We start from the raw sequence: 137,725 nt of genomic DNA on the forward strand, positions 1-137,725 counted from the left end.
CTGTTCCATTGATCTGAGTGTCTGTTTTTGTGCCAGTACCATACTATCTTGATTATTACAGCTTTGTAATACATCTTGAAGTCCAGGATTGTGACACCTCCGGCTTTGGTTTTCTTTTTCAGGATTGCTGTGGCTATTTGGGGTCTTTTCTAGTTCCATACACATTTTAGGATTGTTCTAGCTCTGTGAAGAATGCTGGTGTTATTTTGATAGGGATTGCATTGATTATGTAGATTGCTTTGGGGAGTATCGACATTTTAACAATATCTATTCTTCCAATTCGTGACCTATGCATATATACTTTATTGAGACATAATTAAAACATTTATTCCCTCCAGGTTTACTGAGATTGAGTTGACGCATCGAGTGAATTGCCACATAACCCTGTGTGAGTTTAAGGGGTACACAAAGGTGCTGATTTGGTATTTATAGAATGCAAAAGGGTTACCGCCGTGGCGTTAGCTGACGCCTCCATCCTGTCACATGGCTGTTTCTTTGTGGTGTACACAGTATTAGAGTTCTGTGTCTTTCGATGAGTTTATACATCCGGGTAACCACCAACCTAATTAAGACATGAAACGTCACCATCCCAAGAAGCGTTACTGCCTCCTTCTGCTCAATTCCACCACACATCTTTATTCTTTCGCAGAGCAGAATGCTTTTGAAATGCATCCGTGTTGTGTAGATCTTCTATCGGCCCCCTGTGTGGCATCATGGCAAATCACGGTATGTGGCTTTTTGTGTCTAGCTTCTCTCCTAAGGTTCTTGGTGGCGACGCAGAAGCAAAGGAATTAGCAGTGAAGCCGGTGGAAAGAATCGGAGATCCCTAAACGGGACAAAGCGAGATGTTAGGATCTTGGCGGCAGCCAAGGTGGACTGTTTGGTGGCCAACGGAATGGTCTGGGGGAGCCTTCAAACTGGGGCACGTGCAGGGTTGGAAGGAAGGTATTGGGCGATCTGCGTAAACCGAGGAAGCAGGGTAGGAGCGTATTTCTCCAGGAAGAGCCGGTCTTGACTCCCCCCAGCTAACTGCTGTTGTCTGGGTTCTTGTTTTTGCTGCGGATGCTTGTATTCAGCTTTCCTGAGTTTCGCTCTCTGGTTCTAGAACCAAACCTCCAGGGTCACGGCCACTTCTTGGTTCTGCAGGCTGGGAGGGGTGTGGGTTCTGACTGGACAAGAATTCCAAATCTGCTCGTGGCTTCTCCGTGAACATTGTTCGCTTCCTTTGTGAATGCTGCTAGTGCCTTCCTTTAGGAAGGTCCCCTGGGTCTGACATCCTGAGATGTACATGTGTTCCCATGCTCTGCTCCTGTGACCAAAAGAAGAAAACATTCTGAACCGAATAAAAACAAAACTGTCAAAGTTCATGGGATGCAGTCAAAGCAGTGTCTAGAGGAAAACTGATAGCATTAACATTTTTGTTAGAAAAATAAAGCTCTCGCGTCAATAATCTAAGCTTCCACCTTCAAGAAACTAGAAAAAGAAGAAAAGTAAACCCAAAGCAGTAGGAAGAAACTAATAAAAAGCAGACAGCAATGAAATACAAAACAGAATGGTAGGAAAAAAGGAGACCCCAAGGTTTAGTTCTTTGAAAAAACCAGTATTAACAAACTTCTAATCAGACTAACCAAGAAAAAGAGGGGAGAAAGTTATCAACATCAGAAATGAAAGATGGAATACCATTATAGACCCTACAGAAATTGGATAATGAAATTATGTCATAAAATATTCTATGGTCATATTCGACTTCTGTGAAATGGACCGATTTCTTGAAAAATACCTTCCTGAAACTCACCTGGGAAGAAAGAGATAACCCAAATAGCCCCATACCTACTTCAGAAACTTTATAGTTCAAAGCCTACAATTAAGAATATTGAAGGACCAGATACTTCCACTGGGGAGTTCTTTCGAGCATTTAAGGAAGAAATAACACCTGTCCTGCTTTTAGAAAAGAAGTTCTCTAAGCGTGTCCTCATTAATGCTATCTTCATTAGCACACGCGCGCGCACACACACACGCGCGCACACACACGCGCGCGCACACACACACGCACAGGAAAGAAAAACAGCAACGGTGCAGCTTTGCGGGAACAACCGTGTTTATTTCGGAAGCTCTGGTGCTGTGACCCCTGGAGCAGCCGCGACCCTCGGAGGCACCAGAACCCTTGCCCCGAGGCCAGCCCCGCACAGTCTGCAGGGACCAGACACAGGTCGTACCGGGATCTGGCAGCAGAAACAGCCCGCCCCCCGCCCCAGGTGGATAAGCCGCTTGGGCGATGTAGGACTCCCTGCGAAGGGAGCGCTGAGCCCCAAAACACTCAAGCCGTGCTTCCAAATCCACACAAAAAGCCCTTGTTTCTGAGAGGCAGGCACAGGCCTCCAGGGGGCCCCTGAGGTCAGCGTTTCCCAGACCCGCTGCTGCAGGAATCCAAGTCCAGACAGCTAGCCTCTGGTAAGGGAGACAGGGAGGGGAAACTGAGGTAGCCCCGAGCCCTCCTCCCAGGGTGGCAAGGGCCACGGCCCGGACTGTCTCCTCCTGACTCGTCCCCAGAGGGGGCCGGGTGCCCTTCTCCATGGTGTCTGTGAGGACCCTGGGAGCCCCAGACAGATCCAAGTGAGGAGCCGGGCCTCTGCTCCTGTCCCCTCCAGGCAGGCCGTGCCACGCCCTCTGCCCCGGTCCCCCTCGCAGTCCTTCTGGCCGCGGGAAGAGCGGCCTGACAGTGTCTGCGGATGGGGCCCCCCGGACGGCTGCAGGGCAGGAGACCCAGCAGTCGGTCCGGGGCCCCCAGCCACCACCCTGAACAAGCAGCTCAGTTCCTAACCCTGCCCAGAAACCGGCACGGCCGGCACGGCTTGGCGCTGGTCCTCTTTCTCCCCCAAGGCCTCAGGCTGCCCCTCCGGCCACCACGCCCACAGGAAGGGCCCGTGCACGAGGGGGGTCCTGCCTCATCCACAGGAAACCAGGGAACCCGCTTTCGGGTTGGGCGCCGACCCCTGTGCACGGTGCCACCTGGCTCTGCTGGCTCGTGGACCGGCGGCACATCACCCGGGGCTTGATCAGCGGCCGCTGTATTCGCTCTGGTCAGCTGCCCGCACCGTGTCCTCGGTGAGTGAGGGGGGGACGCCGGAGGGAGGGCGGACCGGCCACACATACCCGAGGGGAACCACTCCTCGGTGGGACGTGGGGGCTGCGGGCAAACGGGACAGCACAGAGTCACGGAATCCTGGGATTTACAGGCCGGGGCCACGGTGACTCCACGTGTGGCCCAGGCTGGCAAGGTCACGAGTTTAGGAAAGGGAAGACAGAAGGTTCCGAGCCGGGAGGGGCTCCTGCTGCCGCCGCCCTCTGTGGTGGCGTCCAGGGGGCCTGGGGGGCCTCTTCTGTGGCGGGCTCGGCCCCCAGCAGGCGGGGACAGGCCACCAGCTCCATGCCAGCAAACAAGGATCTGCAGCCCCCGGGCCCTGGGCAAAGTTCCGGCGCTCCCTTTGGGGAGCCCGTGCCCGGCGGGCTCCACTCGGGTCCGGCGCCCTCCTCTCTGGAACCCACCAGGCCGGCCTCGGCCTCCCTGGGGACTGAGAGCGGGGAGCCATCGGGGGGAAGGGGGTGCGCAGGGCCCTGGGGCGGGAAGAGGGCGGAACTCAGCGGCTGCAGGAAAGCGTGGCTCCCGGAGAAGGGCACGGCGTCGGTCAGCAGGTCGGCCGGGCCCCCGCGGCCAGCAGCAGGGCCCAGCTCGACCGGGGGCCTCTGGGCGGGGGGCCGCTGTCGGCAGGAGGCTTCAAAGTGCCTCAGGATCTGGAGGAGGAAACGGAAGGGACCGGCTGAAGGTCCCTGTGCGCCCGGGAGCACAGAAGACACAGCCCCCCAGAGAGCAGGTGGCTCGTCCCACCTCCTCCTCCTCCGGCCACCCCCCACCGGCCACACTGTGTGCGCCCAGACACGGCGAACCTGCTGCTCTACAAATGCACACGTTCTCCGGCCCCGAGCCCGGCCCCGTGATGAGCCAGCTCGGGGGGGGGGGGGGGGGGGGGGGGGGGGGGGGGGGGTCCCTTGCCGGGTGCCAAGCAGCGCCTGACACAGACGCTGAGGAAATGAACGTGCCTCAAACCCTCCGGTCCTTCCCAACTCTGCACACACGGCCTCCTCCAGCCTTCACGTCCTCAGGGACACCGTGATGGCCTCGCTGCGGCGGGGTCACCGATTCTTTGACAAAGGGCAATTTAAAGACACGGCACTGAGGGTCCGAATTCTCAGCAGCCACAGAGGAGCGCAGAAGCCGGGGATGCCGGTGGGCAGGTGGAAGACGTGCTGGGGCCTGGCTGAGGGGAGAGGCCAGCAGCCTGTGGGGGCTGCCCAGAGGCTCCCCAGTGAGGGAGCCGGGCGGCCCGCACACAATTCGAGCATAACTGGGAAACGGACTCGCGTGAAAGAAAACACTTCTGCTCTCCAGGGGCCGAGCACGGACTCCTGAACTGTGACCCCAGGTGGCCAGCAGAAGGATAAATGGACCTGAGCAGGCAAGGAGGGCTTCCCGCAGGAGGCCACTCGTGGGCTGAGCCAGGCGGGACGGGGAGCTGCCTGCAGAGCAGAGCTGCTGAGCAGCAGGGCAGGGGAGAGGTCCCAGGAGCTGGAAAGATCCACGAGCCAAGGACCCCGGCTGTTCTAAGGCCCGGCCCGGCCCAGCCCGGTGGCGAGGGGCAGGAATGTGGAAGCGGATCTGGGAACGGCTGGAGGCACAGCGTGCAACTTCTCCTCCGGGTCCCGGCTGCTGCCCACCTTGGTGGCCTTGTTGGTCACGGGTCCAGGGCTGCCTGCGCTGAGCTCCTGCAGCCGCGGCCGGGCGAGGAGCAGGATGTGCTCCTGGGAGAGCAGGTCGGTGCAGCCCAGGGACGCGATGGCGCCCAGGGCCCTCTGCCGGGCGGACAGAAGGTCAGCGCGGTCCACCCCCGGAGGGAGGCCCCTCTCACAGCTCCGTCCTCCCCTCGGCCCGACTACAGCCCCAAGGTGGGGGAGCCCCGGGGGTGGGCCCACTGCCCCCCCCCCCCCCAGGGCAGGCCCCGGGTGAGGCGGTCCCGGCCAACCCCACCGCAACCCTCACCTGCCCACACCCATGCCCCCAGGCGCCCCCCAGCCTCGGGCCGGCCCTCACCATCTGCACACACTCGCTGGTCCCGTCCAGACGGCGGGTCAGCAGTTCCAGGACCGCCTCACAGTTGAGCAGCCCACACCTGCGGGAAGGCACAAGCAAGAGGTGGGGGCGGGGGTCTGGGGCCGGGGCCAGGAGCGGGGAGCCGGTGGGGGGACTCACTCTTTGATGAAGCACTGAGCCTCCTCTCGGCTCAGAAAGGCACGCGGCCCCCGTGTCACAGTCTGGACCAGGCTCTGCTCCTGCTGGCAGTCGCTCAGGGTCACGGCCTCCACCCTACCGGGGGCACAGCGGTCAGGGCAGAGAGAGAGTCCTCCGGGTCAGGCCCCAACCCAGGGTGGGACCCCAGAAAAGGACCTCACCGCTCTGCCAGGTCGCTGGGTGCCTGGCTAGCCGCTGAGGGGCTGTCGCTGCCCGACCGACTGCCTGAGTCTGAGACCTTGCCTGGGTCACCGCTCCCCCGGGATGAATTCTGGGAGCTGGAGCCGCTGTCTGGCTCGTCCCAACCCCCTCCTGCCTGCCCGGGCTGGGGTCTCGTGACTGTGACAAACAGGACCGTGGGTGAGGTCGGGGGCGGGGGGCTCTGACTTGCCTCATACACCCCTCCCCGGGGCACCTCGGCCAAGAAACACCAGGGAAGAGGTGACACGGGACATAGCAGGGAACCCCTCAGAACGGTCAGGGAGGGGCCGGCCGGCCTGTGGCGGCAGGGGCAGTGCCGGACCCCGAGGCACAGAACTCCTTCAGGCCAGGCCAACTCCCAGGAGCTTGGGCCAGAGCACTGCGACGCTGCGGTCCCTTCTCACCACACACCTCGCTCGGGGACGGCCCTGTGTCGACATCCCCCCGACTAGAACGCACGCGCGTGGAGGCTGGCCCTGGGCCCTGGCCTCGCGGCCGTCCCGGCTAGACCGGCCAAAGCCGGGCTGCGGCCCAGCTCACGACCCAGGCCTGTACCCGAGGCGGTGGGGCCCTCCGGGAGCCCCCGCCCCCCTTAACGCCATACACCCCAGCTCCTACTCGAAGCAACTGGCAAGAAGCTGGCAAAACAGCATCCAGACGCCGCGCGATCTTAATACGGCACGGAGGCCACAGCGAGCGCGCACAGAGCCACGGAGCCGGCGAAAGGCTGTGCGGGCCCCCGGCCCCCCCAGGACACACCGCCTCCTTCCCCGGCCTCTGAGCCAGGAGCCTGTACCCCTTGCCGGGAAGGTCCTGTCGGCGGCTCCGCGGCCCCCTCTCGCTCCAACACACCATGGGGAGGGGCCTGCTCACCCGGACCCCCAGGAGAGTCTCACCGCTTCCTCGGGCGCCCGGGAGAGCTCCGGGGAGCGGCTTCCCGGCACCGGGGCAACCACGGCTGGCTGCGGGCGTCATGGCGGGCTGGTAGGCGTCACCCCGCGGGAGGGGCCTCCGGGTGCCGGGGCTCTCGGGCCCGGGGCGCACAGCATTGGCCACGACCTCTGCGGCCTTCTGGATGGTGGAGAGGAAGGCTTCGCCCGCAGAGCCTGCGCCGGAGAGAGACAGGGTGCCAGCCCTCTTCAGTTCTGCCCCCCCCCCCCACCCCGCAGGAGGAGTTCAAGAGGCCAGCACGTGAGCCGTAGTCACACAGCGGAGCCCACGTGGGGCACCCAGGCCCTTCCGGAAGCTTCCCCAGTGAATGCTGCTTTAGTGCATTCCCAGGCCCGACAGAGCCTGGCGCTCCAGCTTACGGCATGGCCGTGCCCCCAAGTCCCCCGGCCCCACGTGGGAGCAGGACAGCTAAGGGGATCGTCAGAGAGCTCGGTCCCCTCGGCGGCTCACGTCCAGTACGGGTGCAGGGGTGCGTGAGTGCCCTGACGGGACCAACCACCGTCACTCCTGAGTCAGGAACAGGCAAGGCCTGCGAGCCAGGCCTGCTTTAGGAATCAGTGCTCCCGAGGTACCGGGGGTCTGAGAGCCGAGACCAGAACCGGCAGCACCCAGGCCGGCCGCGTCCACTCACGCCACCACCCTCCGCCCTCAGCCCCTCTGAGGGACCAGGGCCTGGGTGCACGCGTACAGACCTGGCCTCCGCCCGGCTTCTCGCCTGTTGGTTTCGCAGACTGGCCCTGCCTCGTTCTCCCGCGGGCCCGGGCAGAGGAGAGCGCGGTGGCAGGACACCGGCCCCAGCCGTGCCACCCGCCACGCCTCCCAGGCCAGATCCGCCAGACCCTTATGCCCGCGCCCTGCACCCCCGCAGCACTCACCTGTGGGGCCCCGTTCCTTGCTGTAGCCGAAGCCCTGGAGGGCGCCCTGGGGCCTGGACTCGGAGCCCATGCCTGTGAGCAGGACCCACATCAGTGCCAGTGTGACCGCTCACGCTCAACCCTGTGTACCTGGGACAGCGGGGCGGGGGGGGGGGGGGGAACCTCAAACCCTCCCCAGGGTGAACACCCAGCGAAGGGGATGGGCGGTCGCCTACCTGCCGGAGGCAGGGCCCTGGGTGGCTGGGAGGGAGGCGGGGGCGACAAGTTGTCCGAGAACAAGGCGCTCCCCAAGTCCTAGACGAGGACGCAGAGGGCCTCAGCTCGCTGTGGTCCGGCTCTGTCCCCCCGCCCCCCTGCTCTCTCCGGGGGTCCCACAGCAAGGGCGGAGCCACCTTGTTCCCGGGTGGTGGAACAAACGTCTGGCAGTCTGTCCCGGGCTGCCCCGAGTGCTGGACTCACCTGGGCGGCCGCCCGCACCTTCTGGTACAAGCTGTTGCCGTGGAGAGGGTCTGGGGGCCCCGAGAAAACTGCAGGACGGAGGCAGATGCGCAGGTGAGACGCAGCTACTGACACTCAGAGGTGCGGCTTTAATGCCCCCCCGGCCCTCGTGGTGGGCACCCCCCCGGACCCCTGGCAGATGACCCTGGCACCCCGAGGGTCAGGGGCGGCCTCCTGAAACACGGGTCTGACCTTCAGTCCCCGGGCGACACCCCTTCCAGGTCAAAGTCCCTAGAGTGGCGGCCACCCTTCCGCACCCCCAAGCCCGGGAGCCCCCAGATCCCCCTCATCCGGGACCCACTGCCCCCACACTGCTTTTCAGAGATATACCACCCACTGGGCCTATGGAGGCCGCACCCCGGCTGCCCCCTCGCTCATGGCCACAGAGCGGAGCCCCCTGCTGTCTCTCACCGGGGTCCCTGCACCGGCTGCCTCACTGTACCCCCTGAACCCACTCTCTACTCGGAGCAAAGCGAGCAATCAAAGCCCCACGGAGGCTCCCGCGGCCCTGACGATACCACCTCCCTCTATGTAACAGCTTCAGCTGTGACAAACGAGTTTTTCCTAGAAGGAATTGAGTGACACCCCCGTTCCCAGTCTCTTGTCACAAACGCATCTCACTTTCTGCCCTGGCAGGTGGCCCAGGGTGCGCGCCCATCGGCCAGTCGGGAATGGAACCACCCGGGAACCACCGGGGTGGGGGAGGGGGGGTGGCGTAAGCCTCCCTGCTGTTCCTGCTGCACAGGACCCCCCCCCCAGCCCCGGCCCCTCGTGCCTGAGCTGAGGCCGTCGTCTGCGGGCCGTCCCACCCCAGAGCCACCTCCTCTCGCTACCCCACCTCCCGACAGCCTGTGGCAGGGTCCCCGGGGTTGGCACTCAGAGTACAACGGACTGGGACCGGCCCAGCAGAGACTCCGGTGCCAACAAGGACCCGCTGTCTGCCGCATCCCGTGCTGCCTCAGCTGCGCCCCTGGGGTGGAGGACGGAGGCCTCCAGTGAAGAGACAGCCGCGGTTTCGGGGTGTGGGGTAGGCCGGCACCTGGCAGGCAGGATGCTAGAAATGCTCAGGATCCCCGAGGAGCACGCGGTGGCCAAGAGCAACTAACTGGGTCCCCCTCCCCGGCGCTGCCCTCCCAGGGACCCTCTCAGGGATGGCTCCGTGGGCGTGGTTCTTGCCTGCGGGCCGAGCCCTTCCGGTGTCATTCAGGGCGGGGTCTGCTGACGCTGTGCCCCTGAGACCCACCGCGGCCAGGACTCCTGCCTTAGCTGAGGGGAAGGCCTCAGGCCCCGACCCCCCCAAATCCCAGTTAGGGAAAAAGACACGGGACAGCCCCAGGCCCAGCCGGGGAGTGAGAGATGGAACCCCACCCCAGACCCAGCTGTGCTAGACCTAGACCTCGACAGGCCAGAACCCCGCCTCTCCCGGGGGCCTCCCACAGACCTCCCTGTCTCGGTCCTGGGGAGCAGTCCTGGGGGGGAGACAGAGCCCCTCTGGTGTGCCGGGCACTGGAACAGTCAGGACGGGCCTGGGCTGCCCAGGCCAGGCAGGGCACACAGGCAGAAGTAAGCCACCGTGCGGCGGCGGGCCCGGCGACGGATGGAAGGGAAAGCCCGTGACAGAGTGAAGGCGGTGGCTGGGGTGCGGGGTGCCGGAGAGAAGACGGCAGCGGGGCCGGGAGGCGAGTCCCGCCGGTGGGAGGGGCGTCTCTGTGAGGGGGCGGTGGCCAGCAGAGGGACTCTGTGCAGCCTGCCCTGGCCGCCCCGCCCCAACGCCCGGATACCTGCGGCTTCCTGGATGAAGGCAGGGTTGCGTTTGAGGATGAGCAAGGACGAGGAGGAGCCGTGACCACACAGGTGGAGCAGGATCTTCAGCACCTGGGGGACAGTCGCAGGGGGCAGCACAGGCCCAGAGGGCAGCCCGCACGCATCCCGCGGCGACCCTCTCCTGGTGCTTCGCCACCCGCTGGCCCGTCCCCCAGCGGAGGGTCTGCGGGGGCCGTTCGGGGACTCACCTTCAGCTTCACTCGGCCAGAGCCGCTGTGCAGACGGTTCAGAAGGTACTCCAGGAGGCACTGGCTGCTGCCCAGGGACTCGTGTGAGATTTCTGGCAGGCGCTCGGGTTAGGGAAGGAGCGAGCTGACCCCAGGCCACACGAGGCCACGCCGGCGGGGGAGAGAACCAGGCCTTCCTGCCACCAGACTTCTCCCGTGTCTTCCCCGCAAACACCCACCCGAGGCCCTGGTTTCAGGAGCTTGGGCCTCTTACGGCCTCCTGGGCCCCACGTCATCAGTCGTGTGGCTTTTGGACCCACCCACACTTGGTCCCTACAGTAAAGGAGCTGGGGGGCCTCCGAAGGACAGGCCCCTGGACATGGGTGACGAGGAAGGATACTGGCGATCTCCTCAAACAAGTAGCCCGGACACGGGACATCATCGTCCGACGTTCCCTTCAGGAGAACCGGGAGCTGAAAGGGAGCGCGAGCCCCTGGCATGATGAGTGGGCATCACAGGGAAAAAACCCAAACACCCATTCCCACTTGGCCCAGCGTCTGGGCGTCTGGGGAGCGTGGGCCTCAGAGCAAAGACAGGACGGGGAACCTCAGGGACACTCACAGGGACAAGTGCGTGGACTCTGCTGGGTGCTCACCACAGACTACAGTTTGAAGGGCAGCGGCCTGACGGCACGAGAACACGGGCCTGAAAGTCACCTTATTTGTCCAGCAAGGCCCAAAGGGGAGCTGGACAGACGTGCAGAGCCGTGGAGGCCTGGGCCCAGAGCGGAGTCTCTGCACTAACACAACTGAACCGACCGGCTGCTTCACCGGCGGCCCAGCCCCTGAACACCTGCCTGGCGACGCTCAAGGCCGCCCGCTGCATCTGCTTTGGCTATGGCCAACACCAACAACAGGCCCCGACCTCCGCTTCTCGGAGCATTCGCCACGATGAACTGACGATGGTGGACGTGGGTCTCCCACAACTCGGGAGCGTCCTTCCCTAGGACCTGAGGGCCCCGGTTTGAAACGCAACCACTAGGAAGGCCCGGGCCTGTCTCGCACGCCCTGTACGGGGGCAGGACCCCAAGTCCCGAAAGGGCCGGCCAGCTGCCGAGTTGCACGGACACTGCAGTGCTCCTGCCACAAATGGGAAGGAGCCGGGGCTGTCCGCGCCGGCGTCAGGCTGTGCCGTCTGAGACCCCAGCTGTCTCTTCCAATTCGGGTTCTGTCCGGGGCGGGGGGGGGGGGGGATGTGAAGCAGAGGTGGCGTGCCCCGCCCACACGGCGTCGGGGATCGGGCCCCGACCCTGAGGCCACAGCGGAGAAGGGGACCCAGGAACGAGATGCAGGGGCAGAGGGGACACCAGGGGCCCAAGAACGGCCGGAGGAGCTCGAGGAGGAGGACAGGCACGGAGAGGGCCGGAGGGAGATGGAGGCGTCTGTGGGCCTGGGAGGAGGCCCCAGCGGGCGCCGAGCAGGGCCGGGGAGGGGAACAGCTCTGGCCCGGGGTGGGGGCCGCGGCCGCCCGCACTCACCCGGTGCAGGAAGCTCAGGCGGTCCCGCAGCGGCGGCGTGGACGCCATGATGCCGGCCACCTTCCGGCCCCGCCCGCGGCCGTGGATCCCCTCCAATCACCGCGCGGGCCTGGACTAGCTGGCCAATCGCTCGCGCGGGGCGGGGCCTGCAGTCTATGCCGGCAAACAACCTGAGCCTGAACCAATCCGAAGTCCCAGATCAAAGACAGACAAATTCACGAGCCACTTGCAGGGCTCGGAGAGGCCCGGCGCCGTTCCGGAAGCGAAGCAGGGGCTGGAGCCGAAGCCTAGCCAAACAGAAAGCGCAGGAAAGGCGACGGGCGGAAGGCGCGCCTATCGAGAAGCTGGGCGCCGGAAAAGGACGGGCCTAAGATGGCGGCGCCCATGGGTGCCAGGAGGAGCCGCTCATGTCGGGGAACGGAGCGGTGTGGGGACGCGTGCGAGGCCGCCTCCGCGCCTTCCCCGAGCGCCTTGCGGCCTGTAGGGCCGAGGTGAGAAGGTGTCGGGCGGGGAGGGGGCGGGGGCGGAATCTGCCCTGGGTGACCGGCGGGGGGGGGGGGGGGGCGCCCTCCGCGACCCTCGCCTGTCCCCGTCCGCCCCCAGGCCGCGGCTTATGGCAGGTGTGTGCAGGCGTCCACGGCCCCGGGCGGCCGCCTGACGAAGGACCTCTGTGTGCAGGAATTCGAGGCCCTGCGGAGCTGCTTCGCCGCTGCGGTAGGTGGGCGCCGCCCCGGCCTCTTCCCTTGCCAACCCCAGCCCCGCCTTGGGGAGGGGCACCTGGCGGCGGGGCCTCCGGCGTCCCAGCGCTGGACCGCTGGTCGGCCGCCCCCCCCCCCGCCCCCGCCCCGCCCCGCGTGTTCGGTTCCAGGCCGTACCTCCTGCCCGCCGGATCCCGCCGCCGCGGAGCTTGTGTGCCCTCGTCTGTCGAGCGAGGGGAACACCAGCCTCGTCGTGAAGATGCTGGTGGCGGTGGTGGCATGTATGCGAAAACTCTCTGTGACTGGTGCTGTCGCTGGAGCCTAATGCTCAAACGAACCGCAGCCTAGTAGTCCAGTGGGCACCTGCTATCTTAGCTTCCTTGGTGTTTAGGACCCCGCGTGTGTACCGCGCGTGCATTTATAACCATAGGGCCACCCAGCACACACTGAGAGGCACCCCCGTCTTCCCCCAGACAGCAACCCCATTTTGCAGAGGGTGGAAGGAGAATCTATAGGCCACTGTCCTGGGTTTGTCAGAACAGGCTTCCAGAGGCTGGTGAGTCCCTAGCCTAGCTGCACTGGCTGGTTTTCACTGGCTGGGAAGTGGGCCCCGCTGGGAACAGTTTGCGGGCTGTTTTCGGTTCTGGACGGTAACCACTCAACAGCGAGTCCCATCTCTTTCTGAGGCATTTTTTTCTGATCCCTGTTTGATCAAGTGTTGAGGCAGCAAGAGTCTCGTGAATATCACCAGCGCTTTACGAAAATGAAAAACTAGTGTTGTATTTACACATTTCCGTAAAAAACATGGAACAAGTGGGGTTGGAGGACGTAGCCGTGCCCAGAGAACCTCCATGGGGAGTTCCAGACAGCATGAGGAGAGGGCTGCCTGTGATGAGGGTCCTGGGCTGGTGCCCAAGGCATCACCACCCAAGGTGCCTCCATTGGGTGGGGCTGGGTTGGGCCATGATGCCAGCCATCAGCTCTGTCCTCCGGAGCTGCTGGTGCAGCTGGGTGAGCTCGGCAGGATTCAGGAGACCCGTGGCTGTTTCCTGATGTTCTGGGACCGTCTTGAGCAGAGTGACTAGCTGTGGGTTAGCTGCTTCTCCAAGGAGAGAGTTCACGTGTGTTCCCAGAGGGCTCAGGTCTCCTTGCACCTCTCTTTGTGATTATCATGGCCGAGAGCCTTTGGCCTCATCCTGCCCTTGTCACCAGCCTCAGATCTGATGTGGGCTGTTCATCCAAGGTTGCACCTGTTCCCCGGACTTGCTTCCTGCTTCTCGGCAGCTTCCTTGTTTGACAGGCCTCCCCAGGGGACAGGATGAAGCTTCACTGTGTGATTACTGGTGGGAAGAATTTAAGTGCAAGATGAAGATCAAACGTGTTAGTTATGCACAGATTTTCTGTCCCACCTTTTGTGATTAGGAGTTAGTTGTCTGTTGCAGGCATCTGATCACCTGTGACTTTTTTTTTTGCTTTTCTTCCCTGGTCACTTGAGGTGTCCCCACAGTGCGCGTGCTGCCCTCAGGAGCCCTCTGCTATTTTAATGTGCCATTCTTCACGGAAGGTGACTTACCTGCAGACCCTGGGCCCCAGGCACTTGGGAGTTTGGGACTAGGGTGCTCGAGCGTCTCTCACCACGAGGCAGCGCACTGCTGAGTGCATTTCTGCCCATCCTGCTCTCGTCCCCGGCACTTGTGCGGAGCTGCAGGAGGCCGAAGGGGCGTTGGGCTCCAGACCAGCTTCGTCCCAGGGAGCCCTGTCCCTGGGCCAGTGTTTCAGCAGCTCTGCCTCAGCGTTTTCTGTAAGAAGTTCCCGCTGCCTTTCAAGGACCAAGTGGTGTGCTGGAGGGGGGGGAAGGTCTGCACAGCACCTGGTCCAGGGTGGGCTTGGCTTTGGGAGCACGCTGTCACCAGCAGATTGAGCCCCTTGGCCCGTGGCAGCTCCGAGCAGCTGGGCCCTCTGCCACGCATCCACAACCAGGCTCTCCCACAAAGTGTTCGCTAGGAGATGGCATTTGGGGGGGGGGGGTGGCTTCTGCCCTTTGCGGTCACATCTAACCCATTCAAACCAAATCTTTTCTCTTCCAGGCCAAGACGACCCCAAGGGGAGGCCTTTAGGATGGACAAGCCTGCACTACATTTGTGTTTGCTGCCCACAGCCTTGAGGGACAGACGCCTGAGACGTCTAAAGCTTTTAGAGCTAAAAGGACTGCACGCCCATCAGGGCAAGACGTGGGCAGACGGGGGATCTGGTTTTCTTGCCTCGTGTATGTAAGGTTTCTGGTTAGAGTAAGAAGCGACAAAGCAACAATACAGACTGGCAGACCACGCCGGGTCTCTGTTCTGTTGCACCCAGAGTGTGTGTGGGCCCTGGGGGTACACTTGTCAAAGAATTTTCACCCCAAACACGTTATCGGAATCTAACAGCCACCAAATGTAGTTACCGGTTTACAGGACCTACCAAAGGACGTCAACGCCATGAGGAAAAGATTCGGGCGTAGGGAAGGAAACTCAGGTGCTTTTTCTGGACTTAGAGGCAAAAAAGGAGGGGCTGCCCTTCTAGAGGCTGGGAGGGTGAGGCACCAGCCAGCCCAGAGAGGGTCTGGCCTAGGAACCCAGCAGCAGTGACAGCATGTGGGGCGTCTCCCCTTCTGCGGCCTCCTCTGGGGTCAGAGCCCAAGCCCTCTTGACCCCACCCTGCAGTGCTTATGTGCAGCACACACAGCCAGTAGGGCCCCCAGTGCCTGTGGCTGAGGATCCCACGGGTCCTGAGTGCCACCTGCTGGACGCTTGGGGATTGTGCTCCAAGAGCCCCTCCCAGGGGTGTGGCGGCTGTGCTACCCCTGGGCTCCACGCAGCCCCTGGCGTTTCAAGAGTCCCCAGCATCCACATGCTGATGGGGGGGGGCGGGGCAGGTGACTACCCTCTGCTGACCCCACACACACTCCAGGGGCCTGAGGGGGAAGGGGCGGGCGTGGGAGCCGAGTGATCCTTACCACAACCCCCACCACTATCACAATGCTCCTCATGGAGCCTTGAGGGTGTGCTCTAGACCCTTGCACGCTGTCCCAGGTCCTGACAGCCTCTCGTGCGGAGTGTGTGGGTGTCCGCTGGCCACTGGCTCAGGCCCTTCCAGAACCGTCCTGCCAGGTCCCCTCCTGCCCCCATGCCTCCCAGTTCTGTCTCGTGCTTCCTGTGTGTCCCTCCCCTTTGGGCCACACACCAAGATCCCTTCCAAGTTCCTTGGCCTTTGTGTTTGCTTTCTGGCTTCGCTAAATTCGCCCCATCTTTAAGACTGTGTTTATGGAGGGAAATTCAACGAAACTGGCATCTGGATACGGCTGTCATCACACCCAATTCCTCGTATGCCTCTGTACCGGTCACTGGTGTTAGCCCTCGGGTGGCCCTGCCCTCAGATGGGAACCTTGAAGGCAGGATCCTTCCCCACTCGCTCAGGGCAGCTACCCACGAGGAGGGGTGCCCGCGACCGGCCGTGCTTGCTGCTTCAGCCAGACTGCCCGTCGCACCTGCTTGGCACCAGCGATCAGTCCCCACCCCCCACCCCAGCTCACTGCAGTTCTGGCAAGGCGGCCCCACCCAGAGGTCCCAGGTTCTTCCCTGAGGGCTGTGGACAGGGGAGGAGGTGGAGGTGAGAGCCAGGAGGCAGGGAGAGTGTGGGTGGGACCAGGACCAGAGTATCCAAGGGCAGCACGACCCTGCCCCTGCCCTGGAAGGAAGTTGCAGGATGGCAGGACCTCCAGGAAGACGCGAAACTCGGGTCTAGAACGTACGTGGGTAAATATGTTTGGAAATAAAATCCCACTCTAAAAACTTAACAGAGTTCGGATCCTAGGGAAACATCCAAAAGGTGTCTTCCCGCTGAGCATGGTTTGCTTGGGATTTTTACTTAAAAAAGGATAGGAAACACCCAAGACCCCTCCTCACCCAAGCCTCACCAGGGGCTTTCCTCTGAAGAAGCAGTGCTCCTCTCCCTCCCCTCCTTCTATTACCAATTTCTGGTCCTCAGGCCGTCCAAGGACAGAAAAAAACTACACGATTTCAAAGGTGCGGGGGAGGCCAGAAGCGACGGCTGGAGCTGCCTGGGCAGCTGTCAGGGAGCAGCCGCACCCAGGGCCCCTGCCCTTGGAAGGGGTGTGGGGCGTACACGTGGGACGGAGCTGGCACAGGCCTGAGCCAGTCACACCTGCCCCCCTGACCAGCCTCCGAAAAGCCCGGGGCAGCCTTGGGCTTCTGTTCCCTGAAAGTCTCCCCCAAACACCACCCCGCCTGCTCACAGGGTCTTTCCGGGGCTGCGTGGGGTCCAGTTTCCGTGTCACCCGTGAGGTTTGGTCAACAGGGGTTCTCCGGCCGCCTGTTGCAGCTCTACGCTGGCCACAGGGGCTCCTCGACGCCAGCCTCGCTAACCAGACGTCGCGCCGTTGGTTATGTTTAAAACCACTTTCTGGTTTGGGGAACCGCAGGGACTGGAGCACGCAGAGCAGAGCTCGAAGGGGCAGGGGCGGGTGTGTGCCCGGGCAGCTCTCTGACCCCGTGGGCAGCCCAGCCCCGTGCCCGGTGCCCCACAGACACGAAGCAGCGTCCACTGAGCAGCCGGGTGGTGGCAGTGTGTATTAGGGTTTTCCACAACACTCAGAACATCGCGTGAACAATGAACAGTTAGAGCAACTGGGAGTCGGGCAGACGGGGGGCTCTCGCTCTCCCCGAGCCCCTGTCGGGGCTGTGGTCCCCGGCCGGCCTCTCTCGAGGCCCCAACCGGACGCTGCATCGTCGGGAGTCTTGGCGAGTGGCTGTTTCTCCTCGAGGCCGCAGCGAGCTCAGTCACTTGGACAAGAGGCGGGATAGCACAGGCACAAGCTGTCTGGAAATGAGGCCACAGTGAGAGGTCTTTCAGACTCCCACCCAGGGTGTGAACTCTGGAACTCCGCGCCCACGTGGTCCCGGTGTGGCTGGGTGACACCAGCCAGCCAGGAGGACGGTGGCCATCAGGGGTGCTCAGGGATCCTCCAGGGCCTCAGCCAGCTGCTTAATCTGGCGACCATGGACCACCCGCAAAGCACCCCCTGCAGCCTGGCGGAGCTGGGTCTCTAGGGCACTCCGGAGATCGTTGACCTGCACATCCGGGAGAGGGTTGAAGCTGATGATGACCCTGTCCTTCGGGGCTGGGGCTCCCCCTGCCCCAGGAGCCACATCCCGCCGTCTCCTCCGAAGGTCGGAACCGGCCTGGACTTTCAGGTCTCGGTTGGGTTTGGCGTAGTCTGGCTTCTGGGCCCCGGGGATGGCTGGTTTGGGCCCAAGATCTGGGTCTGGCCTCTGCTCAGGTTCTTGGACGGCAGCGTCCTCCCCTTGAGCAGGCACACGGTCCCCGCCAGGGGCCTCCTTTCTGGACTCCAGGTGACCGCCCTGCTGCCCAGCCTGACCCAGTGCGGAAACAGCCCGGTGCCCCAGCTGCCGGGTCTCAGCCTGGGCCCGGGGGGCCGCTCCTCCGGGCTTGCTGGCCAGGCCTGCAGGCCCCTGGTCTCGGATGACTGGCTGCGACTTCACACGCGGGTCCCTTATCTCCCTCGCCTCCAGCGCATCTGCCTCCTTCCGAGCCCCGGCACCAGTGGCTGCCACCTCTTTTCTGGATTTCCTCCTTTCGCGGGAGCCTCCACCAAAAACGTCCTGACCCTGCTCCGGGAACTCGCCGGCGACAAGCTTCTCTGGGCTCCGGGGCGCCTCAGCAGGGCCCGGCACGGGCACCCGCTCCCGCATGCCGGCGCCCGCTGCCTCAGGCACGATGCCCGGCCGGCCCTCCCTCGGCTCAGCCGGGGCAGCCCGGGGCTCCGCGTCGGCCGCGCCAGGAGGACCGGCCGGAGCTCTGCCCGCGGCCCCCACGGGCTCCTCCGCGGAGCGCTGGCCGTGCCCCTGGGGCGGAGCGGGGGGTCGCCCCGGAGCTCCGAGCGCCGCTTCCAAAGGCTGTTGGGGGGGGTGCTCCACGGTCTCCTCGCCAGGGGCCTCCAGCTCCTTCCCCCTGGGCGCGGCCACTCCAGGCTCGGGCGGCACTTCAGCTGCAAATGAAGGAGGCCACCGGTTTGGCTACAGAAGTGAGAAGCTGCTGACGAAGGGACTGGAAAGGAGAACTGGCCAGCGGAGCCGTGTTAAGAAACACAAGCCCCCAGGGGGACTCTAGGCCCCAGAGCCACGCACCCAGCCACACGGGGACGCCGGGAGACACTGCCGGCCTCCCGCGTCCAGGGACCACCCCCTTCCCGATCCGGCCCCGACTTGCCCTCCTCGCCGTCCTGCCTCTGCTGGTGGATCTCCTTGTGCTGCTCCTCGATCACCGCCAGCAGCTTCTCCTGCTGGTCCAGCAGCCGCTTCTGCTGCACCTGCTGCTCCTTGATCACCTGCAGGAGGACGGCGTGGTCCAGCATCTCCGCCCGGCCAGCTTCTGTTGGGAGAACGCGCGGTGAGAGCCGGCCCCGCTGCACGGGGGCTGTGCCGGCCGGAGGGGAGTGCGAGACGTGCGGCCACACCACCGGGTCGCCTGCGGGGACACGCCCCAGCACACCCTGCACCGGTGCCGGTGCCGGCTCATGCGGGCCTGTGGTCTAGCCACGCCCGGCGGGGTCCCAGCTGCTTTGATTGTCACTTGCTGGGAATAAAGGCTGAGAAAAGCCCCAGAGAAGGTTCTGGGCCACGATGGCAGTGATGGTGGCCTTCTGGGCTGGGTGATTTAAACTGCAGACTGTTCTACAGAAACAATACCAATTCTCTAAGAAAGCGTCCGCCAAGTTGAGAACTTCAGAAACAAACAGAATTTGGGGCTCCTGGGGGGCTCAGTCAGTTAAGCGTCCGACGTCAGCTCGGGTCATGATCTCACGGTTTGTGGGTTCAAACCCTGCATCGGGCTCTGTGCTGACAGCTCAGGGCCTGGAGCCTACTTCAGACTCTGTGTCTCCCTCTCTCTGCCCCTCCCCCGCTTGTGTGCTGTGTCTGTCTCTCAAAAATAAAGATTTAAAAAAAAAAAAAAAAAAAAAAAAGGCAAACAATTGCCTTCCTTTCCAGCAGGGACCAGACCTGCGACCTGATGGACCAGAGGCCGGCTGCTGGCGCACAGGGGTCCCGACGCTGCCCCTGCCTGCCGCTCTGGAGACGGGCTGCAGGCCGGCCCTAGAGGAGCGCCAGGCTGGAAAGGGAGGAGGCCAGAGCAGCAGGTGCGTGTGAGAGGGCCCGCCGTGCTCTCTTTGTGCCACCAACGCAGAACAAGGGCCCAGGAAGAGGCCTGGAGTCCGAGCGCCCGGCAGCCACCGGCGGGCACACGGGAGCTCGTGTCCGCTACAAATGCTTTGGCGCTGGGTCAGCTTTTCGCAGCGAGCAGCCACAGCTTATGCGACTTCTACAACACGCGTGTCTCTACAGAGGAGGCCGTGGAAGATGATGTGAGCGGTCAGAGCCGGTCGGGGGGAAAGTTCGGAACGAAGAAAACGTTCCGTGGGTGGTCATGCAAACATCCCGACCAGGCCCCACAGCCGGGCACACGCAGAAGTGCTGGCCCGTCCTCCCCAATGGTGACCTGTGACGTGCTACAATAGCACGGGGTTGGCCTCCTCCCAGGGGCCGCAGTGGCCTTCCCCCAGAGGCCAATGAGGAGTATGCTGAGCCAGACCCTCAGGGAGGACAGGAGGACCAGGTGACACAGAAGGCAGGGCCAGGCAGAGGACAGGGCCCCTCAGCAGCCCCCGCTCCCCAGGCGCCCATCCAGACACCCTAAGGTCATGAAGACGCCCGCCCGAGCCACATTCCATAGACCGACGCGGGGCTCCACACGCCCCGTTTGCGTGAAGGAAGTACTCCGCGCCATCTCCACGGGGCTCTAGACCAGCCACCTGAGCCGTGGGCCTCGCTGTCACCCTGGGTACCTGTGGCTCATGGCCACATCATGGTCAACGGTACAAGGACAGCCCCACATGCTGCCCAAACCGCCCGTCCGCAGTGCTGGAGGAGGCAGGCCCCATCCTTCGCGGCCCCTCGGGGGACCGGACGGATGCTGGAAGAGGAGTGAGGTGACACCATGTCATGTCCAGCCAGAAGCAACACACAGGGCAGATGTGAACCGGAGTGGTGGCAGGCCGTGCCCACAGGCAGAGCCCGGCCCCCGGGACCACAGGGACTGGCCTCACAGATGCAACGTAACAGACATGCAGACAGAGTCACACGGGGCCATGCACGCGGCAGGAGTTACACGTGGGCCCCGTCCTCAGGGGACGCCGGAAGCAAATGGCACTTACAGACAGCACCCACTGCCCTCCAGGGCCGGGCCGTTTGTGAAAAGCCGTGACTTGGGGCACCAGGGGGACCCCAGCTAAGGGGCTGGGGCCAAGCCCGGGGGACAGGCTATGTGTGTGGCCCCCCGGGTCTGGCTGTTACGGGCAGCCTGCCCGTGGCATCTCTGTTCCTGCAGCTTTACACCCTCCGCAAGCAGGCTTTCTATCGGGACGCGCTCCTCTGGATTCATACCTGCTACTATCTTTTTGATTTCAGCTGTTCATCCCATTGAGAGGCGTACGGAAGAAAGGCAGAATAGGAAACTGTGAAAATTCTCTTTTCAGAAAGAAAAAAAAAATCAAAAGAATCAAACAGGTTTAGGCAATAGATTATAAGGACCGGAATCAATAAACACAGGGAGACTAAAAGCAAAGACAAAGCAACACGTGTGAAATTCCGAAAGCACCCCCCGAACTCCAGTGCCTCTTGGTTCGGGCGTCTGGCTGTTCAGAGGTTCAGCAGACATTCCCAGGCTCAGTGCTTAGAGCTGGCTGACCCCACGAGACCCGCTGGGAAGCAGCTGGGGCGGGGCGGGGGTTGGGGGGGGGAGGCGAGGCATGTGTACCAGGAGCTGCCCCCAGTGCTGCTCCAGCGAGATCCCCGCGCAGACCCCGGGAGCACAAGGAGAAACGTCCTCGCAGGGCTCACGGGGGCCACGCCTCAGACAAAGTCGGTGAGGCCAGGGCTGGGTTCTCACCGGGTGAGCACATGCACAGAGGGCCCCTGGTCACCAGGAGATTACGAGCCGGGAAGGCTGCCCCCAGCCACGCTACAGAGGCGGTGTCCAACGGGGAGGGGCCGCTAGGAGGGGGTCACCCCCAAAGAGGCTCGAAGGTCGAAAGGGAGATGAACCGCTGGAGGAAAGCACGACAGACTCTTGTTTCGGGACAGGTGCCAGTCTTCACTGCGGGTGGCACAGATCTCCCCCGAGCTAAGGGCAACAACAGCCCCCTGCCCAACTGGGTCACGGGGAAGACACATCCTGAACACGAGCAGCGTCTGGGCGCTCGAACTCGCCTACGCCTGGCGGCGCGCGTCACTACAGGCGCGTAGCTGCTTTCAAGGAGCTACAAATGGGAACGGAGGACCGTGTGACAGGGCGACAGATGTTCTCTTACGGGGAGAAAGAGACGTAAAAACCGTGCCTAGGGAGGGGCCCGAGAGAAAGCTGCTGGTGGGGAGGGGGTGGTTCGAGTCTCTCCTCAGGGGGACACCAGGAAGTACCGAGGTGGGGGATGGGCTGGGGACGCCTCGCAAGGACCCCCCAGGAGGACAGGCACCCGCGGCGGCTGCGGCTCCTTCTCCGTCATCGCCGTGGGTCCGGGAGGGAGGGGCAGACGCCGCGGGGCCCCAGGGAGGATGCGGCAAGAAAGCGAAGGCCTTACCCTCCAGTTTGCTGCCAGCGTGGCCTCCGCCCTGGCCCGCGCCCTGGCCCTCCGCGTTCCTCTGTGCTCGCAGCTCTGCCTGCGGCCCAGGCTCGGGGGCCGGCTTCACCGGGAGGGGAACCTTCCCACCTGCACACACGAAGATTCTGGAGGTTTGCAAGAGCTCAGAGGGAAGCGGCAGGCGGGTGGGGAGGGGGTGGGGGCAGAGGGCGGCAGAGGAGGGACAAGGAGGGGATCTGCTTCCGGAACCCCCCCCACGCGGCCCCCCTGCCAGCAGGCTCATACCCAACCTGACGATCACCGGGGAAGTCGTAAAAACATATTTAACAGGCTCACGGGCTCGTGGCAGCGAGCCAGCGTTAACCACCTTCACCAATTAACATGCGAGAACCGTCCCAACCAGCACTCGGACGGCACGGAACAACGTGGTACCTGTCAAGCGCTCCCCGCCCGTCCCCCGTGTGTGCCCCCACACACAGGCACGGCGCGGCACCTGACATTTAGTGGTCCGGCAGACAACTGTGTGACAGATACCACGGTAGCTGTCAAGCCACCAGACTCCCAGGTTCCCCAACAGCTGCTGAAGGGGCCGCTACGCTCACTTACTGACATGCCGGTCTCGGGAGCCGAGCAAGAGAGTAGGGACCAGTGACGACAATCAGTCCCCACGGCCCCGCCCCAGCCCCCCTCCTCCCCAGCGGGGCCCACGGCACGGGAGCCTCTCGAGGGAGAGGAGTGTGCCGAGACAAGCCCGCTGACACCCACCGGGCTGACTCTTCTCCGCCAGCTCGCCCGCCGCCCCTGCAGCCCGGCCTGGCAGCGGGATCCCGCCTGCTCGCTCCCCTGCGCCCGCCGCCGCCGGGGCGTCCTGCCCCTCGGGGAGCACGGCCTGGGGCCCCGGACGCAGACCCCTGTCTCCTGGCCCCCGGTCCTCCTTCACAGGCTCGACGGCTGGCTGGCCATTTTCTTCTGGAACCTTCTGGGGCTCTCTGGGGAGACCACCTGCTGCCTCCACGCCCTGGTCCTGTCTGGGTCTCTCTCTTTCTGCATCTGGCAGAGGTGGTGCCATCTGAGCCTTGCCGCCCACAGCCTTTTCATCCAGGTGCTTGGACGGACGCTCCTTCTCCTCTGCTTCTTCTTGGTCCTCCCCCTCGTCCACCACCACCTTGTCATGAGGGACGGGGGGCTCGTGGCGGTGGGCCTCGCCCATCGGGAGCACAGCGCCTGGAAGGAAATGGGTGTGTCGAGGAGCAGGCAGGGGAGGGTGGTCTCCACCCTGGGGGTGGGGGTGGGGGTGGGGGGGTGAGCTCTAGTGCCTGACGGTGGCACACGGGCTGGCAAGCGCCACCTTTTACGGATCGGACTTTTGTCCAAGCGCTCATATCCCTCCTGGAAAACTACAAAAGGGGCCCGGCTGCTGTGGCCAGGGGAGGAACAGCCACTTGGATCAAAGAAGGAAGGAGGCCGAAAGGACCAGAAGGGAGGCAGGCGCCCCCGCCCCCCGCCCTGCCGGCGCGCACCCCACCTTGGCCGGGGCGGTCCAGCTGCACCTCCTCCTGTTTGTTCTTGGCATCCTCCCTCTGGGGCACGTTCACGGGGCCCTTAATCTGGGCCTGCTCCGTCTCCTCTTTGTTATTTGGCAGCTTCGGCTTGTCTCGGCCGTCCTCGGCCACGTCCACCAGCGGGTTCTGGCCTGTAAGCACGGCGCAGCTAATTGAGCAGGGTTTCCACACGGCCACACCGCCAATCGGCACGGGAACCGGGCGGTTTTCCCTAGATTGTAAGTAATCACATTTCCTGGCCGAATGGCAGAGCCTCAGCAGTTATCTTTCTCCTGCTCCCTCGTTAGCAGCTAAGTAGCACAGAAAGCCGTCATCTTTCCCGTGTATTCGTAACAAAAATGGGTCAAGATGCAATTTACACCTAACTGGGTGGAGAAGAGCAACACTCCACGTAACGCTGGCCGTCACCACCAGATGGCAGCACGAGCCCGCGCTTCACCGGCATCGGCCCAGGGTCCCCCTTTCTCCGGAACCGCCACCCTGCCCTAACTCAAGCCCTTGCTGCAGGCCAGCACGGAAACGGGAGACGCTTAGGGAGGCCGATGTGCCATCTGTCAACGTCGTACTGCAGACGGTGAAAATTAGCGTCCAAGGAAGACGAGGGCAAGCAGCAGAGCCTGGGAAGCGGCACCCCGGCCGGGCCTGAGTGCCGCGGCCTGTCCCCACACAGCCGTCCTGAGCCACAGCCCACCTGCACAGCAACCGTGGGGCCCACACGCCGGGGCCAAAACGGAGCCTCTTAGGAAATGGTCTCCACTGAAAACGTTAGGCAAATGTGGCAGAAACTAAACACCCTGGGAAAAGAAACTTCAAAAAAACCCCAAAAACCCGCCATGTCACCCTCTGCTTCCCAACTCGTCCTCTGCGGGCAGCAGTGCCGCTGGCCTGAGCAGGGTTGGGGGGAGGCGAGGCGGGGAGGCTGGGGTCACAGCAATCCTGTTCACACGGGGCCCGGCCTCTCCCCAAGGAAATCACCCAGGCCGACCCAATGTGCCAGCCAGGGGAGGCACGCTCACACGACAACTTGGGATAGCGCCCTCACCAAACTGGGGCCCTGCCAGGTGGCGGGGGCGAGCCGGCAGGAAGCAGACTCCGAACTCTACAGTTTAACCAAGTGGCTGATAACAGTAAGCTTGTGAAGTCGCCTGGGCAGGTGAAAATGTTCTGGTCGCCGGCACACAATTAACCCCTTCCCGGGGCCCCATGCTCCAACAGGAACCGCCAATAAATCAAGGTGTCTGACCAGTGGATTACAGAGCTAAGAGAAAAGGCCAGGAGAGGAAGGAAAAACACAGGAAAGCACAGAAAACCGCCGTGCTAGCACGGGACCGAGCAGCCTGTGCGTGGTCCTGTCTCAGCAGGGAACGAGGTGAGTCCACCACGAGAGCAGGGAGGGCCTGGCGTGGTCTGGGCCGAGGGGAGCCCTGTGTGGGCACCCCCCCCCCAGCTGCTGGCCTGACCCCTGGCATCACTGTCCACAGCAACAACCAGTCCTTCCTCACCTAGAACGGGGCTCTTCGTAGGGCACAGCTTGCCAGCCACGCCTCCTGGCGCAGCAAACAAACCCTCGGAATCAGTGACTGAAAAGCAGCCCGTGCTCACCAGTCTGCTGGGGCCGCACACACAGGAAATGGCCCAGTGAGCAGAGAGGCACCTTGGCTTCTCCAGCGACCCCGTCACTCAGCCTCAGGGTCGTGGCTCCCGGTTACCAGCGACCACTGATGACCCAGGAAAATCCCGTGTCTGTGCCTCATGCTGCCCGGGGCGGGGGCGAGCTGGTTCTCAGGGGCCTTGTGCCACACTTAGAACTGCGCCGCCTGGTGGCAGGGACCTGCGCACCCTCCTGACTGTGCTGCGGGCTGGGAGCGCCCCAAGACAGGCCGACAGACGGTTACTTGTCAGACTTCCCTTTCCAGCGTCCAGCATAGGCATCGAGTCCGTGATTCTGGCTCAGTGAGCCGGACGCCAGGAGCTCCCGGAACTGTGCCCTGGGCTCTGTGTTTGGAATCGGGGATGCAGTCTGGGGGGGCCCAGCCCCCAGAGCAGCCCTGCCCCCTGCCCCCAGGAAGTCTGCACTTGAGGACCAGGGACTGGGGGTGCCTCCTTGTTGGCTCTCCCCTCCAGAACCCCGTTCTGAGTTGGGGTACACGCTGCTGATCACCGGCATCACAGGCCTCTCTCCGGGCACTCAGTGGTCAGGATGGAAGGCAATCACCTCAGACCATCAAGCACCAAAGTAACTGGACCTTTCCAATCACACCCGAGTCCACAGACACGGGGTCCCTGTCAACTGGAGGGGAACCCTGATTCAGGACACGCACAGGGCCCCAGGACCACGTACTCATAAAGCAAGAGCAGCTGCCTGACGGTGCTTGAGGAAGCCGGGCCCCGCTTTTAGGGAACTTTCTGGTGACCGGTTTCCAGCGCTCCTTGGAAACACCTGCCTGGACGTTGCTGTGAGCGGCTTAGCAAGCGCTTCTGTCTGAACCGCACTGTCCTGGACTTGACCGCGTCGCGATGACGGCCTTCTCCCGCCTTCCCAAGGGTGCAAGAACCACCATGGGCCCGGTTCTCCCGGGAGAGCAGCTGGAGGGGGGACTCCGAGGGCAGGTCCAGGTCGCTCAGGGCCGCACACCGGGGGCAGTGCCCTCCCTGCCCCACGGGTCCCCCCTGAACCCGGCACAGCGGGGCTGGCGGAGTTATCTCACTGCACACTGCCGTGTCCCACTGCGGGCAGAAACCATGGGGGCAGCACAGCGGCCGGGACCCGGGAGAGCCGAGGTGGGGCCCCGCTGCCCTTGCTGAGAGAAGGCGGACGCGTGTGGAGCCACGTCCCCCTCACACGCACTGGCATCTGTCACAGAGTGCACGCGCTTTTGCGCCTGTGTGCAGGGGTGAGTCCTCGGGCGACAGGGTGTGGGGCGAGGGGGCCCAGTGGCGAGCTGCCACTCGGGCCGGCGGTCATCACCCTCTGCTGCCTGAGTCCACAGGCACGGCCACCGTGTGGCCCACGCTCCGGCCCACCACCCACAGGGCCCGTCCTGGCCCTTCTTGTTCCTCCCCCACAGAGCAGAAGCCAGCCGTGCCCCCGCAGGGCGCTGGCGGGGACAGTGTGGGCCATGGGGGCTCCGACACATGCACAGTGGGGATGCTGGGCGGGGAGGGAACGCTGGGAGGGGAAAGAGGAGAGGGGACGTGCGCATTCAGAGGAGGGAGCCAAACAAGTTACAGAACCCGACCTGCCCAGCCAGACCCTCTAGGGTGCCATCAGATAGAGGAGATAAATGGCCTAATTAGCCTTTTTAACAGATAATTGCCTCACGGGAATCAGCAACCTCGTTCCTCCACACTTGCTGTTTGCCACACCTGCGCGTCCGGGGCTCTGCTCCCCAGGGGTGCCCGGCCATGGGTGCCGGTTACGTGCGTCCCCAGCAGGGCAGGACCGCCATCATCTGTCCCGGGGCCCACTTGGGGCTCTAAGGAAAGCCAGCACCATTCTGGCCTCTCCAACATCAAAGAGACCAATAAAACCCCACTCCGGCTGACGGGCAGAAGTCCGACAGGGTGTGCACATGGACGGAGCAGGCCCCGCGGTCCCAGCTCTGCTTCAACGAGGCAACCCATCAATTACGGGGGAGGCCGGGGCGAGAAAAACGGAGAACGCGCTAAAAACAAACGGCATGTGGTTCCAAGGGGGGCCATGTGTTTCGTTACAGCCTCGTGGAAGAAATGGAAACCAGATGTGCCCTCGGCGGGCTCCAGGTGAGCCAAGGGCCCACAGCCCGCCTCCATGACAGGACGCAGCTGCTGACACGGGCCGTGGACTACGGCGGCCACGGGGACAGGCAGCCGGGTGCTGACGGATGCTGGAAAACCCACAGCCGGCTGAGATGGGGACACTGGTGCCCGAGTCCAGTTCTGCCAGGATCATCCCAAAGCACACAAGATGCCTGGCGGTGAGAGACCCGGCGGGCTGACGGCGTGGCAGGTGCAGGCCCCCACTTCCCTCTTCAAGTGGACTTTCTCCATCCAAACTGCCCAACCCGTGCAACTCAGGGTGGGATGCTCAGGCAGCTTCCGACCACCCTGATTTGTTTCCCTGGCAAACGCTGCCATTCTCAGGGTCCTCTCCGCGGGGATCCCAGAAGGGGAATCTTTCCGCCGGCCCTCACCACCCCAAGAAGGCAGAAGAGAGCAGAGCCGGCTCCTCTGAGCCGCAGGACGGACTGTTCACTCCCGTAGGGGAGTCTGTGGGCTGCACTGACGCAGCCAGGGGCTCTCAAGGCCAGAGACAGACACGGCGACACGTCCAAGGGCCGTGTGCCTTCAACTGCTGGCAATTCTCTCGCCAGCCCTTTGGGACCTTCTCTTTCATCAGTCACGGTAGGTGGGGAGACCGGGGCTCCCACCTAGGGCAGGCACTCCTTAGCTATCGGCGTCAACAGACACCTGAAACCCACGAGCAAACAGCCTCCCCTAGGGGGCCTCCTCCCGAGGGGTAAGCCTGGCAGGCAGCCTGGCGAATCTCAATCCAAGTGGGGGTCTCTTTGCAGGGGAGGGGAGTCAGACACGCACAGGCGCACTGCTAGCGCGGATGCATACAACTGTCGTCAGAGCAGGAGCCCCCAGAGTGAACGCTACCACAGAAGCACAGCCCGCCGGTGCCCAAGCCTGACGCCCCGCAGGGCCACCGCTGGGGGTGAGGGCCCAGCACGGAGGAGGTCCTCTCTGCACGCCTCCCAGCTTTGCCTGGAAGGACCACAGGCTCAAAGAAACCTCTTCTCTTCCAACCGACTCCGGACACAATGGACCCCCTTCTGTACCCTGGAAAGTCATGCTCAGAAACCACCCTGCACCCCACGGGCACGGCCACAGGTGGGGTGACAGAGCCACAGCCCAGCGGGCCTTCCGAGGCCGGCCCGCGGATGTAGCAGGCCGCGTGGGTCATCACCCATCGACATCGGGGCGGAGGCGGGAGTGCCGAGAGCAATGCAGAACATCAAACAAAGCCAAGGGCGTTGCTGACTTTGTCCAGGCAAAACCTGGCTCGAACCCTACAAACTCACAACAGAGCAAGCAAATGTGGTCACACCCACTCATCCGCTTACCTGTGGGCGCACCGAATGGTGGGCAAGGAGATCTCAACCCTGCTGTCTGCTGCCCACCATCTGCCATCTGTCCCCTGGCAAGCAGGAGGCCGTACCCTGCCCTGGAGGCCCCCTGCCCCACTTATCACCCCAACAGGACAGGGGCAGGTGAGACAACTGGAAAGCGCCTTCTGCACACCACGACCCTGAGGTGATGCCGCCAGGGTGCCCCGAGGAGGCTGCGGGGCCGTGTGCGCCCCTGGGAGCCGCGCACCTGGGAGCTGCCTACCTGGGAGCCGGGCTGCCTCTGCCTTTATGATGCCCTCGGCCTCTTCCAGCCGGCCGGCCGGGGCTTCCTCGGCCAAGTCCACAGGGGCCTCCTCGCTCACGGACAGGGTAGTGTGTGTGCTGACCACCAGGATGCCCAGGCCAACCCAGAGCACCACCTGGACGAGACAAAGACCCAAGAGCAAAAGGGGTCAGGCAGTTCCTGCGGCCCTGCCCTGCGCAGGGGAGGAGGGGGCGAGTGGGCACAGCACACAGCAAGAGGGGCTGGGGAGCACAGGGCACACGGACCATGGTCCCGCCAGCCTGCCGGCCACTCACGCCGGCCGCTGGGAGACAGTGGCTCCTAACTGGTGAACGTGACCGAATCGTCAGCGAAACCGGCTTGAGCCATGTTGGCGGTGGGGGGAGGGCGGGCTGGGGGCCGCGTGAGGGCAGCTTGAGGGCGGCCTGCAGACAGCCGACCCCCAAGCCGGACCTGTGCACCTGTGGCTGCAGAGGTCAGGCCCCATCACCGACTTGAAGGGGGCCCCTGCGCCTCCCACCCTTCACCCAACGACCTTGCAGAGGGCCCAGGCCCCTGGGGGCCTGGCTCTGCACAGCCCGGGTGCGATCGTCCGCCTCCAGCGTCACCCACTGAGCTGGACGAGCCCAGGGCCGCTGGCACAGAAGGAGAGAAAGCCATGGAGGCGGCGGCTCTGCGACCTCTTCAGAGGAGGGTGCCATCGGGGCCGCCCAGGGAGCGGTGCTGGAGGCGCTGCTGACCGCCGGGGGGGCCTCGTCCCCGACCCCGTCCCTCCCGTGAAGGAGCCGCGGCTCATCACAGACGCTGCCCTCAGTAATTCAGTACGACAAACCCCACATTATATAAGGCCGTCTCCTCCTGCAGCTATTTTAAGACGCGCACACGTCGGACCAACGCTGCGTTATTTGTGCCGCCACAGCAGTGGATGCTGCTATTTCTGCCCTGCCTGTGCCCGGCCCACCAGGCTCTCCCCCGGGGAGCAGGAACTCTGGTCCTGCAGAGTCTGCAGGGGAGGAGCCCGCGGGGCGACCTGCCCCAGGAGCCAGGGAGAGCCTGCCACTCACCTGCACGCACTCTGAGTCAGAACTCAATACCTTTTTCTGAAGGGCACGTCCGTCGACTCTAAAATGTATCCGTTCAGAATAACCAGTGAGCCTTTCTGGGTCCAACACAGCCGGAGAAGGGGCAGTCCCAGGAGGAAAGGCCCCCACTCACAAGGCTGGGCGAGAGCGATGGGAGAGCCTCCAGGACAGGTCCACCTCTAGCCCCGCCGCTCCAGACACCCTCTGGTTCGGCGCTCACACAGGCCAAGTGCAGGCCATGCTTCCGAGGTCGGCTGTGGCTCGGGGGGGGCCTATGGATTCCCAGAGCCCCCCAGAAGCGACCCCCCACCCACCTGCCACAGTCAGGTGCAGTGGGGCTATCCGAGGTACGTGCAAGACCTGGGAGGCAGGAGAAGCCATCTGCAGACTGGGGCCAAGAGGGCCTGACCGTGACCTCCCCCCGCCCCCCCCCCCCCAAGTATGCTCATACCCTGCTTGAGTATGCTCAGCTTTAGCACACGACATCTTTCCGGGAAGGTAAGATTCGTGGAGCAGAGATGGTGTCCAGAGATGACCAAAGTCATTTCCCCCGTGACTCTGAAGGACTTACTGTAACACTCTGCTTTCTAGGCTTCAAAGAAAAATACCCCACACAAGATAAAAAACATGGGCGCCTGGGTGGCTCAGTCGATTAAGTTTCCCACTTCGGCTCAGGTCATGATCTCACAGTTCGGCTCGTGAGTTCAGGCCTCCCGTCGGGCTCTGTGCCGACAGCTCGGAGCCTGGAGCCTGCTTCGGATTCTAGGTCTCCGTCTCTCTTCCCTTCCCCCAATCGCACTCTCTCTCTCTCAAAAATAAATAAGCAGTAAAAAAATTTTTTTGGGGGGGCGCCTGGGTGGCTCAGTAAGTTGAGCATCCAGCTCTCGGTTTCGGCTCAGGTCACGATCTCATGGTTTCGTGAGTTCGAGCCCCACGTCGGGCTCTGCGCTGATGGTGCAGAGCCTGCTTGGGATTCTCTCTCTCCCTCTCTCTCCCTCCCTCCCCTGCTCACTCTGTCTCTCTCAAAATGAATAAATAAAAAAACTTAAAAAAACTTAAAAAAAAATTTTTTATTGAAAAAGATAAAAACCAAAAACATAAAAATAAAAATAAAGATAAAATAAAATAAAAAAAAACGTCAACTCCACCAGTACTGGGAGACAGCCGAGCTTCCCAAAGAAGACTGACAGGTGACAACTTAAGGTTGCTTTATAAAGGAGGGCCTGCATGGGACCAAGAGGTTCCAGAGAACAAGCTCAGCTCCACTGGGTCCCAAGCAGACGCCTGCCCCGGCCACCGGCCTGGACGTCCCAAGTCCCCCCCTCGTAGGACATGGCCCAAAGCTCCACCCACGCTCCCCACCAAGTGGCAGTCCCTGCACCTCCTTCACCGAGACCCCGCCCGTGTCCTGACACATCTGGTTTGCACGCCAGCCCCGGGCCCTGCGGGGCACTCGCCAGCCGACTGCTGTCCCCAGCGTGAGCAGCCGCGGGACCGACCAGAGGCTCTGTGAGGAGCCACACGTCTCAGCTCTCTACCCTCACCTTTCCTCTGGAGAAACACCGCAGACCCACAGAAGCCCCGGGGCAGGGAAGTCAGAGCCGCTCCCGCTTCGGGGAAGCCGCGAGATTAATGGCACACGGGTGCCAGTGAGGACACTGGGGACCCACACCGGACACCAGGCAAGTTTTGGTCCACAGGGTGATGGCTCACATGGTGACCAGACCGCCATCTGCGAGCAGGAACGTTGGAGGCAAGAGTCGGCCGGAGCCAAGGAAGGAGCAGGAACACGGCCACACGACGGTGCCGGGTGCCCCAGGTGGGCCGGGCACTGGGAAAGGGCACAGGTGCCGCCCAAGTCCCCCGAGGCAGCCATGACAAGTACGTGCTGACCACAGGCCCACGAGCACAGCCTGGAACTCTACGAGGCCCAGGGCTCCCGGGGCCTTTGGAGGCTGGATACGGAATGTGCAAACAGGAATGATGGCGGGTGCTCTAAAGTCCCGGATAAGGGGCCCTGCTCCTGGAGGAAGGAGCCGAGCTCTGTGCCATCCGGGCCAGGAGCAGAGAGACAGGGAGCAGCGGTGTAGGGGTGCACGGCCTAAGATGGGAGTAGGGAGTTCCAGTCCCTGGAGCTCAGCCTCAGCCTCAGCCCGGAAGCCCCAAGCCCAGCCCCTTCCGGGTCTAGCCCTGTGTGCATCCAACAGGATAAGGCTCACAAGTGTGCCCAGTGGGCCAGCCTTCTGACTTCACAGTCCCCCTGCCGGACCACCAGGAGGAGGCAGACACAATACATTCTGAGGGCTTGGGGCGCCTGGGTGGCTCAGTTGGTTAAGCATCTGACTTCAGCTCAGGTCTGATCTCACTGTTTGTGAGTTCGAGCCCCGCATCCGGCTCTGTGCTGACGGCTCAGAGACTGGAGCCTGCTTTGGATTCTGTGCCTCCCTCTCTCTCTGCCCCTCCCCCACTTGCACTCTGTCTCTCCCTTTCAAAAATAAACAAACATTAGAGAAAAATTAAAAAAAAAAAAAAAAAAAAAAAAGACATTCTGAGGGCTTGGCCCAGGCTGGGCAACACCAGGGGCTTGGCCTGGGGGCCACACGTGACATGATGTCCCGGAGCACCCCTCAAGCCGTGACCTGTAACCTCCAGATCTGCTGAGGTCCTGGACTCAGAGAGAAAGGCACCCAGGGGCACAGAAAAGGTTCCCTTTCGCTTCGCACACGGAAGCCTATGTGAACAACACACAGGCTCAAATTGTGCACCTCAACAACGAACACACACCTGGAGACGGGCTCGGGCCAGCCTGCAGCCACACACCCTGGTTCTGGTCTCCAGGTCAGCACGGCCAGTGTCTGATGGGCACTCCGGCCCCAGCCCACAGATCCCAGCCGGAGGGTCTCCAGTGTCGGGCTCCGGTCGAGGTCAGCAGGCAACGTGGGGTGACTCACTGGAATCCAAGACTCGGTGTGCATTGACTCACTCATGCCCTTCCAGGAGCACAGAGCCAACCTTCCGGCCCTGCCTGGGTCAGCTGCTTGCCCGCTGGGCGCCCGGAGAACGGCTGCACCGGTGAGCTGCACAGGCCGTGCCCTGGGCGCCCGCAGAACCTCTGCTCTCTTCCGGGGGCCCCTCCCATGGCTCCTGAGCCCCCTGCTGGCTTCCAGGACGCAGCGCGCCAATTCCAGAACCCTCCACCTAGGTCAGGACCGGAGAGACAGTCTAATGTAGTCTCTGACTCTCAAGATAAAGAATGAATGCACTATGGCAGATAATGTTCCTTTTCGATTCACTAAGGGCTCATGGTGTTTGCACAGTCCTTGCTCCTCCTTCCAGAATGTTTCTCAGGACACTCCTTCTTTTGGGACTTTCTGCAGCCCCGCCCCGACACACCCATCACCCACGAACCCCCAGTCCAGCTCCTGTCCAGGCCGGTGTCCAGGGACAAGCACTGTTGTGTCAAGGAGCACTCAGGTGGGCTGGGGAGAGTGGACCCTGGGCCTGATGCCCAGTCTGTGCCTTTGACAGGAGCAGCACCTGGAGCTCCTGGGACAGAAAGGAGGCGGGAGCCAAGCAGGTGCCCCCAGGGCCCCAGGTCTATGCGCACCGACCTCCAGCCACATTTCCAAGTGTGTCCCTTGGGAGATGTTTTCCTCAACATGTGAAAGCTACATGTTCAGAAATAAAACGCAAACAAAAGGCAGCAGCAGGTGAAAGGTAGGCCACGGTCAGATGGTCCACTCCAGAACTGACTTGTGATACAACTCACCAGGGCACTAAGTCAGAGGGAGAAACTTAACCACCTTCTCCACAAATGGTTAATACAATTCAGTGTGCTCTCTAGATTTAAAAAACCATACCCTCCCCTACTTGCTGGCTCGCTCTCTCTCTCAAAAATAAATAAACATTAAAAAAAAATTTATCGGGGCGCCTGGGTGGCGCAGTCGGTTAAGTGTCCGACTTCAGCCAGGTCACGATCTCACGGTCCGTGAGTTCGAGCCCCGCGTCAGGCTCTGGGCTGATGGCTCGGAGCCTGGAGCCTGTTTCCGATTCTGTGTCTCCCTCTCTCTGCCCCTCCCCCGTTCATGCTCTGTCTCTCTCTGTCCCAAAAATAAATAAAAACGTTGAAAAAAAAAATTTAAAAAAAAAAATTTATCATGATCTCACAGTTCGTGGGTTCAAGCAGCACATCAGACTCTGTGCTGACAGCCCAGAGCCTGGAGCCTGCTTGGGATTCTGTCTCCCTCTCTCTGTGCCCCTCCCCTACTTGCTCTCTTTCTCTCTCAAAAATAACTAAATATGTAGATGTTAAAAAAATTTAAAAAACACAGTAAAGCAGGCACAGAGAGGGGCTTCTCTGCCACGATTCCGTGTGTGTTTATGTAGGTGTATGTGCAGAGGTGTGTGAATGTATGGAATTCTCCATGCATGAAGTCACAGCCAGCACCAGGCTCATGGGTTAAAGACCAGGAGCTGTCCCAGCTGAGTGAGGAGGCCGCTCCCACTGCCACTCCTCCCACTGCCAGCCCCTCCCACTGCCAGCACCATGGCCAGAGCGGCAGGACACGCACAGGAGGAAAGAGAAGTCGTAACCCCTGGAAAGGAGGAGGTGAGATTATCAGAGACCCTGCACGGTGGGTAAAGAGCTGACATGTGAAGGAGACAGGCCCCTACACACAAGCAGGGAGAAGAGCTTTTGCAAAAAAGGAGATCCCGGTGGCGCAGACGCACGGGACAGCCTGGGAGAGGCGGACAGGACACCACACCCTAGGACACCCAGGAAGGCTGCTCCCTACACACTGCAGATCAGCTAGAGCGGAAAGATGGCACTTTCCAAATTAACCTACAGTTTCAGTGAATTCCAACTCGACCAAAAACCAAAAAGCTGGATTTAGTTTTGTTAAGAGTCAGATCGGCTAATTCGAACATTCATATGGAAAACGCACAGGCGAGCACATCCAGAAATGTCATAAATAAGAGTGAGGACAAGAGATCAGAATTAAAACGTTTCCAGGGCAGGGTGCCTAGCTGGCTCAGTCAGGAGGCCAGGGGGGTGGGCATGTGACTCTTGATCTCAGGGTGGTTGAGTTCAAGCCCCACACTGGGTGTAGGATTACTAAAAATAAATACGCCTTAAAAAAAATAGTTGGATCCAAATTTTAAAAAAAGTCTCCAGGGGCACCTGGGTGGCGCAGTCAGTTAAGCGTCCGACTTCGGCTCAGGTCACGATCTCGCGGTTCTGTTCATGAGTTCAAGCCCTGCGTTGGGCTCTGTGCTAACAGCTCAGAGCCTGGAGCCTGCTTCAGATTCTGTGTCTCCCTTTCTCTCTGCCCCTTCTTCTCTCTCTCTCTCTCTCTCTCTCTCTCAAAATTAAAACATTTGGGGCGCCTGGGTGGCTTAGTCGGTTAAGCGGCCGACTTCGGCTCAGGTCACGATCTCGCGGTCCGTGAGTTCAAGCCCCGCGTCGGGCTCTGTGCTGACAGCTCAGAGCCTGGAGCCTGTTTCCGATTCTGTGTCTCCCTCTCTCTCTGTCCCTCCCCTGTTCATGCTCTGTCTCTCTCTGTCCCAAAAATAAATAAACGTTGAAAAAAAAATTAAAAAAATAATAATAATAAATAAAAAAAGTCTCCAGAACGATGCGTCACAGTGCAGGGGCCCCTGCGCTACCACGGGCCATGGCAGCAAGCAGCGTGGACGGCTGCACGACAGGGCAGGCCAGAGGTACTTTTTTTTTGTTTTTTAAAATTTTTTAATGTTTATTTATTTTTGAGAGATAGAGAGAGAGAGTGCGCGCGCACATGAGAGGCGGAAGGGCAGAAAGAGAAGGAGACACAGAATCCGAAGCAGGCTCCAGGCTCTGAGCTGTCAGCACAGAGCCCGACGTGGGGCTCGAACTCACAGACCATGAGATCATGACCTGAGCCGAAGTGGGAGGCTTAACTGACTGAGCCACGCAGGCACCCCCAGCAGCGGTACCTTTGAATGCAAGTCCCACGTGAGGCCCATGCACACGCAAGCATCTACATACGTGGGAGCAGTAACATGGCACGTCGGGGACAGAGCGACAGCTAATGAGTCGGCTTTGCTTCTTACCCCAAAATAAGACACAGGTGATCAAAGATTCAAAGGGGAAAAAAAAGAAGTCATGACAGTACTAGAACCGAGGAAAAGAATTTTTAAAAATCATACTGAGAGGTGGGCCTTTCTAACAATGACTTTTTTCCCTTATAAGAGTCTGAGGGACTAAAACTCTGGGACTTGATGAAGGAAAAAACGTGTGCAATCTGGCAGTCATGGGCTAGTTAATTCCCAGAACTCACTAAAATCACCGAGTTGAAGATAGCGGCAGACAACCTGGGCCACTGAGACTGCCCGTGAGGATGGAGGCCAGCACAGAGGCCCCGGCTCCTCCCGACCCGTGGCACTGAGCACCAGGCAAGAGAGCAGCAGCCTGGAGCTGGCACAACATGCAAGGCGGGCACCAGGGGCTAGGGGTGTGGGCGCTCCAGCATCCAGAACTCAAGCGCCACCATCCTTGGAGAAGGGCACCCACACCCCGTGTGCAGTTCTCCCCAAGGCACATGACAGCTACCAGCTACGCAGAGAGGCGCAAGGAGCACCTGCCAAGAAAATCAAAGCTAAGCAGAGAATTTAGCAGTGTGAGGGCGATGGCACTGAACTGAGACCCTGGAAGGGCTGTGCCCTAGGAGTGAGGCAAACCACAAACAGACTCACCTCAACTGAATACAGGCCTCCTGCCCATCCTCTGTCTGCTGGAAGGCAGCATCTTTCAGAATCTCTACCAGTTCTCAAACAGAAACTACCAAGCACACCAGAAGACAGGACCAAGTGACAGAAAACCAAGAGGCTGCAAAGGATCAATATAAACAACACTGACAACTTAAAACAGTAACGGTATCTTGTGATTATTTAAAATATATATGTAATTAAAATACACATAAAAATAGAAGTTTTAAAACTAAAATACACAAAAACAACAGCACCAAAGGCTAAAGGAAGATAAACAGAGGCAAAATATCATGGGATACTTGTCTTATCCGGGAAATGGTAAAAATAATTTATAGCCAACTCTACGATCCATATTAAACTGCCTTGTATAACCATTAGAACAGAAACGTGCAACTCCAGCTAAGAGAAAAATAAAAAGGTGAATACTTAAGGGACGCCTGGGTGGCTCAGTCAGTTAATTGTCCGATTTTGGCTCAGGTCATGATCTCGTGGTTCAGGGGTTCGGCCCTGCGTCGGGCTCTGTGCTGACAGCTCAGAGCCTGGAGCCTGCTCTGGATTCTGTGTTTCCCTCTCTCTCTCTGCCCCTCCCCTACTCATACTCCATCTCTCTCTCAAAAAATAAACGTTAAAAAATTTAAAAAAAAAAAAAGATGAATACTTAAAATGCCTGACTTATCCAAAAGTCAGCAAGAAAGAAACAAACAAAAAAAGAACAGATAGGACAAATAAAAAACAAAGAGTAAGATGGAAGTTTTAATCCCCCCCCAATCAGTAATTATATTCCCTATAAAAAAATCTTGGGGTGCCTGAGTTCAGTCAGTTAAGCATCCGACTTCGGCTCAGGTCATGACCTCATGGTTTGTAGGTTCGAGCCCTGCCTCAGGCTCTGTGCTGACAGCTCGGAGCCTGGCGCCTGCTTCGGATTCTGTGTCTCCCTTCCTCTCTGCCCCTCCCCTGCTCATACTCTGTCTCTCTCTGTCTCTCAAAGATAAATAAATGTTAAAAAAAAAAAAAATCTTACCCTTTTTTTTTTTAATCTTAAATACTCTTATTAACAAACTGGATAAAAACAAAACACTACAAAAGCCAACTACATGCTGTTATCTAAGACATACCACAAATATAAAAAGTATAGAGAGATCAAAAAAGGATAGAAAAGTATACTGTGTAAATATTAATCCAAAGCAAAGTCAAGTTAGTCACGCTATATCAGACAAGACCAACTTTAAGGACAGAAGCAGTCCCAAAGATAAAAAGAGACGTTTCACAGGAAAAAGGGTTAGTTGGGTTAAAAAAAAAAAAAAATGTTAAGTGTTTATTTATTTTTAAGAGCACAAACAGGGGAGGGGCAGAGACAGAGGGGGGACGGAGGATCCCAAGCGGGCTCTGCACTGACAGCAGAGAGCCCGACGCGGGGCTCGAACTCATGAACCTCAAGATCATGACCTGAGCTGAAGCAGGTTGCTCAACTGACTGAGCCACCCAGGCGCCCCAAAAAGGGTTAGTTTTAACAAGAAACAACCAGCCTAAAACGATATGCTCCTAATAACATAGCTTCAAGATAAAGAGCAAAGACTGACACACCTAAAAGGAGAAATAAACAAACCTACAATTACAGCCTGACTTGTCCTATATTTCCCCAAACTGATACACGAGGTCAAAAAACGAGCAAGACCACGTAAGATCTGAAAATCGCAGTTAGTAAACGGTCTAACCACCCACAGGCCCTGAGCATCCACTGGAGAAGACCACGTGCTGGGACACAAAACAAGCCTCAGAAATGCCAAAGCGCTGAAATTCAAGTTCTTCAGCGTATGTTCTCCAACCACAAGGGGATCGTGCTTGAAAACAGTAGTACAAAAGGTTACCGGGAACCCCAAAGGTCTGGAAATCTAAAGAGAAACCGTGGGCAAAGAAGATAGAACGAAAATGAGGAAACAGAGGCTGCAATCAGCTAGAAGCCCTCACCCTACCTCCCCATCCGTTCCAGACAGAGTGTGCATCTGAATGTGAATGATAAAAGCTTCCAGAGTCTAACCCGGGAGGCTATCCGTAGGACCCTGCAGTGGGCAAACGTTTCTAAAACAGCACATAAAAAGCACCCAGCAAAAGAAGGGTGACAAACCGAAGTACACTAAAATGAAGAACAGCTGTTGGTCAAAAGGTATCACGAAGGAAGTGGAAAGGTCGCCAAGAGCGAAAACATCGGCAGTAGGTATTTCTGAAAAAAGATTTAGATCCGGAATCTTCTAAGAACTTCCACAAAATCATTAAGAGAAAGACAGCACGCCTGGGTGGCTCAGTCGGTTAAGCATCCGACCTCGGCTCAGGTCGTGATCTCACGGTTCGTGAGCTCGAGCCCTGCTTCCGGCTCTGCACTCTCTCCCTCTCTCTCTGCCCTTCATGGGATTCTCTCTCTCTCTCCCCCTATGTCCCTTGTGCCACTCTTTCTTTTTCTCTCTAAAGTAAATAAACTAAATTAAATTTTTAAAATTAAAAAAAAAAAAGACTTTATAAAAAGACAGACCAACAACCCACTAGCTGAAACGGGACAAGACGTGAAAGGCAGTCACAGAGGCTCCCACGGCGGACATGCCCGTGTGAGGGGGCTCAACACCACTAGTCATCTGGGAACTGCAAATTTGTTTTTTAATTTTTTTGATGTTTACTTATTTTTGAGAGAGAGAGAGAGACAGAATGCGACTGGGTTGGGGCAGAAAGAGAGGGAGGCACAGAATCCGAAGCAGGCTCCAGGCTCCAGGCTCCGAGCCGTCAGCACAGAGCCCGACGCGGGGCTCGAACTCACAAACCGTGAGATCGTGACCTGAGCCAAAGGTGGTCGCTCAACTGACTGAGCCACGCAGACGCCCCATGGGAACTGCGAATTAAAACCCGCACGAGGTGCCACCGCACAGCCCTCGGAAGGACTAGCATCTGTGACCAGGCCAGCAGATGCAGAAGCAACTGGAATTCTAATGTGGGGCCAGAAGACCACTTTTGGAAAACCGGCAGAAGTTTGGCAAAAGCTGCCGAAGCTGGGGGGACGTAAGCCCGGGACCCGCTACCCCTGCCTCAGTGAATCACCGACGTGCTGCACGCACATCACAGAAGAGTCTCGTGGAGGGCCCCACCGTCTGCCCTGGGGGAACCACGCGATGTCATGCAGCAAGAAGAGGCAAGCTGCCCAACCCCGCGGCGACACAGCTGGCCGCAGATGTGACGCTTGGGTAAGGAGGCCAGACGTACACAAACACGCATTGTTAGACTCCATTTACCCCAACTCGAAGACAGGCGAAGTTTTTCCAAGAGATCAGAAGACAGACGAGCAGTAACCTTTGGAGGGGAAAGACTGTGAGGCACCCCAGGGAGCCTTCCAGTGCTGGAATGTTCTAAACCTGCCACGGTGGCTCTGTGGCTGGGTTCACTTAGCAAGGGGTCAGGCTGTGCACAGAGAATTAGGTGCTCTGCTGTATGCATAGTACACGGTACTCCTGAAACAGTCACCAAACCACACCGGGGGGGAAGAACTCAGCAAGCCCCTACCAGGTTGGCAAGAGGCAAGTCTATCCCAGCACTCGGGCACACACACAGTCATCACAGTTGTCTCCACGCGGCAGAGGGCACCCCATCACGCGGTCCAGGGAGACAGTGGGGGCGCCGCGGCGGGAGGGGGGGGAAGGGGGGAGCTGGGGGAGGGGTGCGAAGCGTGCAGCGCACACGCACTCACGGAAGCACCACTCACCGTCCAGACACACGGTCGCACAAAAACACTCCAGTATTCGGCGCTCGGCTGAGGAAGCTGGTGCGACACACACACCTGGCCCCCGGGAACCTCCCCATGTCCGCATGGCAGTGGTGTGGCCTGACCCTGTGCCTCCTGCACCATCCGGACCAAGGACCTCGCCTCCTGAGAAGCCCTCGTGGGACAGCACGACCCCCCACCCCCACCCCGAGCCCAGACCCAGCCCGTGGGGCCGAGCCACACTCACCTGGGAGGAAAGGGCGTTCTTGTGGATTTTCTTATGGATCAGAGCCGGACAAATGAAGCAGATGAGGCTTCCCATCGTGGCGCCCGTGAGGCCCAGGATCGTCTCCACTGGGAACAGGAAGCAACAGGGAGGGGTGAGGGCCAGCGGCTCCGGCGAGGGACCGAATGAAAGCTCTCGGCAGGCCCAGGGGAGCAAGCCCCTTGCCACGAGGCCCCTCCACGCACGCCTCCAGAACACGAGTGGGAGCGGAGGCACCCCTCCCGTGCCCACAGCCACAGTGAAGGGGACGCCGTCCGAGGCTACAGGGGGGCACGGCGTGGGGCCGGCGGCCCCAGGAGAACCAGAGGCCAAGAGGCCACGCCTTCCCGGCCGTGGAGTCTCAGCCTAGCTCCATGCTCCCTGCACCTCAGCTCCTGGCCAGTGAAATGGGGCCAACGCGGCTCCCTCCCTCGACCGTGTGGGCCTTGGCGAGGCAGGAGCGGGCGTCTGTCCGTAGGGTCCGGCCCAAAGCGAGCCCCGAGCGCACCGCCCTGATTCCTCCCAGAGCACGTGGGCGTCCAGCAGGGGCTTCTCGGATGGCTCATCTTAAATCACCACCCCCTCCGCCTCTCTCGGGGAGAGACGGAGCAGGACGGGTCCTCGGACGTGTGTGGAAGCCAGGACGCGTGGAGTGCGGACGCCTGGCCGGTCACCTGGGGGGAGCGCACGCAGGCCCCGCCGGGTATCTGATGGCAGGAAGCTCTGCGTGTCCGGGAGAACGCGTTTGAGAGCTCAGACCCCGCTCGGGTCCTCCCTCGGTGATGTGTCATCAAAACCGGGAGTCAAGAGCACAGGAGCTGCCGTAGCCCCTCGTTTTCACAAACCGGGCCCGCGTCCCCGCACCTCCGTCTCCACCCAGGGCTCAAGTGCTCAGGTTTCTGCGTGTGCTTGTGATTCCCTGACGCTGAGACGTTCGTCCCACGCTTTTCTTGGGGTGCCAAAGATTCACTGAGGGTGTCTAGACTGTTCTAGGACACCAGGGTGGGTGGCATGAGACTCTGGGATGTGTCCTGGTTGAATGAGACTCCAGGCAGGGACGGCTCCGGGGTCCCTACGCGTAACACAGGGACGCAGGAGGACGGGGGACAGGCAGAGGGCTGGCAGGAGATCGGGCCCCGGAGCAGCCTCCCCCCCACACTCACCGTTTGGGATCATGATTCCACCGACCATGGTTCCAAAGACGACAGAGAGGGTGAGCGCTTTAAACCGCAGAGGGGGCATGTACCCCCCAGCGGTAAAGGTGCCATCTTTCTGCTGGGTGAAAGAAAACAAAAACAAAGGTTTCAAAATGACTGATCTCCTCCCCGCGCTCCAGCCAGGACGCCCTCAAAGGGCCCTGCCTTGTGCCGCCGACGGGCGAGGACGAGGCCGCCAGCCGCGCTCCAGACGCGGCACCGCCCGGCTCGGCCACGTGACTGGGAACCGGAAACCCAAACCGGCGAGACGCCAGGAAGGCACAGGCTGCGCCTCACGTCCGGCGGGGAAGGGAAACCGGAGAACTCCGTTTCTCGACACGTGAGCGGCAGACCCTTCCGTCTTCCTTTAGAGCGACCCGCGGGAGAGACGGAGAACAGCGCCGCGTGGTAGCAGCACGGACACCAGAGCCCAGCCCCAGCCCCAGCCCCGCGCACACCGGCTGATGGCTTCAGAGCGCAGCGGGAGCCCCGGGGCGCCCACTCCCGGCACACCCTCGTGCCACCCGGTGCCACCCACTGTCCCTTCCAGGCGCTGGACACGCAGCCCGAGAGGAAGGAAAGGACGCCGCGCAGCGTAACCAAGGCCCGCGCACCAGAGCAGCGCTGGGCACGCAGGAGGGGCTGACCGCGGTTCCCGTTCGTGGGCTGGGAAACACCTCTCCGGGGGAGCCTCAGAACCTTCCATAACCAGAAGTTCAAAGCACCCGATTTCCAGAATAGACCTTGACGCAGGCGGCTTTCTTAGGACGGCCGCAGCCCAAGTTTCTGAGCGGCTTAGGAGGACGGCTCGTACCTGGTCTGGCGAGGGGGGTGTTAGGGCTACCCCTCTGGACCCGAGAACCTACCCGGTACTCCAAGATGAGGGGGGGAAGGGGAAGCTCCATGTGCGGAGGAGGTCGGGACAGAGTCACCCCCGAGAGGTCACGCGTGAACGCCCCGCAACGACCGGAGCACCCACAAGAGCTGGGACCCAGAGCAGGGGCGGGGAGGTGTTTGGGGACACGTTGGAGACACGCACTCGCAGACGGAGTGCACTCAGGGAAGGACTCTAAAGAGACACACACTTGCCACGTCATCTGTGGGAGGACGGAGAGACACAGATGAAGTCTCTTTCCTCATTTTTAAAATTTTAATTTTTTATTTTAGAGAGAGAGAACATGCAAGTGGGGGGGAGGGGCAGAGGGAGAGACAGAACCTTTTTAATTATTTATTTGTCTTTATTTGGGGGGGGGGGGGGGGCGTGAGCACAAGCCAGTGAGAAGGAGAAAGAGAATCCCAAACAGGGTCTGTGCTCAGCATGGAGCCCAACGTGGGGCTCGATCCCACGACCCCGGGATACTGACCTGAACCGAAATCAAGAGTGGGATGCTCAACCGACTGAGCCACCCAGCCACCTGAGTTTTTTTCCTTGATTTACTATTTCCTCTAATGCCACTATGGATTTTACTTCTTAAACGATAAAAATTGGGGTGCCTGGCTGGCTTAGCCGGTTAAGTGTCCAACTTCGGCTCAGGTCATGATCTCACTGCTCGCGGATTCGAGCCCCGCGACAGGCTCTGTGCTGACAGCTCGGAGCCCGGAGCCTGCTTCGGATTCTGTGTCTCCCTCGCTCTCTGCCCCTCTCCCGCTCATGCTCTGTCTCTCTCTCAAAATAAACATTAAGAAAAATAACGTAAGCGATAAAAATGCATTATATACAGAGGCACAAATGCCGCTCATGCACTAAGCGTGTGTTGGCAACAGACCGTGAAAGATGGGCGCGAGCAACTCACAGTGCAGAGGTGGGGTGGGGAGCCGACCCAGCCACCACCCCCAAGGGACAAAGTGCGACGTCATGCCATGCCTGGCGCCCAGGTACCTGAACGACGGGGGGTGAGGGGGACAAACTGGAGGTGGAAGGACAGCCAGTCCTTCAGGACTCGGCCTCTGCCACGAGGTGCCGTCTCTGGTGGCACCACCGGTGGGGGCGGGGGGGTGGCCGCCTCGAGCGCATGCCAACCACGTGGACAGCAGGCCCCACTCTAGCTCTTCTGGAGGCCCCGGCAGCCCGCCCTCCCCAATCTGGCTACTGGACCCCCTGTCTCCTGGAGTTCAAGACCCCAAACTCCCCACCTGCTCTGCGGCCTCAGCAGTTCACGCAGAACTTGTGCGGCCACCAGGAGTCCTGGCTGACACCGCAGACCGGACTCAAGGACCTCAGGCCAGAGTCACAAGACACGGACGCGGAAAGAAGCTGCGAGGCTGTGGGCTCCCGAGAAGGACGGGGACTCCCACAACTTGGGACACGAACTGTGACACAGACCTTCTGTTTTTGACGTGGCAACACAGAGCCGAGAGAAACTTCCAGTTCCAACCCATGCACGGGAAAACGTCTCATAAAGGGCTAAGCAGGGCCCTGAGTGCACACATGAAAGTGAACGAAACTCAGCCTCTTCTGGAAGCTTCTGTCAAACTGCTGAAACTTTAAGTTCCACCAGCATGGAGAGCACCGGGCGCCGACCCCAGTGCCGACCTGGCCATCGTCACAAAGTGGCTCTTCCACGTTCCCACACATTCCACAGCTTCAAGGGCCCAGTTTCCTGCTGCATCGCTGTTTTGGGGATGACAGCAGAGGGCTGTATAGTCACGGGAGCGGGCCTTCACTGCCCAGACACTCTCCACGTGCCCCACGTGAACAGACCCCTTCATTCCAGCTCTTCTCTCCAAAGTTGGCTTAAAAAAGTAATAATAATAATAATCCCAAGGTGCCTGGTCGCTCAGTCGTTTGAGCGTCCAACTTCGGCTCAGGTCATGATCTCCCGGTTCGTGGGTTTGAGCCCCACATCAGGCTCTGTGCTGACAGCTTGGAGCCCGGAGCCTGCTTCAGATTCTGTGTCTCCCTCTCTCTCTGCTCCTACCCCACTCACACTCTCTCTCAAAAATGAATAAACATTTGGGGCGCCTGGGTGGCTCAGTCGGTTAAGTGTCTGACTTTGGCTCAGGTCATGATCTCGTGGTTCGTGGGTTTAAGCCCCACATCGGGCTTTCTGCTGTCAGCACAGAGCCTGCTTTGGATCCTCTGTTCCCCGCTCTCTCTGCCCCTGCCCTGCTTGTGCTGTCTCTCTCAAAATAAGTAAACCTAAAAATTGTTTTTTTTAATTTAAAAAAATAATAAACATTAAAGAAATTCCTAGGTGCCTAGTGGCTCAGTTAGTTGAGTGCTGACTCTTGATTTCAGCTCAGATCACGATCTCACAGTTCGCAGGATGGAGCCCTGGTCGGGCTCGGTGCTCACAGCACACGCCTGCATAGGATTCTTTCTCCTGTTCTCTCTGCCCCTCTCCTGTGCACGCGTGTGCCTCTCTCTCAAAATAAACATATAAAATATATTAAAAATTATTTTTTAATTAAGATAAGTCCCTATAAAAGATTTCACTTTAATCAAAGCTTTTCCATTTTTTTAATTTAATTTTTTTTGAGAGAGAGAAAGAGCACGCACACGTGCAAATACATGAGCTGGGGGGAGGGAGGGGGTAGGGAGGGAGGGGGAGGGAGAGGGGGGAGGGAGAGAGAGAGAGCGAGGGAGGGAGGGAGGGAGGGAGGGAATCTCTAGCAGGTTCCACGCTCAGCATGGAGCCCAATGCAGGGCTCGATCCCATGACCTGGGACCATGGCCCAAGCTGAAATCAAGGGTCAGACGCTCAACCACCTGAACCACCCGGGTGTCCCAAAGCTTCTCCATTTTTAACTAGGAAAAGCTCCCCCTACCACCACCCAGAAAAGAAAAGACCCAGCAAAAGCCAACAAAAGAGAACACGATTCAGATCAGGAAAGCATTTCCCCAGCCAAGTGCGGTCCGAAGGGCCTCGAGAGCCTCACCTGCTGCTCAAAGAGCAGTGTGTTCAAGGCCTGTCGGCACGGCAGGATCATCATGGGGAAGCCCACGGCCACCGACATCATGAAGCCCACGCGCATCATCTCCGTCACCAGGTTGGAGGGAAAGTGCATCAGCACGTTGCCCGCGGTGGCCTCGGTGAAGCTCACGTAGCCGAAGAAGCCCACCTGTGGGGGGACAGCAGCGGAGGGCGGGCGGTGGGGCCGTGCTCCCTGCCCCGGAGGCGGCCCCAGGCCCCTGCACAAGCAGCTCCGGCAAGCCCATGGCGCACGTCGGACTCTGGCTCGCAAACCGCCCCCCCCGCCCCGCGACCAGAAGGCTCAATTCTGCCGAGGCTCCAGGAGCTTCCCGCGGGGACAGCAGGCACCGGGGAAGCGGAGCCGCCCCAGCGGAAGGAAGCCTCCGGACGCCCCGCAGGCCCCGCACGGCGGCCGGTCTTCATCTGGTGCAAAACCCAAACCCGGGAGCCGTGGGGCACACCGTGCTCGCCCGAGGACGGACACCGCGTGGACGACAATCTGTGTGGACCATCTGCAGAAACCGACACGACGCAGAGGCCGCGAGGCTCGGGGAAACAAGCTGGGATCTCGGCACAGCCATGATTTTGTGTGCGATGCGAAAACCAGAACAAATGGGAACACTAAGAAGTCTGGAAAAAAATCTACCAAAATGTCAACTGTAACGGCACCTGGGGGCTGGAATCGGAGGTTATTTTCTTCCTCCGCGATCTTGCGCTTTCTAGTTTGTTAACAGACACGCCCCCTTCCACAGCTGATTGGCAAAGGTCTCGGAGAAGTCGAAGGAGCCTCCCAGCCAGTGCAACCTGGGAACGGTCCGTGCCCAAACGCCCCCCGGAACAGGAGCGACGGCAGCGCCGCCCAGGGCAGAGCGGCCTTGCGGGTGGCCGTGGAGCCGAGCTGAGGGGGTCTGTCCCATGGCCACCGGGCACCGGGTGGGAAAGGAACAAAGGGCAAGGCTGGTGGCAGGTGGGGGGGAAGGGGCCGAGAGCCAAGTCCGTTCCTGACGTGGGAGACGGGAGAGGGCGCGAAAGGGCTCCTACCGTGACGTAGAAGGTGGTGACCACGTTGAGGGAGGAGGCGAATATAGAGCTCATGGTTTTCACCGACGGCTCGTCCAGGCTGTCGTAGGTGGGCAGAACCTGGCTGTATAAACGCAAGCCACTTCAACAAGCAGATTCCAGAGAGACACGCCCCGTGGCTCCCTAGTTCCCAGGTCCGCGGTCGAGCCTCCGGCACCTTCCAACCACACCCGTCACCACAGTAAGTCGGGGCCACAGCTGACCACGGTTTGGACGGCGGACTGCAGCCACTTGCACCCAGAGCGCCCCCCCCCCCCCCCAACGAGCTCTCTGTAAACATTTCACAAGTGCCACAGGATGAAAGGCCATCTGTCCCGCTGGAGCAGGAGTGTGGCCCCTGTGCGGAGTGCTGGGCTGCGCTGGAGAGCACGCGCCCGCAGGGGAAGCAGGAAGCGGTTCAGGGCACTGCCGTCAAAAGAACAGAAAGTTAAACAAACATAAGCGGGGCCGGGCCGCCTGCCCTCGCCTCAGTGCCGGTGACCGGAGCCGGTCCAAGGGCCAGGAGAGCAGAGCTGCTGGGTGTGAGGGGGACTCGTCCGGGCTCCGTGCGAACAGAGAGTCACTGAGGGAAGCAGGTGGGGAGAGGCGGTGGGAGGGGGGGGGGACAGGGAGGTCTGTGTGTGGCCCCAGGAAGGGAGGCTGCAGGGCGGGGGGCGGGGGGGGGGCGTCCAGACAAGGCGGCAGGGATGAACTGTCCTGGGGGTGAATGACGAAGAGGCGGCCACCCTCCATCCCATGCACTGTGGCGTAAGGATGGGGGCAAGGGGGCCACGGCCAGCGGTCACGAATGCAGGATGCCAGCTGGCAGGGGTGCGTCGGGACACAGAAGATCGTCGCCAATGAATGGACAAGCAGAACGGTCAGTGGAGCCAACCCCCCAAACCACCTTCAAGAAAGCGAGAGGAAACGTCACCGAAAAGCCAGCGGAAACCAGCGGGAAGGCCCGGCTGGAGTGCACCGTCCCGTCAAGGCACCCACGGTGGGCAGGGGCACGCTGTACAGCCGCCTTCCCCTCCGCCCGGCTGCACGTGCCGTGCAGCCCACCCACATGGCAGAGGACACGCGGGGGCCACCACACAAACGTCTCGGCGCCGAGCAGCTCCCGGGCCGGGGCGGGGTCCCCACGGGCGAGTGCCGACTCGGGGGAGCGGGGTCAGACCCCCGGACAGGGACCTCCCTTCCGCGGCCCCCGGCACACACCAGGAGCTGCGGGGACTGTGCGGAGGGGCTTGTGCCCGGCACGTGGGCACGAGCAGGTGTGGGAAGGCCAAGGCGGTGGCCCCCTCTGATCCCGCCTGTGCCCCAGAAGCCCCTGGCAGTGGGAGCCACAGACACCCACGGCGCCCCACCTCGGCCCTCCACAGAGCACCGAGACCGCCCGCCCGCCAAGCGGCCTCCACGGGCACCGGGCCTCTCCGTGCTCAGTGTTCTCTCGGCTGCTTCTCCGGGCCCCGGAGCCTAGTGGGGCTGCACCAAGTACTCATTACTATGAAGTAAGACCAGAAAGGGCCAGACAGCAAGGGCCGAGCAGAGACCTGGCCCGTCCCTGCAATAAGGAGACCAGTCACACAGGAAGGGCCTGGTGGTCCCCTAGCGGTCACCTGGCAATGGCGGGCAGGGGCCCCCGTCCTGCACGCGCTCTGGTGCACAGACACATCGAGAGGGGAGAGCTCTATCTCTGCCCTTGGCAGATGCGCGTGTTATTAAGGATGGGGACGTCGGCAGATTGGTCGCGCCGAGCTCTAAAAGCGCCAAGGGCCCCCCCGCCCCCCAACAGCCGCTCACTGCGGAGAATGTGGGCGTATCTACAGGCCGCCGCCCTCTGCAAGCAGCAGAACAAGATGGGGGCCCACAACCCTTCCAGAACCTACAATCTGACCTAAGAACCAAACCCAAAGGATGTGCGCTGGCTGCTACGTGGCCATCACCAAAAAGCCCAACCACGGGTTTATTTTTTAAAAAGCAAACTCACAGACAAAAAGGACAACCGGTAACTAGGTACGCGGTAGGAGAACGTAACTTCTGTCACCGATTATAATGGGGACATTAAACAGCAAGAGTGGAGCACGTTCTGGTGGGAAACCGAGCTGCCAAGAGAGACAGCAAGCGGGAAGTGACGATTTGGATCCCGCATGTGGGTGTAAACACAGCAGCACGAGCAAATTTATCTGCCACGTTAGTTTACGATTGGCACAATACATGCCCAGCGGAGCTACGGGGGGGTGGGGGTGGGGGGCTGCTCCGCCAGCCCCCCACCCCCGCCCCCCCACCCGTGCACTGATGGTCTTTTCCCGTCCGTGCCGGATTTACGCCTCTCTTTTGAGCGGGTTACCGTTCCGACCGGGCATGAATCACTGGCTCTTGTCATCCGGGGAGGACGGTAATGCTGCTGGAATTCTGGAAATCGCCTGATCTGCATTCACAGAGCCCCGCGTGCCAGAGAGAAAGCACGCTCGCGCACGCGCACACCCCTCCGAAGGCGCCCCGGCGGCAGTCGGAAGTCAATGTTTGTGCAATTTCCTTTTAAATATTCTCACACGAACAGCTCAGTTTTGGCAAAATGCTTGGGACTGTGTGAATCAGATGGTTTTGGGCTGTTCTGTGTTGCCCACAGCCAACTCTTCGGGGAGGGGGGTGGCGAACTGGGCACTGTCCCCAGTGCTGCCAGCAGCACGTCTCAGCAATGAAGTCGAGTTCCCTCTCGATAAAAATACACACAGCTCTCTCCCTCAACTTGGAGGGGGGACAAGTCACAGCGAAACGAGGCATTACAAGCTGGTGGCCCGCGTCACCGATTACAGAGAGCAGACGACGCCCACTTCCTGCATCGGACCCCCGCCCCACGAAACACGCTGGCGCCTGGGGCCCCTTGGGAGCGGACGGCACTTACGACTGGCAGGCGAAGGACATGCCGAAGATGGGGATACAGCGGAAGACGCCCTCCCAGCGCATGTAGCTGACCCGCTGCAGCCACTGCCCGCCGAACAGGCCGTGCTTGAGGGAGGACAGCACGATCTGCACGAGGACAAGAAGGGAGGGCTCAGGACACACGGACGACCGGGACGGGACGGGACCCGGGACCCCCGGGGCCTCGGCCACGTGCTCCCCTGCAGCAAGAGCTGACACTGCCGGCCGGGGCCCGGGGTCCCCAGTCCGCTGCCCTCCGCTGTGCCACGGGCTGGACGCACGCAGCCAGCAGGAGCTCTCGCTGCAGGACCCCTCCTGGGCCTCCGGGCGGCTGCCTGCACTGGGGACTCGGCACGGGCAGGACACGGCGAGGCCCAGATGGTCCCCACAAATTGGGCAGGTCCCTCCTTTTTTTTTTTTGTTTTTTGTTTTTGTTTTTAAAGTAAGTCCTACACCCAACACGGGGCTCGAACTCACAACCCGGAGATCGAGAGCCGCACGTTCCACCAACTGAGGCAGCCGAGTGCCACCCCCAACCCAGACAAACCTGGGGCTCCTGGGTGGCTCAGTCAGTCAAGTGTTTGACTCTTGATTTCGGCTCAGGTCGTGGTCTCGGGGGTTCGTGAGTTTGAACCCCATATTGGGCTCTGTGCTGACAGCACGGAACCTGCTTGAGATTCTTTCTCTTTCCCTCTCTGTCCCTCCCCCGCTCGTTCTCTCTCTCTCTCAAATAAACAAATTTTAAAAAAGAATAAAAGACAAACCCATAGAGGACAGGGCTGTCTGGAGAGCAGGGGCGACCATGACCGCACTGGCCCTCACAACTGGGGGTGCTGGCCGCACCCCCCCCCCCAGCGCTCGGAGTCCCGAGGAAAACCCACTGCAGTATTTCCACCCCGTTCACTCAGGGGCGGGCGCTTCTGACCTTTGCTGTGAACGGGCAGGTCTGGGGCTTGGCTCCCAGGAGCCTCCAGGCACTCATAGGAAAGGAACATTCTAGGCGTGAGCTCCACACCGGACCCCCCAGAGCTGGCCGGCTGTACACGTTCATCGAGAAAACAACTTGCCCCCTCGTGACTAAACACTGGCGCCAAGACTCCCGATCCCAAGCTACACAGAAAATGTCTTTCCATAAAACGAAGAGCATCCACACTTTGTCTCCTGGGGAGTCGGCCGCGCCCCCCCCGCCCTGGAAGACTCCCCTCCCCCGCCGTCGACGGCCCCGAGGCCAGGCGGCCGTGTGCCCCACCGGGGCTCACGAGGATAACTCTAACACCTCCCGGCTGCCAACCACGTTCCCGTCGTCCCCAGGAGGCGGCGGGGGGCCAGCCCGGAGCCTCGGGCGGCCTCCACTCACCACGAACATGAACACGGTGTAGAAGATGAGGGCCATGGCGCTGAAGGACTGGATGGAGGCCATCATGTTCCTCTGCAGGCTGAGTGGGAGCACGATGCACAGGGACACCGCAAAGAGCAGGAACACGCGGAAGGTGCCGGTCACCTGGGGGGAGCCGAGCATGCCGGGAAGGCCTCGCCCCGGGGGACCCCCAGCGTTACGAACCTGCGAGCCTGGAACCAACCCTGGCCCATCCCGCCTGCCCTCCCGTCCGCACGGGGCTGAGCAGTGGCCCCACGGGGGCGCCACGCGGAACCGCCACAGGAGCGGCCACGGACCCTCCAGGGTACCGGGCCCGGGCGTGTCTTACCTGAAACCCGAACAGCCGAGCAAAGAAGTTGGACCCCAAGTCGCCAATCACAACGTAGAAGGCCATGCAGGTCCCCAGCATCAGCCCGATCATGCTGCGGAGAACGCGGTGGGGTTGAGAGGGCACCATCCTAGCAGGAGGCCAGGGGTCGAGCCCCGGGAGTCCCCGCCGATCACGGCTGGCCGGCGACCGCCCGGAGCCGGGCCCCATGGGAGACGCGGTGCCCAGCATTCACCGGTCTGCGGGGCTGGGGGGCGCAGTGCGCTCTATCCCACGCGACGAACACTGAGCAACTAAACTTCTCTCCCCACGGGGGGCTGCACACACTTTTCGGAGCTACCAAAACGCCCCGCGATGCTACTCAAGTTAAAAGAACAATCGACTACTTTCAAAGAGAGTTGTTCTTCCGCGTTCACGATTCCCTGATTTAGAAGTCTAAAAGGGCAATTTCCCGGCAATTTTTTCTTCTCGCAAAACTTCACTCCAAAGGGAGAAAGATAGGACATTTCCAATCTGATGCCGCCTTGAGGCGACAGCGTGCGGGGCTGGGGGTGCAGGGGCTTCGGGAGGGGTGCCGAGGAAGGGGCCCCAGCTAAGCGAGCGCCGCTGTGCTCTGTGTTCCGAGCTGTCCGGTCCTGAGGCTTAAGTAAGACTTTCACCCTCGACTCTAATCATTTTAAGAGAACACTAACTTGAACTCTCAACTCATCAGTAAGCGACACCTCAGAACAGGGTAGCCTTCTAAACCAATGCACGTCTGAGGCACGTGGCTCACGCAGCAGCCGTCCCCGGCTTCTCAGCACGGGCGACGGAGGGCAGCGGGCGTCAGGTCGGCGAGGCCGCTCCACCTACCTGGTCTCCACCAGCATCTTCCCCGCTTTCCCGTAGGCGTGCAGCGCTAGGGCGGAAACAGAGAGTCAGCTCCCGGCCAAGAACACGAAAAGCGCGCCACCAAAAACGCCTCTAAAAACGAGGTGAGGACGGCCACGTGACAAGGACCCACGGTCTGGAGTTTCACGGGTGTGAGGAGAGCGTGCTAGGATTTTGGGTCCGTGCTGCTTCCGGTCTACCATCAAGGAAAGCACAGGAAAAAGAACAGAGCAAAGGAAAGACACAGGCAGTTGACTTTTCTCATTCAAAACAAAACAAAACAAAACAAAACAAAACAAAACAAAGGAAAGGAAAGCTGTCCCTGCAAAGTGGCAGTCTCCCACACGCAGCCCTGAAGGAGGCCGGCCCGGACCCGAGGCTGCAGGTGCACACGGGCGGGGGAAGGGCAGGGACAGGGCGGACAGTGCCAGGCGACCTCGCTTCCCCGTCACCCCAGAGCGCCGGTTCTCCAGGCTCACGCCAAAGGGACCTGGTTCAGGGCTCTTATGTTCACTCTCTGTGATTTCAGAAGAAAACTCTGAGAATCCTTTCTGGTGGGGCACTTTGGGTGGGAGGGGACAAGAGGTCTCAGGCCTGCCCCTTTTCAGGATGGTGAACAGCGTGTCCCACGGTGGAGGGGAGTTGCCTGTCCTTCCTTCTTGGCAGCAGAATGGCTTTGAGCAGATGAGAGGTTAAGAGCTGGCTCCACAAGGCCCTTCCCGGGACTGAACAGCGGTCCGGGAACCCCGCATCCTCCGCCGTCCAGGCAAGTCCCCATCCCCCAGGGGCAACCGGAGACGGGGTGTGAGCGCACAGCCCAGCTTCCTGCTCCGAGGGACTCGGAGAGCAGGAAACATGCAGGCCAGTTGGTGTCAATGAGTCCAAACAACACTCGTCACTTTTAGATGACTTCGGAAGAGGCACAGGGCTGCCAAGAGCAAGGGAGCTTGGCACAGGCGACACGGGCTACGACGAGCGGGCCTCCCTGGTTTGTGTGACTCCCCGCCGGAGACTCAAGGCCAAGTCGAGGCCTTCACGAACGAAGGACTCCAGACGGCAGCCAGTAGCTGGAGGTCTGCTGTCACCAAAGGGAGGTGCTCCAAGGCCCCCAAGGACGGCCGGCAGGCAGCACAGCCCTGGGCGTGACCCGGAGCTCAGTGCCCCGCAGAGGTGGCCCCGTTCCTGGCCCTCCCAGTCCTTCTCCTTCTGCACAAGGAGGTGGAATGTCTACAGCACGCTCCAGATGCTCAGAGCAGCTGCCAGAAACAATTCCAGGACGCGCCCGCAGCCTGGACAGCGAGAAAATGGAAGGCACTCTAGGAAGCAGAGGAGCACGGTGGGAGGTGACTCTCTTCACCCAGACGCTCAGAACGACATCCTGACCGGGCCATCCCAGTTCCCGGCCTCCCCACTCACTCCTTTCTTGACCTACCCCGCCCCTACTTCAAGTGCAGATCTCTCAGCAACCTCCAACCCGGAGTCTCAAACAGAAACGCCCAGCAGCCCCCAAGCCCCAGCCTCCCGCCTGGCACGGTGCTTGGAAGGGCAGAGGGGGCCCGGGACTGCCCCTCAAGGGTGGAACCACAGCGCCAGACCGGCCCCATTGGGCTGGCAGGCGTCCGCAAGAGGGTTTCTGAGCAAGCCCCATCTGGTCTGGGTGTGGACCAGAGCTAAGCCAGGCCGTCCCCCCCCCCCCCCCCCCCCCGCCGGTGATGGGCACTCTGCAGCTAACAGGCCGGGCCTCATGGGGACAAGCAGTAGGCGTGGCCCCGTACCAGCCTAACCAGTGCACTCGTGCGGAGCTAGGACTGGTGCCGGGAGGCTCTCCCAGTCCTTCCCTGGGAGACAGGGTGGCGGCTCCTCCTAGGAGCCACTGCTCGGCCCAAGGCCCTGAGGCTGCCACGGACACAGAGCTCTCAGACCACCGGGCTCAGTGCGGGAGCCGGGCCACACTCCCACTCTCTCCGCCAGCTGTCCAAAGCCTCCTCCGGACCACCGCCCAGCATCAGCAGGGCAGAGGAGGTGATGCGCACCAAACTGTGCCGTTCAAGACAGGACGGCGACCGCAACCCGGCCATCCCCAGAGCCGGGCCTCGGACTGCATTTGATTCCCCAGTGCCACCTGCACAGAGGACAATAAAACATTTGTTGCATAAATGAGGCTGTAGAGACCCCTGGGCATCAGGAGGCTTGGCTTTATAGCCCTCGTGCCCAAGCCACGTACCCACACGTGTGGGTCACACATCTGAAGACAGGCAGGGAGAAAACTGGCCGGACAGGCCCCCTGCAGGCCCCGCCCCGGGCTCCGGAGCGGGCAGCAGGCTGACCAGACCCCCGGGAGGTCGGACGACGAGACCACGGACACAGCACCAAAGCATCTGGTGCTCACAACTGAGAGCTCGGGCGCACCGGCCACACTCCACAGGTCGGGGTGCGGGCTCAGGGTGGCCTCACGGGGGCTGAGGCCACTGGAGGAGGCGGACTGGCCCGCAGGTCTGTCTTCTGAAGGCAAGGTTTAGAAAAGTCTACGTGAAGCAGGCTTCACAGGGCGAGGAAGCAGGAGGTAAGAAACGGATGAGATTCGCCAACACGGCCCGTGAGCAGCCAACGCCACAAACACACGGAAGTAACAACAGCGAAAACCGCCCGGCGCTCTATTTCCCGACCAGCCGAGCTCCCTGTCCAGCAGCCACCTGCACACGGGTCACAGGGAGGGGGCAGCACGTGACCGCCGCGGGGGATCACCACACTGCAAAACCATCGTAGACTCACGTCTGGGCGAGGCAGACATACCCGTGAAAACGGCCCATACGCGCGCCCCCCCCCCCCCAACAGCCGTGGAGCGTTAGTGCCTCAAACGGCCTATTTGAGCTTTGCCCCCGCCCCAGGCCCTGCACGGTCTCCAGGTCTGGCCGAAGGCCATCTGTCCACATCCCTGTCCCCCACGGCTGCCCGACGCCCACGGACCCAGCGGACGACGCACGCCGGGGCCAGGAGGTCTGCTGACAGAGACGGTCCGTCCTGACCCCGTGGCACCGGGATGCGGGGCGCCTCCTCGAGGGCCACCCTCTCCAGCCATGGCGCAAGCTCTCACGGTCTCTTCCCAGAGGCAGAGGATGGAGAGAAAGACCCTTCAGTAGGTCTCCGCCCAGGTGTGGGTCCGAGAGACACTCTTCTCCTGTCGAGGACTCCTCTCTGAGTGGCGGGGTCTCTGTTTCTGGGAGACGGGGCCAGGCCCGAGGCCGGACACCAGGCGGCCGAGGCCGCAGGCGGGAGCTCACCCAACTGAGCCACTTTGCTGAACGAAAGACACCACCCACAACCGAAGACCAGTGGTGGTATGGGGCCTCTTCTGCTTCTAGCAGCGGAGCTAGCCCGTAGAGGGGGAGGCACGTAGAGGGGGAGGGCCCAGGCAGCCGCGTAGACGGGCGCCCACTGTCCGATTCCCTTTCGGCCTCTCATGTGCCACCACATCGGTTTGCCTTCTCGGGGACTTTCTAAGAATAATCAGACGGACTGCTGTCAAACCCGCGGCCTTCCCGGGTCTAGGGTCACGCGTCCTCTTTCAGGGCACAACCAAGCACCTCGTGGGCCGTCTTCTCGGGTAACCCCGCCGTATGGAGACCCTCAGAGAGGAGAGAGGGGACCCCGAGGCCAGGGCCCTACAGGCGGGGGAAGGGGTGCCCCGGAGCACGATTCATCCCGGCGCGGTCCGTTCACCTGTCACTATCACTTCCTCAGGTGGCTCCGACGACGACGACGGCCTGAGAGCACAGCTCTCTTCGGGGAGGAGAGAAGGAGGCGCCCCTTCGGCTCTGAGGTCAGAGCGGATGCTGGCAGCTTGGTGGCGACGCAAAGCCGACGAACTGGAAGGAAACCCGAGGTGGAGCCGCCAAAAGCCCACGCGCGGACCCTGCAGATGCTTTTATTTCGTTTGGCCCCCTGGAATCTGCACGCCACTTCCTCTCGCCGCCTCCTCTCGGCCCCGGCGCCCCGGCCACACGCTGGCGGGAGGTGGGGGAGGCCGGGGAGGGGCTCTGGTCCGGAGCCCAGGGACTCTGCCCAGCTCTGAGATCCCCCACACCAGACATCCGCGGTGCGGAATCCACACCAGCCCGAGGACGCTGGGAAAGTAAGGGGCCCGCCCTCGGAGCCAAGTGGCCTAGGAAACAGTCCAAACCAAAAGGAAGCAGAAAGCGCAGCCTCCTCGCCCTCGCCCTCGCCCTCAATCCAAGGAAGACAGAATTAAAGGACACAAAATTACAACCATGAGCATCGGGGAAACAGCACCGCTAGGGAGACAGGTGACGGGCCCGCCACCGGCCCAAGCCCATGACCGTCTCCCCCATGGCATCCACGGCGTGGAAGCACAGCAGACCCCGGGCCTGAGGACCGCGGGTCCCGCCGGAGTTCGGAAGGGAGACTCCCCACGGGTATTTGCACAAGTCGGGGACGGCGGAACAAGGGTCCCCTCGATGGTAACGCATGTGTTTCCGTTAACGGTTTTTGAAAACTGAGTTACGCTTTACGATAAGGAAAAGAAATGCCGTTCAAGGAAGTCCGGAAGCATAAAGTGGACGAAAAGCAAACGAACGAGGGAGAAAGGGCCCGGCGCCAGAGCGCGTGCTGCCTGCCTAAGAAGGGGCTTCGGGCTGGGGCCACCGCGCCAGGGGCCAGCGCTCTCACCCAGGCCGGCGTACGTTCTCCGCTTGCTCAGGCTGGCGGACTTCACCAGGAACATGCAGGACTGGTGTGTCATCCAAGAGCAGAAAACCAAGAGCAGGGCCCCCAGGACAATGCCACACTGGAGGGTTGGGAGAAAAAGAGACAAAATAAAGCCAGCCGGTACTGTGGCCTCACGCGCGTGGCTCCCGAGAGCCCTCCCCGCCTCCCTCCGCTCTTGCTGACCCAAGACCCCGGCTCTGCCTCGCTTCTCTGCCCACGGGTGGCAATTCCCAGCGCTGACAGGGACCGATTCCCCACGTGTGGCGGCCACATGCGTTGTGGCCCTGAAAGAGTGCCACGGACACCATTTCCTCGGTGGCCTCTCCGAGTCTTAATGAACAGCCAGGTGCTGCCAACGAGCGGCCCCCCCAGTTCTCTGCGTGCACCCCGCAGTTCGCCACCTTCTAGCCACTTACATCAGCAGCTATGAGTGGTGACCACATTCCGGAAGGAAGAGATTAAAAATGACATTGACACCTTTCTTACGAGTTCCAGAGACACCATCTGACCCAGCGATCGCACCCCCCGCTATCTTCCCGGGAGAAATGCACACATACACGTTCACTCCAAAACCTGCATGTACGGAAGATTTATCCGTAATCGAAAGCTGAAGAAACAGCTCCAGGGCAGGGACTGGGAAACCTTGGGGAGCGTCTAAAGGGCTAGAGCATTTTTAGAAATAAACACAAGGTCAGAACGCCTGGGTGGCTCAGTCAGTTGGGCATCCAACTCTTGATTTTGGCTCAGGTCATGATCCCAGGGTCATGAGATTGAGCCCCAAGTCCGGTTCCACACTAGGTGTGGGGCTTGCTCAAGATTCTCTCTCTCTCTCTCTCTCTCTCTCCCCCCTCTCTGCCCCTCTCCCCCACTCGTGCTAATAAAAAAAATTTAAGCAACTGAAATAAACACAGGGTCTTGGGACTGGGTTTTGAGGTTGAGTTGAGAGCAGGGGAAACGACCCGGAGGTTGGTGCCCCTACAGAGCAGACCAGTAGAGAACCTCCGTGACTGTATTTCTGTTTTGTCCAGTCGTCTTTCCTCTCTGACTTCCGGGTCCCCCGTGTCAGGTGAGGAGCCAGGGGTCCCTGTTACAAGTCAGGAGCCCTGTAGAGAGAGCCCTCCTTTCTTTTGTACAAGTGCCTGAATGCTGCAACGGGCAGACTTTTGCAAAATTTTCTATTAGTTCCTAACGTCAATGGTGACTGGGTTCCTGGGGGCTACACCCAGCCTCGGACTTTTGTAAGAATTTTGGGGTGACTCACTTAGGTGTCGTTTCCTTCTCACTCCCTTTTTTCCTGTGTAATCTAAGCGCATTACCCATATTTGCAGGGGAAAAAAAATAAATAAAACAAAAAAATAAAAGCTGAAGAAACGAGTGTCCTACTGGTGTCGACCAGAGACGAACATACAACATATCCTACAATCCAGCGATTCTACTCGAAGATAAACACCCCAGAGAAATGCACACGTGCCGGGGAAGCCCGCGCACAGGTGCCCACAGAGCTCCGGATGCAGGGAAGGGAACGAATTGTAGCATATCTGTAGAACAGACATTAAAATGCACAGGTAGGTAGGTAGACATTAAAACGCGCATAGCAGGGGCGCCTGGGGGGCTCAGCCAGTTGAGCGTCCGACTTCAGCTCAGGTCATGAGCTCACGGTTCATGGGTTCGAGCCCCGCGTCGGGCTCTGTGCCGACAGCTCGGAGCCTGGAGCCTGCTCCGGATTCTGCGTCTCCCTCTCTCTCGGCCCCTGCCCTGCTCATGCTCTGTCTCTCTCAAAAAATTCAATTAAAAAAAAATTTTTTTTAATTTAAAATGCACATAGCAGGATGATTCTGTGTCCATAACGTCAACACAGAGGCACCACCCACGGACGGCCCTAGAGGTGAGAGGGTGGGCCGCCAGTGGAGGGGACAGTGCTGGCAAGGCTGTGTTCCTTGACTCGGGAGCTAGTTACCCGTGTGCGTTCACTTTCTCACAACCCGGCACGAGGACACCTAAGAGGGGGTTTCTTTGTATGTATGTCTTGCTTCGGCAAAATGTCCATTTTTGCTTAAAGGACCCGAGTTACTACAACCAGACAAACAAAAAAAGCCCCAGACCGACTTTTTTTTTTTTTTTAATTTTTTTTTCAACGTTTATTTATTTTTGGGACAGAGAGAGACAGAGCATGAACGGGGGAGGGGCAGAGAGAGAGGGAGACACAGAATCGGAAACAGGCTCCAGGCTCTGAGCCATCAGCCCAGAGCCCGACGCGGGGCTCAAACTCACGGACCGCGAGATCGTGACCTGGCTGAAGTTGGACGCTTAACCGACTGCGCCACCCAGGCGCCCCAGACCGACTTTTTTTAAATGGCATGGCTGTCGGACACTAAGCACATACATCCCCAAAGTGCCCGCTGGCCTCCTGCTGCGCTCCAGCCGAGGGCCGCCCACGGAGGGGATGCCATGGCCAGACGAGAGTGGCTGTCCCAACCCCGCCAGGCCCTCAGGACAGGGGAACCACTTGCGGTTCTGTGTGTGCACGTGGGCCTCCGCCACTCAGCTGTGAGCTCCCCCTGGGCCAGTGAGTCTGGCCCACGTTTAAATGCTCTGGCAGGGCCTCGTGCCCCCCCCACAGCAGACTCGGGGACGGCTGAGTCACCTGGCTCCAAACGCGTGCCTCACCAGAGCCCTGCCACGGTGGCACCTCACCGACCGATTTCAAGGATGGCAGCCGGGACTTACAGGCACGCAACCACACGTGTCCCGGGAGGCCAGGCCACGCCAGGCAAGTCACAGTGCACGCTGGGATCTGTAGCGCTTACACACAGATGGGCGCCGTGGGCTCTGGAGCAGCAGGTGCAGCGTGGCCTGTCACCTCGGCAGGCAGGGCCCCTGTCCTCCTGCCCACGTGTCTGTCAACAGATCAGTAACCCACACGGGAGCTCTAAAGGAACGCAGGCTGGTAGGCCCTGGGTGGGGGACCAAGAATCTCCAGGGGCACCTGGCTGGCTGGCTCAGTCGGTAGAATGTGCACTCTTGATCTTGGAGTCGTGAGTACGAGCCCCGGGTTGGGGCTAGAGTTGACTTTAAAAATAAATAGATTGGGGCGCCCGGGTGGCTCAGTCGGTTAAGCGTCCGACTTCAGCTCAGGTCGTTGATCTCGCGGTCCGTGAGTTCGAGCCCCGCGTCAGGCTCTGTGCTGACAGCTCGGAGCCTGGAGCCCGTTTCAGATTCTGTGTCTCCCTCTCTCTGCCCCTCCCCCGCTCACGCTCTGTCTGTCTCTCTGTCTCAAAAATATAAAGGTTAAAAAAAATTTTTTAAATAAAAATAAAAATAAATAGATAAAGGGACACCTTGGTGGCTTAGGTCATGATCTCGCGGTCCGTGGGTTCGAGCCCCGCATCAGGGTCCACAGGGACAGTGCAGAGCCTGCTTGGGATCCTCTCCCTCCCTCTCCCTCTGCCCCTCCCTCACTCGTTCTCTCTCTCTCTCTCTCAAGATAAATAAATAAACATTAAAAAAAAAATTAAATGCAGGGCGCCTGGGTGGCGCAGTCGGTTAAGCGTCCGACTTCAGCCAGGTCACGATCTCGCGGTCCGTGAGTTCGAGCCCCGCGTCAGGCTCTGGGCTGATGGCTCGGAGCCTGGAGCCTGTTTCCGATTCTGTGTCTCCCTCTCTCTCTGCCCCTCCCCCGTTCATGCTCTGTCTCTCTCTGTCCCAAAAAATAAATAAACGTTGAAAAAAAAAAAATTAAATGCAGATTCAGGGGTGCTTGGCTGGCCCCAGTCAGTAGAGCATGTGACTCTTAATCTCAGGGTCGTGAGTTCAAGCCCCATGTTGGGGGTGGAGCCTACTTAAAATAAAAAATTTTTTAGGGGCACCTGGAGGGCTCAGTCGGTTAAGTATCTGACTTCGGCTCAGGTCGTGATCTCACGGTTCGTGGGTTCGAGCCCCGCGTCGGGCTCTGTGCTGACGGCTCAGAGCCCGGAGCCGGTTTCAGATTCTGTGTCTCCCTCTCTCTCTGCCCCTCCCCTGCTTGTGTTGTGTCTCTGTCTCTCAAAAATAAATAAACACTCTTTTAAAATTAAACAAAAAAAAAATCTCCAGATTAAAAACATAAATGTGCTATTTTTACCCAAAAGATGCTCAATATGAAAAATGCAAAGTGTCTGTTACTCCAAAACCAAACTACTGATGCCCACTTTCAGTTCCGAAACGTCATTTTATTTTCATTTTTCTACCTATTTGGTTTCATCACGCAAGACCGGTACGTGTGGCCTTGCGGGCCACCTGCCCTCCCCCTCCCCCCCACCCCCTGCCAGGAAGCAGCTCTCTCCAGCGGGCAGGGAGAGCCGCAACTCCATCCACCGGGCACTGAAGCTAAGAAGTTCATTTTTAGGGAAGAAGTTGCCCAATTGACAATTTCACCAACGTTCCTCTTCTAAAGTCCCAAACACCTATTTTTTGTGCGTTATTTAAACAGAAGCCAAATGAATCCACATCTCAAAAATGGTGACTTTTTTCCATCCGGTCGTTAATGCCCGACACCTATTTTTCAATAGATTTCCGATTTTTTCCCACCGAGGTAAGATTTACATATGGTGACACCCACAATCTAGCAAATTCTGTAACGACCTTGGAACCAACACCCCAATCTAGTTCCAGGACCGAAGGACTTGACTTGTGCCCCCCCCCCCCCCAACACACACACACGCCCCCATTACAAATGCAGTCGGGTCAGAGTTTTTTTAAATAATAATAAAGAGGGGGCGCCTGCCTGGCTCAGTTGGTCTCAGGGTCCTGAGTTCGAGCCCCAGCACCCAATCTCTTGGGTGCAGAGATTACAAATAAAATCCGTAAAAAAAAAAAGTTATAGTCCTAAAGAGGAATAACACCGAATCCTGTGGCCACTCCCCACCTGGGAAACATCACTCCGCTTTGCCGCGCTCTGCACCGGGGTCTCAAGCGGTTAACCGGGAACTCTCCGGCCGAAGCCGAAACTCCGCTACCGCGCGCCTTTTACGGAGGGAATCCTCTGGGGCTTCTCCCGCACATCCACCCGGCCCTGGCTCCCCGCGCCCCGCCAACAGCGGACCCTGGGCCGGGTGAGCCCGCGGCGGCGAGGGGGCGACCCCCGTCCCGCTGGACTCACCTGTTTGAAGCAGAAAGGCATGGTGAGCACACTGACCCCTACTATGCTGTTCACTATGTTGGTGATCAGCCCCCAGTTGGAGGCGGCGGCCGCCGTCATAGCGCGGTGTCTAGGGCCCGGGAGCCCCGGTCCCAGGCGCTGGACGACCGCAGGATGCGAGACCCTGAGGGGAACGGGCGGCTGCCTGGAGGCGGGGGCCTCACGGGAAGGCGGCAGGGACAGTCAACCTCCAGACCTCGCCAGGCTTTCCGGCTGCCTCATGGCATCGCCCCCCTCCCCCACTAGCTCTCGCTGGCCGCCTCCGGGTCCCCGCGCCCACACGCGGAAGAGTAGCCAGGCAGCAGCCAGGGACACCTCAGCCCGACTTCACGGCCGCCTCTGCGAGAACACTTCCGCCTTCCGCAGCCTCCTCTGCCCGGAAGTGACGGCAGGAGGCGGGCTCTGAGGGGCGAGCACCAATGAAAGGCGGGCCTGGAAGGGCAGGCGGTGTCTTGCGGCGCTGGCGTGAAGGAAGAATCGACGTGGCCTGGTGGGGCGGGCCTCGGCGGATCGTGAGCCAATGAGAAGCAGGTGCGGGCTTCCGGGGCGGGGCTTGGGCCTGCGGTCGGCGGGTTGCAGGCGGGGTCTGCCGTGTTCGGGGTGAGGGTCCGCATGCGTCCGGAGCTTCAGGCCGCTTTTCCCGCGGATCCGGTTTCTTGAGCCTCGCCTTGCAGGGGCTGGAGGACAAGGTCAGTGGCGGTCAGGAGAGAAAGGGCAGCGCGGCGCCTTTCGGGGAAGAGCGGGGCTTGGGGGGTTCAGTTTCAGCGATTACACTTTGGGACCGATTTCGGGGCGTGTGCTGGGTACCCTGGCCGCGGGGACCGGGGCTTAAGTGTTGGAGCTGAACACCGAACCAGTGTGGAGGAGCTAGCACCTCCGTTTTACGAGTGACACGCGGAGGCACAGAGAGGTTTGGTGGGCGCACAGCTGGTAGGAGAGGGCGTGGGGATCTGCTTCCTGGGCCGGCGCCCTTTAGCACTACACGCGGATCAGTGCAAAGAGAGAAGCTAACATTGTAAAAGGGGAAGAGGAAACACTGTGAGAGGACAGGAGAGGTAGAGACCGATAGGACCCCGGAAATCTAGGCGGGCTTCAAGAAGGAGGTAGCTTCTGGGCCTGACCTTGAGGGACAAACAGGAATGGAAGACTAAGGGAGGGAATGGAGAGAGGCCCTGAGACATCTGTGAATTCCCGGCACCTGGCGATGCTCACTATGTGTCTGCTGACTGGATGGATAGAGACAGGAGGGCTGGGAAGGACCTTCTCAAGAGGAAGCAAGTAAATCCAAGCAAGCTGGAACTGTGCACAGGAAGAGTTACCAGCTGCTGGGAGAGGATATAAGGCAACCGCGTTTGTGGACACACCAAGGGCCTTCTGTCCTAGAGCAGAAGCTGATTCTTCAGCTGCACGCAGGGCAGCCACTAGATAAGGCTCTCCCCCCCGCCCCACCCCACCCCAGACACGAGAGGAAGAAGAGGGAATACCAGGTAAAGAGTACTTAAATTCAAAGCCAAAACAGGAAATGCCATTTATTTCCCTTTATAGAAGTCATACATACGTTCTATAACCTTTTTATTACTTACGTACTTTTTGTGAGATGTTAGCATGCAAGATAGGATATGAAACTCAAATGTGTGTTTTCACAGAGCGTAATAAATACTCGTGACCCCACCGTTCGGCTTTAAGACAGAATACTAACTTAGAGACTCCCTTTGGCCCCTCCACATGTCTACCTTCCTGTCCACTTCCCAGATGTGGACACAGCTTTTCGGGGTCATCACTATCCAGATCTTATCATTTTATTACTTTTCCTTTTTTTCAATGGGCTTCGTGCCAGGCGCAGAGCCCGACACAGGACTTGAACTCACCACCTTGAGATCAAGATCTGAGCTGAGGGGCGCCTGGGTGGCTCGGTTGGTTAAGCGTCTGACTTTGGCTCAGGCCATGATCTCACGGTTCCTGGGTTCGAGCCCCACATCGGGCTCTGTGCTGACAGCTCAGAGCCTGCAGCCTGCTTCAGATTTTGTCTCTCTCTCTCTCTCTCTCTCTCTCTCTGCCTCTCCCCTGCTTGTGCTCTGTCTCTCTGTCAAAAATAAACATTAAAAAAAAAAAAAGAGGGGCACCTGGGTGGCGCAGTCGGTTAAGCGTCCGACTTCAGCCAGGTCACGATCTCACGGTCTGTGAGTTCGAGCCCCGTGTCAGGCTCTGGGCTGATGGCTCGGAGCCTGGAGCCTGTTTCCGATTCTGTGTCTCCCTCTCTCTGCCCCTCCCCCGTTCATGCTCTGTCTCTCTCTGTCCCAAAAATAAATTAAAAAAAAAAAAAAAAAAACGTTGAAAAAAAAAAAAAAAGATCTGGGCTGAGATCAAGAGTTAGATGCTTACCCTACTGAGCCACCCAGGCACCCCCTCATTACTTTCCTTTAAAGGTTTACCACATATGGATATATCCCTAAACGATTACTGGGAAGTTTACTATTTGTCTCTTAATATTCATTTTTTCTGTCTCCCAAATTTCGCCAGCACATACGGCTGCCTAGGATAAAGAACGCACTTCCCAGCCTCCCTCGTGTCTGGTGACGCTTCATCCTACTGCTTGTAACATAGAGGTCACGGGCGGAAGCTGGCTCGGGCCATGCGGACCGTGGCAGGAGTGGAACAGCCAGATGCAAGGAGCCTGGATCCCTTAACAACATGAGATTGCAGAGCCATCATCCCAGCCCCTGACTGCCTCCTCCACACTGCTCCACGGAGTGGAGACAAACCTCCCGTTTAAGCCATTGCTACTTTGGACTCGGTTGCATGAAGCCCAAGTTGTAGCCTAACTAATTCAGCAGCATATGGGGGTAGAGCATTTGGGCCTTTTTGATGTTTCTACTCGTGGACTCACATGTGTGTATTCTTCTGTAACTTCCCTTTTGACTCAACCGTTGGCAAGATTCACCATCATACTGCTGCTCTGAATCATTCCTTCTTGCTGCTCTCTGGAAGTCTACTGTTCAGATAGCCCAGAATACATGTGTTTATGCTCCTGCTGAGGGCACCTGACTTGTTTCCAGTTATTTGCCATTATAAACAGTGATACAGTGGCGGTATTGTCTCTTTCCTCTGTTAGAGTTTCTCTAGAGCAGGAACCTACGAGGGGAATTGTAGATTCAAGAGTATGCGAGCCTTCGATGTTCCTAGATATGGCCGAACTGCTTATACTGTACTTCAAAGTACTTATAAGAGTTCTTGCGAGTTTACGTCGGAGGCTGCAAAACTTGCCTGCAAAGAGTCAGATAGCAAATGATGTGTTCTGCTTTGCAAGCCATGTGGACTCTATCCCAACCATTCAGTTCTGCTGTCGTAGCTCAAAAGCAGCACTAGACAATACGTAAACAGAGGAGCGTGTCTGTGTTCCAATAAAGTTTTATTTACAAAAATACTGGGCGGCCCAATTTGGCCTGAGGGCCATACACTGCGCTCCCCTGCTCTGAATTGTCACCATCACTTGGTATCATCAATGTGGTCAATCTGGTGACTAAAATGAAATCTTCCTGTGGTTTTAATGTGTTCTCCTTACTTGTAGGTCAACCACCTACTCGTATTTTTTATTGTCCGTTCGTATTTCTTCTGTGGAATGCCTGGTCTTTTGACCCATCCTTCTAATTAGCTTATGAATTTTGAGAAGTTCTTTCCATGTGCTTGATAACTAACCCCATGTCCCTCATACTGGGCCTGTCTGATGTCTTCTCATTGTATTAGTTCTCCATTGCTGTTGTAGCAAATCACTGTAAACCTATCAGTTTACCCAACACAAATCCCTTATCTTACGGTTCTGTAGGTCAGAAGTCCAGTATGGGTCTCAGCAACTGAAGTCAGGGCCTGGGCAGGCCACCCCCTTTCCGGAAGCCCTAGGGGAAAATCAGTTTCCTGCTCCTGAACGCCCACAGAATTCACTTCCTTAGAGTGGTAGGCCCAATAGCCCTGTTTTCTTGCCAGCTGTAAACAGAGGGCCGTCCCCAGGTTCTGGAGGCCACCTCTTGGTCCCCTTCCTCCACTCTCAGAGCTTCAACGGAGGGAGGGGTCAACTTCCCCTCAATGTGCATTTCTCTGACCCAGCCAGGAAAAGTTTTCCAGTTGTAAGGAGTCACATGATTAGATTGAGCTCATCAGATAACCCCGGATAATTTTCCCATCTCAAGGCCTATTACCCTAGTCCCTTTCTACCAAGTCCCCTGGGCCAGGTGAGGAAACATTCACAGGTTCCAGGGGTTGAGGGGTGCACGTCTTTGGGGAGGCCTTTGTGCCTACAACACTCATTCCGAGATTTAAGTTACGTTTCTTTGGCAGGAATATCTTAGAAGTGATGACCCGTTTTCACTGAATCCTAGCGGGTGCTGCCAGACTTTGCTTTGTCCAATCGCGGACGATGTTCTCTTTGATGGCCTGATTAGGTAGGCTTCTCCACCGTAAAGTTTACCTCTTTCCCGTTTGTAATGAATGAGTGTTTTGGGGGCAGGTAATTCGAAACTAAACATCCCGGTCCCTATCAAACTTCCAATTTATCAACTGATCGATATCCGTGCAGACTCGCGGTTCCCTCTTTTATTCAGCGGGTTGTAATCCGTGACTATCACTGGTTTTCTTCCCCGTGTTCTGGTGTATCCCAGATTTGCACTGTCCCTCGGTGTGTCCTCGTCATGATCTGAGGACTTCTGCTCCCTTGCTCAGTAAGATGTCCCCGGCTCATCTCGTACTCCTGCGATTAGTCATTTCTCCAAGGATCCCCGAATCTCTCCGGTGGGGAATGGTAATAGAAGCAAAGATCTGGGCCCCGGGTGCGCGCTCGGCCGTGGGATGTCCCTGCTCCCGGGCCACTCGGTGTCACAGCTAGGAGGTCGGGGTGCATTCACCACACACTCACGGCCGGACTTCCGCGTAAGCCCATCTGCGCGTGTTAAAAGCCACGAGTTCGTGGCAGGACCTCCAAACGCCCGTGGAGGTTCATTCTAGAAGTCCCCCTTCGGCATCAGCAACTCCCTGGCTCGCGCCCGCCCACGTCCTTTGGGCTCCAATCCCCTGCCCCCACCTGGATCCCCTCCCCATCCACGTTAGTGCTGGGTGGCCTCCCCCCGCCCCCCATCCAATCCCTGCTGGCACAGACACCCGGCTCATCCTGCCCCACCTGAAGTTTTCAGGACTGAAGTGAAAGTCAGTGGCCATTTTTGACCCTGTGCCCCCTCCACACTCACCTCCCACACGTGAGATCAATCACCAGAACAGACAGGGTGCCGATGTCCCGTGGGAGACCTCTGTGGCTTCTCCAACACAAAGGCTGTGTGACCTCAGGCACATTCATGAACCTCTCTGAGCTGCTCTGGGGCACCCACTGCTGAAGTGGCAGCTCTAAGGGCAGCAAGCTTCTGTAAGTTTGCTAGAGACGACAGCTGTGGGCGCCATCTAGGGAAGGAAGAGACTGCACGTGGGTGGGGAGAGGGGGTGCTGACCCTGTCCGTGGTGAGGTGAGGATCCTCCTTCTCCCCTGCTGCTTTGCCAGGGGTGAGTCTGTCTCACCCCTTTCCCCTCCAGATCCCCCCGCCTCAACCATCACCGAAGAAATGCAGGGGCCCAGCCTGGGCTCAGTCCACGTGGGAACCGCAGCCACTTCTGAGAAGGGCTCTAGGGGAGCCGGTGGCAGGCAGAGCCCGGGCCAGGGAGCAGGATCTGTCCTGTGTGTGAGTGGAAAATGGAGCCAATGACCCCACCTGTACACGTCCAGGGAGGGCTGGCCCCTTCTCGCCCAGAGAGCATCTTTATTAGGCAATTCTCTGCTTTTTCATCTGGGTCTCCAGCTTCCAAACTGGAGGCATGATGGGAGGCCAAGATAGCCCTTCGGAAATGAGTGTCAAGGACCCCGGCGGGGGAGGGGGGGGTGGGGAGAGGAGCCTGGGCTATGTGGGCGTCGGGGAACCTTGCATGGGGCCTGGCAGGCAGGGGTTACATTCTCACTCCAGCCCAGTGACCGCACTGTCCAGAAACGAGTTTCCATCCCCCTTTCTGGTTGATGCTCCCCGAGTCAGACCGCCTGCATCAGAGCAGGGCCTCGAGGCTACCCCAAATCCAGGGACGTGTCTGGGGCGGGGGGGTGGGGGGGAAGCCCAGGGCCTGGTGGCTCCGTCCCTGCCTCCCGCTGTTTATACAACCCCACAGCCGTAAACCTGACAACAGGTCCGGAACACAGGAATAGATCTCATTTAGCATCCCCTCGATGGGTCGCCCCTGGAACCCACCAACCCCCTACCACAGCCAGACACGCCGACGGCCACGTCACGGGGGTAGCGACCACATGAAATGCCCAGCTGCGCAGGGAGTCTCAGGATGCAACCCCCCAACACACGCACTTGGCCTTGGCTTCTTGGGTGGGGGCAGGGCTGGGGGCAGTCAGGCCTCGATGAGGTTGGAGAAGCCAATCGAATCTGGTCCCATCCACCAGCCCTGGGTGTTTGTCCACATACTCTCCTCCGACTTTTTCACTGGCCCCCTTGGGAGGGGAGGGGAGACCCAGGCTGGCCCTAGCGTGGACACATGCCCTCCTCCTCTGTCAGGATCCCCAGCTTGGAGCCTGGGGCCAAGATGGGGTTGGGTGCAGGGGGCTGGGTGGGCTAGGAGGGCCCAGCTTTGGGGGCCCGTCCTTGGGCCCAGACCCAGAAGCTACTACCCAAGGGTTTTTCCCAGACTTTGACTGTGGTCACCCCCTGGTGGCTCAGATGCAGGGAGGGGGGCTACGGGCCGAGGCTCAGGCTGTGCTGAGCAGGCTGGGCTCCCGGGAGCTGCTCTGAACCCCTGTGCTTGGCAGGCCTGGGAGAGCCGGGAGTGGGGGCACAGCAGCAAGGTCTGCCCTGGGTCTGGACGCTGATCACTCTGCCTCCAGAGACGTCTCGCTGGCGAGGGGCTGGGGAGGGGCACCCCATCTCCTCGGAGCCTGGCCCCTGCCGCGCCTCCCCGGCTCTGCCGTCCCCGCCCCTGGCCGCCTTAGCTGCCCAAGCCAGCTGCAATTCATGCTGGGCTGGGTTCACACACCACCTGATTGGCCACACTCGCCCTGGAGAACCCCGGGGATTTGCCTGATGGAAGTGTGTGCAGAGGAGAAACCTGCCTAATTCCAGCAGATGCCTGCAGGTGAAGAGGGTGGGGAGCCCACCACGGACCCCGGACCCCTCGCCTTCTCCCCCTCAGCTCTGACCTCTGCTGCTTCCCGCCGCCCCGCAGGTGGCCACTCTGATCCTGGAGCCCCAGACTCTGTCCTGCCCTTGGGGAGACGCTTGGCAGGAGCCTAGCCTTCTCCAGCCTCTCCTCCTTCCCTCTGCCCTTCTCTGTAGCATCCGCCGGCCCCAGCGCGCATGGGTCCCACGGATGGATGGGGTCCCTGCCTGGGCTCCCCTCATGCAAAAGCACCTCCAGGTCCTGGCGATCAGAGGCCCCAGAGCCCTTTTGCCCAGGGAGAGGAGCTCACAGGGCTCTCTTCTCCGGGAGCAGATTCTAGAACTAGAGTGCTCACGCCTGGGGCGTCCACAATGGCAGCCTCCCGTGTTCTCAGAGCTTTCTCGCCCGCGCTGCTCACTTCCAGGTGCACGGCGTCTGCTCCAGTGGGTGGTCTGGGCAGGCGGCAGGGGCTGCGGTGACAGGAGCTCAGCCCTGGGACTGATGTATGGAGGCAGCCCCTCTAGACTGCTTGGGGGTCCGAGGCCATCGCTGCATGGTGGCCCCACAGTCTTCACAGGGGGAGAGGTGGGGACAGGCCTGGTCAGGACAGCACAGGGGCTGGGGACCCACCTGCCTCGCTATTCCCCCCCCCCCCAGCACAGGTGCACCGGGCAAACAGGACCCTTCCCTCTCAGCTGCTGGACGGCAGAAACGAAAGTCCCCTCAAAACCTCTCATTCCTTCCTGTGCCCCAAGAGTGGAAATGATGCTGCTCCTGGAGTCGGGACTTCTGTCTGGCTCTGGGTTCAGGGGTGGCAGGACCCTGGGTAAGTCACGCCCTCTCTGGCGGCCTCAGCTTCCTCACCGCTAGAAAGGCCATCGGATTAGAAGGTCCGTGTGCTGGGAGCCACCCAGCAGCTCACGCTCAGTGTCCCATCCCGGTTCACCCAGGCGCCTGGGTGGCTTTGCAGACAAGCCCACAGCCCTGCTGTCAGACTCCCTCCCTCCCCTCTGAGTGACACACGGTGCTGGCCCTTCCCAGAGGCCCCGTCCACGGCAGCTGACTCTGGGCTAAGTGTGCCTCGAAGTGGCCCTCTGACCTGCATCCACACCCCCCTTTCCTTACTAGCAGCGTTCCTGTCATTGCCCACAGCGGGCGACCAGCTACAAGATTACTCTTCCCTTTTTCCCTTTGCAGCCAGACGTGCTCATGTGACTAAGATCTCACCTGTGTTAGCTGAAGGTTTCAGGAAAGGCTTCTCAATAGTCCTTTTTACCTCCCCCCTCCTTCCTCATCCTGCTGCCTGGAATGCAGACATGATGGCTGGAACTCCTGCAGCTACAATGGGGCCATCCTTGGCTTCTCCCTTTCAACACATCTCTCCCATCCAGCCTGTCGGGAAACCTTGCTGAATCCATGTTCAGACAGTCTCACTTTGGACCACCTCTCACCACTGTCTCTGTTTCCACCACGATCCCGGCTACCATCATCCGTCTCTCTCCTGGGTCCCTACAAGGTTCCCCTCGCTGAGGAGCTGCTACCCTGGCCTCCCCACAGTCTGCTCTCCGCACAGCGGCCAGAAGGTCTGACCTTACCTGCTTCTGTTCAACCCCTTCGCACTCAGAGAAAAGCCTAGGCTCTCACTGCGCCCACACGGTCAGCGCCCCACCATCCCCTTTCCTCACTGTTCCCTTGCAGCCACACTTCTCCTGCCGGGGACACCCCCCCCCCCCCCCCCCCCGCCACCCAGGCCTTGGCCCTGGCTGTCGCCTCCGCCTGGAGCATGTCCTCAGATACCCCTAGGCTCTCTTCCCTACCCCCACGCTTCTGTCCATTCCTTGCCTCCCTGGAGGCCATTCTGGTCATCCTACTTAAAATGGCAGTGGCCATTTAAGGGCCCTCTGCCGAGCCCTGGGCCTTCCCATGGAACCTCCCGCCTTCTGACACACCCTTTAATTTACCAGTATTTATCATAGTAGTGGAAGTATCGTAGAAGTCTGCCAGCTTCCAGACCATCTCGCCTACTAAAGGGCAAACTCTATAGCATTTGCTGAGAAACGTATGATGCTCGGACCCCGAGGAGGGAGGCCGCGGGAGGCGGGCACTGCCCAGCTCAGGGCCACCCACCACCGGCAGAGCCTCTGGTGTTGAAGCCACTTGTTTTGGGTCTCCTGATAGAGGCAGCCAACGGCAACCCCTGTTAGCCGCTCCACTTTACAGATGGGGAAATTGAGGCTCAGAGAGGCAGAGCAATTTGTCCAAGGCCACATCACTCCTGAGTGTGGGGCTGAGATGTCGGACGCATTGTTGTGGCTCCAGGGTCCCCTGCACCCCAGGGCTGTTCGCCTCTGCCCCCCGCTGAGCTGAGGGCGGTTTCTTCCTGCTGATGCTGTGGAGTCCAGCACAGCGCCTGTGGGACTAACCCGTGGGGACACTTCAGGACACGTTAGGAGAAAGAGGGTACAATGAACACTATGACGCACTCTAGACCTGACCCCTGGCCGCAAGCTTTAGGAGCCTCGTGTGGCCCTCACGGGGCCCTCACGGGGCCCCCCTTTCCCTGGTCTGACCGGGTCCGGTCCAGCGGCTAGTAGAGGTGTGTCCCCAGTCCCATCAGGTGTGGCCAGGCTGAGGAGGAGGGACAGCGTGAGCCCTGTGAAGTTCCCCAAAGCTTCGGACTGTAGTCCTGGTCTGTAGGAGGAGACGCCCCCGAACCTCATTATCATCTTGTAATTAGAGGGGTTGTTGAGATTCAGCGAGATGAGAAACCTGCCTCTGTCCGTCCACATGCTTTTCCCTTTCCCGAAAATTCCAGGCCCGAGGGTGGCGCTGCCTGGATGCACAGGTGCACAACGCCCGCCCCGGACAAGGCCACGGGCGCGATCTCCACTCTGCGAGTGTGGGCCGGGTGCTCCCTGCAGGTCCCGGGGGAAGTCACAGGTCGTGCCCCTTCCTGTCAGGGCAGGAGGCAGGCCCGGGGGCACAGGAAAGGCGGGGGTGACTTCCGAGCACGTTCTCCACCTGATTTCATTCTCCCGAAACACCAAACGGGTCAAGAGCTGGCACTTGACCCCAGTCACCTGACCCGTAACCACCAGGCCACACAGCTGCCCCCGTCTGCTCTGGGCCTCAGTCCTCCCTAAGCCGGGACGGCCAGGATGTCCTGCGGCCGCATTCTGCCCAGCCTCAGTCCCGTAGTTTGGGACAAAGCCGGGGCTGAGACCCCCGCACTGCTTTCTACCCCAGGGACCCTCTGCCAGGCAGGCCGACGAGGGGGCACAAAGCCTCACGCCTGCTCCCCAAGCTGTGTCTAGGGAGGGGTGTTCTGGCAGCAGATGGGTGGTCCCCAGGCTAGCCAGGGTGAGATCCCCCCGAGGCTCTGAGAGAGAGGAGGGAGAGGTGTGGCCTGCAGGGGCCCTCGTCTGGCACCTCCTGGTCCTGGGGGCCCCCTGCCTGCCTTCCTCTCCAGCCCCGTAGGTGGGAGCTGCCCTGCCCACACTGGTCCACCTGGGCCGGCCCCCGAAGTGGGGAGACCTCCCCAGAACGGACCCTCCCCCAGGGCAGCCACCCAGGGATCAGAGAGGTGTCACCGTCCCCCCTGAAAGGTGTGCCCCAAGTAGGGTTTGTCCAAATACCACAAAGCCCGTGCACCCTGCCCAAGGTGACTCACAGTGGAGGAGGGGCGACCCTGGAAAGTCACATGGTCCTGCCTCTCAAGGGACATCCCCCTCCTGGGGAAGGTTTCCCTTGCCCTCAGGATACCCGAGCTCCTCCAGGTGGCCCCAGTGGACCCCGAGTGATAGATTACTGACTTCTCTCTGCAGGTTGGAGGATGAGGCTGGGGGGGTGGGGGAGGGGTGAGGGAGACACAGCTGGGAGCCCTGGGGCGCAGTTGGGCTGTATCCAGGCTCCCCCATCCAGCAGCTGCAGCCCCCCAGGCTCCCCATACCCGTGGCTGCCCCACAGTCGAGCAGGACAGTGGCCACAGGGAGGTATGCAGGAATGCGACATGCCCAGACGAGGGAGGGACAGAGCTTCTGAGAGCGTCCCCAGCTGTGCAGAGGCCAGGGCAGATGGAACCCAGGTAATTAGAGCCTGTGACAGCCCAGGGGAGAGGGAGACAGGGAGCACGGGTGGGGGGGTATAGGACAGGCTGTCCCTGGGGGCCTAGGGGACCTGGGGGGGGTGGAGGAGGGATGGGGCCCGGTTCGGGGTGGGGGGGACTTCAGGGGCGTGGGGGGGCAGGGCCTGGACAGGCCCTCTGTGTGAATCCTCAGGTCCCTCCCGTGGCAGGCTGTGGTCTGTGCCTCTGACCTGCCGCAGGACCCCCGCCCGCGTAGGGGGAGGCGGCCCAGCCCTCCTCTCGGCAGGCCAACGGCTCAGAAGGATGGCGCCTTCCAAACGAGGTTCCAATCCTCTCCCCAACATCCAGCCGGCAGTCTGGACCAGGGACTTCACTGAAATGCAGTGCTAACCGCACCCCCTCCCGAGACTGAGGCAGGAAGTTGAGTGTCACAAAGGGCCTGGTGCACAGCAGGTACTTAATCGACAAGGACCCCCGCTCGCTCCCCGCACTGCCCACCCCTTCCTCTGCAAGTGGCCACAGCGGGCCCCGCTTCTAACTCTGCCAGGGAAAGACCATCCTCCACTTGCTGGAGCGTTGGTGGCTCACGGGCGCCCAGGGGATGCAGAGGGCGGTCACGGCACCTGCCACGTCGTGTGTCCAAGGTCGAGCAGCGGGAGTGTTCCGGACGCGGGCACCATCGCTGCCACCTGGTGTCACTGTCGTTGTTAGGTGCCCAGGTGAGCACAGAAGAAGTTTTCGTATAACACGGGTGGGTTCGTGAAATCCCAGGCTGGGGGGTGGTGGTGCTGAGGCCAAGTTCAGGCACCCATGGCACAGCCAGGGCCCTGCCAAGGTCAGGACTAGTAACAAAGGTCCCCCAGACTCGGACTCCCGGCCCAAGCCCCTCCAGCTGTCCTCACCCTCCTGGTGCAGAAGGCGGGTGGTCCCACCCACCTGGGGGTGTGTCTGGGAAAAAGAGGACCCCTCCTCTTCCCCCCATGCTGTGCAGGCCTAGGCGTGGTCACCAGCCTGGTTCAGCGGGCAGGGGGGTCAGGGTGCCCACCCTTTTATAGGGCGCGGCCCAGCCCTGTGCCTGTCCACTCCACGCCCATGGCTAGTTACCCTGGGCTGGGCATTCTGGGGGCCTGGCAGTGAGGCCCAAGCGAGTGAGAAGCCCCCAGCTCTCCTGGGGACGACAGTCACAGCATGCGGCCGCAGGAAGCTTCCCCCACACTTCCTGGGGGCCCCCAGCCTCTAACGGGGGGAGGATCTTAAAAGGAGCCCTTTGTGTGGTGAGCTCCTCCCTGGGGGCTGAGCCACAAGGTCACCTCAGTTTCTCAGACGGGGGATGGAAGTCACTAGAATTCAAGCCTGTGGATGGGAGTCACCCCAACAGGTGGCTCCTGAGAGGTGCCCAGACCAGGACTTCCTAATGCTCCCCCCGCCCCCAGGCCAGGCCTGTCACCTGTGGGACCTACTACACACCCTGTGGGGCCCGGCGCAAAACGAGAACACGTACCCCGTTCAAAAGGCTGGGAAAATGCCCCAAAATGTGTGAGAGCGTGAGACGAGCTTCCTCTTCCTCCGTGGTTCCCCATTTGTCATGGTGTTTTTATTTATTTTTTTATTTTTCATTTTTAAATTTATTTTTAATGTTTTTATTTATTTTTGAGACAGAGACAGAGGCAGAGCATGAGCAGGGGAGGGGCAGAGAGAGAGGGAGACAGAATCGGAAGCGGGCTCCAGGCTCCGAGCTGTCGGCACAGAACCCGACGCGGGGCTCGAACCCATGAACCGTGAGATCGTGACCTGAGCCGAAGTCGGACACCCAACCGACTGAGGCCCCCAGGCGCCCCCTGTCATGGTGTTTTTAATGGCCATTTGATGTCATTCCAGTAAAGAAAAAGGCAAACTAACGGCACACGTTGTCCCGGTCACCGTCATGCTGGGCGATGCCAGGCTGCACCCTAAACACAGACAGAAGCACCGAGGTCCCTCAGTCCGCACAGGGCCGCCGGCACAGGCTCCTGGGTTTGGTTATTAGCAAGAGAGCGTAGACTGTCTCTGCTGTTTTCATGGCACTTCCTCCTCGTCCTGGAAGCAGGAAGCCGGCGGGGGAGGGCCTGGGTGCGGGCCTGGCGCCCGCCCGGGGGTCCCTCCCCTTGCCCAGACCAGCAGGGTTTCGGTGGGAGGGCTGGGCTGACGACGAGGACACCAGCGAGCGGGGGTGCGGTGGCTCTGTCGGCGGGTGATGCTTCTCACAACACGTTCGAAGGGGTCTCCGGTTCTCAGGGAAGCGTGGCCCCTGGAGGCTGTCGGTGCCCCCCACCCCTCACCACTGCCTCGCAGGGGACACGCCTGTGCTCGCTTTGGGGCTCCCGCATCGTCGGCCCCCACATCTGCTCCCCACAGGGCTTCCTGGACTCAGCCCACAAGGCTCACGGCACAGCCGGAGACGCACATAGGGCACCTGTCTCCTCGACTCCCGCACACGCTCCGTTGTCCCACGCACAAACACAGATGGAAAGATGAATTTACTCAGAATTTCAAGACAACGGTAAACCACGGGCTCTTCTGAGCACGGGGCCCCCCCTGGCTGCTCCTCCGTGAAGCCAGCCCTGTCGCTTGGTGACTTTTGCTAAAATACCTGTTTTGGCTGGTGGGTTGGGGGCCCGGCTGGGAAAGCAGGGGCCTGCGGCTGGAGGAGGGCCTCCCGCTGGACCCCGGGAAGTCCCTTAGCGCTGGGTGTTGGGGCCCCTAGCTGGTGGGCGTGCCCCATCCTATCGGATCCCCTGCTCCTAGTGCAGCAGCCACAGCCACCAAAACACGAGACTGTTTGTGCCTCTCCCATTTGTGGACAGACTGGGCATGAGCCCCGTCTCCCCTGCTCTGCGGCTCCGGGCCCACCCCCTGGCCCCCACCTCTGTTCCTCGGCTCCTTGAAGAAACCAAGCCTACCTGGTTTCTGCCTAGTGGGCCCGTCTTCCCCACCCATCTCAGAGCTCCGTCTCCTCCTCCTGGAAGCCTGCCTGGCCCTCTCCTTCCTCCAGCCAGGTCCTACGTGCCCAGGGCCCCCCAGACTTACATGCTGTGGTCTCTTCCTGCAAGGGCTCGTGTGCCCTTGTGGCCTCGATATCTAGTACCGTGTCTGGAACATCACAAGAGCCCTCTTCAGGAGGGTGGATGACCACGGATAGGAAGAGATAGATAAGGATGGACGGGAGGACAAATGGACAGACGGATGGATGGGCAGGCGGGCGGGTGGGTAGGTGGATGGATGTGTGGGTGACTGGACCAGTAGGTGGGTCGGTGGGTGCGTGTAACCAGTGGAGTCTCAACTCCTAACTCTCTTAGCCTCATCTTGTGGGTCCTGTATCAGCCCAGAGCTTTCAGAGATGAGAATCAGGAGGCGCAGCCCGGACAGGGGACCTGGGCGGCCGCACCCTGAGGACCCTCTCTGTGCCTCCCCCTGGTGACCTCGTCAGGAGTCAACGCCCAGAGCCAAGCAGAGTCTGCTGGCCAAGGTCTGGGCTGCCAGGGGGGTGGAGCCCGGCGGCTGGGTTTCCCCGTGGGGACGGAGCCCGCAGAGCTGCGTCGGCCAAGAATTACGCGTGGCCCCTGCTAGTCTCGTGGCACAGAGCCCACCGCTCAGGAGTGGGGTGTGCTGGGGAGCAGTCTGCCCCGTGATAGCCCCCCAGAAGGCCGTGTTCGCATCTCCACCTGGCAAAACCATGCAGAACTAGTGGGGATACAGAGGAAGACCCCAGGGTCCCAGGGTTCTCTTTGGCGGGGGGGGGGGGGGGAGGCACAGTGGCAGAGCTGGGGGCGGGGCAGGGGCCACGTGACATGGTTTTTGCTCGGAAGGTCCCCTGAAAGCTTCCCAAATACGGTCCATGCCACTTCATAGAAGATTGCAAGCTCCTCCCTTGTGCACAAAAGACCCTCTTTATTCCAAGCGGCAGCTGCGGAGAGAACGGCTCCCTCCTCCAGAGGGGACCTGGTGAAAGCCGACCCTTGTCCCCAGGTGTCCCGTGAGACCTCAGCTACAACATCAAAGAAGAGCTCAGTTTGAGAAACAAAAATGGACTTAACTCGTAAAAGACACAATTAGCCCGGTCACTCGTCCCTTCCAAATGGAAGGTCACCTGCCAAGGGACAGCCCCTCCCCCCAGGTGTGTCCCCCACCCCCCCAGGAAGCTGCCCCCAGGAGCAGGTGGAGAGGAGGATGTGGTGCCCACGGTAGCCCTTCCGCCAGGGAATTCACACTCCCCCCCGGACGACAGCCCCCCTTCACGGTGGCCGGCTGGTTCCACGCGTCCGCAGGTGAGCCCTGGGAGTCAGCCCCCCGGCAGGGGCCGATTATGGGAACCCCTTCCGGGAGGAGACGTCCTCCGGCCAGGGCCTGGACGCCCAGCACAGCCCTGCAGAGGGCAGCTCGTGAACAAAGACCAGGTAAGGACATAAATCAGCCCCCGGATCACATTTCCTGCTCTGAAAGGTTCTGTAAAACATGGGAGAAAATTGACCTGTCAGGGGGGATAGATGGGCCGCGATAGTGGCCGCCATCTGGGGGCCCGTTCTCCACCCTTGGGGGTCCCCCCTGCACTGGCCGCCCTCGTCCTGCCAGGGGCTGGGCTTCTGTGGCCTGGGCCGCCCCTGGGCAGAAGCCAGGGAGGGGAAGGGGTGGCCCATCTACCAGGCCACCCTGGTGGCGGTGGGAGGGGAGGGGTTGGCTCCTCACCCCTACCCCCGGCACACCCTGAGGGAGGAGGCCCACTGCCTGAGCCGTCAGGCTATAAAACGGATGGAGACCAGAGATGGTGTCGGCAGACAGCTAGAGTACCTTTTAAAAAATGTAATCTCTTTTTATGTCCCCTCCCCCTCCCCCCAACCTCCCAGTCACCCCTCCCCCTTCCTGCAGCACAGGCTGGCGGTGACCTTGATGCCTGGACCTTGGCGTGGGACAGCCAGAGCCCTCAAGGACGCCCTCATCACCTTGGGGGGTTCCGTGGTGGAAACAGGACGTGGGGCTGGAGTGGGCGGGGGCGGGGGGAGCACAGAGCCCGAGCAGGCTGTGGCCCCGTGGCCGGGCGCCACCCCGGCCGTGGTGACCCCAGCACCTGCAACTCCCACAGGCCCGGGGCTGAGACGGGACCAGCCTTGGGAGGCCTGGACACCCCAGACCTCGGCGTGTGGCCGCCTCTACTGTCCCCCCACGGTCCTCGGGGTGTTGGGGGCCCCTGGTCTCCTGGGAGCTGGGCCTCCTACACAGTTACAGCAGTTAACCGTTGTCTGAAGCCCCGGCTTTGGCTCCGGAGAGCTCCAGGGCTCACCCGGGCTTGGGCCGCCCATCTGGCCCCTTCTGGTGCCGGACCATGGCCACAGAGCCCCCAGGGCCTGACGGCCCCCCTCTGAGGGGAAAAGCCAAGAAAAATTAAGGGAGGGCCCTGGAGCCGAGCAGGAGGGAGAAGACAGGCGGAATCAGGTCCAGCAACAAGCCACTGAAAGGCGCGAACACCCTCACCTCCAGGGGCGCAGCGCCCAGGCTGCGGGGCCAGGATCGTGGACTCGGGGGCCGCAGCCTGCATGGCTCTCGGTGGGGTGACCAGGTGTCAGAGGGGCAGCAGCTGGAGAAGGCCAGGGAGCAGGTCAGGGTGCGGGGAGGGGGCGTGCGGGAGCCAGGGGTCCGTGCAGGCGGGGACCGTCAGGTGAGGCACTTGTCCTCTGTCCGCTTCGGCCGAGGACAGGCTGCTGGGGGCAGGATGGGAGGGGGTGCATAGGTGGAGAGATACCCAGAGACAGAGAGAGACGCAAGGAGAGAACGTGGGGACCAAGGCCCCACAGGACAGAGCGTGCAGGCCACGCGGCTGTGGGGCTGCCCGGGGACGTCGCCCCCCTTCTCAGCTGGACCAGAGGCTCCGGGGACTGGGGCCCTAGACTCACCACACAGGGGATGAGGGCCTAAGAACAGGGAAGGTGGCCTCTGATTCAGGCCTCACTCAGGCACTGCCCTCTCCCGGGTCCCCACTGGCTGCCCAGGCACCACTGGCCCGGAGACTGGCCCAGCCCAGCACCTCGGCTCTGACCCTGTGTGGCTGGCTGACAGCTGATGGGTCTCCACACCCTTCCAGAATCCCCTCTGGAACAATGGCCCTTTCAGGCCACTCGCTGGCAAGGGTAGGCCTGGCTGGAGGCCTGTGGCCTGGCAGGGAGCAGACAGATGACTGATAAGGAAAACAGGGCAAGGAGACACCCAGATCCAGTCCCGAGGGAGGTGGGGTCCCCCCGTTCCCCAGCTCCCGGGGATGCCGGGCCCCTGGGGGACGGAGGGCTGCTAGGCAAGGCCGGCTCATCCTCTCCCTCTGAGCCGTTCTCCATCCTTAGGGCTTGGGGGGCAGAGAGGAGGTCCCTGAGGGCCGCGGTGGGGGCACAGTGAGCCTGAGCGGCCGATGCGGTGGTCAAAGGGCACGTGTGGGGAGCTCGTGGACGGGCAGGGCTGCGGGTGTGGGTGGGATGCCCCCACCACGTCACAAAGCCCTCTTTGCAGGGTCTCCCCTAGCACTCGCCTGCCCACCCCACCCCTGCACTCCCATCGCCTGGACGCTGCCTCCCCTCCAGCCCCCTGTCTCCCCTGGGAACGCCCACCCCTCGCTGTGGCCCAGCTTTGGGCGCCAACTCTCCACCCTGGGATTCTCCAGCCTCAGCCCCCACCTGCGCATGCACTTCTGGGTCCAAGAGCACACACGGCCCCAGCCTCAGGCTCCCCGGGGCGTGGGGGTGGGCAGTGGGAACGGGGTAGACGCCTCCTCTTACACACGCACACACTCGTGCACACACATGTCCGTGCACACGTTCCTTCCCACCCTGTGGATCCCTTACCCCAGGCTCTCAAATGGGGGGCTGAGAGTGGCCTGTCTGGCGGCCGCACGGGCACAGCGAGTTTGGGGTGCTTGTGGACGATGGAAGTTACGAGAGGCTAAAGTTCACACCAGTGTCCCCACGGTGCCAGGTGTCATCACCCCCTCCTCCCTCCAGGTCACCAGGGCGCATCTCTGTCTCTGCGCCTTCTCCCTCCTCCCTCGTTGCTGCTGCCCCCACGGCCCCTGGCCAGTTCGGGGAACCTGCAGGGGCCAGTCCGTAGAGCCTGTCCTGAGCGGGTCCCCTCGCTGCCTGGGTCTCATACCCCAGGTGGCAGACAGGGGGTGATTCTTTGGGGCTCTTGTCTGAGTTGTCTAACCCTTCACTGTACCAGCCCTAGAGGGGCCCTGGATTGTGCCTCAGGGTGTCTCCCACAGCTCAGCCTGAGTCTCTGCTGGTTTCGTGTTCTCTGGCCTGGGGCCTGGCCCTGTGTCCCTGGACGTCTTGCCTAGTTACATCCTGTCTGGCGGCCCCTCCCCCCGTGCCCCAGCCTGCCTCCTCCTCCAGTCTCCACCTGAAATCCTTGATATTAAGAGCTACATCCCGGTTGGCCCAGACACAGGCTTAAGTAGGGCAGGCCTCGGCTCCCTGGGGGCAGGTGGCAGAAAAGCAGGTTACAGCCGGCGAGCAGAACCCATCAGGAAGCGAGGGTGGAGGGTGGAGGGTGGGTGGGCTTTGGGCGGTTCGCGGGGCGGGGTTTTCAGGGCCTCCCCAGTCCCCCTGGGCAAACCGAAGGGCGGTCCACGGTTGGACAACCACTTGCCCAAGGTCACTTAGGGTCCCCACGTTCAGGGACACTGCAAAGGGCTACCTGAGGGACAGGCATCGAATATATCCCCATTTAGTCCCCAGTTTTGATGGTGATTTTTTTTTTATTTTTTTTTCAACGTTTTTATTTATTTTTGGGACAGAGAGAGACAGAGCATGAACGGGGGAGGGGCACAGAGAGAGGGAGACACAGAATCGGAAACAGGCTCCAGGCTCTGAGCCATCAGCCCAGAGCCCGACGCGGGGCTCGAACTCACGGACCGGGAGATCGTGACCTGGCTGAAGTCGGACGCTTAACCGACTGCGCCACCCAGGCGCCCCGATGGTGATTTTTTTTAAAGGCGACTTTATTTTTCTATTTCTCAAAAAAACTAACTTTTCCAACTTGAATGAGACAGAGAAAGCTCCTGGAGCCAGCGAGGTCGCCCACTGTGGAACTGCCCACGAAGGGCCACCTGCTGGGGGAGGTGGAACAGTGAACACAAATGCAGGGGTTGGGGGCAGAGGGGGCTTGGAGGCTGAGACCACCGGGTCCAGAGGGCTGGCGGCACCCCCTGGCTGTTCCTGGTACAGCACATCGGGGGAGCCTGTGGATTGGGGGACCCCTGTTTTGCAGGACTGGGAGCCGGATGCTCTGTCCACTAACCCCCGGCTCACAGCTGACCCCAGCCCCCCAGCCCCCCTGGAGCCGGACAGGACCACGGCTCCCCCTCCCCAGACACACCTCTCTCTCCCACAAAATAATTTAATGCAACTTAATGGCTTGAAGTTGATGTAAAAATTACAGGCGTGTGGGGGTGGGGTGGGGTGGGGGCCTCGTAAGAAATCTTTTTGAAAATATAATTGAGTTAATGGAGCCATAACTGTGTCTCGTTTTGGGGGTAATTGGCCTGCTTTTTGTCACTCTGTCCATTTACATACTCCTGTTTTCTTTTCTCTATTGATTTTTTCTTTATAAAGTGGGCCACTTTACTGCAATTTTTAAAGCCCCAGTGATGAATAAAAACCTTATCTTCCCACTCATTAAGACACAGGAATTAGCTGGGCTCGGAGCCCCACCAGCCAATTTGTGTAACAATCCTGGGCTGCCTTGTTTTGGCTGAGGCTGGGGGGGCTGTCTGCCTAAGGCCAGGCCGAGGGGTTCAAAGGCAGCTAGGCTGGCTGAGCCAATTTCCGGGAGGCGGATCGGGGTGAGGGAAGCCTCCAGAGGGGGTCCACATCCAGAGGAAAGAGGCGGAGGACTGAAGGCCTCCCAGGAATCTGGGTCCCCTAGACTGTGACCTTGAGACGCCCTTCCCCGGCCCCTGCTGAAGCGGCCTTGGGCCCCTCCCTCATCTGCACCTGCCTCCCGGTGGCTGAAACCCAGAGGCCCCACCCACCTGCCTTTGACTGCAGACCGAGGTCACGTTTCCTAAAGGAAATTTTGTTTCAATTATAAAATCTATACACACACAAAATAAATGAAGCCGATGGCACGGGGACACAAAGCAAAAGTAGCAAGCCCCCAGCTCCCCTGGTCTCCAGAGGCAACATCTAGGAGCGGCTCGCTCGTGCCCCCTGCAGCTTGGCTGTTTTGTTGAATCTCACTCACTGGGGGGTTTCCCGGGACTCGGGATTTTTCAGTCCTAATTCCGGGACGGTCCCGGGGAAACTGGGACAGATGCTCAGCTTATGTGCATTTAGCCAACCTCCCGCGGCTGGACGTTTGGGTTGCTTCTGGTGTCTCAACGTAACAAATGTTGCAGCAGAGGACATCTCTGTTCACGCATTTTTGTGCTCTTGTGCAAGCGTCTGGAAGACACAGTTCCTGGAAGAGAAGCTGCTAGGGAAAAGGCAAGCGTGTTTCAAATTTTGATGGCTATTGCCAAATTGCCCAGCAACAGCGGGCCAACTTACACCCCTACCAAGCGTGAGCGCTTCCTTCCCGCCATCGTTTTGGCCTCCCTCATCCGACAGGTGACAACTATCGTCCAGTTGGATTTTTATTTTAATCAGTTTTATTGCTACATGATTTAGATACAATAAAAGGCGCACAGTTTAAAGGGTACAGTTCGATTGAGTGTGGACAAATGTATAGAGGCATATAACAGGCCCCACAACTGAGACAGAACATTCCAGCACCCCAGGACAGTTCCTTCGAGGCCCCTTTTCAGTCTGTCTCACACCTGATGGCAGTCCCAGCGGCCACGCCACGGATTCCCTTCCTGTCACTCCGGGATGCTTTCGCCTTTTCCAGAATTTCGTACAAAGGGAATCATGCGGAATGCACCGAGCCAGGCGGCGATCCGCTCAGCACCACGATTTTGAGACTCGTGAGGATCGTTCGCTCTGTGCACGCTCTTATTGCCGGCTAGTGACCGCGGCCTGGCTGGGTTTGTGGCGTCCACTCTGGTTGGACGCTTGGGCTGTTCCAGCGTGGGGCTCTTCGTGAACGTTCGAGTGTGAGGCTGCAGGTGGAGGCGTGTCCTCACCTGGCCGCACACCGCGGAGAGGAATGGCTGGGCCACGCGGGGCTTCTCCCTGTGCTGCATCCCGTGGGGCTCCCAGCAGCCGGGCTCCACGCGGCCACGCTGGGGGCTGTGTGGCCACGTCTCATTGCAGCATCTGTGTTTGCCTGATCAGCCTGCTGCCTTTTGACATTTGTTAACAACGAAGCTTTTATCATGCAGACATTTCAAACGTTTTGTGTAATACATTTCTCCTTCTGTCGGTGGTTTTGGGTTTTATCAGTCTCCCTTTAGACCCCAGTTGTGATGCCTTCCTAGCCATAAACTGGCCCCTCAGGCTGACCCTCACTTACCCTTAGGTGTTTCCAAAGCACAGGAACACCCCCCCCCCCTCCCGGGCTCATAAAGCCCATCTTCCTCCTCTCCGGCCACACTGGGGTCCACCAGGAGCTTATTGGAAAACAGCACAGAGACGGACATCAGTGCCCCCAGGGGGACCGACACCCACACCGAGGGTCCTGTCCCGCGTCTGCATAGCTTGGCCTATCTCTATCACCCCCGACCGCAGGCCTCAGCCCCAGGTCAAGGAGGCTGGAAGTTATGACTATAAGCCACAGCCACCTGCAGCGTGAGCCTGCATGCAGGGGCGTCGCCCAGAGAGACTGCTCAGCAGGACACGGAGTGAGGTCCCCGTCACGTCAGCCCTGACCAGGGAGCCAAAGGTGCCTGTTCCACCAGGGCTCAAGGAGCCCCACATCTGTCCCCTGTTCTTCCTGGTACACGGGTGCGGCCACGGTTACCGTGGGCCATGTCCGGTCAGGGGTTTCGGCTCCTTCTGCGAGCCGTTCCCCCTTCCCAGCCGGGCCCCCCCCCCCGCCAGCCAGCCCCCCAGGGAGGAGCCCTCTCTTCTCGTCACTCCTCTGGCCACATTTGTTTTGCCAAGCCTTTCCCTCCAGCTCAGGTCAGCTGCCACCCAACTATGCCCTGACCTGTGACAGCGCTGTCACTGACTGCCCTGGGCCGAATGGTGTGTCCTCCCAGAGCCTCAGGATATGGCCTCCCGTAGAGTAAGGGCCTTTGCAGGTGTAATTAAGGTAAGGATTTCAAGACACCATGGAATAGGCGAGCTCTAAACCAGGTGTCCTTTTAGGAAGAGGACAGGTCGCACCTCGCGGGGGGAAGGGGGGAAGGCCCTGTGGGGATGCATCAGGGGGGCTGCAGTGATGCAGCCACAGCCAAGGGAAGCCAGGGATGACCCGGGGGGCCCAGGAATGGGGCACAGGCACGGCAGGGCCCTCCCTCAGAGCCACAGGCGAGCAGACCCTGCCAACACCGGCCCGGATCTGGGCCTGCTGGCCTCCAGAGCCGGGAGAGAATCCACCGCTGTGTTTGTGGTCCTTTGTTATGGCAGGTCCCAGGCCGGAGGCTCCCTGTGCTTCCCCCTAAGCAGGGCCCGAGACAAGGGCCCCTGGGAGGTGATCCCAGAGTGTAGGAGTGAGAAGGTGATGAAGGAAAGCCCGATGCAGGTGCACTGACAGGGGTTGCACGTGGGCAAGTGGGGCCACAGCCCCCCCCCAAAAAAGTGGTTCAGAAAGGTCCCACGAATGCTCACGCTCGGGGACACCGGCGGCACCTATGCGGGAGGACCTCTGCGGGCCCCCAGCCCAGCGCACACACAAGCGCTCCAGACGTCTGCACGTGGTGAGCCGGACGGTCCCGGGGACTCAGCGGGCCGACAGGTCTCAGCAGCCCCTGCCCCCGCGGGAATCCAGCTCCTGCTCTGAGCCCCCAGTGTGCCCACCCCTGGAGCGCCTCGGTTGTCAAGCTGGGGTGCCCACCAGGCAGACAAAGAGGTGTGTGGAGGGCACCGGCAAAACCAGGAAGCCAAAACTTCTCGGAGATAATCTGACACGCAGTGGTTCCAAAAGGCACCAAAGCACTCACCTCGGCCGGGCTCAGCCAGGTTCTGATGGGGGGGGGGGGGGCCGGCTCAGCCAGGTTCTGATGGGGGAGGGGGGGCTGGCTCAGCCAGGTTCTGATGGGGGAGGGGGGGCCCGGCTCAGCCAGGTTCTGATGGGGGAGTGGGACACCTGAGCTTCCAGGACCCCAGTCCCTTGTCCAGTGCCCCTGCCGGGACCTCTCCCAATGGCCTGTCCCCAGGGGCTCACCCCTGCAAGAGACGCCAGCTCCTGCCTCTGCTTCTGCCCAGGGCTCCTCTGGATATCCTTGCTCTCTGTTCTCATCTGTCCCTCTCACGCGGGCTCCCCCATACCCACCACCTCCCGTGGACACCACCTCCTAACGCACACCTCAGCTCACAGCAAGAGCCGGTCCAGCCTCAAGTGTGGCCGGTTTACGGGGAGGGGTGAGTCCACCCAGGGTGAGTGCCTGAGTCTGTGATTTTACGCTTCCCCAGAAGCAGCCAGTGTCCCAGTGTCTGCTGCTCTGCAGTGAGGCAAGGGGGGGGGGGGGGAGAAGGGGGGGGGAGCCTGCTCCCTGCACGGGCTGTGGGCAGTGGAGGCAATTAACGTGGTGGGGGCTGTCCTGGGCAGCCTAGTGCCCCCGCCCCCCCTCCACTCGAGGACAACCCCTGCCCAAGTTCCCCCCCTCCCCTCCCCCACCCCAGACCGCCCAGGCTGGTGGCGGAAGGGTGCTGGCCCAGGGAGACCCGCAGCCACAGCATCGAAAGGGCGCGTGACACCAACTTTCTAGCAAAGAAGAGTCTGTAGGACGAAGCAGCGTGAGGACAGCGAGAGAGACCCAGGTTAGAGCTTGGGGTGAGCTAGGCGCTGGCAGAGGAAACTGGGGTGCCCTCGTTTTTAGCTCTGGGCAGACCTTTTTGGGGAAAGTGGCCCTCCGCGCACATTTAGGAGGAGCCCCAAGGGTCCGATGCGCAGGCCGGCCCTTTGCAGCCCCGCTGGCCCCTGACGAGAGAGGTCCTCGGACTCTCAGGACGTACGGGCACCAGGGCCCTCACGGTGCCAGGCCCCCTTCTGAGGGCATCCCTCGCACTTGCTCACCAGGAACCCCTGCGGCGGGGGTGGGGGGGTAGGGGGGTGGGGGGCCCGTCACAAGGAAACGGGCACAGAGAGGTTGAGTGGCCTCACCCAGGGCACGCAGCACCCGGCCACACAGAGGGTGGTGTGGCACCCGTCACACCCGGCCCTGGCATTAGCCCAGCAAAGCAAGGCAGAGGCACTGGAGCCCAGTTCTCAGTCTTCGTTTCTCCGACATTGCAACTGTCCATGTAGTTCCCCAGCCCAGGGCCTCTCTTCTTCTTCTTTTTCTTTACTGTTTGTTTATTTTTGAGAGAGAGAGAGAGAGAGAGAGAGCACGAACAGGGGAGGGGCAGAGACAGAGGAAGACACAGGATCCGAAGCAGGCTCCAGGCTCTGAGCCGTCAGCACGGAGCCCGACGCGGGGCTCGAACTCGTGAACCGTGAGACCATGCCCTGACCGGAAGCTGAATGCTTAACCGGAAGCTGAATGCTTAACCGGAAGTTGAGTGCTTAACTGGCTGAGCCCCCCGGGCGCCCCCACCAGGCTTCCCTTCTTACGAACGAACCTACAGATGCTTTACAGGCTGGGTCATGTGAGCCCCAGGGGCCCCACCCTCTTCCTGAAAGGACCTTTTCCTGCCAGCTCCTTCCAGGGTCTTGCCTGACGCAGCAGCTTCGGGAGGCCCTGCTGGCCGTGCCACCCAGGGTCTCACCCCCAAGCAGGCACCGCACCAGCGGCCCGGCCACAGAGCTTCCAGGTAAGCAGGTCCGTGCGCCACGGTGTCTGCGTTTCCAATTCCCAGCACTGCTTCCGGGCAGGGGGAGGGGGGTCCCGGGGCCACGCCGAGAAGGCAAGCCTACCCTGGTTGTGGCCACCAGGTGTTGCCAGGAGCTGAGCCCACAGCCCAGACCCACCCCAGCGCATCACGCGACCCATGTGTGTCCTGCTTGGATTGGCCAGCCTCGGCCGTGCACCTGCCCCACCTGCATGACACCCTGAAGTTGAAGCCTGAGCAGAGGGGCCGGTGCTGGGAGGTGTCCCCCGGGCCTCACTTTGTAACCAGAAGGAGAGGTGTGTGTGTGCCTCAGCCCCTTCCAGGCAGGCAAGACCCACACTGTCTGAGAGCCTCCCTTCCACTCTGCACGGGGGGCCCTTGGTGGCCGAGTGAGGACTGGCGAGGGCCTGGGTGTCCCACGGCGTCACCCTTGCCTGCATGAGGTCCCGGGCCGTGAGAACGTGGGCCTGTGGCTTGGGGCCTGTCACAGCACAGCTGGGGCTGGAGGGAGAGCGTCCACTCCCAAGCAAGGCCACCGGCTGCCAGTCCAAAGTCCCAGGGCTGAGGGGACTCAGTTCCCAGGGGACCCCCACTTGCAGCCGAGGCTGGTTGCACCTACGGGGGCCTCGCCGCCTTTCCTGCTTCCTGTCCCACACCGGTTAGTGTGAGGTCACCCTGGGGGCACCCAAGGTATGTGCACGTCCACAGACAGCGTGACAAGCACCCGTGACGTCTACTCGGGCGAGGCCCTGTCCGGGGCTGGAGGCGGAAGGAGCTCTTATGTTGGGGGTCGGGGCTCCCCACGGTTGCAGACACGCTGGGATGCCTCACGAGGCTGCACGCCAGCGTGAGGGCGCTGGCCGGTGTCGGCCCGGAGCCATTGGGACGGGGCTGCTGTCACCCACGATGGCCGATGCGGCAGGGAGAGGGGACCGCTGACTTGGCTCTCAGGGCCCGGGTCCAGTCCCGGCTTCGGCACCGCAGGTCTGGTGACAAGGTGGGTCTCAGCGCTTCCTACTTCGGAGCCGGGAGCCCTGCTCAAGAGAGAGCAGGTGTCTCTCTCCGCCGTCCAGGAATCCTGTGAATGTGTTCTGCCCGCTGGGCGCTGGGGCTCTAGAGGGCCGTGGAGATCTCCTCCGGGGAGACCCGGAGAGGGGGCGGCTTGGGCCGGCCTCTTGTCCTCACTGTGCCTTCCGGAAGTAGAGCAGAGAGCCCCAGGGAGGAAGGCTGAGAGGTTCCTGCCCCCCCGGGGACAGGGGCCGAGCAGGACGTGGTCAGAAGCCATTCCCCGGCCCTCACACCCCCTCTCCCCTCTTCGCTCCTGGGCCAGGACGGGGGCTCCGGTAGGACACAGACACAGAGACCGAGCAGTGTCACTCTGAGAGACACTCATGGGAGGAAAGGCCCAGAGATCAGAGAGGCCTCCACAGCGCCAAGCCTCCAGCCCCAGAGCGAGGCCAGGCCTCCCAGGATGGAGCCACGGGGAGGCCGAGAAGGGACAGAGAGGGGGACTGGAGGGGAGAGCTGGCGTCCCCATGTGTGCCGCGGACCTGCCAGGCGGCCTCCCGGACGTCAGGCACACCTGGGCCCCGGGAGCTGTGTTTCTGTCTGGTCCCCAGAACTGGCCCGTGTCCCAGAGTGGAAGGCTGGCCGGACAGAGCCTGGGGTCCCAGGGAAGGAAGAGCAGGGGCTAAAGTGGGTAAGTGAGCAGAGCTCCAGGAAAGTCCCAGTTGGAAAAATTACTCGTAAGTGCTCAGGAAGCATTAGAACATAGAGACTGCTAACGAGCCCTATTGAGATTAAATCAGGAGCCCGATAAACATTGTCATCTGGTTGCAAAGGGCAAATGTTCTCCTTACCATGGTTCTCCTGGTGTGGGGGGAGGAAGGGGGTGCCCCACACCCTCCTGTCTCTAAAGGGGTCCTGGGAGGCCTGCAGGTGTCTGGGCCAGGGGTCTGGCCCCTGGGGCACCCCTCCACCCCAGCAGGCTGGAAGATCCTGGCCCCAGGAGCACCCACCTGTCTGAGGGCTGAGAAGTGGGGCCCAGGGCCCCTTACCCACCCCACCCCCATCCCAGAGGCTATCCCAGAACGCTTTGGGCCGGGGCTGTTGCCCAAAGTATGACCCCCAAGCTTCTCTAGAAGGGAGGGAAGGGTCTGAGCCCCTGAGGCCACACCTCCACCCCCATCACCTCTCATCCTGTAGAAGTGCCCAGACTCTAAGTGGACTTTGTCTGGGGGTAAAATCCCCGTCTACAGGTGCCATCACTGTTACCCTGGCCCTCCCCAGGGGTGCTGCTGGCTGTTCCTGGAGTGAGGAACATGCCTCGGGTCCCACTCTGCCCACCTTGTGCTCAGACCGTATCAGCGTCCCCCTTCCTAAGCCTGGGCCTGGCCTTAGGGGTCCCCTTGCAGCCCCCACCCGTTATAGGACGGACCCTGAGCCCTCAGCATATTCCCAGGGGGTATGTAGGAAGCAAAGTCCCCTGCCCCCTGTGGCGAGAGGGATGGCCTGGTGCTGGGCTGGGGGCAAGACTGCCTCCTCCTACTCTGGGGTCACTGGGTTTGGGACCTCCGTCCTAGAGCCTGCAGTCTAGCGGTGCGTTGACTGGGGCGGAGAGCAGGGCAGGGGCAGGGTTGTGCTGAGATCACGTCTGGGGGAAAGCGGTGGCCATCCAGCCTGGCAGTCCCACCCGGGGCCCCCCAGCTCCCTCCCCTTCCCCTGGGAGACCCACAGCACTTGTTTTCCGGAGCAACTGGAGGCCGAGGTCAGCGGGAGGCCAGCGGGGAGAGCCGGCCGGGGGTGCGGATGGGAGGCCCGGCCCCCGTGCCCGGCAGCCCTGGGGCCCCAAGAGGGACGGGGTGGCCCGGCCAGCTCAGGAGCCGCCAAGGGCACACAGAGTGCAGCGCTGGGGCGAGCTGCCAGCAACCCCCCGACAATGTGGTTTCAATCTAATTGTCCCAAAATATTGTTACAACATGAACCACGTGCCATCCACTCACCTGCAACTAATCAGCAGCAAAGCTACCGAATAAATCGGTTCCACACCCGTGGGGCTGGGCAGCCCGGCGCGCGAACCCAGGCACTCAGGCCAAGGCCGCTGCTGCCGGGGCCTGATTCCTGGTGGGGGGGGGCGGGCAGAGTGAGAATGGTCAGGACAGGTGGGGGCACCCGCAAGGGCTCCTCCTCCTCTGGGACCCCCACCCTCCTCTGGGGGGCAGAGCTGGAAGGGCCAGCCCCTCGCGTCATGGCCCATCCGGGCCTCAGAGGATTGGCCGGGGAGCTGGGGCCACACTGGGGCTGAAGCCGGGTCAGCCAAACCCTGCCCGGGGTCTGAGGGCCCAGGGAGTCCTCAGTGCCCTCTCTCCAGGCTGTTTCAGCCTCAGACTGTGTCCCGTGGGGAATATTCGTCCGCTCACTGCAGAAATAACACATAACCTTCAAAGCCCGCAAGGCTACATGACTTGAGTGATTCCTGCAACACTCAAGTGAGCTATACTGCAGTAGTGGGCATCGGGACTCCTTCCCAAGAGCCTGCACGGCCCCCGCGGTGGCCCTAGCGCTTGGCCTTGAGGGCGAACAGTGTGTCTTAGGAGGAAACATGGCGGAACAGTGGGCTCCCCACATCCGCCCTCAGTTGTTTGAGCCTGACCTGACAGAGATGCTTTTTCCGAAAAAGATCACACTCGAAGGTTCCAGGTGGACTTCTCTTTTCGGGAGGATTGGGGTTACCATTCAACCCACGACACAGAGAGAGCCTCACCTATGACCCACCCTTGAGAGGTCAGATTCCATAATCAGGGTGCCATACAGATAAGCGCTTTTCCTAAACTACTTTACACATTTCTGGGATGTAGATGCTACCCTACTTTTTAGTAAGGAAAGTGAGGCTCAGAGATGTTAAGCAGCTGCCCTGAGGCTGCACGGCTTGGGAACAATGGAGTCGATTCAAACAAAGCCTGTGCCCTGCCTGCAGCACTCAGTAAAGCCTGAGAAGTGACACTGGAGGCTTTGTTACAGCAGGAGCTGAGTACCAGTTATCGAAATGCCACAGTCACGTCCCGGAGCCACCAGGAGCCCGTGTCTCAGGCTCACACACGGAGACCATTATCCCTCACGCGGGGGGCGATTCTGTGCAGACTCAGTGGCCCAGGAAGGCCGCGGGGTACCCAACAGCAGACAGCTGCCGGTGTTGGAACAAGGGTCTAACTCGGGCTCGCATTCCTGCAGTGGCCCTCAGGCCGAGGGCGGCCCCTGACGGGCCTTCAGGTGGTGGCCGGCTGACAGAGAAGCTATGAGACTGGACAGAGAGGACGACAGCACACCCCAAAACCCTGCTGTGGGGTTCCCGCCGCCCATCCCAGGCCCCTATTTGTGCCAATGGTTTCGCCCTTCCCCATCCATCTTTGAAGCAAAACAAAGTGGACAGGATTGCTTCTTGTCTCCTGTTGAGCTGGGCTCGCCTGTCAGGGAGCCACCAAGGAGGTGGGCTCGGGGCTTTGACCCTCAAGAGGGATGGTGCAGGGAGGGGGGGCCGCCGGGACCCCCTATATGCCTCTCACTGGGCCCTTTCCTTTTTAAACCATTGTTTTATTGGGGCAAAAAATATATAACATATAACCAGCCATCGTGACCGTTTTTAAGTGCAGAACTCAGTGCCTTTGCCTGCATTCACAACGTTTGCAACTGTCAGCACTATCGATTTCCAAAATTTTCATCATCCCGAACAGAAACCCGGTCTCCATTAGGCAATAACTCTCCATCCCCCTCCCCCCAGCCCCTGGTAACCTCCACACTACTTTCGGACTGAATTCGCCTGCCCTACACATTTCGTAACAGCGGGTTGGACGTTTGTCCTTTTCTGTCTGGAATCTTCCGCTTTACGTGATGCCATCAAGTTCACCCGTGCTATTCCTTCTTTTTTTTTTTTTAATTTAATTTATTCATTTTTGATATATATATACACACATATGAGAGAGAGAGAAAGTGCGAGCCCGAGCAGGGGAGGGGCAGAGAGATAGGAAGACAGAATCCCAAGCAGGCTGTGAGCGGTTAGCACCGAGCCCGATGTGGGGCTCGAGCCCATGAACCGAGAGATCATGACCTCAACCGAAACCAAGAGTCGGACACTTAATCGATTGAGCCACCCAGGCGCCCCACGTCATTCCATCTTAAGGCTGAGCACAGGTCCCTTAATTACATGGATAGGGCACACCATTCAAGGCCTTGCATTTGGTTCTTTGGGGTGCAGGCCCAGAAGTAGTGTGGCTAGATCTACGAACCCCCCCTCCTCTTTCAACCCATTTTTAGTCTTTGAAAAAAAAAAAGAGGTTCTGTCTCCCTTCCCTCTCGTGGACCAGTGGCAAATCTGTGGAGGTGGGAGATGGCCACACAGCCACAGCCACAGCCAGGCCGGCGGGGGGGGGGGGGGGGGGCGGGGGAGTGCCCTGCAGGCAGCAGTGTGGACCTGCCTGCCTCTCCGTCTTGGCTCTGACACTCTCCCCTCCACCCCTGCCCAGCCCAGCCCAGTGGTGACTCATCACCCTGTGCCTCGGTTTCCCCATCTGTCGAAGGTGGGTAGAACAGCATGCCCCTGTTGGGGGGCACTGAGTGTGGAGGCAGGCCCGGCACGGAGCCCCGCGTTGGTCGCCAGTCACCAGTGCTTGGTAACGTCAGTCTCATGACACGCAGTCTCCCTCTGGGGAAGATAGACCACGACAGGCTGGCCCTAGCCCACCCAGACCGGCCCAGGTGTCTCGGGGACTCTGTCAACGCTGTGTCCAGCTCATTTGCCCCCTCTAAGCTGTTCCCAAGGGACCCCGGGCAGGGTAGGCCTTCCAGCAGGCTGGGAAGTGGACCTAGCAGCCTGGAGGAGGGGCCCCGGGGAGAGGTGGAGAGCAGAGGGCGCGGACCTCCCCCCTTCCTCCCTGCCTGACCGACTGGGCTCACTCATCCGTCCTTGTGAAAGAAGGGAGCAGGGCTTCGAGGGCTTCGGGGTTGGCCAGCCGCCCAGGGGAGGAGGCCGGGTGCGTCCCACGGTTCTGTCCAGCAGGGGGCGCCCTCTGCGTTCCGCCCTCACGCTTGCTTTTCCAGCAGGGCACCAGGGATTGGGTCCTTAGCATAAAGCGCTGGCTCTGGGCCTGGGCCTGGCCAACGGTGTGCGGCTCCCCTGACCTTCGGAGCCCCGGACAAAGCTGGTCATGTGGCCACGCTGGTGTCTCCGAACTGGGGTTCGCAGGGACGGAGGAGGTCACTGGGGTTCTCTGCCTCACCCTGGGAGAGACAAAGAAGTGCTTAGAAGGGGGGGTTTGGAGATGACCGAGCAGCCCAAACAAGTGATCTCAGGGAAGGCGTGGGCGTGTGTGGGGCCCATGGGGAGCCTGCTTGGGATGCTCTGGCCTTCATACTGTTCCCAGGGCGGAGGGGACCCCAGCTGCTCAGAGAGGCTGATTCTGAGGGTCCGGGCCTGCGAGGGCGAGGCAAGGGGCTCCAGACTGGACTCGAGGCCGGGGCCTCCCCGCTCTGGGGCTGTCCCTTGGGAAATCCCTTTCCCAGATCACCCTCTCTGGGCCCTGCGTTGCCAAAGGAGGGATTCGCCTTCCCCCAGGCTGGACTGCCTGACATGATCCACAGATGGCTCCGAAAACATTTTTAAATGCATGATTTCTTTTGCATGCGTTAGGGAAAACAACACATCACGCCTTCGATTTCACAGATATTAACGCCTGGGAAGAGATCAGGTAAAAGAGAAGCCTGCGAAAATTAGAGGAGGCGTGGGGGTGAGCAGCGGCACAGGGTCTGGGGACAGTCAGGCCTGCCGTGACTCAGGTTTGGGAAGTGCACCCCCTCTCCCACCACGAAGGGGCCCGGATGGTCCTGAGCCACTGGGCTGGAGCAGAGGGGAGGAGCCGGCTGGGTGGGGAGCCGCCCCTTGGGGGCCCGAGGGCGCCCCTCCATCCTGCCCCACCTGCAGGTGCAGTGAAGATGCTCCCAGCCCGGCCCCTTCCCGCAGGTTTTTCCTGTCCGTCAGGAGCCCTGGCAGGCAGGCCACAGGCTGGGCGGTGACTCAGAGCTGGCTAGGGCCCATGTGCCCCTGCCCTGGGGTGAAGTGAGAAACCTGACCAGGCTCCAGCACAGATGGGAAACCCCACCCCAGGGCCCGCGGCGGGACAGGTGTGGCTGGACTCCCTCCCACACCCACACAGGCCTGGGGCCAGGGCGGCCGAGCCCCGCCTGGCAGCTGCCTGCCGCTCCGGGCCCGGGATCCAGGCCGCAGTCCCAGGCACTCAGCTGGGGTACGCATCTGGCTTTGGGGGGCCTGCCGTTCAACAGGCATCACAGGTGACCCCGAAGCCTCCTGAGACCGCCCCTCCCCTCCCCCACCCCCGTAGTTTGCTCTCACCTGGGGCAGAGGGGTGGAGGCTTCCAGGGCCTGGGGGGCAGGGATCTGGTCAGTCTGAGCTTCTCACACCCTCCCTGGTGGAGGGGGCTGGGACCACTCAGGAGTGTATGGGGGGGTCTACCTCCCAGGGGACCCCTCCTTTGCGAGCTGCCTTGGGGAACCCATCGGACCCTGGTCATCCAGGAGTAGCAGCATCTGATTCTTCTTCCCCTTCTTCCATCGTCCCCGGTGCCAGGCTGGCTTTGCTGCGGGGGGTGGGGGGATCCAGGCAGCAGCAAGAGGGGCCCGTCCTGCCAGGCCAAGGGGCACAAGGACACCCGGCCTCTCGGGAGCTGGCTGGGGCCTCTCAAAGGAGATGTTCTTAGAGCCGAGGAACGAATTCCCAGCAGACCAAAGAGAGGCTCTGGGCAGGACCAAGCAGATGGGGTCTGGGGGACTAAGATATAGGTCGCGGGGCCGTGAGGGGAACAGTGTGGGAGACGGCCAGTGCCTGCCGGCATTGGGGTGCATCAGGGCTGTGTCCTACACCAAGCTGCCCTGCCTGCCCCTCTCTCTGGCCGGGGGGACTTCACTTCTGTATTTTGACCCCACAGCAAGGTGGGGAGGGCAAGGACCAGATGATGGGCAGAGGGCTTAGAGTCTCCCAGCCCCCAGCCCAAGTGCTGCTGAAAGGCTGGGATCTGAATTTACAGCCAGAGTCCTGGATTCCAGGCCCACCCAGCATCAGAGAAACAGGAGTTCTCGTCTTGAGCCCGCTGACCGCTGCGAAGGGATGGCACACGGATACAGGGGTGCCTGCTGGCTCCAGGGGACCAAGCCGAGCCCCGTGCTGTGGGCGAGGCGTGCCCAGGAGTGGAGGGAGGTAATCCCTGGCTGGACCCTGGTGGGCCTGGGGCCGTCGCCAGCCCGGAGGGGCCAGCAGCTGTGCTGTGAGCTCTGGGGAGCCAGCTGCCCGTCCCTCCCCCGGCCTGGGGCTTCCAGGCCTCAGGGAAAGCCGAGGCTGCAGAGGGTGAATGGGCCAGGCCCGGAGGCCGGACCCAGAGGCCAGTCCTTGCCCCTGCCCCCACCCTGCCAGGACCGTCTGGCAGCCGCACTAGGCCCATTGTCTGCTCACCAGTGTAGGATCTCACTTGTGCACGGGAAAAGAAATTAAAGGAAGAGGAAAGGCAAACTGGTGAGCTGGGCCTGGAGGCCTCGTGCAGCCCGGGAGGAGGCTAAGGGGGGCTCATCAGGCTCCGCTGTGCAACTTGCCTCATGAAAATACAGAAGGCCCCGGGGGTGCCTGCACCTCCGTGGGCTGATTGTGCCCTCCTCCCAGGGGCGGGGACCCTCGTCCTCAGTGGAACAGAGGAGACTGCCCACACCGTGGAATGCACCCCTGCAAGTGTGCGGGTGCCTGGGTGCGGGGCGCAGTCTGAAGGCATCCATGTGGGGAGTCTATGTCTGCGAAGCCACAGGCCTGGAGCTGGAGGCTGGTGTGGACCTCATTCACCCCCGTCGCCCCCAGAGGCTGCTGCAGGGGAGAAGCAGGCAGGGAGGCTTAGGGCTGCTGCCCGTGGGGCCTGCCCGGCTCCCCTCAACTTTCTCATTTGTGGAACGGGAATCAGAGTAAGACCTTTCTCCCCGTGTTGCTGTGAGGGGCAGGCGAGGTGTGCCACGTTCCGTGGCCTGTGCGTAGTAAGGTTTGGGTCAACTTGAGCCACTGTGTCCCCAGCTTCCCCTAAGCTTTAGTCTTTCTTGGCCTCAGCTTCCTATTTAAAAATGAGTTAAGGGGCACCTGGCTGGTTCAGTCGGTAGAGCATGCGAGTCTCGATCTCGGGTTGTAAGTTCGAGCCCCATGTTGGGTGCAGAGATTACTTAAAAATAAAATCTTTAGGGGAGCCTGGGTGGCTCAGCCGGTTAAGCGTTCGACTTCGGCTCAGATCACGATCTCACGGTTCGTGAGTTCAAGCCCTTCATTGGGCTCTGTGCTGACGGCTCGGAGCCTGGAGCCTACTTCGGATTCTGTGTCTCCCTCTCTCTCTGGCCCTCCCGGCTCACACTCTGTCTCTCTCTCTCTCTCAAAAATAAATAAACATTAAAAAAAAATTTTTTTTTAAATTGGATGCTCAAAGGGGCTCCTGGATGGCTCAGTCGGTTAAGCATCAAACTTCAGCTCAGGTCATGATCTCACAGTCCGTGAGTTCAAGCCCCACGTCGGGCACTGTGCTGACAGCTCAGAGCCTAGAGCCTGCTTCCGATTCTGTGTCTCCCTCTCTCTCTGTCCCTCCCCCACTAGCACTCTGTCTCCCCCGTCTCAAAAATAAATAAACATTAAAAAAAATGTTTATTTTTGAGAGAGAAAGAGCGTGAAGGGGGAGGGGCAGCGACAGAGGGAGACAGAGGATCCGAAACGGGCTCCAGGCTCCGAGCTGTCAGCACAGAGCCCGACACAGGGCTTGAACCCACAAACCGTGAGATCATGACCTGGGCCGAAGTCAGACGCTCAACCGACTGAGCCACCCAGGCGCCCCTAAAGATTTTATTTTTAAGTAATCTCTACACCCAACGTGGGGCTTGAACCCATGACCCTTAGATCAAGAGCCAGTCAGGGGGCGCCTGGGTGGCTCAGTCGGTGAAGTGTGTCCAACTTCGGCTCAGGTCATGATCTCACAGCGTGGGTTCAAGCTCTGCATCAGGCTCCGAGCTGATGGGGCAGAACCTGCTTGAGATTCCCTCTCTCTCTCTCTCAAAATAAATAAGTAAATAAACGTAAATTAAAAAAAAGAGAGAGAGCCAGTTGGACGACTGAGCGAGCCAGGCGCCATGTTTAAAAACACGCCATGGCGTCTGTGCTCTTTCCTCCCTTTAGAGAAAATCTCGGAGCCACATGGGAGTCATTCGCAGATGCCATGACACTTCGCTCCAAAATACTTGGGCATCGAGCGGGTAGGCATCTAACAAGTGGGCATCTAATGTCCAAGAAGGATTCTCTTACGTCATCACACCCAGGAAACGTACCTGGCACGGTCTATTAGGTCCTACTCTGCCCCTACACAAAATCCCTGCTTCTGCCCATGATCCCTTCTAGCTGACCCCCAATCCTGGGGGTCCAGGACCCTACCCGGGCCTTGCACTGCGGTTACTTGTCCCCTCTCTTTAACCTGCTTTCCTGTAAAACAGGCACCCCATCTTTCCATCCTTTTCACCGCTGACCTTTAGAAAGCCTCCAGAGTGGTTGTTGTGTAGACCGTCCTTTGGGACTTTCTTTATTCTTCCCTGTAGCTCAGTTCAGGTTAAGCATCCTGGGCAAGAGCATCACACAGGTGATGCTGTGAGCCACTTGGTGGAAACTGAGGCTCTGAGAGGTGGAGTGAGTCGGTCATGGCTGAGGCCCATCTCCAAAACGCCGCTGGCCTCCCTTCTGCCCTTGCAGGGGCTCCAAGGGGCTCTGCCAGCCACACCCAGGTCCCACAGCAGCCATCACTCATACATCTGTCCTTATGTGGACCCAGGGCTCCTCGAGGTGGCACCTGCCTGTCGTGTCTCCTCTGAGCTGACCTGCGGGCCAGCGGGGAGCAGACAGGACCTGGATGGCCAGAAGTGAGGGGCGGAGTGCCTGAGGACCAAGGAGCATGGGGCTCTGGCCGGGGTTCCTTGGAGGGCTGGGTGCAGAGCAGCACCAGGAAAAATCCAGCCAGGAACTTCACACCCTTTCTCTAAGCAGGGTCTCAAGGAAGATCCAAAGTGTGTGGGCCAAGGGCTCCGGGGGGGGGGGGGCGGGGTGTGGGGGGAGTGTTGGACTACAGTCCGGCTGTGTCCGGGAGGAAGGTGGGAGCAGCCTGGATTCCTGTCTCTGCAGCTGCCAGTGCCCAGGAAGGAGGGCGGTGGGCTGGGGGGGGGGGGGGGGGGGGGGGGGGGGGGGGGGGGGGGGGGGGGGGGGGGGGGGGGGGGGGGCGGGGAGGGAGGGTATCCTCGATTTCCCAAGCTCTTCTCTGACAGATCCCAAACGTGCTGTGGCTGGAGGAGAAGGGAGCCCCCACTGCCAAGTGGGCTCTTGGCCATCAGGTCAGTGTGTGATACGGATCTGCTGGGGCCCTGCAAGGGCCCCCCAGAGGGAGATACGGGACACTCTCTGCAGGACTGGGAGGCATCACTCTCCTGGGGAGGGAGGGACAGGAGAGAAGGCACTCCTGGAGCCCAGAGAGCTAGGAGAATTGTGCCCGAGCGGGGTAAGGGGTGCACAGCCCTCTTGTACACCTCCTGTCCTCATTAGCCTGTGCCTCCCCGGCCCCACCCTCGTGGGGGTGCAGGCCACAGGACCAACAACCACCCCACAAAGCAACACACAGCAGGGTGGGGGCAGTGCAGAGAGGGGGTGGGGGCAGGGCACAGCCGGGTGGGGCAGTGTCTGCAAGGGGCCCCATCGGGCCCCTGTAGCTCAAATCCATAAACAAGCATAGAACAAATTCCATCTCAATGAAAGCGTCACCAAACAGCAGATTCCCAAGCCCCAGGATGGGGGTCCCAGAGCCGATGGCCCCAGCTGGGCCTCCTCCTGCACCTGTCAGGGTCCACCCCGGTTGCCGGGTCCCCCCAGCTGACCGGCCCCGCCCTCTGAATGTCCACTATGGGACACGGGGAAGGCCATCCCGGGGCTGGGATGGGGCCAGGGAGGACAGAGGCCTGCTAGGCCTGGAGCCTGGAGGTGGTTCGTGGATTTCAAGGTTCCTGGCTGTGTGTGGGTCTGGGATGGATGAGGACCAGTGGGGAGAAAGGCTGGCCCAGGGAGGCCAAGGTGGGGCAGTGACACATAAGGGACTAGGGTGAGAGGGAACTTCAAGCTAGAGACGCGACATCGGGGGCAGGACGGGCAGGACTTGGTGTAACCAGAGGTTAGGAGTGGGGAGAAGGGGCCACTGCAACCCTGGAAAGAGCTCGAACCCCTCTGCTCCCATGCTTCTGTCCCACCTCCACCCCAGGATGCCCGGGGATGTCCTCAGGGCGGGTGACTTGCCAGGATGGCTCTATGTGCAAAATACCCCTCAGCCCTTAGAGGCTTCTCCCGAGCTTTCCTGAGGCCGGGACATCATTACCTGCAGTGACCCAGGTGGGGCCAGCCCGGGTGCACTGAGGCCTCAGTCGTGGTGCGGTGGGGGATGGAGGGGGGGGTGTTGGCATTGAGCAGTATGGCCTGTGCTGACCTGACCTGAGCAGGGCACCTGGTGCAGGTCTGCGGGACGGAATGGTCTGTGCGAGAAGTGAGATGTTCTCCCGGAGGATGGCACCCCCCTTCCTAGCAATGTCCCCGAGGTGGCCCCATCCCCCCACACACACACCCTGGGCCCTCTCCAGGCCCCAGAGTGGTGTGGCATGACCCTCTTCACCCTCAGAAGCAGCCTGCCCAACCAGCCCAGCCCACACAGGTCAGCTGTGTGGCTCAGGGCCAGGGACACAGTCCCAGGTGGGAGGAGGGACCCATCAGGTGCCCTGCGGAGACGATAATTTTAATTAATCTGCAATATGTCATGTCTTGGACAAAGGCAGGCTTCCCAGTCAGACAGGCCTGGCTCAAATCCTGCTGTGTGGCCTCGGGCAAGTTACTGACCCTCTCTGTGCCTCTTGTCTTCAACTTTAATGTGATTTGTACGGCAGGGCCAAAGCTATAAATGTAGCGAGTGCAGGCGCCGGGAGAGTCAGTCCTCCCCGCCTCTCTCCTAGCCCGTGTTCTTGTGGCCTCTGGACAAAGCAGTCTGGCAGTCCTGTTAGGGTGGTGGGGTGGCGGTGGGGTGGGCCAGCAGAAGCACACCACGGTCAGCACTGCTTGGGGGTAGACAGAGATGGCCGAGGTGGCCACGGCTGGCCTCTGCACCTGCCAGGTGAATAGAAGGCCCGTCCAGCAGTGGCAGGCGGCTGGGAGCCTAGTCCAGGAGCACAGGGGGGGCTTGCTGTGTTCTCACTGCCGCCCTCCGCAGCACCCCTCCACCTCCCTCCCTCTCCATTACATCCTGGCCCCTCTGGGGACATTTTGGTCCCACTTCAGCAGCATGGAGGTGCTGGGTGGGCGGGACTGCGAGGTGGGCCACATCCCGGGCCCTCTGGGCCCTCGCCCAAGATACGGCACAGAGGCTTTCTTGTGTCTCTGCAGGGAAGGGGCCAGGAAGCCCTCTCTCCCAACTCCCCACCCCTGTGTGCCTCACTCCAAGTGTGCTCTGACCTCAGGTTCTCGGAAGAACTTTTCCAGTGGAGCCGGCTCTGTTTCCCATAGGCAGCGCGCACCCACACCGCAAGAGTGCCGAGGAAACCATCCTGGTGCCGGGCAGACCTCACCATCCATCCGTCCGTCCGTCCGTCTTCAACAAACACTTCCTGTGGGAGGAGCACCCCCCACCCCCCACCCCACTGCCTCCCAGTACTGACCCTGCAGCCCATCCAGGCCTCCCGGATGGTAGTTGGACTGCCTGGGTCAGAACCATCCAGAGTCCTGGCTGGTCACACCCACTCCTCCCAGGCCGCTCTCCAGGGTAGGACACCAGGGACACCGGAGAAGCCCTGCATCGCCGCATCTCTCAGAAGGTGCCGAAGGCCTAGCAGAGCAGCCAGCACAGCGGCTGGCTGCAATGGAGCTGTGGGGGGGGGACCCTGCTGTTGGCGCTGTGCCCTACCCACTCCTGGGGCTGCAGAGACCCGGGCAGAGGCCTGCTTGGCAGGAGTGTTAATTCCCCCACACCGCCCAACAGGACAGGCCCTGTCCCGCCTGAGCCCGTGAATTCGAGGAAAGGGACGATGCCTCTTTAGAGGCCGGGGGTCCCGGGGCGAGGTCTCTGGGCTCCCCCCTTCCCACACCTCTCTAGTGAAGGCCTCTTCCTTGTAAGGGACCCAGCTGGAAGCACCCCAGAAGACCCCATCAGGCCCAGGTCACATAGCAAGAGAGCTGGGGTGGGGGTAGGGTGCAGGGGTGGCTTGAAGCCTTCCAAAGCACCCACACACCTGTGGTGGCTATGCTGGGGCATTGGGGCCGCAGAACCCCTAAATTGCGCCAGGGACTCCTGGCCCCCCAGAAGGCCTCGTTCATGCTAATGGCTTTTCAGGGGTCCTTGTGCACCAGGCCCCCTTCTCCCGGCTGGCACGATCAGCGATGAGTTCAACGCCAGGAAAATTATTAATTTCCATCCTCAAGTTTACTTCTGGGGAAGTTTGCCAATTAACTCAGCAAGCCGAGGCGCCCAGAGTTAAGAGGGACAGGCGGGCAGAGACCCAGCACAGTCCTTGTGAGGGGTGTGCGGGGAAGCCGTGTAGGCTCCATGACCCTCAAGAGCTCGGAGGGCCACAGACCGAGGAATTAGGAGGCCACCCCCAGCCCCTACCCACCCATGGCTGCTAGCAAGGGGTAGGAGAGCAAGGCCGTCTGCTCTTCCAGGCCACCGCGGCTGCTAAAGTGTGTGTGTGTGTGTGTGTGTGCGCGTGTGTGCGCATGTGTGTGCTGGGGGGCAGGGATGATAGGCTGGGCCGGGAGCCCTGGCCCTCACAGTGTGCACGTGTGAACAACAAAGCTGATAGTTTAGCACTAGGTCTGGATGGCAGGAGCTGGTGGCCTTGGATCCTGTGACAACCAGGGCCAGAGTGCGCTTCGGGGTTTCAGATGTCCTGCCGGACGGTCCCCAATCCCAGTCCTACACATCCTTTCTTTCCCTCTTTTGTTCAAAGCCAAGCCCCTCCACTTCAACGCTGGGTTCCACTCCGGTAGCCTTGGCTACCACCTCTCCTGGGTCCCCCCGTCGCGGCTCTGGCCTCGCCCTGCAGTCTGTGTACAGGCAGGGGAGGGGGTGGAGGGGTGCAGAAGGAAGGCAAGGGGACACACCTGCTGGGGCTGTCTGGGCCCTCAGGCCTTGGCATTGCAGATAAGGCCAGCAGGAGTCGGCTGGCCCCTCCAGAGGCTTCAGAAATGGGAATGAGATCCTTCCACAAGGCCAGAAGGGGAGCTGAGCCTAGGTAGGGCTCCTGACAGTGGGGGGAGTCCCCGGCAGGCTGCTTCTGGACCCGAGGAACCCACCCTGCTTCCCACAGGATGGGCAGGGGACCACTCTGCCCAAGGTCCCAGGGCCCCCGGGGGACAGTCGCGCCCAGCAAGCTTTCAGATGTCTGGCTCAAGAATGCTTCCCCAGGCCTGCTCTGCAGCATCCAGGAGCAGAAGGGCAAGGCCTCAGGGTAACTTTTCATTGCTTTTTTATTATTTATTATTTATTTTTAAAAAATATTTATTTATGGGGCACCTGGGTGGCTCAGTCAGTTTAGCATCCGACTTCGGCTCAGGTCATGATCTCACGGTTCGTGGGTTCAAGCCCCGCGTCGGGCTCTGTGCCGGCGGCTCGGAGCCTGGAGCCTGCTTCGGATTCTGTGTCTCCTTCTTTTTCTGTTCCTCCCCCACTCATGCTCTGTCTCTCTCTCTCTCTGAAAACCAAATAAACATTAAAAAAAAAAATTAAAAAAAAGAAAGTTTATTTATTTTTGAGAGAGAGAGAAACAGAGCATGAGCGGGGGGTGGGGAGGTGGGGAGGGGGGGGCAGAGAGAGAGGGAGACACAGAATCCGAAGCAGATTCCAGGCTCCGAGCCATCGGCACAGAACCCGATGCGGGGCTGAATCCACGAACCGTGAGATTATGACCTGAGCCGAAGTCGGATGCTTTAACTTGAACTGAGCCACCCAGGTGCCCCTCACCACTTTTTTTTTTTTAATGTTTATTTATTTTTGAGAGAGAGAGAGAGAGAGAGAGAGCAGGGGAGGGGCAGAGAGAGAGGAAGACACAGAATCCGAAGCAGGTTCCGGGCTCCGAGCTGTCCGCACAGAGCCCGATGTGGGGCTCGAACCCACAAGCCGTGAGATCATGACCTGAGCTGAAGTCTGACGCTCAACCGACTGAGCCACCCAGGCGTCCCCCTCACCACTTTTTTAAAAAGGCAACCCAGAATATTCTGCCAGCCTAAGGCCGCTGCCTGCAAATGCAGCTTCCTCTGTGTCTCCTGCTGCTCCCAGCCAATTTCAGCTCCGCCATTCCTTGTCCCTCCAGTGGAGGGGCTGCTGCGGCCCCTCCGGTGATCCCCTCGCTGCCCCCATCAAACCCTAGAAGTACTTAAAAACGTAAATTAAAATAAATTGCATTTTTAAATTGTAAGTAGGGGCCATTTTATCGCTTTTATTGCATAACAACCATTAATGAAGTATAGTCCCTGCCGCCTTAATTGCCTAGAGACTAAAGTTCAATTCCTGTTGTCCACGCGGACTGGGGGTGCTGGAGGTCACGTCCACGCACCGGGCCTAACGCAAGCATAAATAAATTTATGGGCAGAACAAGAGGCTTCGGGGAAGGTCCTGGAGGCTACAGGTGGAGTCCCTGCCTCCTGAGGGAGGTCCTGGGAAGGCAGACCCTCTGTGGACAGGACAGGAGGGATGGGGGCTGAGACCTCCCCACTCTCTTTCCGGGCCAAGGAGGGCAAGAGATGGTGGTGTAAGCGCCCTGGCAGCCCCCCACACTCAGCCCCAGCGACAGAGAAGCAGAACGGGATTGACCTGGCGGAGGCTGATACCGGAGGCCCAGATCAGCCACACACCACGAGACCAGCTGGCTAGCCCGGCCCCTCCTGGGCATGGCCACTTTCCTGGGCTTCTCCTGCCACTCTGCAGGCGGCCAGGAGGGCCAGAGCCCCCTCCGCTTCCTACACTACGCACCAGGAGGCTGCAGGGGTGAAGCCGACAGCCAGTAATGGCTGCAGTTGGCAACTGAGCTCCCCAATCTCGCTCCCGTCCCCCAGCAGGACAGGTGAACACACAAGTGTGGTCCTCTTAAACCCTCCGTTCAACCTTGGGGTTGGGGTGCAGCCTTGGTGCCCAACTGAGAGAGGGACCAAGAGCCAGCCCAGTCGGACTCCATCCACAGCGCCCCCCCCACCCCACCCCAGGCCCATTAATCTTCAACTGCCTCTGGGCTATCACTGACCCCGAAAGCAAACATGAACAATTCCTGGGGAGGGGACAGTCTGCTTAGGGGCCACCTGAAGTGGGCTTGGGGTAGGGGTGAGGGCCAGGTGGGAAGGCTGTACCTCGTCCCCCAGCATCTACCTCCAGGCGGCTACTTTCTCCCCAGTTCGGAGCGCTGGGGCCCCCAAGGCGTTCCTAGATTTCAGAGCCAGAGCTGACGGCCCAGCAGGGGTTTCGGGCAGGGGCAGGGGAGGAGGTCTCCGCGGCAGCCTGAGGGCAAAGGCGTCCCTGGCAGAAAGCAGGGCTGGGGGCGCTTCCTCCAGAAATCCGATGGGCTATTGTTACACTTTCCGAGGCCAGGGAATTTTTCCGGGAGGTTGTGACAACCAAAAAATAATAATAACGCCCCTCCCCCAGCAGCAGGAATTCTGGAGAAAACAGCTGCAGCCGTGATCGGGCCGAGAAAAAAACCAGGTCAGGCGCCGCGAAGATCTAATTTAAGGCGCGCACCGGCATCCACACCCGCCAGCCACGCACCGGCACGCACCGCCCTGGCGGCCGCGGTGCAGGGTTCGCGGCCCCGCGGCCCCCTAAGACCAGGGCGCGCGCCCGGCTCCCGCGTCCTGTCCGGAGTCTCGGGCGAGGGCCTGTCCTGCGGGGCTGTCGCAGCGGCCGGGAGACTGGAGGGGGCGGGCGGGGGTGGCTAATTCGGTGTTCAACAAAGCACCCAACACATGGGGGAGGAGGAGGGGGCGGATGCCGCCGCCGCCGCCGCGGGGTAAGCAGAGCCCGACCTCAATCAGAAGTGACAGCAGAATGGGCCGCGGGCGCTGGCGGGCCAGGCCCGGGCTGGACTACCAAGACCCCGTCCGCACCTCGGTCTTCCGCGGGCCGCGCCTTTCTCCGCGGGGTGCCGAGAGCTTGGGCTCCGGCGTCGGCTTAGAGGCGGGGGCCGGCTGGGCCTGGAAAGTTCCTCGAGTTGACGCCCACTCCCCAGGGGCCGCCAGGGGTCCGGGGCGGGGGGGGGGGGGGGGGGGGCGCAGGGGGTTCTGCCAGCCCCGGTCGTCCGGGAGGGCGCGGAGCAGGCCCTGCGGGGGCGCAGGCGTTTCGCACACGGTAGCGAGGCCGAGCCTGCCCGGTCCCGGCTGTCCCTCCGAGGGTCCTGCGGGGGGCCCGCCGTCCCGGGCAGACGCTCCGGCCCCCGCGGATGCTCCGATGGCCCGACACTCCGGGGCCAGTGCCGGGAATTCCGGCGTTTCGAAGGACGCCGACGAGCGGCCCCAAGCCTTCTCGGGGAAAGGGCACCGCGTGCGCGGTACAGGGCGGGCGGGCGGCGCGGAGCGGGGAGGCCGCGGGGGACGCGAGGCCGGCTGCTCCTCGCGCCCCCTCCCCCCTGCCGCCGGGTGTGAGTTCCTGTCTTGGGGCAGAAATCCACAAACAAATAAACTCTCCGTATTTCCCAAACTGGGGGGGGGGGGGGGGGGCCGGGGTTGAGACGGAAGGATGGAGACAGGAGGGGACAGGGTCGAACTCGTGGGGTGTGTGTGTGTGTGTGTGTGTGTGTGTTTTTACTTTAAAAATTATATATTTTATGTCACAATCGCTTTTCGTTAAGACCACAAACATCCAATTTGGCTTGGCGTAATAAAATCAGCCGGAGCTCCCTTAAACGGAGCCATTCCGGAGAATTAAGTTGTGAAATCTAATCTATTATATCCATAAAGGAGAATGCTTTCATTGTAAATTCAGGTTATAAAGCAACTATACCTGGGCCGCCAGCCTCCCTTTCGGATTTGCTACTTGAAGTCTTATCAAATTACTTCAAAATGTTGGGCTACCCTCTCCATATCTCATGGCCACAAAAATTAAATGTGGCAACATTTCTTTTAATAGTAGGAAAAGGTCAGGTACAACCGCCACAACAAGGGGGTATAATTAAAAAAAGGCTTTCCCCCCTCAACCTCTTCTCTGTGTTGGGAAGCGCGGTTTCTATTTTACCAATTAATTCGAGTTTTTAAAACCTATCTAAGCGGGCCAAGACTTCTTCCACGTTCTCTCTTGCTCCGTGGCTGGAGGCGTCTAGGGCGCAGCTGGGAGCGCACGTGGGCCCAGAAGACGAGACACCGGGACCCCCCCCCCCCCCGACCCGGTGCTGGGACCTCGTGGCTCAGCCCCAACCGACGTCCAACGTCCCCACCCGCAGTCTGCACACCTGGGCCAGAGAAGGGCCTCGGAAGCCCCGCTCGCTCCTTCCCGCACCGGTGCGGGGACCCTCAGGCCCAGCGCGCAGTTGGTTGGTGTCCGCAGTGGCCGGGCCAGACAAAGGAGTCCTCCACGAGGGGTTAATCCGCCCCCAACCCATCTGCGTCCCCACCCCACCCCCTCCTCGGGCAGCGCGGAGCAGGGGACGTGCAGCACCCTAATATTTATTTGGTTGGCAAACCGGATGGGGGTGCGTGCTGCTTTTCCTTGGATGGGGGTCCGGCGCCCCAGGCCCTCGCTGTCCAGACCACACCCTCCCCCTGCCACACCTTCATCCATTTCTGAGAATTAACTGACTTCAGGCTGGGGCAGGGAGGCTCGTGCGCTGGCCAGAAGTCGGGGCCCGCAAGGAGTCTCCACCCGCGGTCTCCCGAAGAGGGGTGTTGGGGGGACCGTAAGGCGCAGATCGAGAAGCTCGAAACTCCCAGGTAACCTGAGGACGCGGCTTTCTGTCAGGCCCGCGGAGATTTACGAGGCGCCGGGCGGAGTGTCGGCCAGGCCTCGCCGGGGCGGCCAGCGCACCCCGCCTAATCTTTGACTTCCATCTAATTATTTTGTTCCTGCCACTTTCAACTCACTGTCCAGAGGAGCAAACAAAGGGAGGATGGGGGATGGGGCCGCCAGGCAGCTGCGAGGGATCGGTGGGGGTCCCCCCCCACCGCAGCACAGTGGGGGCCCCTCGACGCCCCAGACTCGTACCCTGCGTGGGTCCCCAGGAAGGTGAAGGATGAAGGGTGACCGTACTGGGACCGTGGGGGACCCACTCTCCGACTTGGCTCACCCTCCGCCACTGGCCTAGGGTGGGGGGCCACGACCCTTAAGCAGGGTTCCGAGCCCAGCGCAGTCCGGGGCGCATCCAGGGTGCCACCAGGCAGGGCTCCTTGGGAGGAATGCCCTTGGGCGGCGGGAGAAAGAAACAAAACAAAACAAAACCTTCCCCTAAATTGCTATGGAGGGGGTCTGGGGGCCGGTTGTGCTCACGCTGAGGTGGTAGAGAAAGCAAGAGGCAGGCCGGATTTCTCTTCTTCCCACAAGATAAAAGATCCGCCCAAGCGGGTAAGAAAGGAGTGAAACTTGCATTTTTCATGTTAAAAAAAAAAAAATTCTAAAATGGAAAATGACTTTCGTGGTCACCACCCATAAGTCAACTAAAAACGGGGATAATTAGAGTGTGGGGAATTCGGGGGACCATAAATCTTCGGCGCCTTTTCTACTGGAATCGGGAGCCTTTATGGTTTGTTGAGTTTTATTCCCGGGCTTTGGTGGATGCGGGTCTGCGCCAGGAGCGCCACGCCGGGGCGAGAGGGGACGCGCGCGGCCAAGGGCGCCGTGAACCCGGGCTCTCCGTCCCGAGAAGGTGGAAACCGAAACCACGCACTTTGCCCAGAGGAGGGGCCTTTGCTGACCTCGGGGGGCGCCCCCCTCTCCCTCTCCCCAGTCCGGTAACCGCGACTTGGGACGGCCTGAAGGAGGGTCTCAAGAGCTAAGCATCCATACAGAGCTCGACTCTGGGCGGGGGCCTCCTTTTCTTTCCAGCCCAAACTCCAGGAATCCTCGGGTGTGCACCGAGACGGGGAGGTGAGGCTTTTTTTTTTTTTTTTTTTATAGCGTGCCCATTCGAACCACCACCCCTTTCGCCTCGGCCCTTTGTTCTAATTTATGGTGGGGGGAGCCGGAGAAAAGAGCACAGCATCATCCCATCCGCGTTAACCATTAAATCTCTCCATTTCCAGTCTTCCCCCAAACGGCAAGGAATACACTTCACTCCATGGGGGATTTTCCCCCACCGGGTAGAGGCCGAATTTCCAATTTCCCACGTATAACTACAGTCTCCAAACAAAAACACCCCAACCAAGTATCACCTAAAGCCCCATCAATCAGGTGGGTAAGTGCGGAGGAAGAGGTGCATTCTCTTCCTTAAAGTGTCCCCAAATAAAAGCGCGCTCTTTCCTCCAACTCTCTCCAACCCTCCCTCCCCTTTGTTGTAAAGACTCAGTCCCATTCTAAGAACGGGGGGGGGGGGGGGCTGCTACAGGTTCACATTCAGAAGAGCTTTCCCCCCCCAGACGATTCTCGGAGGACTTCTTTTGTTTGACGTGGGCATGGGGGAGGGGAAGGAGCCCGCCCCAGGCCGGCTACCGGGCCTCCTCTATTACCACCCCCCCCACCACCAAAAAAATAACTCCAAAGCCCAAGGGCCTCCCCTAACTGGCAAGTCGGGGGCTCCTGGGGCCAGGAGGGGCTCACTACGGAACGAGGGGAGCTGCCCGCCCAGCAGGGGGCCGAGGTTGGGTCTCTCCAGTCCGAGCTTCCTCCAACCTTCCCCCAAACTGAGCACCGCGGCTCTAAAAAGAATCCGGGTTTTCCGGGGGATAAGGGCTAAGAGACGGCAGGAAACAAAGCCCCGCCGCCCCAGCTCTGGGGCCGATGCAGGGCTCGTGGTCTCTTCGGCGAATTAAACGGAACCTGGAAAAAAGACACTTTTTTCCAAAAAGGCACTAGCTCCCGGCCCCGAGGTGGAGCGGAGGACGGTCCACCGGCAGGGACTGCAGGCCCAATCCGGGTCGGCGTCCACCCCGCGTTTAGCGGCGCTCCCTGAACACTGCAGAAAGACACGCTTGCAGCGAAAAGGCTCTTACACACCAACCGGGTTTTTATTCGTTCTCTACCCGGGTGCGCTCTGGGCGCGCGGGAAACAAGGAAACGCACGTACCTGGCGGCGCTCCGAGGGCGGCCTCGCGGGCCCTCCGTTGGCTAGGGGGCCCCCAGAAGCCACTCCCCGCCCGGCCGGTCGCCCCACGGCCCGTCCCTCCCTCCCCGGCGACGCACCCCGCCGAGTCAACTCTCCAGGAAGCACCAGGAGCTTCCTGTCCGAGCGCTGCGTCCAGCTTCCAGTGCCAGGGCCCGCGCCTCCTCTCAGTGCGCCGTCCCTGCAGAGGATCACCGCAGTCCGGCAGGCCGGAAAGGAGGCGCCGAGCCCGGGAGAGGCGCGTCCCGCCGCTGGGCAGGGGGTCTCGCCGCACGTCCTACCCCCGGCCTGGGCGCATCCTTCTCGGCCGGGGCTCCGCGTTCCCGCGTTCCCAGCCGAGCGGCGGAGACGGACGCGGAGCCCTCGGGGAAGACCAGGAGGCGGCAGCGGCCGCGGTCCGGGCAGGAGCCCCGGAGCGGCAGGGGTGCTGGGCGGAGGGGCGGGCGGAGGGGCGGGCGGGCGCCCCGCGCCCCGCGGCCACCGCCCTCCGGGGCGCCCCGCCCCGCCCCCGCCCCGCCTCCGCACAGGAGACCTCCCCCTGCACCGCCCGCGCTCCCCCCCGAAGCCCTCCAGCCGCCTTCCCTCTACCTCCCCTTCCGCGCCGCGCCCCCCTGCCGCGCCCGGCCCAATCACCGCCCGCCGCCGCCGCTCCCTTTGTCTGGGCCGCGGGCTCGGACCAATGGCATTGCGCGGACACGCGGGCGGTGCGCCTCTGGACCAATGGGCTGGTCGGACGGGCCGCGTGGGGCGGCGCCGGGCCCCGGGTGTTCGTGCGCGGCCGCGCGGCGTCTGGCGGGCCCGCGCCCGGGGCCCAGACGTAGGCTCGGAGACAAGGGACTTGCGGCTGCAACCCGTAGGGCTGTCTCCCTTCCCGGAGTCGCCTCCGCAGCGCGTGCAAGCGCCTCGCGGTGCGCAGGAGCCGACGACACTTCACGCGGGCCCCGGAGCCCGAGGCCCCCGGGGACTGGGGCCAGAACAGCTCTGGGCCTGCAGCCCCATGCGCTCCGCGCGCCCAGGGCCGCGTGCGTCTCTCTGAGGACTTGCAGAGAAATGCAGCGCTCTGGGAGGGAACGAGGGCGCCCCGAGGGAGGTGCTGTGTCCCTTGGGGCGGGATTGGGGCCCAGGAGCCAGTTCTGGCCGCACTCCTTGCCTAGCGGCTCTGAGGACCATCCGGAATAAAGAGTGGCTCCCTTTCCCCCTGGGCTGGGTCATATTGAGGGGGAAATCTCAGGACGCCAAGAGCTGGCACCCAGGGCCTCTCAGATCTGAAGTCTCCACAGCCAGGGCTCCATGCCTGATGGCGCTCTGTCTCCTCCGGGCAGGTGGGGTTCTTCCAGCTGCTAGAGAAGTGGGTCAAGGGAACGCCTCTGCCTGTGCCCTCATCCAAGCCCTGTGGGGGTGAGAAAGGCTCTGACCCCTTTATAGTGTCCTTGTTGCCTCCTCACGGAAGGAGGCAGTGACAAAGCCTCTCCAGGATGCCGCCGTGCCCGCTCTGGTCTCCTTTTCCCAAGGGAGACACGCAAAAAGCAGGTTGGCGTCTTCGTGGAGGACTTCGCCCCACCCGGATCCTGTATCTTCTTTAAAAGTAGCAAACATAATTAGTTTTCCCTCGGTGAGGAGAGGTGACCTCAACACATGGTCCTGGGCCTCAGGGAGGCTTCCAAACTTGCCTTGGTTTCCAAATCTCAGCTCAAAATGAAATCACAAATAAACCAAAATAGAATCCTGAGCACAGCAGCGGGGGGTGGGGGGGGGGTGGGGGGGGTTGGGGGGGGTTGGTCACCCTGAAAGCATTGAGGTAGAGATTGGGAATGTCCCGCTCTGTAGAATGGGGACCCTCCCCGGGGGAACACGAGTAAGGTGCTGCTTGGCAGAGGGACCTGCCAGGTCACAAACGTCCCAGGACTTGGTGGGTTTGGCCTGAGGATTCTCAGTCGCCGCATGACTGGAGCTCATGTCACCAACGTCACCATGCGACTCCATTTCTAAGGCCACGAGACCGTGATCTCTAAGGCTCCATTTTGGGGTTCCCCGCTGCAGATCGAGGGGATCCCGAGGCAGGCCCAAGAAGGCCAGCAGCAGACCTCTCTGGCCCAGGCCCTGTGGCTGCCCACAGATTCCATCAACTTGCCCTTGGACATTCTGCTCCCAGGGACTAAACATCCAAGTCTTGAGAACTGAATGGGTGTAGATGCCACAGAGACTGAATAAACATGATGGCCTAGATGCTTCTTAGTCGTCTCCCCAGGCTCACCTTCAATGCCTGGAAATGACAGAAAATTTTAAAATCTGTTATAACCAGAAGAACAAGAGGAGGGAGTGTCCTCAGTGGGCCAGAAGTCCCCAGGGGTTCTGGGGAGATGAGCTGGGGGTGTTGCTCTGGCCCAAGGGAGGAAGCCAAGCCCAAAGCACACAGGCAGCCAGTGCTGGCAGGTGAAGGTGGCTCAGAGGCAGCAGCCGAGGGGGCCAGGGGCAGCTGTCGGGGTGCCCTGGAGGGGCATCGGACAGAGGAGAGACGCTATTGGTGACTAATGCCTGGAAGGAACGGAGGTCCCGTGTCCCCTGAGCGGTCACTGATGTCCTCAGCAGCCTGCTGGACCCTCCGAGTAGCAAGGGGCCACCAACAACTTGCTGATGGACAAACAGAAAACGTGGCGAATGAAGAGCACAAACCGGCAGTCGCCATCCCCGTGGGAAGTAGCAGACACCACAGACGAGGTAACCCGTGAAGGGGGCTGGGGCTGCAGCTGTCCACCAAGTTCAGGCACCCCTTCCTCCAAGCTCAGGCTACGCTCCGTTTCCCAAATTCCTCAGCAAGTGGGTGTGGCCAGGAGACCCACCCTCTCCAGTGGAACTTGAGCAGAGGTGACAGGTGCCACTCCCACAACCGGCCACAACCCCCTCCTGGGGTCCTAAATTGTAACAACCCCCAGGGACCGGAAGGGACCGGAAGACTGCGAGTGGCCATCAGTCTGGGGCTGTGAACAAAGGCAAGCATTAAGGCCACCACCTTACGGGAGGCTTTTCTGTGGCTTCTCCAGAAGGAAGCTTCTCTTGTGTGTGTGTGTGTGTGTGTGTGTGTGTGTGTGGTCACACCAGGATCTGTGCATTTCCCGTGGTTCCTGTGCATTTCCTGTGCATTTCCAGGGTGACTGAACTGCCTGTGATCCCCGTTTCTTCGCTGCCCTGCACCAGAATTCCACATCTGCCTCCGCGCCCCGGGCCTCTGGGTGAGTGGGATATACTCCCCACCTTGACTTTGGACTTGGCAGTGTGACTCCTTTGGCCAACAGGTGTTTGGCAGGTGTGAAGTGAGCGGGGGCTCCGAATGCAGTGGCACGGTCAGCCTTGTTCAGCAGAAGACTGCCCGTGGAGGAGTGAAGGGCGGACGGCCGTGCGCCGACGGGAAGCTCCCGGTCCAAGGAGCACGAGGGAAGCCCAGAGCGGGCCTGGACCCACCCCACAGCGGCCCTTGGCTCTGGGAGAGTGGGCATCGGTGATGGTTGCTTTGCCATGGAACTTTGGAGTGGTTTGTTATGCGGCATTGCTGTGGCAACAGCTGACTAACACGCCCGTCCTAACTAATACAGAGATGGGTGCCCAGGGAGCGGGTGTGACAAAGCCCTAAAATATGTGCTGTTGGCTTCGTGGCTGGCTCGTGGACGACAGGGAAACGGATATGGTGAGCTGGAATTAATAACACTCTTCCCTAGTTATGTCGCAGCAACATTTGGAAAACTGGGGCCGTGATACACAAGGGCCCGGGTGCGAGTGCGTGCTGGCAGGTCCCGGCTGCTTCACCGTGACGTTACCAGAAAGCGAGGGCCAGCTTGCACTCAGAGAGGCCTGGAGACCCGGGACCCACACGTTGGAAGAGCCAAGTGCTTATTCCTCAAACGGTGGGAGAGCCGACTGATGTCGCCCAGGGCCCTCCCGTGAAGACAGTTCAGCCAAAAGGCAGTGCGGGGCGGGGGTGGGGGGCTGCAGTGAAGATCCGATGAAAGACCAGATTGGAGGGGCGGGGGACAGATCGCTGGACAGCTAGTCTGGCAGATGGACCGGGAGGATGCAGAGCCGGACCCGGTGGGAGGTCGCACGTATCCGAGAGACTTGGGCTTTGGGCTGGGCCATCTCCCTCCAGACGAGGTGCTTTTCACCCCGGGGGTGGGGCGCGGAACCCGGGTGCTCACGGACCTCCGGAGCCCAGAGGGCAGACTGCGGGTGTCTCAGCCGTCCACCAGTGTGCCCCTGGCTGCACTACATTTCCCAGGTTCCCTTGCAATTGGTGTGACCAGGTAACTGGTCCGGTCCAACAGCACGTGGGAGAAGCAAACGAGTGCCAGCTTCGGACTAGCACGGAGCCTCTCGTGAGCCACGTTTCCCTGATTCCCCTGCCCGTGGCTGGAGCGGGGACAGGCGCGGCAACCGTGGAAGCCACGGGCTGTAGGTAGGGCTTCCTGCCTCCGGTTGGAACACTTGCCCGGGGCAGGCGAGAGACAGCGACGCTTGTGCTAACACGAGAAGAAGCGAGAGTTTCCAGAACACAAAGAACGTTTAAAACAGCATGGGGGGTGTGGGGGGGCAGCGCCTGGGTGGCTCAGTCAATGGAGCATGTGACTCTTGATCTGAGGGTTGCGGGTTCGAGCCTCACCTCGGGTGTAGAGATTACTTAAAAATAAAATCTTAAAAAAAAAAAAATAATAAATAAATAATAAAAATAAAAATCGAATCTTTAAAAAATAAAAATAAAACAGCCTCAGTAATACTATCAGAGAGAAAAGAGAGTTTATCTTTTAAAAACAGCATCTGGGCTGGGGCGCCTGGGTGGCTCAGTCGGTTGAGCATCTGACTTTGGCTCAGGTCACGATCTCGCAGTCTGTGAGTTCGAGCCCCGCGTCGGGCTCTGGGCTGATGGCTCGGAGCCTGGAGCCTGCTTCCGATTCTGTGTCTCCCTCTCTCTCTGCCCCTCCCCTGTTCATGCTCTGTTCCTCTCTGTCTCAAAAATAAATAAAAGCATTAAAAAAATTAAAAAAAAAAAAAACAGCATCGGGGGAAGCAAAGGCTCAGATGATTTTTGCTTTTTTTCAAAAAATAATTGTATGTATCATACACATTTTTATAAGAATTTATTATTTACATATTAAGAGGAAAGACAACAGCAAAACTCTGTTGTGAAAGAAAATGAAAATGAGGGGCATCTGGGTGGCTCAGTCGGTTGAGCGTCTGACTTCAGCTCAGGTCATGATCTCACGGTTTGTGAGTTCGAGCCCTGTGTCGGGCTCTGTGCTGACCGCTCAGAGCTTGGAGCCTGCTTCAGATTCTGTGTCTCCCTCTCTCTCTGGCCCTCCCCTGCTCATGCTTGGTCTCTCTCTCTCTCTCTCAAAAATAAAGACTTAAAAAAAATTTTTTAAAGAAAAAGGAGTTTAAAAAGATACTTTCCAGAAGTCAACTCTCTTGGGATATAAAAAATTTGGACATTGAAATAACAGATACTTAAAAAAAAATACTCAGAGGCACCCCGCCAGCTCTATCGGTGGAGCGAGCAACTCTTGGTCTCAGGGTGGTGAGTTCGAGCCCCATGTCCAGCGTAGAGATTACTTTAAAAAAATGGGGGGAAATACTCAATAGCTGGGCCAAAAAATTGAACAGAATCAGTTGAGTCTGGAACTGGTGAGCTGGAAAGTCAAGCTGAAGAATTCTCTAGAACGCAAGGTAAAAGATAAAAAGTTATGATGTAGGAAGAAAACTTAAGAAGCATGAAAAATAATTCCACAGTTTTCTACATCCAGTTATTTAAAAGGAATTCCAAAGGACAGAGACTAGAAGGGGAGCTCGACTTCAACAAAGAATACAGGAAAATCACCCTGGACTGAAGAAAACCCGTGACAGGACTTTGGAACGTGGACAAAGGGAGCAAATAAAAGCTCCCAGTGGGAAAAAAAAAACATGTTACTTCCAAAAAAAGAAAGAAAAGGATAAGCCTGATGTCAGACATCAGCAACTTTGGATTCCAAACAATCCAGGGGCACCTTCACAGTTTGGAGGGGAAATTATTTGAGCCTATGATTCTCTGCCAGGCCCAACAGCCATTCAGCTGGGAGGAAAAACAAACACTTTTTTGGGTCATGCCAAGTGTTCAGAGAGTTTATTTCCAACAAATACTATCTGACATAATTACTAGATTATATGCTCTAGCAAAACGAAAAACGAATCCAAGAGGAAGACATGGTCTTCAGGAGTCAGTGAAACTATTTTTACCGGGGAACTCAGGCCGGAAAATACTCTCAACAGTCTGGGAGGAAAATCCAGATGAGGTCATCCCGAGCAGGGCGGGGAGAGGAGGCGGGAAATAAAACTGCCAAATGTGTCTTATTTGGGGGACGACCGGCATACTGATTAATTCTCCACATGGGTAGGGAAAGGTGAGTTCCGACGTGCATGCTAAAACTTTTAAGTCACCACGAGGCAAACAAATATGGTGCCAACCATTAGAAGAAAACACTGGAACGAAGACAAGGTTGGAATCTAACAGGAACAGGAAGTGAGGCCAGCAGGGGGATAGCGAGGGCAGGAAACAGGCAAAGGAGAACCTAACCCTAACTCACAGGACTAGGTTTCCGTGTGCTGGTAATCACAATAAATGCTAACGAGTCAAAGTTTCTGCATTCAAAGGCAGAGACGCTGGGATAAGTCGAAGTTCGAAATCCAGACCTGTGCTGTGAGGGAGGCTGACCCCACACTGACCTGGGCCCGTGGAGGCTCCTGGACAGAGTCAGAGGGCCCAGGAGCCTGGCCGGGAGTGCACCACAATGCCTTTCTTTGCTCTCATTCCCAACCGCCACTCGGCGTTTCCGTGGGTCATGAAAGTGGACTTCGCTGGAATGACATTTACTCTCAAGGCACACTGCGATTACCGCAGACGTCTAGAAATACTGTTTCTGTTCGTCAACACCTTCCAAATGTTGGTAGCTATTTAATGTGTTAATGAAGATGCTCAAATATCACATATCAATTTTGATGACATTAACATACATGTGAACCGTACGTACAGAAAGCATACAGACTTTGATGATTGTATTTCAACATAATTGGGTTCTTTTATAACCCTATGTGTTTTTGTATTTTGTTTATTTATTTATGTATTTGTTCATTTTAATTTTTTTTTTCAACGTTTATTTATTTTTGGGACAGAGAGAGACAGAGCATGAACGGGGGAGGGGCAGGGAGAGAGGGAGACACAGAATCCGAAACAGGCTCCAGGCTCCGAGCCATCAGCCCAGAGCCCGACGCGGGGCTCGAACTCATGGAGCGCGAGATCGTGACCTGGCTGAAGTCGGACGCTTAACCGACTGCGCCACCCAGGCGCCCCCATTTTAATTTTTTTAATGTTTATTTCTTTTTGAGAGAGAGAGAGAAACAGTGTGAGCGGGGGAGGGGCAGAGAGAGAGGGAGACACAGAATCCAAAATGAGCTCCAAGCTCCGAGCTGTCAGCACAGAGCCCCACGCAGGGCTCGAACTCACGAACTGTGAGATCATGACCTGAGCCGAAGTCGGATGCTCAACCGACTGAGGCACCCAGGCGCCCCCGTTATGTTAAAACCTGTACGTTAAAACCTGATTCGGAGAAGGGGTCCACAGACCACCAGGTGCCAAGAAGAGCCCAGGCCGATCTCGGGGACTCTGCTGCTGGAGCCGGATCCGGGCGGGGTGGGCGTAGGTCCGGTTGTGCACGACGCATGCAAACGGACACGTGCTGCCGGACTCCAGGACAGGCGGAGTGCTCTCTGAGGAGGTGCTCCGTTCTCCCCCTGCATCCTGCCCAGTCGGGGTGGGGAGCCTGCATCCAGCAGCCGCCTCGCCCAGCCTGGGGGCAGACCCGGCCCTTCCGCACCTCTCCTGTGAGTCCCGGCACGCGCCCCCAGGCCTGGGAGACGCGGAGGCACCCGGTCGCCAACCCTAGTGCTTGCCCACCTCCGTCGTGCGAGACGTTAAGCGGCGTCGTTGACGCCAGCGTGAGGCCAAGTTGCCGCCCCCTGCACGGCCGCCCGGGAGGGAGCACTGCGCAAGGCCAGAAAAGGACGGCAGGCCCGGGGCGGCAGGCAGACGGGTGGCTTGGTGAGCCGGCTGTTGGCGCGCTCCTTGCGCGAGGATCTGTCATGCAGCCGCTGACACAGGCGTGTTTTTGGACGTGCGTCTTGCGCTGCAGTCCAACGTTTCAAAACGCTGTGTCGGTGGTCGCGGTTGCAAGGCATTGTGGGAGTTCTTCGCGTCACTGAATCGCTGATTGACATGATGAAGGCTCGACGTACGTTTTCCGACAAGCAAAAGAAAGGAAAATTCATGGGATTACGGAGAACACGCGAAATCAAATGCTCCCCAAAAGGGACGGATGTAGGGGCGCCTGGGTGGCTCAGTCGGTTAAGCGTCCGACTCTTGATTTGGGCTCAGGGCGTGATGTCGTGGTTTGTGGGTCCCGGCCCCGCGTTGAGCTGTGTGCGGACGGCAGGGAGCCTGCTTGGGATTCTCTCTCTCTCTCCTTCTCTCTCAGCCCCTCCCCTGCTCACGCTCTCTTTCTCAAAATGAATAACTAGACTATAAAAAAAGGAACAAATGTAGTAATTTTAATGACAAATCGAATTCAAGGCCAAAGGCATGTAAAGAGACCCCCCCAAAGTCCACTGTATTTCACTTCCAGTCGTCACGGAGCTTTGTCAATTGTATCTGTACTGACGTAGGTGTTTAGTTGCAAATAACAGAACACTTAACAGATAGTGACCCGCACAAGCACATTCAGTCCTTTGGGGGCGATTGGCTTGTGTCCTCGGGGTTGTGGTGCCTCTAGTCACATCCTGTTTCCAAAAATGAGGAAGGGGGAAGGGCCAAGAAGTAGAGCTTGGTCTCCGCAGAAGCTTCCTTTTATTTTTAGGAGGGGAAGTCCTCAGAGATGTCTGCCCACATCTTCTTAGCCAGGACCGGGTCACAGGGACACCCCTGTCTCCGAGGGGGACAGAGGCTGCCCCACCGATTGTGAACTGGTGTGGAGCAACCAACATATCTTCAAAACGTAGAGAGGAAGAAAGTATAGAGCACGCAAACGTGCACACAGAAAAGTACGGAGCACGCAAACGTGCACACAGAAAAGTACGGAGCACGCAAACGTGCACACAGAAAAGTACGGAGCACGCAAACGTGCACACAGAAAAGTACGGAGCACGCAAACGTGCACACAGAAAAGTACGGAGCACGCAAACGTGCACACAGTAGGAGATCTTAAACATCAGTCTCAGAAACTGAGAGACCCGGCGAACAAAAGACAATGAAGGAAGTGACAGCTTTGAAAAACACAACTAACAGACGCGATCCAACCGATCTCTGTGATAGAGCTTGGTGATCAACAAACAGAGGTTCTGTTATTTTCACACATATGGACCAGTCACAAAAAGTGGTCCATTTATTGGGCCACAAGAGATTCGGGCCGGCTCCGTTGGCGGAGCTTGGGACTCTTGATGTTGTGAGTTGTGAGTCTGAGCCCCACGTTGGGTGTGGAGCCTACTTATTTAAAAAGACCGAAAGGAAGAAAGAAATCTAATAGATTAACAGAGCAGAGATCATGAAGCTCACATCCTTGACTACGATGAAATCATTTAGAAATTAAGAGGAGGAAGGTTAAATAAAACTTAGTCACTTGGATGTTTAAGGACATCCTTCTGAGTAATTCTTGGCTAAAGAAGGAAATCAGAGCAGCAATCATAAACTATTTACAAATGAGGATGCAATGAGAATACCGTACTCAAAACCTGTGGGCCACCCCAAAGGAATAATTGAAAACGTGTACCCTTACGTCCTAGAAGGCAAGAAAAATTGAAAAGGAACAAATTCAGTTTTTAACCAGAGAAATGTATAAAAAGCAACAAAGAAACTTCGACATTTTAGTCAGTTCATAAAAGAACACAGGAGGTTGAGGGGCACCTGGGTGGCTCCGTCGGTTGAGCGTCCGACTTTGGCTCAGGTCATGATCTCACAGCTTGTGAGTTCGAGCCCCGCGTCGGGCTCTGTGCGGACATCCCAGAGCCTGGAACTTGCTTCAGATACTGTGTCTCCCCCCTCTCTGCCCCTTCCCTGCTCACATTCTGTCTCTCTGTCTCTCGACAATAAATAAATGTTAAAAAAAAAATTTAAAAAAAAAAACAAAACACAGGAGGTTGAAACAGATTTCCGTTGGTTTTTCCACTTTGGTTTGTAGAAGAGTCGGGCAGAGTCCTACCTTCTGCGCTTGGAGGGGTCTCCATATCTGCTCCGTGAGAATGTGGCTGCACGTGCCTGAAGGCCATCTGGGCCTGGTGCCATTTTTACGGATAGACTCGTCCATCTTGCCAACTTCTGATGGTTATTTCTACTTCTTCTTGAGTCAGTTTTACTTTTTTTCCCCTAGAAAATAATCCAGATTGTTTTTTGTTTTGTGGGTGCTGAGGTGTACCACGCATGCTCATAATAAAAACGAACAAACAAACCCACACAACTCTGCATTTGTGTGTCTCATCCCTTTCTTATTCCGTGTGTGTGTGGGGGGGGGGGTTCTTTGCTGTGTCCTGTCACCCGTCTTTCCCCACTGGCTTTTCTCCAGTGTATAAACGCACTCACGTTTCTCTCATCCTAAAAGCAAACAGCACCATCATCAACAACAAAACAACCCCAAACACCTCCTTGTACACTGACTTCCCCTTGGCTTGTGCTCTGTCCCCCTCCGTCTCTCCTCGGCAGAACATCTGGAAAGACTAGTTACCCAGCGCTTCTGTTTTGGTTTGTTTTTATCCCGATCCATTGGAACCAATACCTCTGTAAAATATAACAAATTTGAATTACTAGAAAAATGAGGGGCGCCTGGGTGGCTCAGTCGGTTGAGCGTCCGACTTCGGCCAGGTCACGATCTCGCGGTTCGTGGGTTCGAGCCCCGTGTCGGGCTCTGTGCTGACAGCTCGGAGCCTGGAGCCTGCTTCGGATTCTGTGTCTCCCTCTCTCTCTGTCCCCACCCTGCTCCTGCTCTGTCTCTCTTTCTCAAAAATAAACAAAAAACAACAACAACAGAAAAGGAAAACGAAACAAGAACCCCAAAGACATCCACAGTGCGGGCCCCAACTTTGTGTTGTCAGATTCCACAGACCCGAATTACCCTGTCAGCTTGCCATCGAAGCTGCTAAATGCTCACTCCGGGCTGCCGTGCCCCTCAGCCGGGCCTGGTGTGCGGCCCCTCGAGGGCAGTGCCCGGCTTCCGCCCTCCCACGGCCTCCAGCGGCTCCCTGCGGCTCCTCAGCCCTTCCCTCCCTGGGCGCCTCCTTCACCACCTCCTCGTGCCTTTTCTCCCCCACCCTCCGAAACACCGCACCCTGCCCCCTCTTGGCTGTTGGATGCTCTCTCCGGAGAATCACACCGTGGGCTGGACCTCCCTCGCCTGAGTGCTGAGAACATCCAGATTCTTTTCTTTTTAATGTTTATTAGAACATAGAGCCCAACGCGGGGCTTGAACCCATGAACTGTGAGATCATGACCTGAGCCGAAGTCGGAGGCTTCACCGACTGAGCCACCCAGAGAATGTCCAGATTCTTGCCCCAGTCGCCTCCCTGTGCCCCCCCTCCCCGCCCGGCTGCTGGTCACCTCCTCTTTGGTGTTCACAGCTCCTCCTGGTCAGCAACCCTGCATCAGTTGGGGTTCCTGGAGCGACATGGGTTGGCTCACAGATGGGGGCAGAGCCGCGTCCCCAAGCGCCCCGCAGGACAAAAGCGTCTGGGGTTTGGGCTGGGAAGACAGCTGGGGATGACTTAAATGGCCGGGGGCCTGGAATCCTCTGGAAACACCCGCGCTCATCTTTCTGGTGGTTGATTCCAGCTGTCGGTCTCTCCCGTGTCTCTCCTGGTAGCTTGGGCCACACGACCTGGCAGCCTGGGCACCATGCTTCTTGCAGCATAGCTCGGGCCGAGAGAGAGAGAGAGAACCGGGTCGAAGCTGCGGGTCTTTTCTGACGCAGCCAAGCCAGGGAGCGGGACCAGCCCCGATCTGACGGGGCCGGGGGGACGCAGTGCAAAGTGTATCAAGCTATCTGCAAGCATCTTTTTTTGTTTTCAAACTACCGCACGAAGGAATTGTCACATAAGCTTCTGTCACTGCCCAAGTGGAAATTCCGGGGAGGGAGAGTCTAACTGCTGAGACGCCTGTTCCGGTGCAGAAGAACCCCCAGGAGAGTCTGTTTCAAATTCAGATCGCTGCCCGGGAAATTTGGTCTCTTCGTTCAGGGCGGGGCCAGGAAGCTCACACAATAGGCTCCGCCAGCGATTCTGAGGCAGGATCCCCTGGAGAAACTCACTTCCGAAGACATCAGAGTGAGTTTCTCCTGGTTTTTCCAAATCCTGAGCGTGAGCGGCCAAGGTCACCACTCCTGCGCTGAGTCAGAGCTGGGCGGAGAGACGGAGGGGTAGGCCCCAGGCCTGGCTGGGGAGGGGGCTGTGAACTGAGTGTGAACAAGGGGTCCCCCCGCCCCCGCAGGCATGAAATGCAAGAGGTGAGAACAGGGGGGATGCTCTCTGGTCGGGGGGCCCTGGCCTTGCCGGCTGCCTGTGCTGCGGGACCTCAACTCCGTCCCCTCGAGGCCTCGGAGCCGCGAGCAGCTGGCGTCCCTGCTTTGTTTTCTGCCCCCCAGCACCAGGCCCACTTCTGCTCACAGCACACCGGCAAATCCTGGGAGTGGGCTGGAATGCGGGGCTGTGCCTCTGTCTTCTCTGCAGACCCTGGAGAGCCCACGGCTCTCTGTTTGAGTGCGCGACAGAATCAACTGGGAGCCCGCCGATCTTGCCAGCAGCAACTCCAGAGACCCAGAGACTGGCATTTTTTCTCCTAACCACTTAAAACGTCATTTGTGTGTGCAAATGTTTGTGATGAATATTTTGCACAGGGGCGGCTGGGGGGCTCGGTTGGTTAAGCATCTGACTCTTGATTTCGGTTCAGGTCACGATCTCACAGTTTGTGGGATCGAGCCCCACGTCGGGCTCTTCACTGACAGGGTGGAGCCTGCTTGGGACCCTCTCCCTCTCTCTCTGCCCCTCCCCGCTCGTGCTCTCTCTCTCTCTCTCTCAAATTACATAAACAAACAAATAAATATCGTACGGCAATATGTATTCAGCGTTGATATAAAATCAGATCGCACGCACACCAATATCAGGATTTATTGTTGCTGTTAATTAGAGATTCGCCTGTAACGTCAGAAACGCTTCCCACACTCATCCCTGGTCGGGTCTCCGGTCGGCCTGTGTCCTCGTCCGGTCCGTAGCTTGGACGGGGTGGGTTCCTTTTGTTAGCTTTTCGCTTTTGAACCGTTTGGAACTTACAGAAGAGCTGTGTGAACGGTGCCAAGAGCCCCAATGTTCACCCACGTCCCCCAAGTACGAACATCTTACCACATTTTCTTATTCTATTGTTTTGAACCATTTGAGAGTAAGTTGCAGACGCGAGCCCCGTCATCCCTTCACACTTGAGCGTGTACTTCCTGAAAGAGGACAGCCCCCGCGTGGCCCCAGCACGGCAGTCACAACCAGGACATTAATGGGGATACGACACTACCCTTCAGCCACAAGCCCCAGGAGAATGTCGCGGATTGCCCCCCAAAAGTCTTCCAGAGTCCCAGAATCCAACCGGGTGTGTTGTCGTGTTTTCTTAGTCTCCTTCAACCTGGAATTCAGTTCTCTCTGAATTGTGGCTTTGTCACTTAGGCTTGGGAAAGCTTGTGTTCTACGCTTCGGTCTGAGGGCCAGGCTCAGCGCCTGGGAATTCAGGGAGGGAGGCAGGCCGGGCAAAGCCTGTCTAGCAGACGGGCAAACCGAGGCCAGAAAACGTGGGGGCTTGCTCAGGATAGCACAACTAGCTGAGCGTGGGGTTTCTGGGCTCACTAGCCCCTGCCCTGAGACCCTGTATGCCCTGGGACTCTGGATGTTGCTGTCCGCTGCTAAGGCAACCCAGAAGGTCAGAGGACAGAAGAGTGACTTTTTCAAAATCGAATTTAGAAAGTGATACGCCGAGGGCTCCTGGCCGGCTCCGTCAGTGGAAGGCACACCTCTCCATCTCGGTCGGGGTCATGAGTTCAAGCTCCACGTTGGGTATAGAATTTCCTTTAAAAAAAATAAATAAATAAAATTTTAAGAAAATTAAAAATGTATACGTGTTTTTTAAAAGTACTACATTGGACCACATTCTTACACCATACACAAAAATAAACTCAAAATGGATTCAAGACTTAAATGTCAGAGTTGAAACCACAAGCCTCCTAGAAAAAACCCAGTAATTTCTCTGACTTGGGTCTTGGTGGTATTTTTTGGGTCTGTCTCCTCAGGCAAGGCTAAGGAAAGCAAAAATAAATAGGGCTACACAAAAATAAAAAGCTTTTGCACCCTGGGGCGCCTGGCTGGCTCAGCTGGTGGAGCATGTGACTCTTGATCTCAGGGTCCTGAGTTCGAGCCCCACGTTGGGTGTAGCGACGACTTAAAAAAAAAAAAACTTTCTGGGAGCACCTGGGTGGCTCATTCGGTTGAGCATCCAACTTCGGCTCAGGTCATGATCTTGTGGTTCGTGAGTTTGAGCCCCACGTTGGGATCTCTGCTGTCAGCACAGAGCCCGCTTCGGATCCTCTGTCCCCTCCCGCGACGCCCCTCCCCTGCTCACTTTCTCTCTCTCAAAAATACGTAAACTTTAAAAAAACTTTCTGCACAGCAAAGGAAACCATCCACAAAACAAAAAGGTAACTTACTTAAAGGGCGAGGATATTTGCAAATAACAGATCTGACGAGTTAACATCCAAAATATATACACATGACTCAATATGAAAAAAAAAACGGCGAATCATTAATTTAAAAATGGGCAGAGGACTTGAATAGATATATTTCCAACGAAGGCACGCAGATGGCCAACAGACACATGAAAAGATGCTCAACCTCACTCATCATCGGAGAAATTCAAGTCAAACCACAATGAGATACCACCTCACACCCGTCAGATTGACTGTTATCAAATAGACAAGAACTAACAAGTGTTGGAGAGGATGTGGAGGAACCTCGTGCGCTGTGGTAGAAACGTAAACTGGTGCAGCCACTGTGGGAGACGGCACGGAGGTTCCCGAAGAAAACTAAAAATTGAAGTAATGTACGATCCATAGGGCGCCTGGGTGGCTCAGTCAGTCGAGCGCCCAACTCTTGATTTTGGCTCAGGTCGTGATCCCAGGGCGGTGGGACTGAGCCCCGCATTGGGCTCCGTGCTGATCGTGGAACTTGCTCGGGATTCTCTCTCTTTCTCTCTCTCTCCCTCTGCCCCCTCCCCAGCTCACGTGCTCTCCCTCTCTCAAAGAAGAAAGAGGAGGAGGAGGGGGAGGAGGGAGAGAAGGAGAGAAAGGAGAAGAAGAAAAAGAACTCTAACACCCAGCAATTCCACTTCCAGGTTTTCATCCAAAGAAAACAAAAAAGCGAATTTGAAAACACCCACGCAGTCCTCTCTTTGTGGTGATGTTATCTACAATGGCCGAGATATGAAAACAACTCAAGGGTCCATGGATAGATGAATGGATAAAGATGGGGTGTATCCACACACACACACACACACACACAGACCGGAATATTACTCAGCCACAAAAAAAAATGACGTCTTGCCATTTGCAACATCACGGATGGAGCGAGAGAGTATAATGCCAAGTGAAATAAGTCCGTCAGAGCGAGACAAATACCGTATAATTTCACCCGGAAGGTGGAAACCTGAAAAACAAAACAAAACCGAAAACGGAGACAGACTCACAGAAACAGAGGGCACGCGGGCAGTCACCAGAGGGGTATGGGGAAAATCGGCCAGGGGGACGAAGAGGTATAATCTTCTAGTTACAAAGTAAATAAGACATAGGGATGGAATGAACAGCGTGGGGTATGTAGTCATTGATATTGTAACAACTTTGAGTGGTGACAGATGGGATGGTGGCCATTTCATAATGTGTACAAACGTCTCATCACCATGTCGCGCACCTGAAACGAATACGATGTTGTATGTCAACTATCCTTCAATAACGGTTTTCACAACGGGATAAAAAGTCAGCCTGGCTGACTCGATCGGCAGAGCGTGGGACTCTTGATCTCCGGGTCGCGCGTTCAAGCCCCATAGTGGGCATAGAGCTTACTTTAAAAAATGTGATAAATAAATCTTTATCTTTAGAATTGGTCTTTATATTTCATGACTGCGATCTTTCTGAAGTGTCCAGGCCAGTGATTTTGTAAAATATCCCTCAGTTCGGGTTTGTCTGATGTTTCCTCATGATTAGGTTCCATTTCTGCGCTCCCGGCAGAATCTGCCTCCTGGTGCATCATCACACGGGGAGGCACCCGGTGTCTGTGTGTCCCCAGTGCGGGTGACATCGGCGTTCATCGCTCGGTTAAGATCGCGTCTACCGAGTTCCTCCACCGTAAGGTTAATTAATTCGTATTTTCAACAGTCCATAAACAATAATTAGTCAAAACTTCCTGAGTCTGTGCAAATGTCCCGTTTTCGCCAGGCTTTCCGCCGCCAGCAGAGACCTTGCTGTTGACTCTTCCCTGAATCGGTGATGAATCTGTGGGCTGCCAGAGGCAAGTTTGCTAATTCCAGTACTCCGTCTCTGCCGTCTAGGTATCCGGTCATCTATCTGCAACACGGGTTATTTACCCCACAGATGAAGAGAGCCGTCCGTTACCGTCTCTTTCTTCCACATCTGGCAGTAGTAGCTTAGACGTGTCTCCCTGTCTGTGGATGCTTCCTTCCTTTGTGGCATCTCACGGTGTCGACGCTCATCTGGAGCATTCCCTGCCCCAGCCCTGGAACCCGCCATTTCTCCAAAAGGCCCTTGTTCCTTTTAGAGGAGAATGGAATTTGGAAACTAAGATCTGGGCGCCAGGTGCGCTCAGTGCTGCTGGGACGTCATTGCTCCTGGGCCCTGTGGGCAGACAGAGCTAAGAACCCCCCTACACACACACACACACACACACACACACACACACACCCTAATATCGATTTCTTTTTTTTTTTTTTTTTTAATTTTTTTTTCAACGTTTATTTATTTTTGGGACAGAGAGAGACAGAGCATGAACGGGGGAGGGGCAGAGAGAGAGGGAGACACAGAATCGGAAACAGGCTCCAGGCTCTGAGCCATCAGCCCAGAGCCTGATGCGGGGCTCGAACTCACAGACCGCGAGATCGTGACCTGGCTGAAGTCGGACGCTTAACCGACTGCGCCACCCAGGCGCCCCTCGATTTCTTTTTTTTTTAAGATTTTATTTTTAAGTAATTTCTATGCCCAATGTGGGGCTCGAACTCACGACCCCGAGATCAAGAGTTACACGCTCCACTGACTGAGCCAGCCAGGCGGCCCCCACCTCTGTCTGTTTCTATATTTAAAAAGCAAGTTCATGCCAATAGGTGCTCACCCGAGCAAGGGACAGGTGGTTGTGGGCCGGACGTGGGAAACCTGTCCTCGGACGATGTCAGCTCACTCGACCTAGGCCCAGGGCAGCGCCGGCCGGTGACCCCCTGCACTGCAGCCGGCATTGAGCTCCAGGCCCCAAAAGGGAACCTGTCTTGATTCTTCCAGCCTTGGTGCTGCGGTGACGTCAGGTCTCAGGTCTGGACGAGCCAGAGTGGTTCTGGGGGGTCTGCACGGGAGGCTGACTCGGTCTCTGTATGAGAGCTGAGTGGCCCTGGTGCAAAAGCCGCAAACTCTGGCTCAGGTTCCTACCTGTGAGATGACGCAGCTGCACCAGAGGGGCCGTGCCCCATTGACGCTGTGTCCCCCTCCCACACTGTTCAGGCTCTGCTGTGCTATCCGGGCCATTTCGAAAACCATCTTGGGCCTAAAACTTAAAAGACACCCACCTCTATGAGCGCAGGCCTGAGCCATAAAGGTGTCAGCTGCTCAGGCCTTTTGGGGACCGGGGTGGGGGCAGTGCAGGGGTCCGGCAGCACCCCAGAGGTGCTGCTAAGCACTGCCAGATCCTAGAGAGAACGGGGTTCTGGAACCTGCTGCCTCCTGCAGGGATGGACAGGGATCCAGGTGTTGGCAGCCTCAGGCCAGGTCTGGCGTCTGGAATTCAAGAGGGAATCAAACAGTGCGGGCCGCTCCCAGAGGGGGAAACTGAGGCCCAGCGGCAAAAGATCACACACCTGCCTTATGTGCCCCGTGCACAGTTGTGTCTGAAGCCGGAGAGGCAAGGGCCTGGGGTTCGGGGAAAGACCTGGAAGGGGCTGGAAGGCATGGCAGTCCTGGGAGCTGGAGGGGACCTTATCTCCCGAGGCACATGGAGGCGGGCTGCCCTCCGTGCTCACGGGTTCATTTGTTTGATGAATTTGTCATAACTTGAAAGGCCCTGGTTTATAACGCTGACTTCCTGTTCCAGTCCGTTGCCAACATAACCACAGGCAGGTTAATTGCACGTCCATCACCGGCCAGGGGCGGCAGCCAGCGGAGCCCTGCAGCCTCCTGGGTGTCCTGGCCGAGCCGGCTCCCCGCTCCCGCTGCCACAGCCACCCCGCAGCCCCCCTGTGCCCCAGGGCCCTCCTTCGCCACCCCTTCCTGTGAACCGGCCCAGACGTGGTTGGAAGAGGAGACAGCACCCTCAGGGTTTGCTGGAGAAGGGGGGGTCTGGGCGGGCCTTCCCGGAGAGTCTAGGGGGACCGTCGTGGGAAAATGGGAGTGCTCTCAGCCTGGGGCGGGCCGGGCAAGGCCCTGAGCTGGACGCGCGTGCCCGCGGGTGCCGCTGAGGTCTGCCGGGGGGCGGGGGTGGGCTGCCACGCGCCCCCGTGGTCGCGAGGAGGGCGCCGCCAGGCCCCCGGAGCGCCCCTTCACGCTATGGTCTCTACCGCTCGGACCTTCCTTTTGAAGGATTGTAGTGTCTCCCTGGGACCCTAACCCACTAACCTGGTGCCTGACAGCAACAGGACGGCCTTCACTTACAGTTCAGGCGGCCACAAGTCCCGAACCAAAGTGTCGTCGGGGCTGAGCCCCTCCAGAGGCTCCCGGGGAAATTCTTCCTGGCCTCTTCCAGCTGCTGGTGGCCCCAGGCGTGTCCCCACTCTCTGCCTCCTCCTCACGGGACTTCTCCCTCCGTGTGTGTGTGTGTGTGTGTGTGTGTCTGACACGTCCCTCTGCCTTTCTCTTATCACAAGGTGCCCATCCCTGGTCTTAGGGCCCAACCTAAGTCCACGATGGCCTCATGTGGAAATGGGATGTAAGCCAGAACCAGGAGGGACCCGGGACCTGGAGCCCGGCCCCTCGTCCATGACTGCAGGTGCACGGGCCCGAGAGGGAACCGGCCCAGGCCAGTGCCCTCAGCACCCAGGCACCTGGGCGACTGGGCTGCCTTCCCAGGACACCCTGGCTGGAAGAGGCCAGAAAAGCCACAGTAAAACATTGATGTATATTTGAGCTCACATCCAGGTGCTGCAGAGACTGAGTGGGGCCGAGGGGGTGGATGGTGCAGCTATGACCGGTGTCCCGGCCAACTCCTCGGATGGCACTCAGCCCGCACGCGGCCTTGGAGCCCGCAGGGTGGGGTCAGGCAGCCCCGGCGTCTGTGTGCAACCCTGGGGCCTTGGCAAGTGACCTCTTTTCTTCACCTGTAGACAGATGAGCCCCTCCTCCACTGGGGGCCCTGGGGCTGCCCACGGAGACCGATTTGGTCTGGCTGCCAGACTTCACCCAAGATTCGGCCTTGGGAAGCAGTGGGTGGCCAGTCCAGCCCTCTGTGCTCCCCAGCTCTGGAGGCGGCCAGGCCCACAGCGGTACCCTTACCTGCAAAGGTATAGGGCCTGACGGAGGTGGCTGGGAGAGAAGGCAAGCCCAGGGTCCCACGCTCGGGCCCTTTCCCCTTTTTGGAAGCAGGGTCAGGCCTGGCGCTCGGACAAGAGGCTGAGGGTTGTAGGCCAAAGCCTGCTAGGGGCAGCTGAGAAGCCAGGGCCCTCCCTCCCCCAGGCTGCCCGGTGACCCCCAGGCTCACACCGGGAGAGGTGGAGGGGCAGTCAGAGGCCCTGAGGCTCTCGTGGTGTGCTGGACAACTGCCCGCTGCTGCCCTGGCGTCCCCGGAGCCCATCCCTCTGTCCTCCTGCGGCTGGGGCGGGAGGGGCCAGCCCAGGACATCACCCTCCAGGACTCCGGGTGGTTTCCCCTGCTGGGAGCAGCCAGCTCACCCCACGCATGTCCCGGGCCCCCTGCTGCCCCGACCCCTTCCACCCTCCTTGTGCTTCTCCTCTGGGGTGGGGTGAGGGGCTGGGAGGCCCGGGCGTCCTGAGGGAAGCTGCTGGCCCTTCCTCGCTGTTCTGCGAGGCGGGCGGTTCATTCCCACAACCACCTGGTTAGCCCAGTGTTCAGACAAGGCTCTGCAGGGTGGCGGCCGCTCGGGGCCCTGCTGGCCCGGGTGGGGGGAGACACAGGGCCAGACGCGGGGAACCTGGGTCCTGGGCTGCAGCAGACCCCTGGCTCCAGGGTGGGGGCAGACGCAGGGGCAGACGCGGGGGGAGACGCAGGGTCACAGCAGACAGACCCCTGACTCCCGGCTCCTGGGGACCAAGGCCGGAATCGGGTGACAGGGTCTTTATAAAGTGAGGCACCAGGGGCCGAGGCACAACAGGGCGGGTGCACTTAACGCCCTGAGCCCCGCACTTACATGTGGTTCAAAGAGCCCATTTTATGTACATTTCACCACAGCTTTTTCGAAAAAGTAAAACTTTTAAAGAGGAGAAAAGAGCAAGGCAGCGGGAGATCTGAGACGCAGAAGAGACGGAGGCTGGAGGGCGGGGTGGGGGGTGGGGGAGAACTGTCTGTCTTTCAGCCTCAGGGGCCCCAGGCCTGCCCTGCCTGGTCCGCGCCTCCGGGTGTGAGGAGAGAGCACGTGACCTGGCGGGGGTGACCTGCTGGAGGTGACCTGGCGGACGTCACATGCCACGCTCACTGCAAGCCCTGGCGGGGGTGACCCGGCGGGGGTCACGCCCACACTCGCCCCGGGGTGTGAGGACAGAACACGTGCCCTGGCAGGGTCTCGCAGGAGTCAGACGGGAGGCAGGAGCCCGTCCCGTCCCTCAGGCAGTGCGAGTCCCATCGGGGCCTCCGGGAGTCCTCGCCTGCCAGGAGCGCTGGCTGTAACCAAAGAGGCGCCTGGGCACCTCGGGGCCACGGCGGGGCTCCCGGGGCACGCAGGGGCTGCTCCTCGGGGCCGGGGCCTCCCTGCAGGGTTGAGAGGTTGGGGCCGGGAGGCCAGCTCAGGGAGGGGGCCCCGTGGTCCACCCTGGGGTGGGTGGGGTTCAGCTCTGTGTGCTGGCCCTAGGCCTGAGGGGGGGAGGGGAGAGAAGCAGGGGCCCGTCCAGGCGACCGGTGGCCGCCACTGCCCAGGATGCAACGGTCGGTGCTCAGCCCTGCTCTTGGGTGACCCGGGGGGTGACGCCGGCCCGGTTTGACCTTGCTTTCCCAGGCTTCCAGGCCTGGTGTCCCTCCTGCTTCTCTGGCCTGTCCCCCACTCCCAGGCCGTCCGGTGTCGCTCTTGCGCCGGCCTCATCCACACCCCTGCCGCCCACGCCAGCCATGCCCGGGGACTCTGCGAGCCAGTCGGTGGCTCTCACACTGTCCAGCCTGACCTGCTGCCTCATCGCCACCCTCATGCCGAGCAGAGCAGAGCGCACCCTGGCCCCTGAGCCCCCCGCCCGAAGCCTGCCGACCCTCAGCACCCCTTCTTGGCCAAGGGCCCCCCAGCCCTCCAGGCTCAGGCCCAAGCCTGCAGTCGTGCTCCACTCTGTTCTTGCAACCCCGGGGCAAAGCTCCGTGGCTCTGAGTTACAAACTTCATGAAAAAGCCACCCTCACACCTGCAGCCCCCTCCCCTGGGCTCCACGGGGGGCCCCCAAGAGGCCCCCCACCAGCAGCACAGCCTTCCTTCCCACACTCAGAGCTCTCCGCTGCCTCCCCTGCCGGTCTTCCCAGTGTCCCCACCAGCCCCTGGCTCCCCAGCCCCTGCCTCAGGTCTCCTCCCTCCTGCCCCCACTGGCCTCCTTTTGTTCTCGGAAGCCTCAGGGCCTTGCACCTGCCAGCTCCTCTGGCTGAAATGCTCCCGACTCCCCCTAATGCACCCCATCTCCTTTATTGCTTTTCTCAAACGTCCTCTTGAGCGCCCTATCTAAAACCGCCGCACCCCCTCCCCCCACCCCCTGCCCCGCCAGCTTCCTGGGCTCTGCGCACACCCTTGGAGCGTCTATATAGCGGACTCATTTGGTGCGTGCTCTTGACCCCACCCCAGTCGCACTGCAGCGTAAGCTCCAATGGTCAGCTCGTGGTCCCAGCTCCCTGTGCGCACACACCAGGCCCACGCCTGGTCCCAGGTGACTGTGTGGTGGCTGAATGAGAGGGTTGGTGGTGAGGACTGCTGCATGGCAGGTGAGGTTGACCTGGGCTTGCCCTTTCCCTAGGAGCTGCCCTCACTCTCATCCACAGCATCCTCCGGAAGGTGTGCTCGGCCTCAGTAACAGGTCTGAGGTCGGGCCCCAGCCTGGGAGCTGCAGCTGGTTCTCAGGCCGTGGGCCACCTGCTGGCCTGGCAATTCCGGGTTCTGCAGAGACTCCGTGGGGGTGGCTGCGCTCAGTGGCGGACAGAGGAAGGCCACCCTCTGGGGTGGAGAGGAGCGAGCCGGGTGGACATTTAGAGGCCAGCCTTGTAACCTCCCTCCAGAAGCCTCCTCTGCTCCAGCCAGCAGGCAGACTCACTGAGCAGTGAGCAAAAGCCTCTGATGATTGGCACAAAAATAGTCAAACAGACCAGCGGAACAGGAGAGAGGGTCCAGAACGAGACACTCCCTCCAGCCCATCTCCGAATCAACTGGTTTATAACAAAGGCCACTCTCGCGCAGGGAGAAAGGGTGGCCTAGGATGGCCTTCTCATTCAAGGTGCCATCTCAGTTGGATTTGATGGGGAAAGATGACCCTTGATCCCCACATCCATACCATATACAAAAATTAATTAAAAATGGATCACAGACCACCATGTGAAAAGTCAAATCAAAAAACTCCTAGAATAAAAATAAGAGAATCTCTTCAAGATATTGTCACCGGCTAAGATTTCTCATATAGGACACAAAAGGCACTCACCGTGAAAGACTGGACTTCATTACATTTAAGAACATGTGCTCATCAAGATGCCATTAAGAGAGTGAAAAGGTAAAGCCACAGACAGGCGACAATATCCACTCCATACATCTGTACACCTTTTTTTTTTTTTCATAAAGATTTTATTTTTAAGCCAATCTCTGTCTCCAACGTGGGGCTCAAACTTACAACCCCGAGATCACGAGTCGCATGCTTTATTGACTGAGCCAGCCAGGCGCCCCCCCACATCTCTATGTAGTGCTAGATAGAGAGAGAGAGAGAGAGAGGAACCCAATGAAAACTTCATGTCCAGACCGTATAAACAGTGCCCACAAAACCATTAAAAAAAAAAAAAAAAAGACAAACAGGCCATTTTTTAATTGGGTGAAACACTTGAACAGGTATTTCACAGACCTCTAGGACACCCAGATGGCCAGTATGCAGGTGTAAAATTGGTCAGCCTCATTGATCATCCGGGAAACAAACATTTACGCCACAATGAGATACCGCTTCACATCCAGCAGGAAGGCTAAAACGAGAAGTCAAGGGCCAGCAAGGCTGTGGGACATGGGGAGCCTCACTCCCAGTGGGGTGCAGACTGGCGTGTCCCCACTGAAAGCCGCCTGGCAATCTCTACCCATCCCCACGCCAGAGCTGGGACCCAGTAATCGCACTCTTAGGGATCTACCTGTGATTAGTTTTATGTGTCCATGTGCCTGGGCCGTGGGCTGCCCAGACACATAGTCAAACATCATCCTAGCGTGTCGTGAGGGTGATTTCGGATGGGGTTAACGTCTAAAGCCACAGACTGCCCTCCCTACTCTGTGTGGGCTCGTCCAGTGGGTTAGCGGGTGAGGAGGACAAAGAGCGGCCCCCTCCAGAAAGCGAGAGACTTCCCTCCTGTCCAGCGACCCGAGCTGCAGCACCCATTTTTTCCTGCCTTAGCACTCACACCAAAACACCAGCTTTTCCCGGGTTTCCAGCAGCAGGTGCACAGCTGTGCACTTGTCAGCCCCACAGTCACGTGGGCAATTCCTTACGCGAAATCTCTCTATTCCATGGCGCACTGTGTCGGTGTCCCGTGGCTGCTGTGACAAAGGACCACGGACTGGCTGGTTTAAAACAACACAAGTGTACCTCTCACAGTTCAAGAGGCCGGACGTCTGAGATGAAGGTATCCGCGGCTCTGGTCCCTCTGTTCGTGACTCCCCCCTGGCTTCCGGGCGGCCGTGACAATCCTCATCACCCCTTGCTGTGGTCACATGACTCTGATCTCCACCTCCATCGCCCTGTGGCCTTTCCTGTGTCTCTGTGTCTCTCTTCAGCCTGCCCCATTCTAATGAGGACATCTGTTTTGGGGTTTAGGGCCCACCCTAATCAGGGTAGTCTCACCTCAGGATCACTAATTACATCTTTTCCTAAATAACGGCACATTCACAGGATCCGGTTCACACGCCCTTCAGTGGGGCACATACTCAGCAAGCCCCAAACTGGAAACGACCCAAACACCCATCAGTAGGAGAACTGGGTGAACAAACGGTGGTTTCTTCCTGTGATGCCATATCCCTGGGCCAGAAGGAGGAAGTATTGACACGTGCAACCACAACAGAAGAGTCTCACAGAAGCAGCGTGGACTGAAGGAAGCCAGACACCGAGATTAAGGAAGAAGCAAAGCAAATCCACGTGCTACGAGGGGCAGTTAAAAACTGCAAGGTCCCCATGGGGCACCTGGGAGGCTCTGTCGGTTGAGCCTCTGGCTTCGGCTCAGGTCATGATCTCGCGGTTCGTGGGTGCCAGCCCCGTGTCGGGCTCTGTGCTGACAGCTCGGAGCCTGGAGCCTGCTTCGGATTCTGTGTCCCCCTCTCTCTCTGCCCCTTTCCTGCTCATGCGCTGTCTCTCTCTCTCTCTCAAAAATAAAAAACATTAAAAATTAAAAAATATATCCAGGAAGACCCTGAGGTCACCCCACAGGGTGGGACTTGTTCTGTCCTCACCCAGTGCACCTTAGCCTACATGTGCTGTCCCCTGATTAAGACAGGACCCCTCCCCCCAGACCTCAGGCTGGGGGGATGCCTGCTGGACAAGGGTACCCACCTTCGGGTCTGGGGAAGCATGGGGACGTGGATGATGTCAGGGCTTGGGGGGCATCGGTGACGCTATTTGAAGCTTGGCCTCAGACACCTCCCTCTACCTCTCTGAAGAGTAGTTTCCCCAACTGTCAAATGCGTGAGGACCTGCCGGCCGCACGGGTGTGTAAGGAGTTCTCAGCCCTCACCCCCTCTGCTCCAGGGGGAAACCTGGCTCCGGGGTGAGGGGCCAGGGCCAGGTCAAGGCAGGAGGCCAGAACCAGCGTTTACAGACGCGCCTGCACTGGCGTGCCCACGCGTATGAACGTGTGTGCTCTTACGTGCACGAGCGTCAATGTATTAATTGGAAATCTGCGTTGGGGAAGGGGAGACGGAGGCCTTGGCTATCACGAAGGCTTAAATTCTGTGTGTGTGGCTCACAGTGTTACTGTGGACGGCCCTGCTCTGCGAGATGCGTCAGGGGACAGCAGCCCTTCTCCAGAGAGAAAATCAGTGGCCGCTCAAACCCAGTTTGAAGTGCCCCGGATTCCAAACTGGTGATCTCCAAAATCAATCAGGCATCACCATGACCTAGACCTCTCTGCCCACCTGTCCCAGCGGGTCTTGGGATCCTGGTCCTTTCCTGACCGGCTGGTGGCTGCTCCCCAACAGCACATGCTCCCTCCGCCGCGGCTCTGCCCAGAGAGGAGCCCACACCCTCACCTGCCACCCAAGATCGGAGGAGCTGCCCGTGGCCAGGGACAGCATGGGGGTTGGTGTCGTGGGACTGTCAAAACCAATGACCACAAACCGGGGGCTTAACGTAGCGGAAATGTATTCTCCCAGCTCTGGAGGCGAGAGGTCCAAAATCTGGGGCTCGGAAAGCTCCAGGGACACATCTTTCCCATCTCTTCCGGCTTCTGGGGGCCCCACGAGTTCCTTGGCATGTGGCCGTGTCCCTGCAGTCCTGGCCTCTGTCGTCACACAGCCTCCCTAAATCTCCCTCTGCCTCTCTCTTAAAAGGACACGTGTCATTGGGCTTAGGGCCCACCCTAATGGGGAATGACCTCATCTCGAGGTCTCTACTTCAGTTACATCTGCAAAGACTCTTTTTCCAAACAAGTTTACTTTCATAGGGTCCTGGTGGATTTGGCTTCTGGGGGCTACCATCCAGTTACCGCAGTAGGGGGCCCAAAATATCAGAGAGTCGGGGACAGAGCTCTCCCGGCCGTGTGGTTGCAAAAGTGGGGTGTGGGGTCTGAGAGCTGTGGGCAAGTCTCTAAACTCCGTAACCCAGATGCCAGATGAGAACAAGCCCACGTGGGTTAAGGCCCTTATGATGGTGGTTCTGACGGTGAGGACGCAGGCAGCCATTGTGCACGGACACTTGCCCCCAGGCTTCTCCGTTGTCACTTGGGACCAAGTCCCCACCTACAGAAGGTCCTCCCCGTGATTGTGGGGGACGTGACCTGCCCGGCTCAACTGGCGGTACATGGCACACCTGGGTTTGGGCCCGGGTCTCCTGAGACCAAGGAGGCACACGTCAGCTTGGCGGTGGTGGTCCTGCAGCCCTCGGTGAACCGAAGCAGGTGCAGGTGGGCTGGAGAGCGCTTGCAGGAAGTGAAGGGTCTCGTCCCAAGTCATGGGGGACTTGGGCCCCACGAATGCTAGGCAGCCCCTTAGAAACAGGAGGAAAAGGGACCTCGGAAGTGCCCCCAACAGGCTCCATTTCTGGGGTCCAGGTCACAGGATGGGCCTGTGGGTGTCTGGTGTGGTGTGGGCCCTGGGTGTGGCCTTGCATGGTGTGTGACAGGGGACGGGGCACTGGTGTGGGTGCACAGCGGGCTGCAGGTGGCCTAGGCTGCCAGAGACACGTGGGGCTCAGGGGGCCGACTTCCTCTCCGCGTGATTGGCCGGGGCCTGTCTCAGCCTCTGTCCCGGAGCGGCGCAGAATGGCTGGAGATGAGGCCAGGGAACCTTCGTGACATTGATATGCCACTCAAACCTTTGACCTTTGTATCTCGGGTTTATATAATGCGAAACACCCAACAGGAGGAAGAAACAGGCACTGGCCTCTGCCTGGCCCCCTACCTGTCCCCTCAACCTTGGGGCCGGGCCTCACCCTTCTCTCCCAGGCACCCCCACCTCTGGCTCAGCCCCTTCCCCACCAACCCCAAGGCCGGCCTTGCCTCCACGCTCCAAGAGGCCTTTCCAAGTGAGGAAATCACCCAGCACCTGAGCCCAAGTACAGACAAGCCCACCTGCCCGGCCCTACCTCCGTCTGAGGACAAGGGGAGCTGTGTGCTTCGCGGCCACCGGGGACCGAGAGCTGGGCTCAGCCAAGGACGGGGGGCAGCTGTCCCCACCGAAACGCTCCACAGAGGCTCCTCTGAGGTTGCTCATCAGAACCCAGGCCCTGCATGTCTCTGGGTTTTCAGGGCTGGAGCTCCGACTGAGGTGAATGGCCTGGGTCCAAATACATGCTCCCCCTTCCCGCCTGCGTGGCCTTCGCCGGGAATGGGGGTCACCCGCTGGCTGAGGTTTGGCACTCAGGAAAGCTCCATTCTCCCTCCTGGTCAGCGGTGATGGCTGGCGCCCCTCGGCCTAGCTGGCAGCCATGCCCATTTCTCTTCCTCCCCACCCCCCACTGTAGATTCCTGTTTTCACTCTGTTGGGGGGGGGTCTCTCCTGCCCCCTCCCGGGGGCCCCAGGACTCCGGGCACCCCCTCACCCCAGTGTGTGAAGCCAGAGATTCCTTGCAGCCAAACTCTCACCCAGCAGCTCCGC

At 59.6% G+C, this 137,725-nt stretch overlaps 3 protein-coding genes and 2 long non-coding RNA genes across 14 annotated transcripts; 3 read left to right on the forward strand and 2 right to left on the reverse strand.

The window, feature by feature from the left end:
* Positions 1 to 283: 283 nt before the first annotated feature.
* Positions 284 to 11,684, reverse strand: TEPSIN (TEPSIN adaptor related protein complex 4 accessory protein). Of its 2 annotated transcripts, XR_006297982.1 has the most exons (14): positions 11,398 to 11,684; positions 10,261 to 10,333; positions 9,882 to 9,973; positions 9,651 to 9,744; positions 7,831 to 7,898; positions 7,587 to 7,665; positions 7,372 to 7,443; positions 6,442 to 6,651; positions 5,506 to 5,683; positions 5,306 to 5,419; positions 5,147 to 5,225; positions 4,774 to 4,908; positions 3,010 to 3,792; positions 284 to 1,309 (listed from the first exon to the last, which is right to left on the reverse strand). XR_006297982.1 is itself a non-coding variant. In XM_043585353.1 (13 exons), exons 1-13 carry the CDS (start codon positions 11,443 to 11,445, stop codon positions 3,280 to 3,282), a joined length of 1,755 nt encoding a protein of 584 aa, XP_043441288.1. In that variant the 5' UTR covers positions 11,446 to 11,476; the 3' UTR covers positions 2,081 to 3,279. The 2 variants fall into 2 exon arrangements, 1 of the variants encoding a protein (XP_043441288.1); XM_043585353.1 differs by lacking the exon at positions 284 to 1,309 and having other exon boundaries at positions 2,081 to 3,792; positions 11,398 to 11,476.
* A 93-nt stretch (positions 11,685 to 11,777) lies between these two features.
* NDUFAF8 (NADH:ubiquinone oxidoreductase complex assembly factor 8) lies at positions 11,778 to 14,422 on the forward strand. Of its 6 annotated transcripts, none has more exons than XM_043585357.1 (4): positions 11,778 to 11,888; positions 12,001 to 12,111; positions 13,603 to 13,659; positions 14,183 to 14,422. In XM_043585357.1, exons 1-4 carry the CDS (start codon positions 11,805 to 11,807, stop codon positions 14,210 to 14,212), a joined length of 282 nt encoding a protein of 93 aa, XP_043441292.1. In that variant the 5' UTR covers positions 11,778 to 11,804; the 3' UTR covers positions 14,213 to 14,422. The 6 variants fall into 6 exon arrangements, with proteins under 6 accessions (XP_043441292.1, XP_043441290.1, XP_043441294.1 ...); XM_043585355.1 differs by lacking the exon at positions 13,603 to 13,659 and adding an exon at positions 13,785 to 13,896; XM_043585359.1 differs by having other exon boundaries at positions 12,028 to 12,111.
* Positions 14,423 to 16,695: 2,273 nt separating this feature from the next.
* On the reverse strand, positions 16,696 to 62,544 carry SLC38A10 (solute carrier family 38 member 10). 4 transcript variants are annotated; one of them, XM_043585350.1, is made up of 17 exons: positions 62,141 to 62,544; positions 56,965 to 57,082; positions 52,261 to 52,306; positions 51,409 to 51,502; positions 51,060 to 51,203; positions 49,686 to 49,810; positions 46,757 to 46,859; positions 45,681 to 45,863; positions 41,769 to 41,877; positions 40,588 to 40,694; positions 28,746 to 28,902; positions 23,333 to 23,500; positions 22,573 to 23,031; positions 21,808 to 21,936; positions 20,615 to 20,638; positions 18,384 to 18,545; positions 16,696 to 18,162 (listed from the first exon to the last, which is right to left on the reverse strand). In XM_043585350.1, exons 1-17 carry the CDS (start codon positions 62,237 to 62,239, stop codon positions 17,108 to 17,110), a joined length of 3,282 nt encoding a protein of 1,093 aa, XP_043441285.1. In that variant the 5' UTR covers positions 62,240 to 62,544; the 3' UTR covers positions 16,696 to 17,107. The 4 variants fall into 4 exon arrangements, with proteins under 4 accessions (XP_043441285.1, XP_043441287.1, XP_043441284.1 ...); XM_043585352.1 differs by having other exon boundaries at positions 22,717 to 23,031; positions 41,769 to 41,880; XM_043585349.1 differs by having other exon boundaries at positions 41,769 to 41,880.
* Positions 62,545 to 62,722: 178 nt separating this feature from the next.
* LOC122485930 lies at positions 62,723 to 65,603 on the forward strand. Its single transcript, XR_006297983.1, has 2 exons — positions 62,723 to 62,868; positions 64,700 to 65,603. It is a non-coding gene; the product is annotated as an uncharacterized LOC122485930 (long non-coding RNA).
* A 21,311-nt stretch (positions 65,604 to 86,914) lies between these two features.
* On the forward strand, positions 86,915 to 91,768 carry LOC122485931. Its single transcript, XR_006297984.1, has 2 exons — positions 86,915 to 87,319; positions 91,361 to 91,768. It is a non-coding gene; the product is annotated as an uncharacterized LOC122485931 (long non-coding RNA).
* Positions 91,769 to 137,725: the final 45,957 nt, after the last annotated feature.

Source organism: Prionailurus bengalensis, chromosome E1, assembly GCF_016509475.1.
Source record: "Prionailurus bengalensis isolate Pbe53 chromosome E1, Fcat_Pben_1.1_paternal_pri, whole genome shotgun sequence".
Taxonomy (NCBI): domain Eukaryota; kingdom Metazoa; phylum Chordata; class Mammalia; order Carnivora; family Felidae; genus Prionailurus; species Prionailurus bengalensis.

Excerpts from the sequence above, each read along its gene's own strand:
- TEPSIN (XM_043585353.1), bottom strand. The coding sequence starts at position 11,445 with ATGGCGTCCACGCCGCCGCTGCGGGACCGCCTGAGCTTCCTGCACCGG. Across the intron at positions 7,899-9,650 it reads CTTCATCCAGGAAGCCGCAG|TTTTCTCGGGGCCCCCAGAC; the intron begins GTATCCGGGCGT and ends TCCGTCCTGCAG. Across the intron at positions 4,909-5,146 it reads CCAGCGAGTGTGTGCAGATG|AGGGCCCTGGGCGCCATCGC; the intron begins GTGAGGGCCGGC and ends TCCGCCCGGCAG.
- NDUFAF8 (XM_043585355.1), top strand. The coding sequence starts at position 11,805 with ATGTCGGGGAACGGAGCGGTGTGGGGACGCGTGCGAGGCCGCCTCCGC. Across the intron at positions 12,112-13,784 it reads GGAGCTGCTTCGCCGCTGCG|CACTTGTGCGGAGCTGCAGG; the intron begins GTAGGTGGGCGC and ends TCTCGTCCCCGG. Across the intron at positions 13,897-14,182 it reads GCTCTGCCTCAGCGTTTTCT|GCCAAGACGACCCCAAGGGG; the intron begins GTAAGAAGTTCC and ends TTTCTCTTCCAG.
- SLC38A10 (XM_043585349.1), bottom strand. The coding sequence starts at position 62,239 with ATGACGGCGGCCGCCGCCTCCAACTGGGGGCTGATCACCAACATAGTG. Across the intron at positions 52,307-56,964 it reads GAGAACGTACGCCGGCCTGG|CGCTGCACGCCTACGGGAAA; the intron begins GTGAGAGCGCTG and ends TTTCCGCCCTAG. Across the intron at positions 41,881-45,680 it reads CACTGCTCTTTGAGCAGCAG|CAGAAAGATGGCACCTTTAC; the intron begins GTGAGGCTCTCG and ends TCTTTCACCCAG.